The sequence below is a fragment of the Mercenaria mercenaria genome, chromosome 8 (genome assembly GCF_021730395.1).
Source record: "Mercenaria mercenaria strain notata chromosome 8, MADL_Memer_1, whole genome shotgun sequence".
Classification (NCBI taxonomy): domain Eukaryota; kingdom Metazoa; phylum Mollusca; class Bivalvia; order Venerida; family Veneridae; genus Mercenaria; species Mercenaria mercenaria.
In genome coordinates, this window is record NC_069368.1 from 26,527,760 (window position 1) to 26,661,855 (window position 134,096).

Here is a 134,096-nt window from a genome sequence, read left to right on the forward strand (position 1 = left end):
GATTGAGTATTTTTGTGAAAAAAATTATTCGCCGGTTCTCAAGAACCTAAATTTTATTTATGACTTGATATTTTTACAGAATCGTTATACTGGTTATTGTCATGTAAGCTTCTACTTTATATGTAAAATAATGATGTTTAATTGGTTAAATATGGCCATGAAAAACACAAGTGGCTGATGTAATATTATTAATACATTGTATTTCATTTGAGTCACATCCATTTAGATGAATCATTTTACATAAACGTATAAAATACTGTACATAAAATATAATGTAAATGACCACTCTAGCAAGTACAAGATACTTTACACAAATACGTCACCATTTTGACATATCAAACATAATAATTATGATTTACAATAATTCGGCGAAGTCCCAGTTAAATAGACTAAATATAATGTGAATTAACAATTATTGTTCTCGAAGTATTAAATTCTCTCATTCATTATTAGATATTATTATGCAAAAGTATTAACTAACCTTGCAATTAACCGGATTAACCTCATTCCAACAGAGCCACGCGTATTTTGTTTGTAAATTCATTGACGGGTTACTCTAGGTCAGAGTAGCCAGTCAACTGAAACCGCGAAATTGGTCACGTGATGTGTCAATCAATCAGAAAGGCGGGCTACTCAATATTATGCAAATACGGTAAATTGACAATGTATGTTACTAACATTTTGAAATACGAAACACAGCTGTTATTGTTGTTGATTTCTTTTTTTTGTTGTTGTATTTACTTTTTGCTATAGATATTATGCTGTCCTCTAGTAGTAGCCTAGTGTTATGATGTAACACTAGTACTTCATTCACTATTCATTTACTTATTCAGTCCAGATCATATCTCATTTAAAATATTGTACATAGTCTTAAGAAACAAAAAGTTTTTTTAGTTGATTAATGACGATGAGGAATAACAAATTGAAATTTATTTTGATCTGATCTGTTTCAAGGAAAGTTCTCTTTTTGCCTACCTGTAACAAAAATTATAAATAGTAGCTGAAAAGTAAGTGCACTGACCCATTAATATCTTAAGAAAATTATGTATTACTAAAGGACTTCTAAATTGAATTAACATAGATATTCATTTCTGTTGATTTAAAATGTGTGATCACCATCCCCACATCCACGTTGATCTGTATCCACCTATGTGTATATATATATGTATATTTGTTCACATGTTATTACAAAATGTATGTTTTGTAATCTGTGTTTATCAAATAAAAGATCTGTTCTGTTCTGTTCTGTTCTGTTCTGTTCTGTTTCTAAATTGCTGTCGTTATTTTTTTTATCAAACTATTTCTATTCTGTGTTGTTTTTTCCCCTAGTCAAATGTCTAAATTTTATGCCCATAATATTTTACATGTATTTACGATAAGCACGAAATATATATTTACGATCGCGCTGTAGGAAACTTTACAGGTAATTTTATGAAAAAAAAAAAAAAAAAAAAAAAAAAAAAAACCGACCATTTTTACAGGATTTCCCTTACATTTCTGTCGATATCTTAATATGTTATGTATGTTACATTACTAAGGGGATGGAGCCTTGTTGCGGACTACTCCTGGAATCCATCAGCTGAATCTGATATGGCATGGGTCTTATTTGCTGGGCTCCTCGATGAATAATTGAGAGATGTTTCTCTCGTTCTTTTCCCCTCCGTCATTATCTCCAGCGATACCATGTTGTTAAACGGTGTAGATCCACCTACTGGGGGCGAAATCTACACTCAGCAGCTTTCTAGCTGTCCCCTTACCTTGGCTTTGGGCGTTGTAGCGGGGGATGCTCCACTTGCTAGATTTCCTAACCATTATTTTTAATGCAAAATGCTATTAATATCTTAATGTAACTGCTCTACTTACACTACTTATTAATTAATTTATTTAGATAATCAACTTATGTAGTAATGTACAATGCCTGTCAAATGTATAGTGCGTATTTTAAAGTTTTGACGAATGAGTATTCGCCTATATACTTAATAAAGTAATGCTTTGTCAAATTGATTATTAGTTTATTTATCTACTTAATTCATTGTTTTATTTAGAAATGCACAATAGATGTCAAATCGTCAAATTATGCCCTAGAGTAGATATAAGTCCTACAAATTTACTTATCTAGCGGTGAAGTGCAGTGTATGTTAGTTAAACCTATTGTACCCCACCGATCAGTTAATTAATCCATTAACACTAGAGAGCGTCGCGCACGATTTTTCCTTTAATTTTAGCAATTTATCTACTTTAAATGTAAATAGGAGTGCTTTGCGATTGATCTAAAATATCCTTACGAAGGTTTATAAATTCAGATACCTTAAAAAAGGCAGATGTCTGGTGTCCAGCGACGTTGTCCAATGACGGGCAGTTAATCGAGTGGTCAAATCAAATATTTTTCCTTTGGTCCTCATACACTTTTAACAGTCCAAGTGTATCATATCCAGACGGTAACTACATAATCAAACATTTTTTTTTCCTTTGGCCTTCACATACTTTTAACAGTACAAATGTGTCATATCGAGACGGTAACTACATAATCTAACATTTTTTTCCTTTGGCCTTCAAACACTTTTAACAGTCCATGTGTATCATATCCAGACGGTAATTACATAATCAAAATTTATTCCTTTACCAATCACACACTTTTTACAGTATAGATTTAATATCTTCCGACAGTAAGTACAAAATCACAATTTATTCCTCTGGGCCCAGTTGTTTGAAACTTTAACAGGCGATTATGCTAACGGTTATTTTTCGACATTTAAGAAGACTTTGAAAAACAAAAGTAGGAGTTAAGAATTGTGAGCTCTGGAAAATCATTACAATAAAATCAAAATATTATACTTGTTTCTCCCATCAAGACTAGTGTTTTGAATCAAACTTTAACCAGCGGTTAGTTTAACAGACGGTTAAAGTTTCGAACAACCGGGCCCTGGTCTTCACACACTTTAAACAGAGATAGGCCCTTAAATTTTCAATGATAGTAATACATTAAATAAAGTCTAGAAATTGATTCCCAAGTCCTTGAAATAACCAAAAATGATTTCACAAATGGGAAGTTTATGATAGTTTTGTTAATATCAATAACAGAAGATTTAATTTTTAATTTAAAGTTGTGATCCACAAAGAATGACAACTCTTGCCTTGGGCTAGTACTTATAAGTAGAGATCTATTAGTTTACTTCCCTTGCAATTACACAATTGAGTGGAAAATGAAAACTGTTTTAGACACAATATCATACCTTTTTGCACAACAAAAACATTTAGGATTCATTCATTTGTGTTTGATTTACCCCTCAAAATATGGTTCCTTTGATTCTGTCAACTTACATATGGTAAAAAATTAACTTTTAACAAGCCAATAATAAAATGAAGTACCAGTAAGTAATTAATAGTGCAGACAATACAGTTTTGCTTGTATCAAAATTTCAAAATAGAGGCACTTTTGTAATACGGAACACATGGTAGGATTAGTAAAGGTGCAATTATATTGATCTCTTTTTCCTATGCCTACGGCTTAAACATCCCAATTGTATCATATCCCGACATATCACAATTGACTGGTCAAGTATATTGTATCAAGATGGTAACTAGATAACTAATATGTATTTTATATTTCGTACATTAGATGGTAAGTTTATAGTGAAAAAATCGAAAATACAGTAAAATATTTGTGTCATAATAAATGTCACTTGTGATCACAAAGTCATGGCTATTCTATCCCGTGCAAGTATTGAAGCTGAATTAAAGTGTACGCTTTCAGTTTTATATAAAAATCAATATTTACAAAATCATGCTTTGAAAAGTTAGTAATAGCAAAAATAATAAAAAAAGATATAAAGTGATTTTTTGGTGCATTTTACTGACATTTTATCTATTAAACTGATTATGTGATTAAGAAGATATGTTGAAAACGCTCGAAAGTCAAGCTATTGAAATTGATGCAAGGTTGAAGGAATTAAGTTCAGTTGTTTTTTATACAAATTAAAATGTCTTTTTAAACAGTATTGGTTTATTTAATTCCATTTGCTGATTTTACTTTAATGATATTTTAAGACATCTGGAATGATGTCTCTTTGATCTTTCACTGATACAACAAAATCTTATTTTTATAATTGCAATGGTGCATGTCCAGTGGGTTCAGAACGTGTGTTTTATTGTATGTTTAAACAAATGGTAAGTGTAAACTATTTGGTTGTATTTTGTAAAGCCCATGCAAATTATTTACTATTATATATAATAATAATTTCTCTTTTTTTCAGGAAACATTTTTCACTGGAAAGAAGCCCGTTTTCGGAAAGATTGTAGGCGATCGATATAAAATGAAAAAAAAGGGCAGGAAATCTGATCCAGGTGCAGTGTTTTCCCCTTTATACAATATTGCTAGCAATTGGCCAGACGGACATAGATTATTTCAGTCTGGATGTTGAAGGTGCAGAGCGTGGTGTACTTGATACAATACCATGGGACAAGCTCAATATTAAAATGTTCTCAATAGAGAACAACAAATGGGTTGGAGGAAAACCGGATTTGAAACGTTACATGAAAAAAAAAGGATACGATTTTGTGAAAGAAATTGTAGGAGTAAACACTGCTCCTGATTTCATATTTGAGAAAAGGAAACTCTAGTGTTTAACAAAAACTGTTTTAATTTGGATGAATTATAGCTCCGCGCTTCTGTTATAATGTCTGTAAGTTTCTTCAAAGTAGCTGAAAGCTTTCAAAAGTTTAGTGGGAACTCAAACATGGCGATAAATTGTAATTTTGATGAACATACTTTAAGGCCGTATCCTACAATACAAAACTTTTGCTGAGCATTTTGACAATACTTTAACTTTTATATCCTAGTTATTTCATCAAACATCAAACCAAGTGTTTTATCAAGCGTCAAATTCGCGTGAAGAAAGTAGTCCTTTTTTAACAAAAAGAAAACGGCGATAAGCTGAAAAGGGGATTAGAAGTGATATAAAAAGTTTTGTGGGAAAATATATCTGCCCATAGTTTCAGTATTATTCTAATTCTGATGAACATATTTCAAGGCCGTACTTAGTATTCTACATTTAGATAAAACAAAACTTTTGACGAGCATTTTGACAAATACTTTTAATTTTATGTTTATATAATAGTACAACACAGTATTTACCCTAAGGGGTACCAGATGTTCAAAGACTCTATAGTTTCTCACTCAGTTTTATTAACGTTTCGGCCATAAGCCCTTTATCAAAATGACAAATTCCGAGAATTACTCTACATCATGGCGTCTCATAATATAACAACATTTGAAATACAAAACCGGTACAACACAGTATTTACCCTAAGGGGTACCAAATGTTTAAAGACTCTATAGTTCTCACTCAGTTTTATTAACGTTTCGGCCATAAGGCCTTTATCAAAATGACAAATTCCGAGAATTACTCTACATCATGGCGTCTCATAATATAACAACATTTGAAATACAAAACCGGTTTTGTATTTCAAATGTTGTTATATAGAGACGCCATGATGTAGAGTAATTCTCGGAATTTGTCATTTTGATAAAGGCCTTATGGCCGAAACGTTAATAAAACTGAGTGAGAACTATAGAGTCTTTATATAATAGTATGCAATATTATTACTAATGTCCTGGTGTTTTCATCAAACATCCAGCCAAGTGTTTTTTTTTAATATGTCGGCTGTAAACAATTCAGTAAATTGTATACACATTAGAACAGAACAGAACAAAACGGAACAGAACAGAACAAACTCTTTTTTTTTAAAAATATGAATTGAATATTTACTGTTCGTAGTTACATACGTACAAAATTACACTGTAATGATCTTGTGATTTCGGTTTGTAATTGCCCTTGTTTTGAATACTCTATCAGCGTATCAATTGCTAACAAGGGAAAGTTATATTAATTAATTTCAATAGATAATACATCACATTAACGTAGGTCTACAATATTACATTTTCCAATTTTAAAACGACATATGTTATGAACAAGATATTTTTTAAATAACTTTGTACTTTATCTCTTAAGTAGATGCGCTTTTAAGTGTTTACAGTAATCACTGGGGGCTGACGCGTGCAACGAAAAGTGTTTCTCAGACAACACGTGTATGTTCCTCAGTGAAAGCGTGTTTACATTCCTTCAAGAAAAGACTATGCTTTGACCACGTGCTGGATACATTTTTTTCTGTATCTCTTGGACTTTTGTACTTGACACGGAGATCAAATTGTAGTTACAGGATGGTAAATATTATTTTCTAAAATACAAACGCCTCTTGTTAAACTTTATGTTCTAGTGCAGTTAATGCATGAACGTACGCGATTTGTGCTTTCTTGCATAATTCCATATACATACTAATTGTACAAAGAAAAAAAGATTAATAATAGTGATATCTTGAATAAATGTCGTGATTTGGAAAGAGCAAACATTTGTTCTTCTGTATTTCTGGTAAAAATAGCATACATGAGGATTTTTATACGCAGTATATAGTGTATGCATGTCGCACAGACAGTGTGTTTGTTTTCTAACGAAGGCAAATTTTATGTGTGTATTTTTTAACGAAATCATGTTTAATTTCAGGAAATGAACCACGCTGTATGTCTATAATGTCGCCTTTGTAGTAACAGATCGCATTTGTAACAGATTTCGTATGTATGCGATCGCATTCGTAACAGATAAAATGTGTTACGAATGTGTTTGTCCAACATGGGGGTTGACATGAGAAGCACATATGTATCATGTTGAGTTTTATACTGCAAATGTTCAATCAGTTGGTTGTCATCGCAACATCATTAAATGACTGCCATAAGCACCATCACAAGTTAGCGTCGTCGTCGTCAATGACGTCATTAAATTATTTGAGCCGCATCATGAGAAAATGGGTCTTCGAGAATCTTCGAGGCTTTGCAACCAGTGTGGGTCCAGATCAGCCTGCGCATCCGCGCAATCTGATCATGGCCCACACTGTTTGCTGTTATTTCAAAGAAGGCTTATTCTACCTGAATATGAATTTTTTTGTCCTTATTTAGATGCATAAATGCACAGGTCTAAATATAGACTTTCCTGAAATTCACGAAAATGTCCGAATGCCAATTTTCCCGTGACGTGGCTCAATTTTTATTATCATTTCTACATCCACTGCCACTACCACTATAATATGATAACAACTTCAGCTACTTCTACTGTTACCTCGACTAGCTGAAATATAGACAAACATGCTCAGGTCAATGGTTCGAACCCGGTGGCAACATACATCGTTATCCAGAGCTATTTCAAGTTGGGTGACAAACAGGAAGTTGCTATGTCCTGGGACAAATTATATACAACTTGTCATGGACGGAGTCGTTAGCCATGAGTCTAGGAGGGCCCGACCTTGTGCTGCGAACTAATGTCTATGAGATTTTAAGAAAATACACCTTTTTTGATTACCCTCACCCCACTGAGTCCGCCTGTAAGGTAATAGGCCTTCTTTTATTATGATTCCGCCGTGAAATAGCGGGGTTTGTGCGTTCGTGCAGTTATATATAGGTTCTTGTCCTTGGTATAACTTGCCCATGCATGGTCAGAATTTCAAATTATTTGGTTCAAATGATCAGCATGGATGGAATGTATGTTGCGATCATGATCCATGTTGCTATATCCAAGATCAAGGTCACAGCTTTGAACTTACTTTTTTGTGATATATATGTTTGTGTCCGGATCATAACTCGCTTTAGTCAGATTTCCAAAATTTTAATACTTTGGTACAAATAACCACCATTTATTGACAATCTGTAGTGATCATATTACACATATTACTGCAAACGTCTCAAATTTTGGCACCCTGTAGAATGGTTTTGATAAATATTATGTTTGTTTGTTGAATTCAGATCGCCTGTTTACAACAGTATTTAGGTAATACAGTTTAGGGCAGTTTATCTTACCATTGATCCTACAACGGACCAGTCCAATATGATGATGATTATGATGATGATGATGCTAATGATGATAAAAATGTCAATAATATTAAAATCATTACAACAGTATCTTTATGTTAGTAACAGACGACTTCCAAGCTTGAAACAGCACCGAGTGGCAAAAATCGCAACAGATACGAGTAGTTTTCACCCGGTCTCGAACGTTTGTCTCTCGACACTCTAGTCAATGGTTAGTTCATCCCAATAATTTTAACTGAAATTATACCCTGGCTCATATACGAGTTCACACTCATACGTTCGTTTACGGGTCTGGTAAAACGAACGATACACGAAAGGTCTTAACTAGGTGGATGAGAAACACAATATCACCGGAAATTCCGGCCCTGGCTGGGAATTCAACCCTCTCCGCCGGTTTCGTAATCTGCAAAACTATCCACTGCACCACCCTCACCGGTGGAGTTACTAGAACCATACAAAATAAGAGTGTTTCCATACGAATGCAGACACCAGGCTTGGCAAGAAAACTCTCTTAGTAAATATAATCCAATAAAGTTCACGTCAGGGTTTTAAATGGGACATATTTCATTTGATGTTTCCATTGTCGTCAGCATAAGTTTTTTATGCTTAAAGCAATGCGAATTGACAAAGATAAACAAAACGAAAACGAAAAAGCTATCTTGCAGCGGACCCGCGGACGCCGACGACCTCAGGATCAGAACAATAGCCATGAGCAGTCTTCGAAAGTTTGTCTTTTAAGGGGCCATAACTCTAGGACAAATGGTGCTATATAGCTGGTTTTTGCAAGGAACCGTGCTGTTATAGATAAATAACTTCTATACAAGTCTTGTCAAAATGAAATAATAGATATGGTCTCTATTGTGTTCACAAGACTAAAACAAGCAAATTTTGCCATTTCAGCCATAACTCCGAGACAAATGGCGCTAAAAATGGCTATTTTAAAAGGAAGTGAGATCCTATATAAGTTTAATAAAAATCAAATAATAAATGTAATCTCCATCGTGTTGATGAGGTTAAAATCAGCATTTTTTGGCCAATTCAGGGGTCATAACTCCAAGACGAATAAGGTGATATGGCTAGTTTTCAAAAGGAAATGAGATATCATAGATATAATATATAAGTTCTGTTCAAGTTTTGTCAAAATCAAATAATAAATGTTGTCTTAATTATACTCACCGGTCAGTTGGAGGCCAGAATGTTAACACGCTTTTATTTTTGAGGAACTGAGGAACATGGTACACGTGCTGTCTTTGAGGAACACTTTTCGTTACACACGTCAGCTACCAGTGTACATATGAATTAATTACCAACGGAAGCTGACGTATGTAACGAAAAGTGTTTCACAAAGATCCTGTTCGAATTCTTGGGTAGGATATTGGGATTTAATAAAAAAATTGTTGAGCATACCTGATACACGCGTGAACAATATTTTACAGTTCCTGAGATACTGTAGGAATAAATTACCTTTTTGACTTCGAGAAATTTAGCTAGGTTTCCTGGGAAAGTAATTTCGTTAATGCCAGTAATGGGTAACTAGGACTATGCATCTGTATAGGGCTTTAGAGAATAGTATTTTTTTTTTGGATTCAGCATTAAACATTTATTTGCATCCTGGTGTTTCGGATGAAATCAGATTTTGGGAAGATTAAGTCCCTAAAACATCTTTTCAGTTCAAATCTACAGTCGTTTTTAATGAATTCTTATGCGAGTCAAGTAACCTGTGCCGCTTACATAAGAAATAATTAAACTACAATTTGTCATAAAAACGTGTCGAGAAGGCGGCAGAAAGTTCTACCTAGCGATTGTTACAGGCAGTTTGATTTGGATTACTACAAAAGTTATACGGCAGAACAGTCCGCTGGTGCAAGAATCGTGCTCCTGTCGTTGATAGTGGTAGTATTAAGCCTGATATACGTTCCGTTGCTTTTACAATTACATAATTGAGCCGCGCCATGAGAACACCAAAATAGTGCCTTTGCGACCAGCACGGATCCAGACCAGTCTGCGCATCCGCGCAGTCTGTTCAGGATCCATGCTGTTCGCTTACAAAGCCTAATGCAATTAGAGAAACTGTTAGCGAACAGCATGGATCCTGAACAGACTGCGGGGATGCGCAGGCTTGTCGGGATCCATGCTGGTCGCAAACGCACTATGTCGGTTTTCTCATGGCGCGGCTCAATTATATTGGAGCTGTGCATCTTTATCGTTTCTTTAACAGTATCTTGGATACCTCGAGGATCCAATATGATTGCAGACTCTTTGAGCTAATTACGTGATATTGATGACTGGGATGTTTCGCTTCGAGTGATTTTTCCAAGCTCATGAACTGTTTATGGACCCTATATTGTTGATATTTTTGCTCACCATTATAATAAAGACTCACAGATCAAATCCTGTTACAAAGGTATCTTGCACAGAGGCCGTTGGTGCATTTTCTGTAGACTGGTCATCTGAGAACAGCTGGCTTGTTCCTCCTATTGCTCCACGTGTTATTAAATACATCTTATTTACTAAAGCATCAGGCAGTTTTATTATTCCAAATTAGCCTTCTGCCCCTTTTTGGCGATTATCATTTGACAACAATATGAAACACATCCTTAGCGAATGCACAATAATCCTTAACAAATGCGTATGCAGAAGTAGATGTATGAAACTTATCATTTAGGTTTTAATGTATTAAGTTTGTGACTGACTTTGCAATTCTATAAAGGTACAATACCCTGTCATCTTAATAAAGGCATGGCTATGACCATTCTGCTTTCGGTAAATCGTGTCCTAACTTATTACACAGTACGTTCGTCTGAAACAAACATCCACAACAGGGTCTTACATTTTCAGTTTTAAACTTTGATCTTATTTTAAGTTAACTATTTACGTGCTTAATGTTTGGTATGCATAATTATGGTAATTTAAAAACATTTTACAAATATCACCTAACAATAACGCCAAACACTGGCCTTTGAACCAAGATGCCTTGCATTTTAGAGTAACCTTGCTCTATTATCTCAGTGTAGGTTTCATACAGACTGGCCTTTAGCAAAATCAGAACAATGGTCTTTCTTTAGAGATTGCACAACATTGACCATTTGTCCTTCCAAAATGCCATTTGATCAGAATATGACGTTATATATTAAGTAGTGGTTAATGTGTTTATAGTAGTGAACTATTTAGTCAATGTTCAGTGCTGGGTGTTCAGAAGATGTTCTCCTATGGAGGATGTGAAGAAAACAACAACAATACCGTCTAAGTAAATACACCAATGTAATCGTCAACATATAACACTTGGGTTATAATTTTCTTGTTCCTTTTAAACTGTGTGTTTCACGCCCCTTGGCGGGATAAAATGATGTTAGCTGTGTTTCATTGTACATCTTAGTCCTTCCTCATCATTTAACTTGAAAGTATCATATAGAGCCCACATTCCTGATTAGACATTTATCGGAATAATGGTCTTGATATCATCTGAGCTGAGTTTGAAACTCAGTCATTTCGGATGAACAACTACGTGACGTCAGTTTGAATTTAAGCACAACTTTGTATATATGCAATACAATACAAAAGTTATTTCAGCATAAAACATAACACATATGCTTATAGCCTATACAAAATTAATTCAATGATACACATATTCAACAGAAATATAATTGGAAGAGAATTATAGCAGGTTACGCTAACAATTCTCGAAAACGCACAAAATTAACTGAGATAAGTTTTACAAAAATAATATCGGAAGAGCGTTATAATTTTCATAACTAACAACTGTAGAATTGACAAATTATCAATAGCGTATATTGTACATCATATTACATATATTCTTCAGACTGAATGTAGATAGGGGACTAAGAAATACGGTTCTTTGTTGCAAAATATATATATACAATACATTTCATTCCACATACCGAAACGTAGAGGTCATTGTCGCATATGGGTCATGATCAGTCAATAATTAGGTCACTAAATACAACAATAAAAATCATCCTCACACTAAAAATGCAATGTTTTTTCTCCAAAATACATGAAACTTCATCAAACCGTCTGTTTGCCTAGTAGGCTTTACAGTAAAGACACAAGTATCGTTGATCATCTCCTGTTCTATCAGTGCTACATACTAGTACACTGCTTTGTTTGGCGCGGAGTTTCCTTTTGCTGCATCTTGCAGCAACTTTCGTACTTGTATCATTTTGAAGTCGAAAACGAATAATAACAGAAAGTATGAAAGAGTGTATAGCAAATGGTGTACTTGGGCTTCAAACTGTAAATTTGCATTGTATCTAGTATCTAGAAAGTGGTTACAATTGTTCTTCGATATATTGTTAAATGGGCCCATGTACTCGTAGGATACAACAAGTCTAAAGCCTTTTCGTCTTGTTCAGCCAGGGTAACAGCTCACAGGATTTAAGGACGCTCTGTTATTAAAAAAAAGGACCCATTATTCCTCATATTTTAAGTGTCACAGTTGGTTTACGTTTACGGTCAAAACAATTCAATTTAATGGAAATTCCAAATATTGCGATGTATTTATTAGCTTTTGTTGGATCTTTAAGATATTCAGAATTATCTCACATCAAGAGTTGTACAGAGATGATGTTGTTATATCAATTCCTGAAAGTAAAACGGACATAAACAAAGACGGTTGCAGTTCTTGCACTGTTAAGACCTTTTAGATACCTGTCCAGTTAGAAATAAACTTGAAATTAACAAATATTACTCCAGATTCTAATTAATGTTTCTTTAGATCGATTGTATATTGTAAAAGTGATTCTAGTTGTAAATATAGGGTGCTTCTCGATTGTTTCTCTAATGAAAATAGAAGAATGAAATTGTGTGTTATTTTGCAACGAATTCACTGTTTTACGTCACAACTATTACGTCAAAGCGTCAAAACGCTGAAAGAAAGGAAACCACGTAAAACAGACAATAGAAGACAATAGACGTCTTCAAGAATGTGGATTACATTTCTTGATATTGTGTTATCTTGTCGAAACTCCAAACAATCAACTATTTTTGCTATGTCAAGGGCCATAACTCTGTAATAAGCATTAGGATTCTCAAGAAGAATGCCAAGTGTGCATGGTTACATCATGATAAAGAATCAAGCAAGGTTTTATGAGTCTACATCAAATACTTTCTGAGCTAGGCACATAATTAGGTGAAAATGTGCATTTTTTGACTATTTCAGTGGCCGTAACTTTAAAAATAGAGGATGAAGCCAGCCAAACAACAAGAGGTGTGCAAGTTTCATGATAAAGACTCTTGCAAGTTATCATCCATTTACATCATATACTTTTTGAGCTAGGCGCGTCATAAGGTGAAAATGTGCATTTATGACTATTTTCAGGGGCCATAACTCTGAAAATAAGGGGCGGAGGTAGACAAAAAAATAGGAGGTGTGCAAGTTCAAATCATAATAAAGACTCATGCAAGTATTCATAAATCTATATCAAATACTTTTTGAGCTAGGCGTGTCACAAGGTGAAAAGGTGCATTTTTGACTATTTCAGGGGCCATAACTCTAAAATTAGGGGGCAAGCCAGACGAAAAATAGGAGGTGCGCAAGTTCATGTCACGATAAAGACGTATGCAAGGTTTCATCAATTTATATCAAATACTTCTTGAGCTAGGCGCGTCACGAACTTCGGACGGACGCACGTACGGATGGACGCACAGGCAAGACCAAATCTATATGCCTCCACCACTAATGGGGATGGGGGCGGGGAACAAAATGTATCCTTGTGCATAACATGCCGTTTTAAAAGTGGAAATTACATAAATGTAATAATATAGACCTATGTCAATGTGATGTAATACCTGTTGATATGAATATCATTTTCCTTTTCGATAGCAATTGATACGCTGATAAAGTATTCAAAACAACGGCAATATCATACCAAGATCACAAAATCATTACAGTGTTAATTTTGCACGTATGTAACGACGACCCGTACATATTCAATTTATATTTAAAAAAGAGTTTTTTCTGTTCTATTTTGTTCTAATGTGTATGCAATTTACTGAACTGTTTACAGCCGGCATACTAAATCAAAGCACAGAAATTGCTGACAGCAAGGGGCTCTTTGCAGTTCATGGATGACAGTTGGACAAATGTATACACTCAGTCATAACAGCTTTTTAAGTACCATGACTAAGACGTGATCGTTATTACAAACTTACAGAAGACTGAATCAAATCAACATTAAAGCTATCCGAGAAAATCAACCATTATAATAACTACACAATAATAACAACGCGGGGATGACTACTCTATAATTAAAATCTCGACAACTGGCTTCCCGTGGCATGTCAAAATCGTGGAGACACTTTTGAAGAGGAATCTCGAACTTACACCGAAAAACAAATGGCCAGTATTGGCGTATTTGTTATCTATATTGTATTGATATTGGCTATTGGTATAATCATTTCAAAACAATAATTCTATTTTGGTATTTATTCTATCACTAGGGGAAAGATTGTAAATATTTTTCTAAGTCGGAATTGAAACTGATTCCATTTGTAGTCTGTTCCACTGATCTGTGTTAGCAATACAGCGTCAGTTATGGGGGCAAGGAACAGTAAATTTGATATTTCCACGAAACTGCGTTGATACCAGTGCGAAAAAAAAAATAATCAAAATTCCAATGCAAGTTGTGAAATTTCCGGAAATTGTTGAGCGGATGTATTGCATATCTTTAACACTTCATCGTGTGACATTTTTAGTTTGCCGATTCCGTAAACAAGTATATCTCCTGTTTCAGGAAGAAGAAGAAGATTTCATTCAAGACTTGGGCTGAAAGCTCCTCATCTAAACATACAATTAACAATTTAGCAAATATACAAGGTCAAACTATACAGCAAATAAATATCTACACATTCGAAAAATAAACATTCAAAACGAGATTAACAATTCATAAATTAAACAGCTTTAAAGCGTTAATAACTATTTCATTTTCTATCATTTAAGAAATTTCTGTAATTTTTCAAGGCAGTGTATATAACATGCGAGTTTATTTAGCACTTTTGCGTTTAACTTAGTTGATGATATCAAACATGCGCGTAGCGTGGCATACTCAGTTACTCGACTGAGTAACATTTAAAAAAAGCTAAAAACTCCGTAGAAGCAATATAAAACAGATCAGGAGTGGGTATGGGGGTAGGGACAATGTCATAGCATGTGAGTATGTTGTTGTCTTGGTCCTTGACTAATAATGTTTGTGACGGCAGATTGCTGTTGCTCTTTTATCAAAATCTCGATCAAAATTTATAGATTTTATTGTTTTTTCTTGCTCCACTTGCACTTGTTATTGTAAATACATATTTAAATCTAAATACATTGAAAATTCTAAATATATATATGGTTTCAGATGCATATATACTGTAGCTGGTATTGACCATAAGAACGATCTTCCTAATGGCAATTGTCCATCACTAGTAAAATTTGAAAGGATAAGCAGCCGTGTCTGTAACAACTATCAATTCCCAAGCATTATTTCCTAAACAAAAATAAATTATCTATCCCATAATCAAAGAGAATCAACGAGAGCAAAAAGAACAGATTCATAAATTAACATTTAGACTTTGTTATCCTCATTGCCATAGTATAACACTCAATTTCAGTCATATAAACTATCAATTCATTAATTTCTACTTGGAAAACATACGTTATGACTATATATTTCCGGGTCATAATACTGCAAAGCACCTACTCAACCCTACATCACTCCGTCGAGGGAGGGGGTAATATAAAGAAACCAAATTTCAATTCCAGCCGCCTTCTTCTTATGCCCTTACATTCATCTCCCAAAATTTATTGCAAAAAAAATACATCAATCAAAATTATTTAACGCACGAAATAAGTATACATCCTACACCTTAATACGTTTTGAAATACGGTAATACCTCGATTTCTTTAAAATAAAAAAGTGGAAAACCACAGGTCGCCCAACACGACATAAACGAAAATGTTGCAGGTTCGGTTTGATTGACGGTAGTGGAAGTGCAAGCCCTCTAGCCCCAAGTTGAGCAGAACTAAACATTTACACATGTTATAAGTATCAGAAAGTAATTTAGAAACCTAGGATATACATTTATATATTTAATTACTAATATCGTCTGGACAATTAATTCCTTTATTATTGTTTCGTGATATAGATTTTATATTTCAGCCTAAACACCTGTCACAAGACTTTTGTCTCTGTATCATTATTTACTTGATGGTTTCCAATAATGTAGTGATACATTTCACGGAAATTGTAAATTTTGAAAGGAAGACGATTGTGATATCAAAAACATGCAACAGATGGCAAACAATAACTTGGTCTAGAAATCAATATAATGCTTACAACATTTTCCTATAACTGCAATATTTAAAAGAGAATTTAGCGTAAATTTAGTTGAAGAATGAAATAAGAATCTGTTGAAATAGCTTCATCATTTTGTCTGTTTTGAAATTGTGCATAAGTCAAAGCTTGTCCTCAGCAGTCTGATCAGTTCATAGGCATATTAAAATTTCCACGGGGAGGCTCCCCGGACCCCGCCGGAGGAGGGGATTCCTCCTCCCACACCCTCACCTTGAGTAACATCTAAATGGATCACGCTACGCCCCTGTCAAATGTATAAATTTTTGCATACTATGGTGATGAAAATAATATTAGCAATATAACGCTTTCTGGTTGTTTCAGGACACTAAATTTCGAAGCAAAAATAAAAAAAACACAATGCACACCTTGCGAGACCTGTACCACATTATCTGCAAATGACTGACCAATATAAAGTATGTAAAGATTAAAGCATGTAAACAGACGAAAATAATTGTGGGAAGAAAATGGTCTCCTAACCGTTTACTTTTTCCGCTGAATCTGGAAGGATGGTTGACCATTTCTATTTTTTCTGACTTCCGTTAGCTCAAGTCGCCTACTTATTCATATATTTTACACAATAATTACTCGTACGCAGGAATCCTTAGTTCTATAAACACCATGAATAACCGTTTGATTATAAAGGCCTTTAAAGTACATCTACCTATTTTATTTAAAAAACGGACCAAATGCGGAACTATCCCCTGCCACTTAACAAATTGTGGCCGGATTTTTTTCCTCTTGAATAGTTCTGTTGAGTTCAGGTATTTTTAGGTGGGTTGGAATGCATGCAAAATTGCAATAGTGTCAAGTGCCAGAACATACAGTAAAAATAACTGTGGTCTTAGGCCAGGGAAATAACACAGTCTAACGTATTTTTGTATCAATACCATGATCCACCGGGCGAATGCTAATCTAAAAATAGCCAGGCTATCCCTAAGAGAAATGTTAGCACAATATAAACCTGGAATTGGATGCTTATGAAAAATTATATAAATCCTCAAAGCAAAGAACGTGACTTGCATATCGTCAGTTAACAAAAATAACATGTTAAACCTGGTCTATCAGTACACAACTGATAAGCGCAGATAATTCCAGTGGAAGCATCTTTTAATTAATCGATAAGCATAGTGTCCCATACAGTTCAGGCATGATAGTCATGATTGCATTTGTTGAAGGACGCTTCCGCGTAGGAAAACATTTTTTTTTAGTTCTTTAATTACAGTATCTTAACAGCGAATTTCTCTTGGTTGATTTCTATTGCATGGGTTATATCACTTCTAATCCCTTTTTCAGCTTATCGCTGTTTTCTTTTTGTTAACTAAGGACTACTTTCTTATATATTCTTATCTTTTTATTATAAGAATACTTAAAGTTATTTCACACAAACAGTTATTTAACTTAAAATAATAAACAAACACCTGTAGATGAGCGATCATACATAAATATTATCAGCGGACAATAAATACCATCACTCTGTCAAAATTTCGGGAACCAATGTCGACAACTGTCCTAGTGGCACAGATCAGAATTTGGTCGTATGTTTGCCTAATTTTAATTAGCAATACAATGGAAGAAAGGTTCTGCCTTGTGCTAGTAATTGCATTGCATGAATGGATACTTACAGCTCCAGAACGACTAAACCGGGAGAAAAAGGGCTTTTATATAAGTCGGCACCAACAAACTGATGGATTTGAAAAAGGTGCGTACAAAAAGTTCACAACTTGAAAATTACAAAACAGTCAAAAGGTATGGAATTACAAAGTTCGAAATATTTATAGCTCAGTAAAGTGAAGAAATGCATTATTACAGTTCTAGATAAAAACAAGGGAAGTAATTGAAATGTTGTAATCCGGTGACGGTACGTATCGTGCAATAGCATTCACAGACAAGTAAAAAATCTCGAATAACTTTATTAGTACAGTATGTTTTGATGGTTATACTTAAAATGTTAAAATAATAAAGTTGGTATGAAATAAAATCGTAAAAAGAACCCCTGGAAACAGCAAAGAATGCAACCGAGAAGAATAATAGACTAGTAGACGATATTTATGGGCGGGAGTCTATTTTTAGATGATGAATATTCATTTAGTTAATCTCGATTCTACAATATGGCATGTAAGATTTAGGAGTTATATAGTTTAAACTAAATTATTGTTTTTGTAGGTCTGTTTATAACGTAGTTGTATTTCACTAAAGATTGACTTAAAGATGCGTAAAAACACATTGGCAAAGAGGCTATTTGTAATGAATATGCATGAGTACAAAATGGCGGCGCCTACTGGAATTCGGATGCCTTTGATGATACCCTTGTATCCATTACCTGCTCAGTCAAGTGTTACATGTTCACCATAAGTGTTCCTTCTCATCAGAAGGAACAATAATACTTAAAACTATCGCCATGTTTGAGTTCCCACAAAACTTTTGAAAGCTTTAAGTTACTTCGAAGAAACTTACAGACATTATAACAGAAGCGCGGAGCTATAATCCATCCAAATTAAAACAGTTTTTGTTAAACACTAGAGTTTCCTTTTCTCAAATATGAAATCAGGAGCAGTGTTTACTCCTACAATTTCTTTCACAAAATCGTATCCTTTTGTTTCCATGTAACGTTTCAAATCCGGTTTTCCTCCATCCCATTTGTTGTGCTCTATTGAGAACATTTTAATATTGAGCTTGTCCCATGGTAGTGAATCAAGTACACCACGCTCTGCACCTTCAACATCCAGGCTGAAATAATCTATATCCATCTGGCCCATTGCTAGCAATATTGTATAAAGGGGGAAACATTGCACATGGATTAGTTTTTCTGCACTGTTTTTCTTTTTATATCGATCGTCTACAACCTTTCCTAGAACAGCCTTCTTCCCGGTGGTAAATGTTTCCTGAATAAAAAGAAATTATTGTAAATAGGCTGCACTGGCTGGCTTCAACACTTACAACTAAATAGTTTACACTTACCATTTGGATATTTGATAAACCAATAATGTTTAGTAGACATTGTAATTTGTATAAAAATACCACTGAACTAAATTCCTTCTGTCTTGCATCAAATTTCAATAGCATGACTTTCGAGTGTTTTCAACATATCTTCTTAATCATAAAAAAATTAATAGATAAAATGTTCTTAAAATGCACAAAAATCCCTTCATATTTTTTGTTTTATTGCAATTACTAACTATTCAAAGCATTTGGTAAAATTTCGATTTTTACATAAAAGACAGTTATTATGAGACAAAAATTTAATTTCGTTTTTTTTTTCACTATAATCTTAAATTACCATCTAATGGCAATTTTATGTACGAAATACAAACTCCATGTTAGTCATCTAATAACCGTATTGACACAATATACTTGACCTGATAAAAGTGTGTGAAGGCTAAACTTGTGAATAAATTGTGAATATATTGTTACCACCTGGATTTAATATACTTTGGCTGTTAAAAGTGTGTGAAGAATAAATGAATAAATTGTGAATAAAAAGTTACCGCCTGGATTTAATATACTTGGCCTATTAAAAGTGTGTGGATGTCAAATGAATAAATTGTGAATAAAAAGTTACCGCCTGGATTTAATACAGGGCTTTCGGTAGGTTCTGAAACTCAAGAGTCATTGACTCTTCAGCCTAAATTTTCAAGGGTCAAAATCAGATTTTCAAGAGTCAAGATCAGCTTTTCAGGGGTCAAGCTACATGTATACTGTTATTAATGCAACTCCCACAGACTTTATCTAAAACTAGTACATTAGTCATAACAGATTTTCTTAAGTAATTCATATTTTAGTTGTCTTATTTTGCACATTGCCTAAAAGTGGGTGGGGTTTAGTGCTTTGCATGCTTTTATTATCAGCAAATTCTTCTAAATAAGAGCTGCTTTGGCAACAGTGATCATATTTTTCGTAAATGCAGACGTTTTATTGGCTTTTTATTAAGACTGTACTAGAAAAATCTTGTAAGAAATGATAAAAATGTCCGAAAATGGCGGTCTCGAAAACGAGTGACAAATACGGAAAACGAAAGTAACATTTGAAATTCTTGAAAAAATAACTGTTTTAAATTTCATTTTCTTATCATACCACGTATAATTTCTGCTTATTTAATTTGTTTTGGCCCAAACAAAGCCTCGGCAATGATAATAAATTTGCTATAGACCGTGACGGCCGACCGGCTCATGTAATCGTATCGAGCACACAAAATAATTAACAAGTGGCACAAACACGATAATCTAAGGCTGCATTGTTTATCAATTAACTTTTACACATTGATCAATAAACACCTTTGATAATGACAAGGCATATTGTACTAAATACAAACCGCGAGATAATCACGTGTCATTTGGCGCGTGGCGTGACTGACATCTGTCGGTAGCTAATTAACATACGACGCTCCGCCTACTGCCATATTTCCGCTTGTACCGGCGAACAATATTGAAATTCACTGGGATTTTGATTGACAGGGGGCAGAACTATCAAACTCGAGACGCATCAAAGTAAATTTCCGCGAGTCAAGCCGACGCACGTGGCGTAATTTATGCGGGTCAAATACGAGTTTTTCTCGATTTTCGCGGGTCAAAACCCGGGACCTCGGGTCAACCGAACGCCCTGTAATATACTCGGCCTATTAAAAGTGTGTGGATGCCAAATGAATAAAATGAATAAATTGTGAATAAATATGCTGTCATACCCTTTGGATGTAATAAACTTGGACTGTCAAAAGAATGATCAGGTCAAAAGAATTAATTGTGATCATGTAGTTACCGTCAGGATGTGATACAGCTAGGAATATTTAAGGCGTGTGAAAGCCAAAAGAATATAACGTGATTTTGCACTTGGATTGTTAAAAGTGTGTTAAGGCCAAAGGAAAAAAAATGTTTGATTATGTAGTTACCGTCTTGATTTTATTATTTAGACTGTTGAAAGTGTGTGAAGGCCAAAGAAAAAAAATGTTTGAGTATTAGTTACCGTCTGGATATACATTTGGACTGCTAAAAGTGTGTGAAGGCCAAAGGAAAAAATGCTTGATTATGCAGTTACCGTCTGGATATACATTTGGACTGCTAAAAGTGTGTGAAGGCCAAAGGAAAAAATGTTTGATTATGTAGTTACCGTCTTGATTTTATTATTCAAGCTGTTGAAAGTGTGTGAAGGCCAAAGGAAAAAATGTTTGAGTATTAGTTACCGTCTGGATATGATACTTTTAGACTGTTAAAAGTGTGTGAAGGCCAAAGGAAAAAAATATTTGATTATGTAGTTACCGTCTGGATATGATACATTTGGACTGTTAAAAGTGTATGAAGACCAAAGGAAAAGTATTTGATTTGACCACCTGATAAACTGGCCGTCATATGAAAACTTTGCTGGACACCGGGCAACTGCCACTATTAAGATATCTGGAATTTATTTACCTGAGTGAGGGTATACCGCCTATATCAGACCAAAAGTATGTTTTCCGATTGCTTACGGACCTGTCGCACATCTTCGTTTTTTTTTCTTTCGGAAAAATACTCAGAAACGAGGCTACAGTTTATAAATAGATGCAAAATATATTATATATCCCAACGATTACGTAATGTTACAAGCATAGCATAGGAATTCCACATTTATGTAACTTGTCATGATGTAAATATTGCATTCCAATTACAAATTAGCTCAGTGGTAAAACAAACTGATTATGTTCATCAGATCTTTTGCCGTGTGGGTTCGAAACTCATGGCAGTTAATTTTCTTTTTACTTTTGCATAAAAAGATTCCTTCTTTTTCACTATGTTACAATGACAGAGAAATATCCGTGACCGATATGGCAGATGAGAAAAGTTATGTGATATTAGTTAACCATCAAAAAGAGAACAGAATTAAAAACGGATAGGAAAATCAAAAGAAAATTATGAAAAAAATCGTAATGAGGATTCGAACTCATACAATACGATCTGATATTTTCTGTTGGAATCTGCATTCTTCCCGGCTGAGCTATTGTGCAATATACTTATTTGACAGTTAAAATAAAACAAATACTAAAGTTTACTTGTCAATTATTGCACAAGCAATATGAATTGTTATTATATCTATTATCATGAAATGGACGCGTCCTCGAGTTTGCGCGGGAATCACGTTATCATTGGGGATTCGTTTGAATTAATTTTAAAATCACGTGATCCCGAAGGATTTCTGACCGATTACGGAAAAGCGATAAACACGAAAGTAGGACAAAAACACCACCCATGTCAGTCTAAAAAATATAAAAATAATCATTCGTTTCTCTGCAAATGTTCTGACTAAGGGAGTATTGCACGGCTAGCGTTATGTTTTAGTAGTATATTTCAAAATGTGTAGCCTATTATAATATTTGTGTTGGGTTTGTTTTTATTTGTCTTTATTTAGCACCTTTAAAGCAGATAAATTGGTAAACGTCGGGCGCGACGCTCTCTAGTGTTAAGCCCTAGGCGATACTGTATTAACAGGTCTGAAATAACTGAGGTACAATAGGTTTTACTAACATACACTGCACTTCACCCCTGGCCGTATTATATGATAAGTAAATTATACCGAGTCATAGAGAGTCGATATCTAGAGCATAATTTAAATTACAATACAAATATAAGACTGACGAGTAGACATTTATTGTGCATTTCTAAATAAAACAATCAGTTAAGTAAATACATTAACTAATAATCAATTAGACAAAGCATTACTTTATTAAGTACAAGGTGTATAGCCTAATACTTTTAGACAAAACTTTTAAGGTTTAGGAGTATACCTAAAATATACATAGAGTATACATCAAACCACAGAAATATTTGATAAACGAACAGCATCTTTAACAATATTTTTCCAGACCATTACATGTTCTGCCGTACTGTCCCGTACGATGGATAGTAAGTCTTAAAATATTCTGAAAAAGTTGTCCTCCTTTGAAAATGAATGCCATTTGTAAAGAAATAAAAATAAACAATTACTGAAAACTGCGTTCCGCCTAGTTATTTGAAATTTCAACACTTGTACATTATTGCAAATGCATCAAAACGAAATATGTAACAGCTGTTTGAAAATGTTGAATCAAAGGCATTTAACTGTCCGGAAGTGGGACCCCTTTAGGCAGTCCTTTTGCGGAATTCAATATTTATATCAGTATACCGACACTTGTTTCGTAAAGTAATATACATGTTTTACATGCTGTTCAATTTTCATGTCAAACAACTCTTTCTTTCTATGATTTGGTGTTGTTTGAATTCATATTTCGCAAAACGTAAGGCTAAAATATAAGCGTTAAAAATGCGCACAATACATTTATAGCGGACGATTTGACAGGTATTGTGATTACTACGTACATAAGCTGATTATTTAAATAAATAAATTAATAAGTAGAACAGTTACATAAATGTATTAATAGAAGTATAAGCGTTCACAATTAATAAGTAGAACAGTTACATAAATGTATTAATAGCAGTATAAGCGTTCACCATTAATTTTGTTGATCGTACCGAAGAATATTCCTCCGGCCAATAATCGACAACGGTCAGAGTGTTTTTGTGATCGTTTTTCGCCAATTTCTATTTAATTTTAGCCAGTTTTAACAGAATTTTAACCAATCAGAAATTCAAATCTAAAGAAAACTTTTACATGTAGTATGATATAACAATACCTTTCTAAATACAATAAGAAAAATTCAAAATAAAACAAATACCAAAGTTACGTCAGCAATCATTTATATGTGCTAGGGCCCTATGGTTTACAGGTTTACAGGTAAATGATAGACAGCACCAGTAGTAAAGGCAAACACCATTATTTTATACTATCACTTCAAATTTTCAACACCGCATGAGCAATGATATAGCTTTGTAGGACAACATTCGTAACAGATCACATTTGTAACAGATTTCGTACGTATGCGATCGCATTCGTAACAGGTAAAATGTGTTACGAATGTGTTTGTCCAACATGGGGGTTGACATGAGAAGCACATATGTATCATGTTGAGTTTTATACTGCAAATGTTCAATCAGTCGGTTGCCATCGCAACATCATTAAATGACTGCCATAAGCACCATCACAAGTTCGTCGTCATCGACGTCATAAATTATTTGAGCCGCATCATGAGAAAATGGGCCTTCGGGAATCTTCGAGGCTTTGCAACCATTGTGGGCCCAAATCAGGCCCAGATCAGCCTGCACATCCACACAGTCTGATCACGGGAACACACCGTTCTCTGTTATTTCAAAGAAGGCTTATTCTACCTGAATATGGAATTTTCTGACCCTAATTCAGATGCATAAATGCACAGGTCAGCCTGAATATAGACTTTCCGGAAATACACGAAAATGTCCGAATGCCAATTTTCCCGTGACGTGGCTCAATTCTTATTTTCATTTCTGCATCCACTGCCACTACCACTATAATATGATTTGTCCCACGACATAGAAACTTCCTGTTTGTCACCCAACTTGAAACAGCTCTGGATAAGGAAAGATAGCTACACATGTTGACGCCACCGGGTTTGAACCAGTGACCTGAGCCTGTAGGTCTACATTTCAGCTAGTCGAGGTAACAGTAGAAGTAGCTGAAGTTGTAATTATATATAACTTGTCATGGACGGAGTCGTTAGCCTTAAGTCTAGGGGCCGATCTTGTGCTGCGGATTAATGTCTATGAGATTTTAAGAAATTACACTTTATTTTTTATTACCCTCACCCCACTGAGCCCGCCTCAGGGGTAATAGGCCTTCTTTTATTATAATCCCGCCGTGAAATAGCGGAGTTTGTGCGTTCGTGCAGTTATATATAGGTTCTTGTCCTTGGTATAACTTGCCCATGCATAATAAGATTTCAAATTATTTGGTACAAATGATCAGCATGGATAGAAGGTTTGTTGCGATCATGATCCACGTTGCTATATCCAAGATCAAGGTCACAGCTTTGAACTAAGATTTGTTTTGTTATTTTGTTGTAATATATACGTTTGTGTCCAGATCATAACTCGCTTTAGTCAGATTTCCAAATACTTTGGTACAAATAACCACCATTTAGTGACAATCTGTAGTGATCATATTACACTTATTACTACAAAGGTCTCAAAGTCTGGCACCTTGTAGAATGGTTTTGATGAATATTATGTTTGTTTGTTGAATTCAGAGCGCCTGTTTTCAACAGTATTTAGGTAATACAGTTTAGGGCAGTTATAATCTTACCATTGATCCTACAACGGACCAGTCCAAGATGATGATGATGATTATGAAGATGATGATGATGATAATGAAAATAAAAATGTCAATAATATTAAAATCAGTACAACAGTATCTTTGTTAGTAACAGACAACTTCCCAGCTTGAAACAGCACCGATTGGCGAAAATTGCAGACACCAGGCCTAGCAAGAAAACTCTCTTGTTAAATATAATCCAATAGAGTTCACGTCAGGGTTTTAAATGGGACATATTTCATTTGATGTATCAATTGTCGTCAGTTTAAGTTTTTTTTTTATTTTTGATGTTTGAAGCAATGCGAATTGACAAAGATAAACAAAACGAAAACGAAAAACCTATCTTGCAGCGAACCCGCGGACGCCGACGACATCAGGATCAGAACAATAGCCATGAGCAGTCTAAGAATAGTCAAGCTAGTCACTATTTTAAAGTATACATAAATGTATATATACCCGGTGTTCTACGGAAACAAGCTTTTACAAGACTTCTATGTTAGCTGAGAGTGCCTTGATCTTGATTTTAGTGCATTTTATTTGTTGTTGAAGCGATACAACCAGCGATTTACCGATTATAAAAGTTGAACAGGGGTTGCATGTGGTGTGCATCTTCCCCTTTAATCATACATATTCATATGCATTTAGTAAAATTGAAATCTTACAAACCAAAACCGATATGGGAAATTTATAAGTGATATGTACATGTAGTACCATGGTACTATGAACAGACCAGTCATGATAACTGTATTCTTGCCAAGTTTAATTGCCAGATAACAAACCTGTACCAAGATATTAACCTGACCGGAAATATCCCTCTAATCAACAAGAGGGTCGTTATGACCCACTATCGCTCACATGAGTAATACTACATTATACATGTTATTAAATCTGCGATATTTGCCATTTCAGGGGTCCTAACTCTAAGACAAATAGTGTGATGTGGCTACTCTTCGAGGAAAAAAGCAAGATTTTAATGATATAATATTTCAATGCAAGTTTGGTCAAAATCAAATAACAAATGTGATCTCTGTCATGTTTACAATGCTAAAGTCAGCAAATTTTGTCATTTTAAGGGCCATAACTCCAGGACAAATGGTGCTATATAGCTGGTTTTCGCGAGGAACCGAGATGTTATAGATATATAACTTCTATACAAGTTTGGTCAAAATGAAATAATAAATATGGTCCCTCTCTATTGTCTTCACAAGACTAAAATAAGCAAATTTTGCCATTTCAGCCATAACTCCGAGACGAATGGCGCGATATGGCCGTTATTAAAGGAAGTGAGATCGTTCATCAGTTTAATAAAAATTAAATAACAAATGTAGTCTCCATTGTGTTTACAAGGATAAAAACAGTATTGTTTTGCCAATTCAAGGGCCGTATTTCACAGTCAAATGATGCAATGCGGTTGTTTTTGAAAGGAACCGAGATCTTATAGATATATAAGTTGTGTGCAAGTTTAGTCAAAATAAAAAAAAATATGGTCTCTATCGCGTTCACAAGGCTAAAATCAGTAATTATTGCCATCTCTTGGACTATAACTCTAAGACGAATAAGGTGATATGGTTGGTTTTTGAAAGGAACCGAGATATCATAGGTATATATAAGTTTGTGCAAGTTTTGTCAAAATCAAATAATAAATGTTGTCTCTATCGTATTCACAAGAAAAATGTGAACGGACGGACGGTCGGACGACGGACGGCGTACAAAAGATGATCACAACAGCTTACTTTGTCACTTCGTACAAGTGAGCTAAAACATATTACAAATGTGTTTCAGATGTAAAAATGCACTTTTTTGTTCATTTTTCCGATTGAAAATGACATGTGACAAATGTGATCAGATGTCACATCAAAAATCGGCATCGATCACATTTGTCTCAGAAATTGTTACAAATGACTGTGCTTGATTTCTGTTACATATGCGATCTCATTCGTAACACCTGTTACATATGCGATCTGTTACGAATGTGGTCCTACATAGCTTGAACTCTATAACAAATTTATTAAGATATCGATAGAAATGTAAGCGAGATCCGATAAAAACGGTCGATTTCATAAAATTACCAGTAAAATTATGACGTACCGTTTGGGTCAAAAGTCTGAAATCGCTCGAGCGATACCATAATACACGGTTAGCGTGTAAATTTATACGCTTACCGTGTAAATTTACACGCTTACCGTGTATTTCAATCGGTAGATCTATAAAAGTACACGCTCACCGTGTATTTTTACGCGTTTACCGGGTAAAATATACGCTTAGCGTACAAATTTATACGCTTAGCGCGTATCGCTCGCCTGACTTACACTTTTAAATAAATTAGCCAATCAAAATACATGTTACAAAGGAAGATATTTATAAAGTTTATGACTGAATTATTACTTTTAAGGAAACATACATAATATTTTCATGATATTACGAATTGTTTTGCCACTGTAAAGATGATTTCAGTCAAGTAACTTATTCTACAGTATATACGCTTTGATTAAAGACATGTACATTTTTTACCATATCTTACCTGAAAAGCCTGCTTTATCCTTATTTTCGTCAGAAAAGAACAAGCATTTCCAGTCTAATTCCACACATCATACACATATAAAACTTGTACTTTACATTTTAAAATGTCATTTGTTATCATATATCTATTTTTTCTACAACTTCAAATAATATATATATATAAATAATATATGTACATAATTGGGTGGGGGGGGGGGGGGGGGGGCAGAATAGAGCCGCTCCGTGTCACTGAAGTTGCTGTTTTAAGTGATCTACCGGAAATCATTACGTAACTATTATGCAAAATGACATAATAAAACATATGTCACCTAGGTTATCAAGATCCTTTCGAGGTTCCCTAATTAGAGCGGATCATAAAATTTACTGAAGCATATAAGATGGTTTTGATATGACACAATTTAATGCCTTCGGTCATCAACGCCACTATATATGAACGAACACGGATTAATATATCACGTGGCGGAGCTGTCTTGTGAAACGAAATTAAAATTTTCGAAAGATTATTATTATTATTTACCAGATTTTTATAGCGCACTTTTCATCTATAAAATAAACGTTCAAGAGCGCTGAAACAGATATCTAGTATTCTAAAATCTGTAAGAATATATTTGGCAATTTAATGGACATTTATTTTTAAAACGATGAAAGTGTAGTAACAAAAAATGTAAATTCGTTAGATATAAATCAAGGACTTTAACTACTTACTAATAGGAAATACCTAATATCTGGAACAACTGATACCTATTAGACCTTCCTGCTAATATAAATCTATAATTTTTTGTTTCTTATATTTACATGCTGGATCATTTTCATATCGAAAATGTATCGTGCGCGAAGTCATTATCCGTAATTTAATAGATTATAATTATGACAAAGCTGAATTCCGCAAAAAAAATAGAACAAGATTTCAAGTCTAGAACACCCTTCCCTGCTACCCCTCCACCCCCCCCCCCCGCCTCTCTCTCTCTCTCTCCCTTCCTCTCTCTCTCTCTCCCTCTCTCGCCCTCTCTTAAATCTGATCGCTGCCATTTGATATTTTCAAATAAAAACTTTCAATTCTAAGAATCAATAGAAATGATAAATAACAATTTCAAGATGATTACTATTTTTGAATACGGAATGAATTGATCCCCACCTTAGTATAAGTGGATACAAAATGAAAAACTGGACTTAATTGAATATTTCATTTTCAACTTCTACTTTTAATTATATTACAAGTATTTTCCATTTAGGTAATACAAATTTTAGCCATTTCCGCTATGAAATAATATTCTCCATTTCGTTGTATCTATTATCCATTTTAGTAATAAGTTTGTTAGTTACATGTACTTGTGGCCCGACCCATTTGCTTATTTTCTTGGCTGCACATGTATATTTTTGATGTTTGTTAGTATAAATGTAAACAGTAATAAACAATAAAATATTATTAAACTCGAAATTTGATAAAAAAAAATTAAATGCATAATATACATTACCTAGGCTTCGCGCGGCCGGCGACGGTCGCCGGCTACCCAGAAATAAATATTATCCATTTCGTGAATGAAGTTATTCTCTATTTCGTTGTAGTTATAAATTATTATTCATTTCAGTAATAACTTTGTTAGTTACAGTTACAGGTATTACCGGGACTTCGCATAGCCAGTCGTTGGCTACCCAGAAATAAATATTATCCATTTCGTCAATAAAATTATTCTCCATTTCGTTGTAGTTATAAATTATTATCAATTTGATTTATAAGTTTGTTAGTAACAGGTACGCATCATATACATTACCGGGACTTCGCATAGCCAGTCGTTGGCTACCCAGAAATAAATATTATCCATTTCGCCAATGAAATAATTCTCCGTTTCGCTGTAGTTATAAATTATTATCCATTTCAGTATAAGTTTGTTAGTTACAGGTACGCATCATATACATTACTGGGACTTCGCGCAGCCGGTCGTTGGCTACCCGGAAATAAATATTATGTATTATTTCAATGAAATTATTCTCCATTTGGTTGTAGTTATGAATTATTACCCATTTAATGATATACAGTCGTTTAAGAAACTACTGCTGTCTGCATTTTTTCATATGGATCCATACAGAAGACGATCACACTACTGGTCCGCGGTGAATGCAGTCATTTTTGCAGTTCTAAACTAAATTTTGATTGGTCTATTCGCTCGAATTATAAATTTAGAATTGGGTCAACGAAAATACACGTTGAGCGTGTAAATTTACACGGTGAGCGTGTAAATTTACGCGCTTAGCGTGTAATTTATACGCTAAGCGTGTAAAAAACACGCTTAACGTGTAAATTTACACGGTGAGCGTGTAAATTTACACGCCTACCGTGTATTATGGTACCGCTCGAGCGATTTCAGACTTTTGACCCAAACGGTACGTCATATAAAATTTCATACAGCGCGATCGTAAATATTTATTTTTTACTAATCGTAAATACATGTAAAATGTAATGGGCATAAAATTTATACTTAGACTAGAAAAACAAATGGAACAGAAAAATCTTCAATGATGAAAAAAAAAAAAACGACAGCAATGGCAATTTAGCAACTTATTGTAAAAACGTTAGTTGGCAAAAATACTCCTGTTAAAACATGACCTACTTAGCGCGAGCGAGCTTAAACTCTAAATCCCCTACATATTATAGGGAATTAAGAATTTTCATTTTTGTTATCTTTACACAGTGAAATCTCTATATGATCACTTGATAGATTGAAAGATAATAATCAATTCAGATATTACATTAGCTTATTTTCAATTTTAATTTGAGAGACTGCGAATTTGCTTTTTAAGAATTTTCAAAATGGGGAAATCAAACTGTTGTGACACGTAAAGAGGTATATGTCGTTCATAATATATAGAATGTAAATAAAGAAAAGTATATAATACACCTAATTTTAAGATTGTAAATATTGGAAAATATAGTACTTTATAGTTTAAGATTGTAAAAGTTTTAAATACCAGTCTTAAATTCTATGTTATGTGAAATCTTAATATTAACTCACTGCGGGTCTAAAACACTTGCCTGGCACAAATAAAATCTAAAAGCGAGTGGCTGGTATTAATAAGTTTTTATTCTATATCTATTTTATTTATCTGATCATTGACGTTTATTTGCAATATGTGACCGTACAATATATTACCGTTTTGGACGCACGTGCGTACCTAAAGACTGTATTTTTCCCGTATTTTGGCGGTTCAACAGTCCCATGTTAAACATGCGATAAAGCCCGAAACGCGTGAAAATGTTCCGAATGTAAATCGGGTGAAGTAGGCTTTTGGGAAAATACAGAATATTCAGTGAATCATTTTTAATTTAAAATAAAATAGATATAGTATAAAAATGTTATTTAATATGTACTGTACAATACGAGATATATTTGGACTCGTACCAGGCTCGTCCAATATGGTTTTCTCAGCTGGGTACTCGTCCAAATATATCTCCGTTTTTAAAGCATCATGCCTCCAGATTTGGCTAAAAATAATCTTTCCTTCAAATTGAAGTTTGGTCATAATTTGAACATTAGAATATGAATTTTTGTTTCTAAAATATATTAAAAGTTCCAAATCAAGAAAAAAATATGACCGCGCCGGGAATCGAACCCCGGACCGCCGCGGCAATAAAGACATTTTCCCGTCGTCGTGAAGAACGACCTCAAACTAAAGATATTTATAATCACGACAGTTTACATGGAGTAGAAGCGTGACAAACGCTTTTCGATTTTCATTGAGAAAAGTAGTAAAAAACAGCAATTTCTCATGTGTTTCCGTAACATAAAGTTTGTCAGTAATTAAGTTTTAAAGCCTTCTTAAGAAATATAGCATTTATTTCAAGATATCTAAAAAGTATTTTTTTGTTGTTGTTGTCGAACGATCTGGAGGCATGCTGCTTTAAACAGCCTTATAATAACAGATCTTATCTGCTATAATACTTGATTTTTTAAATCCATTTTGACCAGATATACGTTAGTGTTGTTTTGCTTTTCAGTTTTTTTAAGATCATTGTTTTGTTTTTCTTTTGCACTTTTTAGGCCTTTAAAAATCTAAGATTAATTTCAACTTCTCGGTTTTTACACGTCTTATATTTTTACACGTCGTATTTATTAACTTATTCATAACTATGCGTTATGTGTAAATTAATATAATTGTAATATTTTGTGATAGTTTCTTATAGTTCAAATTTGAATGGTCGTGTACTGATTTTATTTGTGCATTGAATGTAATATTGTACATGAATGAGACGTAAATAATGATTAATATAATACATTTGCCTTTGGTTGATATTTATGGTCACACTGTAACACATGGCATACAAGATAACAACGAAGTAACGAAAGTTGATACATGTATGATTGTTGTCATGCTTGCCCATACGACGGTGTAAATATATGGAACGCCGGCACTGTCTTTTGTAATCATTAAAATCTATTTTTATGTTTGTTTTCTATTATATTATGTACCGAATCTTTACATGATGTGCAAACATATTTATATCGTTATATGTTGATGCTTTTGTAATAATATTATGATATATTTGGTTATATTATGTAGATACATCTTTAGATTATGTTGCCAACTTAAAACATTATGTGCATTCTTTACTATATTATGTCCATACTTTATTACATTACATTGTGTCCGTTTTATATAATATCATATCATATATTATTTACATCACGTGCTTTTATCTTTACAGTTTGTGCATCTTTTAGTCACAGGCCATCTTTTACCATATTATGTGGATAAATAGTTTCTATTATATTCTTTCTATAACTGTCTTATATTCTGTAACGAAGTTATTATATCTTTTACAAAATTTGTTATGTAGTGGTAACTGTATTACTAGACTAGCCACTAGACTGATAATAACTATATTTCTATATTTTTCCCTTTTTGGCAAATTCAGTTTCATAGAGACAAAGCCAGTCTATTTTAGAGATTTTCACACAGGACTGATGTTGAAATTATCATATGATATTGGACATAGGATATAGACTGGCTCAGTTCACTACATTCAATCATTAAAATGTAAAAAGATATATCATAGTCTAGGAGCTAGTCTACTGTATTACGATCTAGTGGATATTTTCATTTTTTTTTCTCAAAATAATCGGCGCTAACCAGCGATACAATCCTTATCTTGGGACTGATTACACGAAACAGGAAGTGACTACTTGGTATTAAATGTGAAGTAGTCCAAAATGTAGTTCCATGTTGCTGATGAAATCTGGTATAATGAGTCATATGAGGATGTGACAGTTATATTTTTGGCTTAGTTTTATTGCTTAATGTTTTGAAAAAAAGTCCAGACCATTTTCATTGTGAATTTCCTGGAATAAGTTTTATTCTTTGAGAAAATGTCTACATACGCGTTATTGCTAAACGGCTATTTTCATGGAGGTATTTTTTGAGGATGATGTTTCTCAAAACAGATTATTTTTCTTATATGTAACATAACATGTCAATATTTTCTATTTTTGATAAGAACACATGTCATTCTAAATGACCATATATGGTTATCATATCATTGAAATACTCTAAAATGCTGAAAATGAGGTCTGACTATTTTATTGTTTATAAATATGAAATAAAGAATGAACTGAAATGGTAGAATGTAACCTCTTAACGCCTTTTCCGTGACAACTATGACAAAAAAATCAATAATCGTCAGCTAGCTTACTTGTTTGCATATTAATACCTTTATTAAACTTTAACAAATACATGTAGACATTGTAACAATAAGTTTTTAAAGCATTCAGGACCGTGTAAATATTAGACTGTTTGCAAAGCAAGCCAGTCTATTACAGTCCATAAAATAAACAAACGTGTTTGTAAACATGGACGGATCCAAACGGAAGGGGAAGAAGCATATTATAGAAATATTCCGATGGCAAAATACAATACATATCCGTAGCCCTGACCAACCTATAAACCGGGCAAGTCTATTTTATTAGTACATCAACACGGCTGACCCATTTAAACGAGCTGTAATAACCCGTTTAAGTTTGCACCAATATAGGAGAGATCGTGTTTGTATACAAATCCGTTGATTTGAGTAAAGAATCATTCAGCATGTCTGTTTTTCTAATGAAAATACAGCCGTTTTTCGTAATCTACCATACAGTGCGTCATACAGTACATCGAAATAACGAAGATTCCACGCACTGAATAATAACAAATTAAAAACAAATCTGCGAATATTTGAATTCCACCTGTTTATAAACCCATACAACTGCGCTCCTGCATTGTAATTTTCACGACCGTGCTCTTCTCACACAGTACACATGTTTATTTCCGGTTTACACAATATCAACTTTCTTCTAGAATCACGATGAAATGGGAGGCCGACACAGCGTTATAATACTTTTTCATATTCTCCAATAACATGTAAGGTAGATAAATGTCCTTTTATACGCATAGAAAATTTTATTCAACATGAAGCAGCGTTCATAATATGTATTATGCTATAGGGTGGGTGGGGTACTGCATATACCGCCAGCCCGCGGTATAAATTTAGCCCCGTTAAATCCACGAGTCTTGAAACTTTGACCCCATCGACCGCGTTATAAAGGGGTTTCAGTGTATTAAAGCAGTCTGAACGATAATGTATGTTACAGAATTATCTTTAACAGAATTTCGATTAATTAGGTAAATATGTATAATTGCTCAAACAAGAAACATAATGTATTGTCTGTTTATTTATAATAGTAGAAGAAACTGCTTACATAGTAAAATTAGATAAATTTAATGATACTCACAAGTGAAGGATATTTATTTGTAGAAAGGCAAGCATTGAGAGAATATGCTTTTCTGTGTTTCTGTCGCAGTAAACCGTATGTTGTAGGGTTAGGTTCAATAATAATCCCAGTCCAGTTGCGGTACCGTTCAAGAAACAAACTGTTCGATAAATGTTCTCCATCGAAAGCTCCACAGTCGATATAAAATCCATTTCGCTGAAGTACAAGACTTATATCCATTAACAAATTTCATAATACTTAACATTAATTTTATTAACTACATGTGTAAAAGAAGCAGGTAGACTTTAAAGAAATATATTTTTGTATACATTGCTTACCAGATTTATATCTACTACAATAAGTCTTAAAGAGCCAAAGTTTAAGATATTTATTTTTTTATATAGGCATTACATTTTATTTTAATTGGATTTCTATTCGCAAGTTTACTTTTCTGTTTTTCTATATTATTGAAAGATCAGCGGTATAAACTTACCTTTTGTTTCAAATACTCGTCTATAAACTGTGTTTGCCCGGGTGACGGATTCTGTATTTCAGGATAAGTAAGGTTGTACGGTAGCATAGACGGAGGTTGTACATAATACTTCTGCAGGATAGATACCAACGTTCTATCGTTAAAAGCCACCTTATCCCTATTCAGTTTTGACATTATGTCTAAATAATTTATATTTTCCAATTGTACTGATTCCATCATGTTTTTATAATTTATATTTTCCCACTGCGAAGTTTCATTTGCCACACAAATCCGTTTTGATATCATAACTACCAAGACAGCCATCACTAAGATTATTAAACAAAACCACAGTTTTTCTTTAACACTCTTCTTGCGGGAAAATAAAGTTAACATATTTTAACTCCTTTTTGAAATCGTGGTGATTTTCTTATAAAGACAGATGAAACGTCCAGTAATGTTAACAACCAAGTTATAGGTTTAATTGTATTTTCAGTCCATTATATTCGTAAAATTGTGACGTGCACCAGCGTGTAGAGACTTACACTAAGCCTAATCCTGTCCATGTTATATGGTATTGTTATATATTATATTATGTTTGTACTTGCTTAAGGCATTGTATTTACATGCTTTATGCAATAAATCGAAAATGAATTGAATTGAACTTCTATAATAGGAATCATTTTGATACTATTGTGTGGCTTAATCTGGACAAAGAATACTTTTCCTTTGAAACTGATTTGTATTTCTGCGGTGTACACTTACGGGGTGTAAACTGTGCAGCGTATAGCTGTTTTAATTGTATTCTGTTTGAAATATTACAGTCTGATAAATGTGATTTTTTCATCTGTAAGGTATTACTATAGTTACTGGAGATTTGAACTTTAGGGTAGGACTCAAAACAGACTATATAGATTATGGTACGAGTATCCATTTTCTTAAAGACGCACAACAAAATAACTGTATCCTTTTGTATTTCCATGATAGTAATTGTACATGCTTTGCATAAAGTAAATAAGAAATATCAAGTGTCTAGCTGCAGCTTGACAGTGACATATATTATATTATTACTTATTACATACTCGTTCTACTCCCCGTTAAGTTACACTGGTACCGGAAACGTCAATATTTTTCCATACACTGACGCCTGAATTTCATATCGGGTGCGTGACGTAATTCAGTGTGTGTTGTTGCACTATTTTTTTCTATTTAGTTCAGTATTGTCAATCCTATTCAAACTATTGAACATATTTATGATATTTACATATTTATACGTGTAGATGCGTATGTAATAAAAAGGTTATTATCTTTGCATCGGGAAATATTTCCGATGAAGAACTCGAGCATATTTCCCGATACAAAGCTAATAACCTATAATATTATATACCCTTCTCATATGCGCTCATTTGACTGATCGAAAGGGGTGCACGCGCGGGTCCGCAAAAAGCGATATTGACCCGCAAAAGTGATAATGACTCTTGTGATATCATTTTTCTTATGTGTATGACAAAAGACAAAAGAGTACATTTGAGAAGGGCATATAACATAATTATTATAGCCTTATGTTTCGGTCAATATCAATATTACAGGTCCGTAAAACACATATTGACCTCAACATAAGTCAATAACTGTATAAGAATGTTTCACTGGTTGCGGGTAAAGATGGGAATATCCGGCACGAGGGTAAATGTTTAAGCGGTATCGAGGTATCTTTACCTGCTGCCAGTGATTGATTCTTTTATTTGCATGCCTTATTCTTTAATTTAAAGAAGATATAAAGAAAAAAAGTTGTTTTTTTAAGGCGCTATTTTGTTACAGTAGCGTATGAATTTACGCATTCATTCATAAATTATAGCCCGTGAGACATCTTACACCCAAGGCACCGGAAAAGCACGGGAGAATCCTGTCCGGCATGCAAGAAAAGGCCAAGAAATTTGTTTAATGTCTAAATATATTATTATATTGATGTAGTAGTATGCACAGTACTTGATGTATTAAGGTAAGTTTAGACAACAATTTGTTTCTACAGTGTAAGATAGGTATTATTTTATGTTAACTTTATAAATCTATACTGAGAAGAAAATGACTGAATAAGTTTGCAGATGAAGTTGTGAAAACACATTAATTCAAGGAAAGACTAAATTGTCCACCTGTCATCTTGTAGAATAGCTGTATTGTCAGAATGATTTGCACGATGTTCACGTGGGAGGTAAAAGTAGGTCACTAGAGGCTATATTCATAGTCGTTACTCAAACTCACACTTGACTCAAACTTGGGTAAGTATCACTCAAGTGGTCCTCGAGTAGACCTTGCGGGAGTGTGAGTGGAGTTCGAAAGTCATATTCATAAATTCCACTCAATCTTAACTTTCGGAAGAACAGCTCGAGTAATGGTTTCTTTGTACACAATGGATTAAGAGGATTAATATGAAAAAGGCAAAGCCTCTGAGCGAGCGTAGCTTAAACGGCAAAGAAACTATTCACTGCTTAAAACAATTCCGAGAACCTATTCACTTGGAAAGAAACAAAAAATTTAGTGTCATTGTACCTGTAACAGTGAATATCATACGTTGCAAAATTTATGGAAAGCCTGTGTCACGGTGACGTCATTACCTGTTTGTGGCGTTCTTATGGCTTTATGCTTATTTATGACATTTTATCCCATTTTCTGGCCAATGCTTGATCTTTTAAAAGAAAATCATATTTTTTTCTACCAACTGGAAATCTTTCTTGCATTATTTTTGAGTGATGGATAATATTCAGCAATCAAATGAAGTTCTGTATTCACTGCCAACAAAGCATTTCGTGTGAGCACCTGTCCTCAAGGGACACGCACTTTGTAAAATAAAAGCAAAATTGAAATTATTTCCATAACATAGGCATTGTACCTAATTTAAAGTGTATTTAAAAAATGGAATAAAAAAGTAAATATTGTCATATATGATGTCATTGCATGATACAACAACTTTTATTTTCAATGTTCTGTCATCAGTAATGGAATAATGTTCAAAAGATGATCAACAACAAATAGTCCTACCTGTGTAAAGGAAAGGTAACTGTGTAAGTAAATATTGGTTACTTAAGACAGTACTAGTTATCTCCCTTATCAATTTGCATATAAAGTGTCAGAATTGACCCTAAATTGACCTATGGTCTGTTTCATGTAGCAATCAAAGAAAACACTGATGTTCTTAAATATTTATTTAATTATGTTTATATGAAATATAATGATTTATATAATGTTTTATGAAAATAGTACAGGTATGTTAATGAAAGTGATAAGTATATGGTATTGCACTTTGTTGACAGTAAAAAATATGAATTATACAAAAATGGAAATTTTCATGAGATAAAGAACATAGCTACAAAAATAAGCCAACCAATTTCTAAGAAAAGGCAACTTCATAGTAACAGAGAAAATCAAAAAGTACTGTTTGAATAATGCCAGTTCAAATCAAAATACAACATTTTTGGAAACTTTTATGAAAGTTTTATGGAGGCTGCTGAAGACCAGTAGCCTGTAATGTGATATAAAATCTGAGATACAAAACGTTTGACTAGTACAGAGGTGACATCACTTTAGTGTTTCTAAAGTAACCATGCCACTATCAAAGTTGACAGGGAACTTAAGGAAATTAACTTGCAAAGATTCGTGAAGACAAATCAATAGTATATTGTCCAGACAAACAACTCAGGACAGGCACACCATTTGGACAACTAAGTCTTCATTTCCGTAAACTGGCACAACAAAAAGTAATGACAATTTAAAATACTGAAAACATACTCATGACAAGTACAAAAGGGCCAACATTTCTGAGTCATAGAACTTTCTGATCTTATGATGCTTAATGAAGTAACATGTTACACAAAATATTGCTATGGTAAGAAAAGGGCAATAATTATGAAAAAGCCAAATGCAGTTATGGAACTAGTGCATTTAATGTCAAATTATTACAGTTTGCAATTGTAAGAGTTTGTTACATTTTTCATTAACAAAGTGGAAGGTAGTATTTTTATGACAAAACATGTCTCCAATCTATGTATACCTTTAGCTGTGGCGGCTATTTTGTGCAGCAAAATGGAAAGTGTCAGTGATATGCAAAAATATACTTGGTACTGATCACTCGTGAAGTTTCATCAAAATCTGTTAAGTAGTTTTAACCTGTTAAAGCCGATAAGATTTTTCTATTTTTAGCTCTGGCTGCAATTTAGTGCATCAAAACGAAACATGCAAGCGATATGCACAACACTATGCTTGGTACTGATCAGTCCTGTGAAGTTTCATCAAAATCTGGCCAGCAGCTTGTCCTCTTAAAGCCAGACAGGCTTAATGCGGATAGACGAGAAGGCATAATTAATACCTCTCTCCACCTTTAGATGAGACATAATTCCGAGATAAAACCTTACATACAACACTTTACAAAATCAGGATGCTAAAAAATGGATGTGCAATACCTCTACCTACTCTTCAGTGAAATGAAAAAGGACAAAACACAAGTAATATGGAGGAGTTATGGGCCATGACACATACGATAAACAAATGTTTTAAGACTGAAGAAAATGCATTGATTAGTTCAAAAATTTACATTAGTGTTTTAGTTCAATATAAACTTTGTCATACTAAAATGATATTGCAGTTATAATGACCAATCACTTTTTAGATTTATGAAAGAAAAAAAAAACAATTTATGCCAACCTTAAACTTACAACTTTAAAAGCAAAAATTATCAAACGTTTTACTGTGGTATTGCATGAAATTAAATTTTGTCACCATACAAATCATTAATGATTTTAATAATACTGATCACTATGGTCTTAAGTTTGATTTGTGAACATACTGTGCTATAAACTGAGACAAAACAGTACTGATACACTACAAGACAGTATTTTGAACATTATAACAGTGTAATGTTTACATATTCTCAAAGTTTCTGAATCACATTTACATGCACCGCTGGACAGGACTTGCTGTTCTCTACATGTGTGTCGTACAATAACAGCAAATATGTAACAAAGTTGATTCAGGAGGCTCCTCTATACTAAACTGTGCAAGCTGCAGACACTGATCTTGAACAACAGCTGAACGGTGACACTGAAGATTTCACAGGTATATATCTGAAGAAAGAAATGCATATTGTAGTAACTCTGTATTCGAGGTGTCTGCAGCTCTTTAATATTCAAAATATGTATATTTCTGAATATAAGGTAAGATAAAAGTGTTACTGGATTAATAAAACTTCAACATATCTTATGCATAAGACCCATTTTAGTAGAATATATGAAGAGGCCAATAGTGACCCTAAGTCACTCACTTGACCTTACTATTTGACCTAAAATATATGTATGACACACTTCTTATTTTGGAATATTATGATGGCAGGCTATATTTTATTCTATATCTTAAATACTTTGAAAATAACACACCTTATACTTGACATTTCATAATTTGTATCTTACATTCACCTTTTTAAGCTTGTAACAATAGAATTGTGTTTACCTTTTTAATCAATTTCAGGAGAAAAATGTAAGATATTTGGAAAGTTACAGTCATAAGTCTGTAATTATTTGGTACTGTATAATTTCTTTTTGTAAGTGTAAAGTTTATATATCATACTTGACCCTTGGTCTCATGTGAAATAAACTTTACACAAGCCTCTAGAAGTGATATATACCAAATCAATAACTGAATTACATTGTAACTCTTTGAATATTGTAAACAATTACCTGAAGGTATCAATATCTGTGTTTAATTAAGTCATACAGGTCAACACTGGCATTCTCATCATATGAATCCACAGAACATTTTACACTGAAATAAAGAAACAGCTTCCTAGTACAAATTTTGTACTTCAGTTACTGAAATTTACAGATTTTACATTAAATTAGGACTCTAATCCATTGAAAACATCAAGTGACAGATATCAAGAAAACATTGCATTAAAAAGATATTTAAACAAAATGGTTAATGCTATAGTGTATTAAAAAGCTTTGAAACATGGTTAGTGGCTGACAATAATAGTACTTTTATCTCTGTATCATATGAAAGGCTAAGAGTTAAGAAGTCTGAATAGATATCTTTACCTAAGTCAAAATTTCTTGATTCAAAATGGTTGGCTGTACCATCTTTCATGAAACTTCATAAAATCATTTTAATGACATTTACAATGTGTATCTGTTAAATGTTTAGAGGAATGTAATTTTAATAACTGGCATTATATTACCCTTGACATGTTAAACTTGTTAAAGAGTATCATTTGTACATCATTGTACCATCAGACCATCTTTCACTTCTGTCCACCTGACTAGACATGTTGGACACCCTGAAATATATAAATGATAAAATCTGTGAACAGTTAACAATCATCATGCAAAAACCATAACACCATCTTTATAAAATCACCTTAACACCTTGATCTTAAAAAATATTATTATTTCAAATTATTATTGTCCATTAACGTATAATGTATCCCATCCATAATCATTACATGACTCCTTATATAATTTACCAGTTCATAGTTTGGAATGGCTTCCAGTCTAAATCCAGAAGTTGAAGAAAAACAAATTATGAAAGTTTATTTATGGTGTCATTTAAAAGAATGACCTGCCTGTTAATTGTCAACTGTTTGCTCTTTTTAATATTGATAGGCTATTGCATTTTATCAAATGTTGTCTAATATATATATCAACTGTCAATAGTTTACAAGACTTGAAGTATTAATTAGATGTCACTGACTTGTTTACTGTCAACATCATAGAGATAAAACTACATGTAAATTGTAAAACATTGTATGAGATACCCTTCCATCATGTATAAATTGCCTTTAAAAAGAAATTACATAGAAGTAGTATCCCACTGTTTTGACTGCCCCTGCTCTATCAAACTTTTCAAGCTTCTGCAGCCACTTTAATGTGTCATCTGTTCGCTTGTACTTCTTTCTGAAATGAGGTAATTATAATATAATATTTCAATAACTTATAATAATAAATATATTATATTATTCTTTTCCTACAATTTGCAACAGTTTATTTTGAAAATTCATTTTATCTCAATTACATTCTGTTCTGACTACAGCTAAAATACATAGAACAGACTATAAGCTATTATAAGGTCAAAGGTCACTCTAAAAGGAAAAATCGGTAAACTTAGGCCCAGTTAATCACAGATGCTTTAAATAAGCTGTCATTTCAAACATCAATTTGTCATAGGATTATGTATCTACAAACAAAAAAACAAGAAAAAACAAATTAATAGAAAGAACATTTTTGGGCAATTTAAAAAGCGACAATAAAAGTGAAAGTAGAAAGTCAATATTTTCTTATCGACTTTTCTTTCAAAATTTCCATTTAAAGCGTAACAGTTTCCTTTCATACTGTATTGAATAATCCATAAACATTATACTTACCGTTTAAATGCATGAAAAATCCTCATGGTACCCGTAAACTTATAATTTGTTGATAACCTCTCAGTCTTCGGCCGTTTTCACGTGAAAATACGAAACCGGTGTTAACATAAATGTTCTACTTCCGGCGGTATTCGATTGCGTAAATCGGCTCTAGTACTATGCCTACATAACATAACTTTTTTTAAAAATAAAGGCACCTAATAAACATAGAGATTGTAACTCGAATATAAAATTAAAAAAAACAAAACAATTTTCCCGACTTTGACGGAAGTAGAACAAAATGGCGGCACCCAAAATGGCGGCGCCAAGACGAGAGGAAAATTTTTCAGCTACATCACTTTGCCCCATTCGGCACACCTTTGTTATATTCGCCTACACATTGCCGTAAGGCGATCTACGCGCTCGCTATAACGGTTTATATGAAAATAACATCAAAGATATGCGAAAGTACTGATCATTACTTTTGTAGTTGGAAGTTGTCATTTTATTGCTCTTCTGTATGTTTATCCGTCAGTCCGTTCGTCTACTTGTTTTATAATACGTCCTTCCGTCCGTTCGTCCGTCCATCAGCCAGTCTACTCATCTGCATTAGTAGAATTTAATTCATACTTAGAAATATAGAGTTTATTTTTCGCTGAAATTGAAATTTATTTAAACAACTGAATTCTTAACTCTGCCATTAGTTGTTGGTGTTTCTCGACTGCCAGCCCGCGTATTTTTTTTAATTTTCTATTACTAAAAACACAATTGAGCCGCACCATGAGAAAACCAACAAAGTGCGTTTGCGACCAGCATGGATCCAGACCAACCTGCGTTTCGGCGCAGTCTGGTCATAATCCATACTGTTCGCTAATAGTTTCTCTAATTGCAATAAGCTTTGAAAGCGAACAGCATGGATCTTGACCAGACTGCAAACGCAATATGTTGGTTTTCTAATGTCACGGCTCATATCTTTTTACTAAATAAATGTTTCCGTTGTCATTTAAACAATGAGATTTAATAATGATAGGTTCTTCGTGACATTGAATTTGACGGATTGTTTATATTTTTTAGTATTTATTAACCGATATCTAGGCTTGTGAAATGTAAATATTTGTTACTACGACGCGTGTTTCTGGGAGTGATTGATGAGCCGCGTTAGGCTAGGTTTCGTAGATGTAGATTTGATTTCCTATATCCATTTCTATTAATTAAACAGTCTTTTAATTTGTTGGGTTCTTGCGTTTTCGTCGTCCTCAACAACATGTATTAAAAAAGAACATAATATATTTTTCCAAAATACCTTGCACAAATATGAACTTCCATTTTAACATGACACTGTTATCTTACCTTCAAATTAATTAAATATTGTAAATTAATCATCTAAACTTACATTATGAGACCTTGAGAAACACTCAAGGGTCCCCAGGACCTCCCTCAACAGTCACTCACTCTTGGGAGTTGACTCGACTGTCACTCACCTTTATGAATACAAATGGAATCTTTCCTGAGTAAAGACGTGACTGTTAGGCAATTTATTTGAGTGTACTCAATGAGTGGTGTTGGAGTATTGTCTATGAATATAGCCCTATGTCGTGGTGAAATGGCGATTCATATGTGCAAGACGTCCCGTTAAAACGCGTGTCGAATGACTCGGTCAGTTATTCGCACGGACTACAATTACATGATCCCTGCAAAAGCACTGGAATACCGATATATAACGGTATGTTAGAACCCATTTTGTTGTGAACGCGGTAGCAGCGTGATCGATCACCTGAACATTATCATTATGTAGGCAAGAAAACTTTTTTACATTAACGATTTTACAGTTGCTGATTTCAATGAATTCTCGGACCATACACCGTTGGTTAAGAGAGCAGACAAGTTTAAGATGAACGTACTTATATCAGATTGGATAGTGCTAGAAGGGATGAATATAGAAGGTTAATAATATAATAATTACATGTGTTTTAAAACACTGTAATGACGTATTATACGTCAGTCCTTTGTACTCGCAGTACTGTAATTTTAATATTGGACGGCTTTAATTGGGACTCAACTTACATTATTTTCCACGTGGAGTCCAATATTTGTTTAATACTGGACTGTTTATTTGATACTGGACGTGTGCAGTCCATAAAATAAACAAATGCATTACTGTAACCCACTGAAAGCATTCTAATACTATAACACAGTACTGATAACAAATATATATATATATATATATATATATATATATATATATATATATATATATATATATTGAAGGTGTGAACTGGCCCTGTGTTCACAAAACATTTTCAGTCTCAGCTGAGTTTGATAACGAAACTTTATTTGTCATTTATATATAAATGGCATGATTAAAACTAAATTTCAAGTTCATAACCATTTTCAAGCAATTATTCAGTAAGGATGGTCAGTCTCAGTTGGAATTAAACCTTGAAATTTTAGTAAAATTGATATTAAAATTTCAAACTCAAACTCAGCTGAGACCAAAAAATGTTTTGTGAACACGGGGCCAGGTGCTCGAAATGGACGCCAAATTTTGAACTATGAAAATTTATTTTGAAAATTTTGGATATATGTTCCACTCTATGGATAATCGTGAAGGTTTTATTATCAAATAATGGATTAATAAAAGCATGTCAATGTGATGGGAAATAACAAACGAAATAAGCGGAGATATAGAAGAAGTGGTAGTGGCAGTGATTCGGATATAAACCTGAACAAAAACAAAAACAAACTTTTCAAAGCTGATCATTTGAATTCGGATAACACGTAGTTTTAAGTGAGGTTTTGAACGAGACAAATAGTGTGCTTTATGATAGTGATAACTGTATAGTGGCAGAAAAAGTGGAGGAGGCTGACAGTAGCGCTTTCTTGAATTTGGAGTCTGTTTCAAATCAAGCAAAGATGGCGGGAAAAGAACAATCGTCCCCAGGTAAAGCACCTTTAAATACAGAAATGTCTGAGAAACAGCAGCTAACTTTCTTAGTACAGGCAGTAACTGATATTAAGTTAGGGCAAGAACATATGAGAAAAATGTTTGAATCGAAACTGGACAAGATGAGAGAAGAACTTATGGCGAATATCGACACTAAAATTCGTGCATTACGAGATGAACTCAGCCTTGACATTGCTACGGAAACCCATCGTATTAATGAAGTACTGACAACTGTTCAATCTTTGCAGCACCGTATTTCTGCCCTCGAGCAAACGGGAATTACATCGACGATGAGCGATAACGGTAACAATGATGAAGATGGCCAGTCACTTAACGGCCTCAGTAATAGGGGTAATCCGCTTAATGACCCAAATCGCTGTCTCACTGTCTGTGGTATTCAGGTCACAGAATCAGAGGACGGTCACGGCGACTACACGTTTACCTGCAAGATTCCATGATAGACCACCAGTCTTGAAATTCAGTGTTCAGACCCTTGAACAGAAAGTCACTTTGCTTAGAAAAAAGTCAGAACTAAGATTCATTGAAAAATACAAGCATGCGCATGTGAAAAGCAGTAAATCACGCGTAGAGCGGCTGATTGAAATGAATGCACGCGCAGTTCTGCATAATCTACCGCATGGACGCTCGCTACGTGTGGACGCAAGCGGACGTATCAAACAGCGATCAACACGGGAACAACAGGAAGTGGATCCTAACGCTCAACGTCAATATCAACGTGATCAATACACAAGTGATCACACTTCACGTGATCAACAGAACGAACGTGGCGACGACTAGTGCGAATCCCGACCCGGGTCTATAAGTCTAGCCCACGTTAATGTGTGTGGTTGGACTAATGAAAACAATACCCTTCGGATTAACGTAGTGAATGGATTAAACAGTGGTATTATCTCAGTCTGCGAAACTCATCTTGGCAATGATGACGTAATCAATGTGCCTGGGTATACATGGTTAGGTCACAATAGGCAAGATATTCATGTTAATGCCCCAAAACCTTTCGGAGACGTAGGATTACTTGTAAAATCATGGATCTTTCAAATTTATGATTTATCTATAATTGATAAATCAAAGGAAGGGTTATTAGGAGTAAAATTTGTGAATAGAAATACAGACTACGATTTTATTGTGTACTCGTGTTATTTACCTCCAGAAAACTCAACACGCGGTAGACGCTCAGACTTTTTATGCTCATCTTTTGTCTCAAATATACTTAAATAGCGAGTGTGATGGTTTCTTCATGGCTGGCGATTTTAATGCAAGAATAGGGTCTATATGTCCGATATTATCAGCAGATTTGATGATATTCCCCCGAGGCAAGTTTTAGATACGAGCATAAATCAACACGGGCACGAATTAATTGAATTTTTAAATGACGCCAAGTTTTGTGTGTTAAATGGTAGATTATCAAATAATTGTAACAATTATACTTCAGTGTCTCGCAAAGGGAAGGCAGTTGTTGACTTTATCTGTATCCCACATGATCCATTTTCAACATGCACTTCTTTTAAAGTTGTAACTATGCAATCTATTGTCGATCAAAACGGATTACACGGTCTGCTGGGCGAACAATCAAGATTGCCGGATCACTCTGCACTTATCAAGTTTATTCAAGCAAATGTTAAGTCCCACTTATGTGGGCAGCATTAACAGCATATAATATATACAAATACATACATTTAACAAACAGTGACACATAGGAAAACGGCCATTGTTATTGTCTTCCATAATTTTTATAACTCTAATTCGATAATACATGTATAATAGTATAAATGAAATTTTAAACTACATGTATAACAGATACTGGGAACAGTAGCAATGAAAATTACTGTTCAGTATGATTAAGAAAACATGTTGCTGGAGAACAGTAGCAATGAAATTACTGTTCATATGATTAAAGAAACATGTTGCTGGAGAACAGTAGCAATAAACATTACTGTTCAGTATGATTAAAGAAAACATGTTGCTGGAGAACAGTAGCAATGAACATTACTGTTCAGTATGATTAAAGAAAACATGTTGCTGGAGAACAGTAGCAATGAACATTACTGTAACAAATATGATTAAAGAAAACATGTTGCTGGAGAACAGTAGCAATGAACATTACTGTAACAAATATGATTAAAGAAAACATGTTGCTGGAGAACAGTAGCAATGAACATTACTGTAACAAATATGATTAAAGAAAACATGTTGCTGGAGAACAGTAGCAATAAACATTACTGTTCAGTATGATTAAAGAAAACATGTTGCTGGAGAACAGTAGCAATGAACATTACTGTAACAAATATGATTAAAGAAAACATGTTGCTGGAGAACAGTAGCAATGAACATTACTGTTACAAATATGATTAAAGAAAACATGTTGCTGGAGAACAGTAGCAATGAACATTACTGTTACAAATATAATTAAAGAAAACATGTTGCTGGAGAACAGTAGCAATGAACATTACTGTTACAAATATAATTAAAGGAAACATGTTGCTGGAGAACAGTAGCAATGAACATTACTGTTACAAATATAATTAAAGAAAACATGTTGCTGGAGAACAGTAGCAATGAACATTACTGTTACAAATATGATTAAAGAAAACATGTTGTTCTCCTTACTGTTACAAATATGATTAAAGGAAACATGTTGTTGGAGAACAGTAGCAACAAACATTACTGTTACAAATATAATTAAAGAAAACATGTTGCTGGAGAACAGTAGCAATGAACATTACTGTTACAAATATGATTAAAGAAAACATGTTGCTGGAGAACAGTAGCAATGAACATTACTGTTACAAATATGATTAAAGAAAACATGTTGCTGAGACAGTAGCAATAACATTACTGTTACAATATGATTAAAGAAAACATGTTGCTGGAGAACAGTAGCAATGAACATTACTGTTACAAATATGATTAAAGAAAACATGTTGCTGGAGAACAGTAGCAATGAACATTACTGTTACAAATATGATTAAAGAAAACATGTTGCTGGAGAACAGTAGCAATGAACATTACTGTTACAAATATGATTAAAGAAAACATGTTGCTGGAGAACAGTAGCAATGAACATTACTGTTACAAATATGATTAAAGGAAACATGTTGCTGGAGAACAGTACATAAATTACTGTTAAATATGATTAAAAACATGTTGCTGGAGAACAGTAGCAATGAACATTACTGTTACAAATATGATTAAAGGGAAACATGTTGCTGGAGACAAATATGATTAAAGAAAACATGTTGCTGGAGAACAGTAGCAATGAACATTACTGTTACAAATATGATTAAAGGAAACATGTTGCTGGAGAACAGTAGCAATAAACATTACTGTTCAGTATGATTAAAGAAAACATGTTGCTGGAGAACAGTAGCAATGAACATTACTGTTACAATATGATTAAAGGAAACAGTTGCTGGAGAAAATGATTAAGAAAACATGTTGCTGGAGAACAGTACATGACATTACTGTTACATATGATTAAGAAACTGTTGCTGAGACAAATATGATTAAGAAAACATGTTGCTGGAGAACAGTAGCAATGAGCATTACTGTTACAAATATGATTAAGGAAAACATGTTGCTGGAGAACAGTAGCAATGAACATTACTGTTACAAATATGATTAAGGAAACATGTTGCTGGAGAACAGTAGCAATGAACATTACTGTTACAAATATGATTAAAGGAAACATGTTGCTGGAGAACAGTAGCAATGAACATTACTTTTATAAGTTTGATTAAAGGAAACATCAGATGAGTTTTTATAACAGTTTGTGTTTTTTCACAATTATTTATACTGATTAATGATTAGAAACTGTAGAGTTTTAAATATGGAATATATTGCGAACTTTTAATGGAGAGAGATATCATTTATTTAACACCTTAATGAAAAGGCAAGCCTAATACCGAAAGCGAAAATGAAATTAGACTTGCAAAAGGCGTCAAATTTAAGTTTGCTCTATATACAAAATTTACAGATTTATACGGTTATGTACAAAAACAATATACTACACATTACAAATACATGTATGTATGAATATACATGTCAAAAGTTTTAAACAAACACAGATAACAAACAAACACAGAAAAAAGACAAAAAACGAAACAAAAACAGACAAACAGACAAACAAAACAAGATAAACTATTAATAATAGAAATTGAGGCGTATATATTTTTTCAAATATATCAAATGATCTGTGTTTGCACTTGGACACTTAAAGAGTTTACTTTCATCAGTCTTTTGTAACTATATATGTACACTTTTAAGCTGTAGTAATTGGGACATATGTAACTTGACGTATTTTAAATGACATGAATACTTAGATTGGCACTTAGTGAAATTAGGGACCTAAATAGAGTCAGTAGTATAAAGTAACTACTGTTAAATTAGTTGCATACATTGATTAGCTAATTAGTCTTTTTTATGAAATGCTTTATAATAATGTTGCAAAATAAACTAGCTTTTTTAAGTTTTATGGAGTTATGCGACGTAAGTAGTTCTATAAATTTTATCATGTTAGGTCTGGTATAAATATTTCTATCTATTAACTGTTTTCTTTCTGTTTTAAATAATGGGCATACAAGGAAGAAATGATATTCATCACCTAAATCATTGCAAACTGTACATTTTCTATCATTTTAGGGTATATTACTCCAACGACCTGTTTCAATTGGTAAATTGTGGTTTCGAGTCATAAATGCCATTATTCGTTGACCTAAATGTGTGGGAAGCTTGTTAATATATGCACTCTGTTTAAATTCTGTTTTTAAGTATTTATAAATATTAGATGCAGAAGTATTATTTATATCTGACATCCATTTTTGTATGAGCGTGTCTCTTAACTTTTGACCAGTGGACTTAATTAGCCACCTGCTATTTATAAAGCTTTGGCTATACCAAATACCGGAGAATCCTAGGTGACATAAGTATTGCTTAATGTTTTCTAGCCATTGTGATTTTAAATAATTATCTGAATGAAGTGTATAGATCATGGAATATATTTTTGATGCTAATTTAGTAGTTTTATCACTATCAATGTTTTCGATTACACGTGACCAGTAATCAATGACTCTGTTTTTATGTCAACTTCTAATAGTGTTATTCCTAGTTCCCCATAAATCATGTAAGAGGGCGTTGACTTTTTTAAGTTAGAAATATATTTATAAAATTTAAGTTGTACTTTTTCTAATATTTCCATGTTGCCAAATCCCCAAATTTCACTTCCATAAAGTAATACCGGTTTAACTGTTTTTTCAAAAAGCTCAATTTGCAAGTCGTATGGTAATGATAGGGTTTTAATTTTCCTTAACAATGCAAACATTGCCTTATTACCTTGTTCTGCTATTTTTTGCTTTGTTTTGTAAAAACTTCCCGATTTAAAAAAAGTAGAGCCCAAGGTATTTGTATTCTGAGACAACCTCCAAGTCACTATTACCGATTTTGAATTTAATGTTATGTTTTGTTCTGCCTTTACTAAAAACCAGAATTTTTGTTTTATTTATATTTATATTTAACTTCCATTGATCACAATATTCTTTAAATATATCTAATGCGTGTTGTAGGTCCTGTTCACTATCACTAAGTATAATTGTGTCGTCTGCATAGAGGAGTAAAAACACTTTTAAAAACGTACGTGCACCATCAACAAAATAATGTTTTGAAACTCCTTTAACATTTTTTTCATCTAAAAATAGCTCTAGATCGTTAAGAAAAATAGAAAATAAAAAAGGCGATAAATTTTCACCTTGTCGTACCCCAACGAGGCAATTGAAATATGGAGATGATCCTTCCGAAGTTATCACTTTTGATTTTATATTTTGGTACAAATTGTAAATTAAGTTAAAACATTTTCCATTTATGTTTTCGTTTTTCAGTTTCATCCACAAACCAGTGCGCCATACAGAATCAAAGGCCTGCTTAAAATCTATGAAACAACAGTATAATTTTTTTCTTATCAGATTTTACAATATCAATTAAACTTTTTAATATAAATATGTTATCCACGGTGAAATTTTTTTTTCTGAACCCAGCCTGAGTTTCTGATACCAAGTTTCTACTTTCTGCATATTTATTTAATCTATTATTTATAATACAGGTAAAAAGTTTTCCAAGACAGCTAAGTAATGAAATCGGACGGTAGTTTTCTGGTAACTGTGGGTCTCCTTTACTTTTATAGATAGGTTTTATTGATCCTATTGTCCAACTTTCGGGTATTATACCACTATCAAAAATAATATTAAATAATTTTGTATAGATGGGCATCATTAGAGTAAGAGACTTCACAACATTCTATACAGCCTATTCGGATAATAGGCCAATTATCGTCTGCTGGTCAAGAGACCAGACGACAAAAATTTAAGGTTAGAACTGTGCTAGACGATTTCATGGATAGTGAACTCGCTCGGGTTGCTATTATAAACTGTATATCGCGGATTGAATGTTGCCGTGACTCACAGAGTGATATTGACGGAATTTATATTGACTTGTGTGAATCAATTATTGCAGAAACGGATATGAAAATACCGAAATATCAAGCCCCTTCTACGAATAAAAGACATAAAATTAAGAAACCCTACTGGAACGATACATTATCAGACTTATGGAATTCCTTATGTAAGAAAGAGCAGGAGTTTATAAAATGTAATGGAAATAATCGTGTGAAAACGGCATTAAGACGAGATTATATGACAGCTCGGGACCTATTTGATAAGACGTTACGTCAAACGGAACGTTCTTACAGAAGAACAAAAGCAATAGAAGTAGAAACTATGACAACTAATAACCCGAACGAGTTCTGGGAAAAAATAAACAAGATGGGCCCAAGGAGGGATAATACTATTCACACGAACGCACGCACTCGATTGCTGGTATATATTTCTGATAGAAGTATACAGCTTCCCGTCAATTCCATTTAGCAATAATTTGTACAACATCCCGTCTATATCGATAAAGTCAAAGCATTTACGTAGGTCGATAAATGCCGTGAACACAGTGGAATTGTTACGTATTGTCCCATTCAAAGTGAACACGTGGTCTTCGCAAGACCTGTTTCTTCGAAATCCATTTTGTTCATCTTCTAGTATTTCGTTTTCCTCCAGATACTGACACAGTCTTTTATTGATAAATCCAGTACAAAGTTTACTCACACAGGACAACAAACTAATACCTCTGTAGTTCATGGGTACTCTCTTGTCTGATGATGCATCCTTTAAGATAGGACAAATTATAGACTTTCGCCAAATTGAAGGAACGATACCTGTATCGAATATTAACTGAAATAGTTCTTTCAGAATGGCGATAACTGGTGGACACTTCAACACAAAATACGGAATTTCATCAAATCCACACGCAGAACGAGATTTTGCATTCATAACAAGTTTGCTTATTTCCTCAAACGTAATATTTCCGTTCAGCGATATATAGCGATATATTCGATGTATAGAGCGGATCATTCATATTGTTTTCAATAAGCAACTTGTGAACTTTAGATTGATGATAATGCACACTGTCAAATTCACTGTTGTCTGTACCATTGTATAAATTTTCAAAGTCTCGCTTCCATTTGTCCAAAACTTCCTGCTCATTGCGTACTACATTCCCATTGTCATCCATAATCTCACACGGTATTGTTTGTATCGCAAAGACAGAGGAAGACCTGCAGCGCATTCTAGACAAGTTACGTGATTGGTGTAGACGATGGCGCGTACTAATCAATACTGATAAATCTAAATGTCGCGCTTCGACTACAGAGAAGTCATTCAAAATTGGTGATAATGTTCTAGAACTTCTCGATAGTTACAAATACCTTGGTGTGATGTTTCATTGCAAAGGCGATTTTAACCAGAATGCTGACATTCTTTCTAAAAGCGCGGGAAGGGCTCTTGGAAAAGTCATATCACGATTACGATCACTAAAGGAATTCGGCTGTAAAACCTTTGAGAAACTTTATGATCCATGTGTTGTGCAAATCATGGATTATTGTTCGAGCGTGTGTGGATACAGGAAGTTCCAGTGCATAGACAATGTTCAACATCGGGCGATACGCTACTACTTAGGAGTACACAGGTTTGCTCCTATATTGGCTATAACTGGAGACATGGGCTGGATACCTTCAAATTACAGACGTTGAACTATACGTTATTGGAATAGACTATTATTACTTGACGACACTAGAATTACAAAACAGGCTTTTAATACGGATATAGAAACTGTCGCAATAATTGGTGCAGTGAGCTGAAAGATGTTTTAACAAAAGTAGGTCTTAAAGACCATTTCAATAACCGTACAGTTATCCAATTAAACAAAGCAAACACGCAAATAAGGAACTATTACTTAAATGCCTAGAAGGAAAATGTTATAACGGTACCTAAATAAACTTACAGACTTTTTAAAACTGAATTTAAAAAAGAACAATATGTAGATTTAAATTTAAAACGTAATGAACGATCTCTTCTTGCACAGTTAAGGTGTGGCATTTTACCAATTCGAGTAGAGACTGGGCGATATATAGGAGAACGCATCGAGCAAAGACTCTGTAAAATGTGTGATACGGGACTAATTGAAGACGAAATCCATTTTGTTATCAACTGTACCTTTTACAACAATTTAAGGTTGCAATACTTTAATGACATTGCTTTAGGGGATATTTACATAAGTATGAGCGACTCTGAGAAACTTGTATATCTTGTGAACATTTACCCAAGAAGATTAGCTAAGTTCTTAGTGGATGCATATTTAAAGCGTAAAAATTGTCTGTTTCACTGAAAATTCGTGTTCTATTTTTGTGTATTAAATGTGAAACATTTCTTTTATATGTATGACGAAAGATGTTCTCGTTACACTTTGAGTTGTTTTTAGCTCGACTATTCATAGAATAGTAGAGCTATTGGACTCACTCATGCGTCTGCGTCGGCGTCGGCGTCCGCGTCTGCGTCGGCGTCGGCGTCGGCGTCCCGATTTGGTTAAGGTTTTATATGTAAGCTGGTATCTCAGTAACCACTTGTGGGAATGGATTGAAACTTCACACACTTATTAACTGTGATAAACTGACCTACATTGGACAGGTTTCATAACTCTGTTTTGCTTTTTTACAAAATTATGCTCCTTTTTCGACTTAGAAATTCTTGGTTAAGGTTTTGTATGTAAGCTGGTATCTCAGTAACCACTTGTAGGAACGGATTGAAACTTCACACACTTATTCACTGTGATAAACTGACCTACATTGCACAGGTTTCATAACTCTATTTTGCTTTTTTACAAAATTATGCCCCCTTTTCGACATAGAAATTCTTGATTAAGGTTTTGTATGTAAGCTGGTATCTCAGTAACGACTTGTGGGAATGGATTGAAACTTCACACACTTATTCACTGTGATAAACTGACCTGCATTGCACAGGTTCCATAACTCTATTTTCCTTTTAATGAAATTATGCCCCCTTTTCGACTTAGAAATTCTTGGTTAAGGTTTTGTATGTTAGCTGGTATCTCAGTACACACAAATGGGAATGGATTGAAACTTCACACACTTGTTCACTGTCATGATCTGACATGCACTGTATAGGTCCCATAACTTTGCAAATTTTTCAAAATTATGCCCCTTTTTCGACTTAGCAGTTTTTGGTTAAGTTTTTGTATGTAAGCTGGTATTTCATTATCCACTTATGGGAAAGGATTGAAACTTCACGCACTTGTTCACTTTATGAGCTGATAAGCACTGTGAAGGTTCCATAACCCTTTTTCCCATTTTTACAAAATTATGCCCCTTTTTCGACTATTTTATTCATTCGACAAGGCTGTTGAATAGTCGAGTGTTGCTGTCCTCCGACAGCTCTTGTTATTTATTATTATAACATGATAATATTATATCATGATAAGACTGCGTCAAACTGTAGTTGCTACAAATGTATTGATAACTCTGTCCACACTACATCTTTATATATGTTAAAATATGAGGTGACTTATATGCCCACAGGGCCGGGTGCAAATAATTTATTATATGAAAATTGTATTATTTATTTGTAAATTGCACATGTCACGTTAATAAATAAACATTAAAAATATTGCTTAAGTTTCCAGTTTTTATACGCCCGTCTAGCGGAGCGTATTATGTGAACATCCGTGGCGGTCGGTCGGTCGTCGTTCAAACGCATGTCCGCTTTCCAAGTCAAACAGATTCCATCCGATCTTCACCAAACTTGGTGACAATGTTTGTGGGCATAATATCACGGCCAAGTTTGACAACTAAAAAAAATCGCCCTTTGCACTCTTCAGTTATGTCCCTTGAATCACTCGAAATCTGCAAATTTAGCCTAGTCAGTTAATAGTACTGTCCAAATTTAAAGATGGACAAGCTCATTATAGTTTAGCAGGGTAGGGGTTAATGCCTAAAAGTTACAGAATTTCGAAAGTCAATAGAGAGATTTCCTCCCCTTTATAAATTAGATATACTTTGAAAAAGAATTTAGTGTTGTTACTATTATACCAGATTTACATAAATGCTCTTTTTATGTTACCATTTATACTATACATGAGCCGCGCCATGAGAAAACCAACATAGTGCATTTGCGCATCAGCGCAATCTGGTCAGTATCCATGCTGTTTGCTAACGGTTTCTGTAATTGCAATAGTCTTTGAAAGCGAACAGTAGGGATCCTGACCAGACTGCGCGGACACGCAGGCTGGTCTGGATCTATGCTGGTCGCAAATGCATTATGTTGGTTTTCTCATGGTGCGGCTGATATCATAATATTAAAAGTCAAAGCGCTTCTGTATTATTTGTATCAAGTTAAAATATATTGAAGCCCAACTGTGACCCTCCAATAACACCCGGTCACACAGATAGAAAACTCATGCACTAAACCCCTTTTGCCTTTTTATTCTCATTTTTCTTTTTAAATCCTTTGTTTTCCTTGGAGTACTTCTATAACGTAGTGTTCAAATTATACAGTAGTAACTGACAACTTTGTCTTACAAATCAGACTTTGTACTGATTTTCTTTTCTCTATAACTCGGTAAATAGTTCTATAGCCCTGATCAAGTTGTAGATAAAGATATCAGTGTACTTTAAAGTCATTTCTTCAATACATAGATCTCTAGTTTTAGAATGGAATTTGTTTAAATTCAGAAAAGGCCAGGCCAAGCTGTTATCAATAATACGAACTATTATTATAAAGGTAAATCAAAATTATAAAAGAATGAAAATAACCAAATATGCTTTTTATATATTGTTTAGCTGTGTGATCTAAAGCAGTCTTACAAAGGGAAACAACTCAGCCAAAAAGTCTGTATCATTAGAAATAGCTTTTATCTCCCTTTAAATATCTTGTTTTTTTTTGTTTTTTTTTACAAGCTTTTTTTTTTCTTGCAATAGAATATACGAATATTATATTGTTATTCACTGACTGTGGTCACCATGTAATATGTCTAATTGTCTGTTTGTTGTTTAACATATCATGCTGTTAACTCTTTGCTGAACTAGTCATGATATATGTAAATCTGTAAGATGAGGTCTTTAGAAATAAAATATGAATTACAGAAGATTTTGAAACATTCAACACGTATGTACAGTCATAATGTCCAGTTTGAGGCAAGAGTACATAACTCCATCAAGGATTTTGGCTGAACCATGGGCCCTTTTAACTTAGAAATCTTGGTTAAGTTTTTGGTACCTGTTCACATTTTGTGTAAAGTCTTTTGACACGTGGTTTTAAACCTGTTATCACTTGTTTATAATAACAGTTTCTATCTGTAAGCAAAGTAAAAGTGAAAGTTTGAGCAATTGTTTATCATCATGATTTGCATATATAGGCAAGAGTACATAACTCTGTCAACTATTTTGGCTGCATTATGACCATTTTTGGACCAGTCCATATTTTGCCTCTCCTGTGGGTCATATGACTTTGAAACTGACCACTTGTTAGCCACCATAGTCTGCGTATATAGGCAAGAATACATGACTAGGACAAGGACTTTAGTTCAGTTATGACCATTTTTGACATAGAAATTAGGTAAGTTTGGCATACCCTTCCATATTTTGTCTAAACTGTTTGATATAATATGACTTTGAAACTTTGAACACTTGCTTACCATCATAGTCACGCATTGCCATTATAAGTACTGCAAGACTTATCCGATTCCACAAATGCAGGAACATTTTCTGTCTTGTCCATTGTTTTTTTTTAATTGTCTGAATATCTCTGGTAATATTTTGACCTTATACGATCAATGCTTCGAAAAGTCGAGCTCGCTATCACAGACGCTATTGTTTCCAAATATTTTGCCCGGGATCGTTTTATTGCGGGTCAAATAACTTTTTTTTCTAGAAGATGATATTTTGTTGATTTATTTCAGTCTTTGTACTTTGATGCATTTAACTACACAATTATCTAAAACAGATAGTAACTACTTGAAGTTTGTATTTTTAGTTCCACTGTCTACTTCACGCTGCTACCAACAATACGCCGCCACCATCATGGTACCCCTAGATACCAACATACTACCGTCAACATCACACATCATGATGCCTTCACGTAGCAGCCAACATGACACACCCTATACACACCTGACGCTGCCGCCATTATGACACACCTAGATCACGCCGTCGCCAACATGACACACCTAGTTATCACCGCACTGCCGCCATTATGACACACCTAGATCACGCCGCCGCCAACATGACACACCTAGTTATCACCGCACTGCCGCCATTATGACACACCTAGATCACGCCACCGCCAACATGACACACCTAGTTATCACCGCACTGCCGCCATTATGACACACCTAGATCACGCCGCCGCCAATATGACACTCTTAGATATCATTACACTGCCGTCAGTATGACACATCTAGACATACCTAGATTACTATGCCGCCAATATGATACACCTTGTTATCATCGCGCTGCCGCCATTATGACAAACCTAGATCATACCGCCCATGAATATGACACTATGACACACCTGGATGTCATCACGCTGCCGCCATTATGACATACCTAGATCACGCTACTACCAACATAACACACCTAGCTACAATTACACTGCCGACAACCTGACACACCTAGATACCATCACGCTGGCGCAAAAAAAAATGTATTTTGCGTTTTGATAAATAACCTTTAATTCTGATCTGACAACAGTGTTGTGACGCAAATATAACATCTAAACATACATACCAGGCAACCACTCGATATATTGCTGTCTAAATAAAGAGTAAGCATAACCACATAGTTCGAAGGGATACATTATCTATCTATTTATTTCCATTTCCAACACATAAACAAATATACAACAAAACATTAAAACATAAATAACAGACCATGCAATTTTAGAATTATAACAGACATATTCGTACAGAATGGTTAAAATAACTATACATATTAGAAAATAGAAATATTTCCATTGGTAACGGAAATAAACACGCCCCCACCACCCCCAATAATTTGCCCTCCCTTTATAGCAATCATTTTTCAAAGGGTCATTACTGCGGTAAAATAATCACAGGAAAAAATTGTCCTGTATGGTCATTGGTAAATCAAATAAAGCTTGTTCGTGTTTAAATGATGTTTGAAGCAAATCAAGCTGATAGTGTGGCAGCAGATGGGCTCATTAGATTTTTTCTAAATTCTGTATAGCAAAACTATCAAAGGGCCATAACTGTGGTGGAAATTGTCACAGAAACATTCCTTCCTTGTGGTCATCTGCACGTCAAGGTTATTCATCTGTGATAACAGGCTAATAGTATGGGAGCAGTTTCGCGACGTACACACGGACTGACGGCCAGCAACGCTATTTGCACCACACAAATGCGGAGGCATAGAATCAGTTGACTTTCAAGTATTGACCCAAGTAGTGGGTTATTGAAAAAGTGCGTGATGTGCGTATGGATTTACGATTATGGGTGCGTGTGTATGTGATGTTTGTGGACCTGGTGGAGGAGGGCTACCTCAGAGTATATGTGATCGTGTGAGTCAGTTCTATATCTAAGTGAGCGAGTCACTGAGATGTTTTATTCAGTTAATGACATCCCATCATCAATTACAGTGCATAATACAATAGATTATATATATATATATATATATATATATATATATATATATTTTTTTTTTTTTTTATGGCATTTTTTTATATGTCTGCCCTGATGATTATGACATGAAACCGGTAGGTAGATAGAAATACAGATAGAGGAAACCCATTGGAAGTTTTTCTTTTTTATATATATATATATATAAAATCTGTATTTCTGTCTGTAGACAGAAATAATACAGATAGAAGAAACCCATTGGATGTTTTTCTTTTCTATTTATTATATACTTGTCCAGGAGTAACTTTTAATATTTTCTGTTATATATATATATATGCATCTAAATGAACGATACGCTGACTTTTATTTAAAATAAAAGCAAAATCTACAAGATGCCATGAAAAGACAACCACTAACCACCCAGTGTGTACTATTAAAAAGATTGTCTTTCGCCTAGTCAACATATCCATTTAAGAAATGAATTAATTTTTATCGATGTTCATGCGGAACCGCGAATCCATGAATCGTGCTATCATGTTTAATTTGCCGAACCTATTCTGTCGTTCATATCGCATATATTTCAATTATTATATTTACCTTATTTTTCCTTTCCATTTGTAAACAATATAGCAAGATCAGGATTCTCATACAAGAATAAAATAAGTTATCAAATCGAAAGATTTACACCATCCATGAATAATAGCATGCCAAAATCATCAATTTTGCACTTTTTGAACAGCCTGCAATGATCCCGCTGCAAGAACAATGCCCAATTTTATTGCATTTCTCAATTTAATAGTCCTTACTGAACTTCAGGATATAAACGGAATGGGGCCCATCCAGCTCGTTTTTTCACAAAATAGCGAAAATGTTCCTGAGTATCAATCAACAAGCACAGAATCCTTCGGTGATTTGAATTTTTGTCTCATTGATTCATACAAAGCTACAGCAGTTAGTTTTCCAACTGATATCAGAATTTTACATGTATCGGCTGTATAAATTTTCTAAAGAATTAATAATCATTATCTCTCACCTTAATTTACAGACATCCAAAATCACGAAGTTCTAATTATTACAAATATTGACGGGGGCCAAAATTCGAAGTGTACCCTGCTACCTTAATTGTAACCAGTGTTTACTGAATGGAAACAGATGTGTTATTTTCTAACATTTACTTTGCCATATCACATGACTGTATAAACATTACTGGCACATTATTGTCTGTAAAACATCAAGACTTAGTGCTAACTTGAAATTTACTAAAAATTATTCTATTTTATCAGCCAATACTTTAACATACAGTGCATTCTCTAAGACATATACTAAGGCAAGGTGTCTGTTTAAGGTCAGGCACTGCTATTGTTTTTCTTTCCATAGACTTCCAGTAAAAGAAATGACCTTGTCACATACCCCAAAATTGAGAGATGACCATTAAAATGTGTTTCTTTCAGTAAGACATCATTTCAGACACATCAAAATAGCAATTTTATTTAGGCTTATTCAATCCATTTTCTTTGAATTTTTCTTCATACAAATCGATTGAATGGTGTTTACAGGCAAAATGATGCCAACTGACAAAAGAGATCAGTCGGACACTTGTAAAATATCCCAGATTTTACAGAAAACATTGTATTGCATGCTTTTGACACACATTTTATGATTGTAAACATTACCTTTTTTTATCCAACTAGCTTATGTCTCATTGGCTCTTACGGGTTTCCCTACACTTCCTTCGATCAATCCAAAACCGAGTTTCAATTCCAATCTCTGATCTATTTTTGTTTTTGTTTGGTTTAGTAATGAAATTACGGAAGTTAGGATTTTCTCAGAACGTTTGTCACTGTTATGGATATTTACTTTAACTATGTCACTTTTCGCTCACGTTATTATATTTTTTAGAAAATAGTTAAGGATCTTAGAATGCAAATAAGCTTCGACACATTCAAATCATGGCAAACAAACGCCTCATCCGGTATTCAAACCACGGCAAATATACGCCTCATCCAGCATTCAAGTAATGGCGAACATACGCCTCATCCGGTATTTATATCATGGCGAGCATATGCCTTATCCGTTATTAAAATAATGGCGAACATACGCCCACCCTGTATTCAAATTCAAATCACGGGGAACATATTCCTCATCCGGTATTCAAATCAAAGCGAGCTTACGCCTTCTTCGGTATTCGAGTCCTACAACCTCTTGATTGTAAGTCTTATGATCGACCTATCTGAACTAAACTGGATCGGCTACACACGTAATTAAAAGGGACTTGTCGCAAAAGTAACGCCAGAGTGTTATAATTTTTAAAAGATATGTAAAATTTCAATGGAGTATCTAGAATTATAATCCAATGTAATCTAAATCGATGCTTTATTATTCTAATTCGCGACTCGCTAGTTTAGTGTATTTTCTACATACAGTGCGGTCCTCTCTTAAGCAAAAACCTCTCTATAAACATCATCAAAATTTCCCTAATTTGAAATATACTATCAAATTGACCTCTCCAGAACAACAACCTCTACATAACAGTCAATATTTGTATCTCCCGAAGGGTGTTGCACTACGAAGGTTGCATTGTATATGTTTTATCAACAACCTACTGTATAAACCTTTTTTTACTAGCAAATGACAGTACAAAGAAATTTGTTATAAACTTAGAGGAGTGCCCATTTACAGCACCAGTCCTTGTATTTGAAGAAAACGACCAGGTCTTTACATGTCATGCGTTAGTTTCTGTCTGTTAAAAGACGTCAAATTATTTACATGTCATGCATTTAATATGCATACACCTAGAGGTTTGTTGCCTGTAAAGCACTAGTTTCTGTTTGTGTAGACAACGTCAAGGTCTTTTAACTGTTATGCATGCAGCAGACATAAACCTTCCGTTATAGCATTAAAGAAAACATCAAATTCTTCATCAGTAATGTATGCAGCAGGCATAAGCCTAGTGGTTAGCACTCTTGAAGTAATAGTCTCTATTTCTGTTATAAATATCAGTTGTTACCTGTCAAGTAATTATCAACCTCCCTTTAAGAATGGAACAATTCATTGATTTTATCACCTACAAAAACTCAGATCCAACGCCTATACCTGGTGTTCAATAAAACTTCTACAGTTCAGTTTTCTCACAAATGCGAAATCAAACAACTCTACTGGGTGCTCCATAGATAGAACTGATATAGTTAAGCTTGAGGAATGAGTCAATCATACATCTTGTATAAAAATCAACTCAACTCACTTACCTGGTGCTCCACAGAATTGTTTTAGTGTGGCTTGAGCGCTGAGTCAAACCTACATGTCTTTCAATGCCAAGTGCTATAATTGAACTTTAGAGCCGAGTAGAACTTACATCTCTTACAAAAACCAACTCAAACCAATATACCGAGTGTCTCATACAACTGCTATAACTCAAGGTTGCTGTAGAAAACTGTAACTAAATACCATCTTTACCGTCGTGTCTAGTTGTGTTGTCTCCCTTTGAATTACAAAATGTAATTTAAAACAATTAAGCGTGAGCATATACTGGCCAAAGACATCGAATAAAATGGAGACTTTTTATGCTTCCCGAATGGAGGGGATGGGGTGGGGGCGGAAGAGAGCATATATTTGCCACCTTGTTCGAGCTTACACTTGCATACGTAGGGGGGTATAGGAACAATAGGTACCTTTAACTGTACTTGATGCTGTTCATTCAGTAAACTTTTATGTCGCTATTTTTCATTTACGTGACTAAAAGAACAATACAGACAACAAAAGAGTAGCCACATAAATACCCCTATGTAGGAGGTCCGTCCGTCTGTCTGTCTGTAACACTTCTTGTCTGGAGCATAATTTAAAAGGTATTGAGGGTAGGCGTGAGTCCAAGGGATTGACTTGATACTTTACACATTCATAAAGGTTAATGAAAGGAAGTGCAATGTCAAATAACTCTAGCTGACCCCATTTTGGAATCATCTCCCCTTATGTGAAAAACAATCTTCCGGTGCATAATTTGGAAAATATAAGAAGGAACGAGTTGATACTTTACACAAATATAGAGGTTCTTGGAAAAAAGTGCAATGACTAGGACCTATAAGTCAGATGAACCCGTTTTGAATTATCTCCCTCTCTGTAACAAACGCTTGTCCTGAGCCTAAGTCAAAAACTTTGATAGGGATTGACTTGATACTTTACATATATATAAAGAGGTCACCAGAGGAAATGCATTACAAAAGACGCCTTACTCTAGCTGACCCCATTTTTGAAATATCAACCCTTTTGTGAAAAAAATGCTTGTCCAGAGCCTAACTTGAAAACTATATGAGGGAATATCTCTAGCTTACCCTTTTGAATTATCTCCAGTTATGTATGAAAGTTTTCCGTTGCATTACTTGAAAAGTATATAAATAATTGACTCAATACTTAACACATTTATAGAGGTCAGTAGGAGGAAGTGAAGTAACAAAGAACCATAACTGATGCTGGCCTGATTTTTAACTACCTCCAGTTGTGTTTTCCATGAAAGAGATGCTTTCTTCAAACTTTAAATTCTTACTGAACACATTGAGGGGAGAACAGTACATATGAATAATAACTCTAGATTACACTATTTTAATGATCTTCCTGTTGTATAAAAGATTGTTTGGAGAAATACAGGGAAAATATATAAGGTATTGACTTTATACACATGTATTAATGTCTTTGAGAGGTAGTACAATAACTAAGAATCCTAACTCTGTATGTCCCTGTTTTTGAATTATCCCCCTTTGTGAACATTTTCTTCGGGGAGTATTCATCATTGTTACCGTTTGTCTTGTTTTACTTTGTTTTCTGTGCGAGCAAATGCAAATGCATTTTTAAAATGAGAAAAAAAGTTTTTGCAATATATCAATACAAAGAGACTTTTTAAAATGAAAGTTGTTTGTGTAACTGTTCGATGGTATACCAGTATATGTACTTCACATACATTTCAGTCTCAGTTATGTTGAATATTACAGTAATAAACGGGCCACTGACTAGCTTTTCTAAAATGCTAATCTTGTTGTTAATTAAGGCTAGGACAACAATAACAACAACTTTTCCACACAGCCGATAACCTTTCAGTCTTAGATTCGAAATGGACAAAAAACGTTACAGAATATATCAAGTGAACTTTAAGCTGTATAAACCACGTGTTGCCTATAGTGAGCTAATTATTATGATATGATTTTCACAGGAAGGAACACAAGAATACTGTCAATTTTGCACTGGTAGAATAGAAGATTGACAACAAATGTACAAAAACAGTGTCACACCTTTAATTAAAAGAGCGGAGGCTTGATAGAACAAAACTTGACGAAAACAGTGTCACACCTCGTATTATAAGAGCGGAGGCTTGGCGAAAACAGTGTCACCTCTTACTCTTACCTTGACAGAACAGTGTCATGTCTTACCTTGATAGAACAGAAGCTTGGCAAAAACAGTGTCACACCTTGCATTAAAAGAGCTGAGGCTTGGCGAAAACAGTGTCACCTCTTACCTTGATAGAATAGAAGCTTGGCAGAAACAGTGTCACAACTTGCCTTAAAAGAGCGGAGGCTTGGCGAAAACAGTGTCACCTCTTATCTTACCTTAGTAGAACAGCGTCATGTCTTACCTTGATAGAACAGAAGCTTGGCAAAAACAGTGTCACACCTTGCCTTAAAAGTGCTGAGGCTTGGTGAAAACAGTGTCACCTCTTACCTTGATAAAATAGAAGCTTGACAGAAACAGTGTCGCACCTTGCCTTAAAAGAGCGGAGGCTTGGCGAAAGCAGTGTCGCCTCTTACCTTGATAGAATAGAAGCTTTACTAAAACAGTGTTACGCCTTGCCTTAATATAGCGGAACGGAGGCGCGACAAAAACAGTGGCACTTCTTGCCTATGTTGAACGGAAATTTGACAAAGTCAGGGGCACGCCTTGCCTTGGTAGAACAAAATTTGACATAGACAGCTGCACATCTTGCCTTGGTAGAACAAAAATCTGACACACAGCTGCAAGTCTTGCCTTTGTAGAACAGAAATTTGACAAAATCTGCGGACCATCTTGCGTTGGTATACAGATATATAAATTTTGTTTTAACATATTTATTCATATTACAAATAGGAAAACATATTTCAAAATTATTAAAGTTATTCTCCCTGTATATTTAATATTTACAGCAAATTGTGATACAGTATGTACAATTGAACAAAAGTATAAAAAATATCATCATTTAAGTAAAATTATCATTAAATACAAAGAAACAATGATAATCTATCACATTATCACTACGAAAAATCGCAGACGACCATATATAACAGAAGCGTGCGTTTTACTTAATCATTAATTTGTCACTATAATTTTAATGTGTACTTGATTTAATCACCGACTTTTTAACATGAGGGACCTCCGTGGTCGAGTGGTTAAGGTCACTGACTTCAAATCACTTGCCCCTCATTGATGTGGTTTCGAGCCACACTCAGGGCGTTGAAATCTTCATGTGAGGAAGCCATCCAGCTGGCTTACGGAAGGTCGGTGGTTCTACCCAGGTGCTCGCTCGTGATGAAATAATGCACGGAGGGGCACCTGGGTCTTCCGCCACCATTAAAGCTGGAAAGTCGCCATATGACCTATCATGTGTCGGTGCGACGTAAAATATAAAACAAAAAACTTTTTAAAATGTGCTATAATTTTATCTAAAAACTAATTATACTGACATGATGTTGCTTTGAAAACCCAGAAAAGCCAAAGAGTTATTTGCACTTGGGTCCATATAATTTATCGTGAATAAACTATCATATACATGTGCAAAAAATGTATATCTACTTGTTATGATAAAAAAATACAAATGCACACTGGATAACTGGCTATCCTGACGCCCGCTGGAAATGTAACCCAGCTGGAAATGTAACCCAGCTGTAAATCGGTAGGTAAAGTTTTTCATTTATTTCTATTAAAACGAAGCCAGTTCTTGCAAATCAACTTGACAGTTTTGTCAAGGAATGATCATGGCTTACATTTACAATTTCTGGGCCAAAAACGATCGTTATGTTTTGAGATATTCGCTAACAATTCCTTCAGTTTGAAAAATCGAGCAAAAATCCAAAGTTTTGCGCAAATTGTTTTGTTTATGAACAACATGTGAAAACTTTTATCTTCTGGTTTAACAGATGTGTCCTTTCGGAACACGTTTGTGAAGTTTCCGGGTTCTACGTTATTCCTGAAAAAGTATATTAGCCGTTAAATAGGCATGGTCGAGAAAAAAAGACTGTCGAAAACGGCCGCTAGTGCTGTCGTTGAACTCGGATGTTAACATTTATAGACTATCCATTAACTCCGATGATTTTCAATACTTCTGTATGTAAAAAGTATTACTGGCAGTCATTTGACGGAAACTAATTATTTTTTAAAATAGCACTTTCATTTCAAGAGGCTTTAGGACTATATTCTTGCTGAAATTTAACCTAGTTCACGCGTTCTTGCCATTTTTCCGCCATGCGAAAGCCAACCATATACTTTTTGCAGTTAAACCGAAGCATTATAGTACAAATTGCCATTTTGCCAGCTTTTGATGGTGGAAGAAAACCACTACAGATGCCTCCGGGCTACTACAGAAAGTAATTTCACCTCGGGTTTTGCAAGTGCAAATGATTGCTTCTAGTCGTCAGTCCTTTGAATTTCGTTTGAAGAATTCAGTATCTTTAATGAATCTCAAATGCCCGTTCTTGTTTTGAAGTGTTCTCAGTGCGGTGCTTGATAGGTGTATAATCTTATTTGCTCATACATAATTATTTAATTGCTCCTAATGTAAATCTGCCATTTTTTTTTCATAAATACCTTTACAACAAATACCAGTTTATTCATGGTCTAAAACTGCAAGTTGTTGATGTATAGGCAAACGATTGAAAACGATTGTTTCAAATCTAAATAAGCAAAACTTTGGAAAATGTCACATGACTGTTAATCAGTTATTTCTTAACATGACAGCCAAATGTAGCTTTAATTAACATATAACAAGGTAGATCGGAACTCTTCTTTGCTTGTTTACGATCTTACACAGTCAGCTATCAAATAAAACCGCATGAAAATAAAAGTTCTACTATACGACACAATATATTTGAAATTTTGTCTATGCATGTAGGAATTGCCAGCCTGATACAAAATACTTATTTATAGCTCTGTGTTAGAGTTTTATTTTTGTTATGCTGACATTGGAGGTGGTCATTAATGAATGGGTCTCATTAATACTTTTATCATCGGTAACACATGTTTGAAGTCTAAATATAAATACTTGAAAATCAGTCCATGCATGTAGAATCAGAGCCCGGACAAGACACTGCGGGCGGACGGACGGGCGGACGAAAGGAACAAAGCAACTTCTAGACTCTAAACCAAAAGGACAACGATAATGAAATCAACCAGAATTACTCGACATGGCAATAAGGACCATACATAAGTATATACAAACTGTTTACTGACTGCAAGTGTACACATTTTACACGAAAGATGAAAGAAATTGCAAAAGCACAGACAGACTAAACAGATACAAAACATACATAAAGATGTCTACAAGACAGCTTTTATACTTTTATACAGCTGTATTCTCGATAGACGACAGCTGACTTTAACGACTGCCCATTTCAAATACAGCGGCCGTTTTTGACAGTCTTTTTTTCTCGACCATGCCTATTTAACGGCTAATATATTTTTTTCAAGAATAACGTAGAACCCGGAAATTTCACACAAGTGTTTCGAAAGGACACATCTGTTAAACCAGATGATAAAAGTGTTCACAGGTTGTTCATAAACAAAACAATTTGCGCAAAACTTTGGATTTTTGCTCGATTTTTCAAACTGAAGAAATTGTTAGCGAATATCTCAAAACATAACGATCGTTTTTGGCCCAGAAATTGTAAATGTAATCCATGGTCATTCCTTGACAAAGCTGTCAAGTTGATTTGCAAGAACTGGCTTCGTTTTAATAGAAATAAATGAAAAACTTTACCTACCGATTTACAGCTGGGTTACATTTCCAGCGGGCGTCAGGATAGCCGGTTATCCAGTGTGAAATGGAAACCACAACTCGAACGAGTACACTTTTTCTTCCGGTAGGTTAATAGGATATCACTTTCATATTATACTATGACTGTAATCTGTACATTTTGCGACTGTTAGAGTGTCTATAATATCCCGTTGAAAAAACATATGCTGAAAACGTTTCAGTTCGTTTATTGTTTTTAAGCTGACCAGAGTACGAATAAATAAAGTGTTGCGGATGTCACCTCTGTGCCACCGTACTCACGGCAATTGTTTTTTCGTTCATCATTTTGAGTTTCGGAAACCACTTCCTAAGGTCGAGAGATAGAGTATACTGTGTAAGGCGCTAGGTGTCCTTTGTTGTTGGGTTTAACGTCACCGACGCCTTTCAAGCTTTTGTTGGTAGAGGAATACCCTATGTGCCCCTAGAGGTATTATTTCATCACCGGCGGGTACCTAGGTAAAACCGCCGATCTTCCGTAAGCCAGCTGAATTACTTCCTCACATGAAATGAGCCGCGCCATGAGAAAACCAACATAGTGCGTTTGCAACCAGCATGGATCCAGACCAGCCTGTGCATCAGGATCCATGCTGTTCGCTAACGCACTATGTTGGTTTTCTCATGGTGCGGCTCAAATAATTCAACACCCAAAGCAAAGTTTCGAACCCACAGCAGCGAGCGCTGAGCGACTCGAAGTCAGCGACCTTACCAATCCGGTGGATGCGCAGGCTGGTCTGGATCAATGCTGGTCGCAAACGCACTATGTTGGTTTTCTCATGGTGCGGCTCAAATAATTCAACACCCAAAGCGAAGTTTCGAATCCACAGCAGCGAGCGCTAAGCGACACGAAGTCAGCGACCTTACCTATCCGGTTTCACAGGAAACAAAATTATACCCGGAAGTAAACTGATCATGGTTTGGCGGATATATTATTCTGTGTATACATGTTAAAAATTCTCCATCATTTTACACTTAACCTTAAATTATTTCACAGCAGTTACTTCCTTGTTTAACTTTCACCTAGCGCCTTACACAATATACTCTATCTCTCGACCTTTATTAATGATATATTTTATGTTGAGGGACAGCCGATTGTTAAGGCCTAAAAAAATGTTTCCGGTATCCCGACCTACCCTAAATTGTTGGCCCGACCCTAAATGCTTTTATGGCCTTAGAGAATTTGTTTTTTCAACTTTTTAACAAAAAGTTGCAAAACTGCATTTGTATGCCTAACCTTTCTTTCAAATTGAAGTTTGGTCATATGATGAATATTAGAATATGATTTTTGCTTTCTAAAATATTTCAAGAATCCCAAATCAAGAAAAAAGATGACCGCGTAGGGAATCAAACCCCGGACCGCGGCGGCAATAAAGACATTTTCCCGTCGTCGTAACCAGTAGCGATATAGCTGAAGTAGTGAATAATGACTTCAAAATATAGATATTTATAATCGAGACAGTTTACCTGGAGTGAAAGCATGACAAACGCTTTTCGATTTTCATCGTAAAAAGTAGTAAAAGCAGCAAATTCTCACGTGTTTCCGTAACATAAAGATGGTCAGTAATTAAGTTTTAAAGCCTTCTTAAATATAGGTAGATAGATACTTTTATTTCCTTCATTCTTGAAGAGCATAGAGCATTTATTTCAGGATATCTAAAGAAAATATTTTTGTTGTTGTCGAACGATCTAGAGGCATGCCGATTTAAACATGGTCAGCTATGTTAAAAATCAACTTACTGATGCTCTTTTAAAGGCATTACCCGCTTAACTGTATAAATCCCATTTAATAAAAAGTATTCAACAAAATTTACTGACCAACCTACCCTAACCTTTTTGAGCATGTTACTGGAAACAAACAGTGCTTTTTGGCCTAATTTTCTATGAACTTGGGTCTAACCCTTTTGTTTTTCACTCTATCGTAAAGGTTTTTTTTCTGCATATACATATATATATACGCTAAAATATATGATTTTAATCTAAATATTTTATGTTCCATTTGCCCGATCCAAGTTTTATTCTTGTTATGTGAAAAACATACTAAACTACTTGTCGCCTTATTTGTCATGCGGAAACGGACGTACGCAGTGACTAGTCAAACACTGACGCATGCGCTGTAAAGAGTTATTGTGATTACTCTCGAAGGCTAAAGATGTCAGCCATGAGTCCCGGAGTATAGAAGAAAACAACACAGTTAAATGTAAATACAAATTTATCTCAGCTTATTTTCTATACATTGTTATTTTATTGTAGTATTGAACAGCTCCTAACTGATTATCTTGCGAAGATAAATAACATGGGGACGCGTCGGCACCGCATCCAAAATTTAATAGGTGGCACCATGATTGTAATGTTATATTATTCATCCCCAAACATCGACGATGAAAGTACAGTTAAGTGATAAAATCAATTTAACATACATGTAATATACAGAATACACAAAGTAAAATTTAGGCCACTGCGACATAATGTTTAGGTATGTTCAAATGTAATGGCAAGTCTCCCCTATTCAAATTTGATATTTTTAACATTTTCATTTCATTAATTCTGTGATACCGAAATCGTGTTTTAAGAAACTATAAAGGAATACAGGATAATGATACACATTTTGAAGAGAGTAAAGGAATATAGGATATTCCTATGATGTTTCATTATCCTACGTCCATAAGTTTTTGAGATAAGTGCGACAACATTTTATAATGGTTTATGCATATCTATGAGTAAGTCAAGGGTCATAACTCTGATCTGACTGAGTGATATCTCACAAAACCCACAACTTCACATGTTGAATAATATTCCTGTAATGTTTGATTATACTGGGTCAAATACTTTTCAAATACATGCGACACATACTTAGGCTCTTTTATGCATATTTTTTTTTGTCTAAGTCAAGGACCATAACTCCGGTCTGCTTTGTTAGATCAAAATTTAAAAACCCTTGTGCACAACTTCCCGTACTGAATATCAATCCTGTGAGGTTTGATGTCTCTATGTCAAATATTTTTTGAGACATAGATGACAAAAGCACGGACAGTCACACGGATAAGGGTAACAGTAAGTGCCTCCCTGTAACCCCTCCACCCCACCCCACCCCCTACCTCTCAATTAAATAATATAGGGTGCACAAAATTGATCATTTTGCAGCAACGTCAATAAATATCAATGAAATGTGCGAGAATTTCTGTGTTGATGTTTCATGTCACATATTTTCACGTTTCATTTCTTTTTGAAATATTCGTTTTGGGGCTGTATTGCGTATACGCTTTGCCACGAAACGCGCATATATAAAAAACGTTTTAACAGCAGGTTAGCGGGAGAATCTCTCTGTTAACATACTTTTTCTTCCCTGTAAAAACGCCCCCGAAAAGTGACAAGAACAGCAGTTTTATGCTAGAATTAAAAATAAAGCACAACCGGGGTAATAAGTTTACTTCGATTATACATGACTGCATTACAGCTAGTTGTATCAGTAAACTAGATGCTGCGATGGCACTAACATGATTCTTTAGTTTACTGTTAAGATCTCATTTTCGATTTATGTGTATGTCTCACACCCCATATATATGCTGAGAAAATCAAGTTTTATTTTTGAAGCAAATTTAGCTGTTTCACATTTGTACATTTTATGACTTACTGAGTCTTGTTTCTCATTATCTTGGCATGCCCTTTCTCAGCAAAAACACTTGAATATTGTGAACATTGTTTTTTTGCCTATGGATAAGCGTTTATGTGTTCAAATTTTATCACCTACGTCTTAGTCAGTCCTTGTAACGTTGAAAAGGATCGTTAAAAAAAAAAATCGACAAACTGATATCTTTTAAACGAAATATAAACCATATATAAAGTGTATCGGATGTTGCTCATTATAATTTGTGACTCTATACTTGACTTCAAGATAAATTGTTTGAATCGGTTTCCGTCCTGATCTGATGAGTAGGTGAAGTCCTTTTCAATTATCTTTATTTCATCGAAATATGTTGTGGATGATAAAGATGTAAAGCATCAAAGAAGCTGTTGTGTTTACAAAATCGTTCCAAAATATTCATTTGTCTTTGTATTTTTAGCCTCTAAATATACGTAAAACACAACCTTGTATTTCATCCCAAAATATCTACACATACATTAAATAAAACTATTGTATATCATCAGCATCATTGTCGATCGTCAACGACCTTTGTCAGTAGCATTCTTTGATGGAACTTTCTTACTTTGTTCACACGGTTCCGCTTGAGTGCAAACAGAAGCCAACAGAATTAAAATGTATTTAATAATATATGAAATTCTTATAACGATTTTTTATTTTCAATATTCACTTAGATTGGCCTGCTACACCCTTTTATGACCCCTCAAACGGATTAGCCTGACTCCACCCAGAGGCGGCCAGGGCATAATATAGAAACAACTTTAAACGACTTTTGGTCATGAACCTCTTGATCAATGCTCACACTGAAGTTGTTTCACAAACATGCTTGTATGTACCTAATTCAGGTTTGTCAAATGTTTCCGATTTACTGCCTCTCTCTTGCATGGATCTTATGTATCATGTTTGGAAGTACTGTCTTCCTCACAGACTTCTGGGGTCAGGACAACCCCCTCCTCTCCAACCTCTCCAGCGCCTGCAAACTTTGGCCAGCCTTTTTAGCATAAAACACGTACTGGGCGTAGGTGACGATCATAAACTTGGACAGATGTGGTTTGCGAAATGCATCACATATTGTAACCGTTTAAGGTGAATATGTGAATATAATAATTTAATCTTTCAACCTATTATTTATAAACTTATTTAGTGCTCTCACGATTTTTCACGATGTTTTCATACTGCTTGATGATGTCTGTGTCTACATGGAATCCTAAAAAAAAAAAAAAATAAAAAAAAATAATACGCGAATATCTTTTTCACGTCGTTTGTTGGCTACATAGTTTAGCTATTGCAAAGAACTTTTTGTGCCAAAGATTTATCTTCAGGGATTTCATGTTTGCTAATTCCATAATAAAAAGGACATTACCTGTTATTTTAGGTTGTCTTCCATCATCGGGATGTCACATCAACTTCATTTAGAGAAGGAAAAGTACAGACAGTGGGTGAAGGCCGGACTTGGCTTGGGATATTTAAAAGAAGGACTTGCGCCATTTTGTGACGACGTCGCCAGACAACAGCATAAAGACATCTTAGATAACATTAAACAGACAAAGAATCTACCGACTGTCACATGTGGTCAGTGCGCTCTGAGAACTCTCAAACCAGACCATGTGAAAATAGGAAAGAATCAATGTCCTTTAGGTCAAGCTAACTGTAACTGCTGCTATACGAGTGGTAAAATTGCTTGCCCAAACAACGTATGTGGCGCCATCTATGACAACATTATAACTAACCATGCGTCCACACCACCAGCTCCTTACTGGAAAAACACCCAAACTCAGCAGTGGATAAAAGATCCGTGGAGTATAGCTAAATGTTTCATCAACGCCCCTGGATATGACCAGAAGACATCAGCAGCCGACATTGACTGCACGGGATTACTGCATGTGATTATAAACAACAAGTATTTTCATAATCACGTTATGTGTAATTTGGCTGGATGTAATGTATTTTCAAAGGTAAAACAGTACAGTGGTTACCAAATTTTGCGAGAACATTATCCTAAATAAAATTTTCGTTAGCTTTGTTACAGAAAACTGTAAAATATTATGCATGCATTCTGAGATGGGATCCTTGTAAACATTTAGTTCTGTAACTGTATTAACTGTATCTGTCAACATTCAACTGAAAGTAAGACATGGGTCTTATGCAGAGCTTTACAAGTTCTGTAAGGAAAGTAACTCGTACTGTGTGCGATTGTCGTTAAAGCAATTTACTGTACGTCGTTACTTAATATACTTTAAACATATTCTCAAACAAGGTTATGTTGAACGAATAAAAATGATTATTTATAACTAAATTAATTTTTTTCTTCGTTGTCTGGAATTCTTTTCGTCAGTTCAAACGTTTAGTAATAACTAGTTTCTACAATATTTACGCTTTATACCTCAATTACATTTGGATATATACGTACATTAAGTAATATGATATAATATAATATCTATTCGAAGCAAGGTGTTTCATACTAAATATACTAAACTTAAGTTTTAAGGGTTATATTGAGAGAATCCACTGAGATGTTTCATTTAATTTCGAGTGAACATAGACAACTGTTTTTGTCAACAGCTGTAGCCTGTATATAGCAATTTTTAAACTTGTATAATTATTATGTTAAGAGAGCATTAAGATGGATAATTTTTAAGCTTATCATAGTTTTACGAGAAAAAATTACAAAATGTCTTAGCAAACAGTGCAGTCGAGATAGAGGCAATATCTCCTTGAGGAACATCATTTTCAAGCCAATAGCTCCTGGCATTATTGTTTTTAAACAGGCATTATAGACATCTATGCCCGTGCAGATACATGTTAGTAACTACTTAGATTCTTGCAAAATATCACGCATGTCTGTTACATCTGTACATACTTTCTGAGAGTAAACTCGGGTCGTTCAGGCTTATTAAAACAGATGTGATCTTTTCAGGCTTATTAAAACAGGTGTGATCTTTTCTGCTGTCTTTAGTCATGAGAAAAAGTTCACCGTATTTAATATTAAAATGCATTTTGTTTAATGAATGAAACAGGTGAGACAATACAGAAACGAGATATTTCACTCAAGTACCATGGAACTAGAAGAGGCAAAAGCAAATACTTACATAGATGATATGATTGCTGTACTGCAAGATGGTAAGGCACTGATCAACCGAAAAGATGCTCAAGACGCTGTACTGAAACTTGATGAGGTTGGTACAATAAATTGTGTAACTGTTCAAACTTGTGAAAGATTTATTTTTTTCTGAAGTAGCTTTATTTGTTACTATAAAGTTCTAAAAAGATGAAAATGATTATTACAAGTAAATTGCACTCGTATTTATAACAATCCTAAACTTTTATGATATTGGTCTGGTGGCATACAACTCGTCATTTTTGCTCAATAACTTACGTTCGAATTGAGGTATTGAAAGGAGAGGAGCCTTAGTCGATTTACAGTCAAATATTGAAAACTGCGGATGGGACAAGTGGATGTAAGTCTGAGTCACCGTTACTAAAATGTGAGCAATGATAACTAAATCTAATATCAAAAGTTCTAGAGTTTAAATTTCTGTCATCGATACATGCCGAATAAAAACCAAACCTATTTTATTTTTGCATAGAACTTCATTCAGCTTTACAAGTCGATACATTGTCTTTACATATAAATTCTGTCATCTTTAAATGCAGGAAATATATGTGTAATCTTTTATCATATCAAAAGTCATGATTTATACTGTACTTCGTGTTTTTTTTTTTGTTTTTTTTTTTTTTTTTTTTTTTTTTTGGATAAATAATTATAAAGTTCTATTTGATGTCAAAATAATACTGACAATTAGTTTTACTATACTTATAAATACACTGCCACTTATTAGTCCCCTACTGGTTGAAAACCAGTTTCGGGGACTATAGGAATGCACTTTTCCGTCCGTCATTCCGTCATTCCGAGCCAACATTTGCATACTTACGTGGCTATAGGAACAATAGGTAACTGTACTTTTTCTTTGATGTCATTCATTTTTAAGGCTTTTATGTGGCTATTTTTCTTTTACGTGGCTAAAAGAACAATAGAGAGAACAAAAGAGTAGCCACATAAATACCCATATGCAGGAACGTCCGTCCTTCCGTCTGTCCGTCCGCAATTTCGTGTCCGGTCCATAACTCTGTCATCATTGAAGGGATTTTAATATTACTTGGACCAAAATGTTTCCCATAATGAGACGACTTGTCGCAAAGTTCGGACCCCTAGCTAAATGGTCAAGGTCACAATTGGAAGTCAAAGAGATCAGCAGGGCGTTTTTCCTGTCCGGTCCATAACTATGCCATCCATGAAGAGATTTTAATGTTACTTGTCATAAATGTACCTCATAATAAGACAATGTGTCATCCACAGCTTTCAGAACCCTAGCTGAAAGGTCAGTGTCACACTTGGCAATCAAATGTTAATACAACATGAACAGGGTCTGTTTCGTGTCCGGTCCTTAGCTCCGACATTCATTAAGGGATTTTAATATCACATTGTTCCCCATGATAAGACAACGTGTCATGCACAAATCCCGGATCCCTGGCTCAAAAGGTCAAGGTCACAATTGGAGGTCAATGGTCAACTGTGCCTTTTACCTGTCCGGTCCAAAACTCTGCCATCCATGAAGTGATTTTAATATAATTTGGCACAAATGTTTCCAACGATGAGACGATATGTCGTGCGTAAAACCCAGACTCCTACCTCAATGGTCACAAAGGTCACAATTGGAGGTCAAATGTTAATAGGGTTTTTTTCCTGTCCGGTCAGAACACTGTCATCCATCAAGGGATTTTAATATTACTTGGCATGAATGTTTCCCATGATAAGACGACGTGTCATGCGCAACACTCAGAACCCTAGCTTAGATGTCAAGGTCACACTTTGAGATAAAAGGCCAATGGGACTTTTTTTACTGTCCGGGTCTATAACTTTGTCATGAAAAAACAAGATTTAAATACGAGTTTGAACAAATATTCCCCTGGATGAGACAATGTGATGTGCGCAACACCCGAGCCCTTAGTTGCAAGGTGAAAGTCAAAGGCCGAAAGGGCTTTTTTTCTGTCCAGTCTGTAACTCAACAATCCTTAAAGGGATTTCAATATTACTCGACTCAAACGTTCATCACTATAAGACGGAGTGTCATGCACAAAAACCTGGATCCTAGGTCTTAGGTCAAGGTCACACATAGAGGCAAAATGTTCGATACAAGAAAGGTTTGCCCCCTCCCTCCACCCCCAAGTTAAGCTCGCTCCTACGCCTATGTACTTATTTCATTTTAACTATCCAGTTAGTGTACTGCAACATAGCTCAGTACAGTTGGACATAAGCAAATCGTATTGTAAGTTCGAATCCCCATGAGGATTTTTTTTTTCAGCTTTTTTTTTTTGTTTGTCCTATTTGTTTTAATTTGTGTTCCCACATTTTCGTTTCTTCTTTTATGGTTTGTATATGCATATTTGCCTTTATGTAACATAATATTATGTTCATTTTTGTATTTGCATATTTGTCATTATATAACATGTGTGCGTGTGCGTGTGTGTGTGTGTGTGTGTGTGTGTGTGTTCGGGTTTAACGTCTTTTTCAACATTTTTTCAGTCATATAAACGACGGTGTCTACTTGTAGCAGTGAGCACAATACCCAACTTTATAGTGCTACCTCACTGGAATATCACGCCGTAGACACGTGGCATGATACTCCACCCAGTCACATTATACTGACACCGGGCTGACCAGTCCTAGCACTATCTCCTTAATGCTGAGCGCCAAGCAAGGAAGCTGCTTGTACAATTTTTACGTCTTTGGTATGACGCGGCCGGGGATCGAACCACCGACCTCCCGCACTCGAAGCGGACGATCTACCACTAGCCTACCGAGGCGGTCTTTATATAACATAGCACTGTGTTCATTAATCGCTTAAGTGCATGCATTTAAATAATATCATCTTTGATACGATGCTAAAACTTTCTCATCTACCATATTGGCTTTAGATAGTTGTGCGTCGTGTTGTCAAAGAGCATATAAAGGAATCTAAACATTATATGCAAAAATGAAATAAAAATTAAATGTCAATGCCGAGTTTCGAACCCACACGGCAAAAGATTTATATGCTTTAACTCTGAGCTACTTTGCAATTGGTACTAAAACTAGACATATTTGTACCCCACGACAACAAAGTTGTAAAGGGGGGTGGGGGGGGGGGGGGTGGAATATACTGGTTTCAGGTTGTCTGTCTGTCCGTCTGTCTGTCCGTAGACTCAATCTTGTGCGCACTATCTCTCCTTATCCCCTTGACAGAATTTAATGAAACTTCACACAAGTGATCAGTACCAACAGTAGTTGTGCATGGGGCATGTTAGGTTCTTTTAGAAAAAAAAAATTGCAGAGTTATGGGACTTTGTTTTTTTGTTACTATACTTAATATACATAGACACAATCTTGTGCACACCATCTCTCCTCATCCCCTCGACACAATTTAATGAAACTTCACACAAGTGATCAGTACCAACAGTAGTTGTGCATGGGGCATGTTAGGTTCTTTTAGAAAAAAAAAATTGCAGAGTTATGGGACTTTGTTTTTTTGTTACTATACTTAATATACATAGACGCAACTTGTGCGCACCATCTCTCCTCATCCCCTTGACACAATTTAATGAAACTTCACACAAGTGATCAGTAACAACAGTAGTTGTGCATGGGGCATGTTAGGTTCTTTCAGAAAAAAAAATTGCATAGTTATGGGACTTTGGTTTTTTGTTACTATACTATATACATAGACACTATCTTGTGCGCACCATCTCTCCTCATCCCCTTGACACAATTTAATGAATCTTCACACAAGTGATGAGTACCAACAGTAGTTGTGCATGGGGCATGTTAGGTTCTTTCAGCGACAAAAATTGCAGAGTTATGGGACTTTGTTTTTTGTTACTATACTATATACATAGACACAGTCTTATGCGCACCATCTCTCCTCATCCCCTTGACACAATTTAATGAAACTTCACACAAGTGATGAGTACCAACAGTAGTTGTGCATGGGGCATGTTAGGTTCTTTCAGCGACAAAATTTGCAGAGTTATGGGACTTTGTTTCTTGTTAACATACTATGTACATACAGTCTGCATATGCAATCTTGTGCGTGCCTAATCTACCAAACCCTTGCACACAATTTAATGAAACTTCACACAAGTGATCAGTACCAACCTTAGTTGTGCATGGTGCAAGTTGCATTCTTTTAGATAAATATTCTGCATAGTTATGGGACTTTGTTGTTTGTTACTATACTGTATACATACAGTCTATATACATACAGTCCACATAATTATGCAATCTTGTGTGCGTCAAATTGCAATGTACTGTGTCAGTGCATGCGGGGGGTACATTCATCACCTTTAGGGATAGCTCTAGTTAGATTTTGACAATGCTGAATGTCCTATGTTTCATTTTAATCAATTTATAGTCATGTTTGTAAACATCAAGCTATCGTTGGGGCATAGTATTTTTATTTCCGTAAGTATTGACCTAGCAGTCATTAATCTTCGCCAATATTTTCGGATGTTTTCGTTAATTTACGCTATATTTGTATCCTAAAAAATTCTATATTACTGAATTAGCCTGTACAGTTAATTGAAGACATGGTGGCGTAGTGGTAAGATGTCTGATTTCAACGCACGTTACCAGGGGTTCGATATGACCTTAGTTTTTTAATGTAATGTTATCGATACTGCTTTTATTCTTACATTATTTTATGCATGATCATATTTCATAAATTTTAAATGTTTTCTCTTGAAGTATTTATTTTCTGGAAAGGCTGGTGACAAGTAATTTGTCTTTTTTCTAAGATTTTTTTAAACAATTTTTATTCTAGTCCACTTTTTCTACAACGGTTAAATATTGAGGGACACGTCAAGGAAAGTACTTTTGGTGTTTATATAACGGAATTAACGACACTTTCTAGTTGAAGATATATTTATTTTTATAACAAAACCAGTCAACGGAATTGACGGATAGTGTGGATGAACTACAGTACACATCTATAGATTACTATATAGGGTTATATGTATTTACTGAAAGTCCGTTAAGGATTATAATAAAATGTTGTTGAGAGTAAACTACTTTAAGTAATATTTATGTGTCTTAGATTTCTTACGGTTTTAGCGGATATTTGGGTCCAATGTCTTAGTTTTTATCTTTGTTTGTTTTCCGTGTAGTAATGAACAGTTCGGGCTTGAATTTATAGTTTCCCGCGTAGAAATCTTTGAAAGAAGGTGTGTTACCGCTAGCCAATGATTCTGCAGTTCCTCTTCCGTTCGCCAATCGCTGGATGCCGTCAGATCAGTTACTCAGCAATTCATCCGCCGTACCAGACAAAGATCCGTAAAATGCAAATATAGTTCCGTAAAACGTCTCTGCGGATCCTTTATCTCCGCAAAATGTCTTATTCTGGTTTAGTTAGGATAGAAAAAAGGCTTTAGACACCGCGAAGCAAACATCACAGTTCTTCTTTTTATTTTCCGACCATTTCGGGTGATTGAAACGGTTTTGTATAATAGAAATAAGCATTTATCATATTTGATCAGAAGTTGCCTGTTCAATGTAAATCAGTTAGTAATATCTTGATTTTAGACGAAATGAAGTTACTTGTAATGCAAAACATGGATGTTATTGACGGAGACGTATTGTTACGACACAGCAGTATCATATTTTAGTAATAACAGTTCTGATATAGGCATAAGAATTATGAATGTCATCCGTTTTCACGACCAGGAAGGAAAATAATGGTTAGAGTTTTCCTTTATGTATTGCTACTAACGTCTGTTTTTACGCGTTATGATAGTTACTATAGTTAGCATAAATTCAAGCCCATTGAATGTTTATGCCCACGAATTAAATAAGAATATTTTGTGATTGTCACAGACACATAAAGAAACAGGGTGGGGTATCTCATAAAGCAGTATGATAACTTTAAATAAATTAACTGTAAAAATCGCGATAAGATTTGATCAGAAAAGTAATAAGTTTGCATATGAAATTTGGAAAAAAAGAATATGGTCAGACATAGAACTCGAAAACACAACCCTGAGATTGGCAACTAAACGCTTTGTCCGCACAGCAACACGCACATACGACATTTTATCAATTAATGATTGTATGTGGACGCAATAGGTATATCGCTGTTTAGGTTCGGACACAGAAAATTAATTTACGGAAATATATATTAGGTATATTCATGTAATGAGTGCCAGGTCAATACTTATAAATGGTTCGCGATCATTTTATTTTAACGGTATTTTGTAACGTAACACAACACGACACAACACGAGTATGTACATGTTTGATGTTTATTTGCACAATGAATATTTCGTACATACTTTCATAATTTATTTCGTAACTTCTTAAGTCTTAACAAATGTCATAGCTAAAGCCTAACTGAATCTTAGTATCTATGAGACCCATTTCGTAGGTCTCACCTGGTCTCTCTAGACCCTTCTGACCAACCGAAATATGTAACCATCAATATATAAGCAGTTCTCTAACATCAGTCCGACAACTTGACGTATAAAACGTGTGGATTTGATATAATAAACAACAACATAAATGCATCAACAATATATCAACTTGACAGGTGTGTAGCTGGTGTACTGTCTAACCCAACTGATTATTTTACACTCGTTACCCACCGAAAGAAAAAACTGAATTGTAAATTTAAATTTTTTCAGACTTAATCTCTAAGAATTGTCTCTTGTTTTACAATATAGTAACATAAAGAATAATGTTCAATTGGATCAAGAAACATGAGAATACAATCTGAAGAAATGATATTAAAGAACAGTGTTAAAGAAAAAATCTTCAGTCATTTATGCAATTAATGAAATAAGAACAAAGGAGAATAGAATTTTAAACTAAACAATTTTCACAATTCATAGAAAGTCTTTTTTTAAATTTTATATCGGCCTTTGTAGTGGCACTTCCCCTTTCTTCCTCCAAGACTTTTTCTTTAACCCGTGTTACATCCATATTTCACAAAACCAATATCTGTAAAATAAAGCAAAACACAGGTGAGCATCTTTTAAAATATATGGAAAAGGATAACAATTTCGTTTCATAACATTGCTAATTAATTGCTTGTAATTATTGTCGCGTGTATAGAAATTTATCATGATATTTAAATTCCACATATTTATACAAAGATTTTAATTCAGCATATTAATATTACTTTTGAATATTTTGATATTTGACTACAGATCTTAAATAAATAGTAAAATAGATATGTATTGACCAAAATATATTAATAATGTACTGATAAGTAGAAAGAAAGAAAAGATAATTAGTTGTTTTTCAAGTGTTCTGCAATTTTCCAGCGGGACCATTTTCTTCGCCAAACTCCACAGGCTCACAGCTTGTAGGTTCATTTCGCCATTGTTGCTTGGTGTCACCATCCTTCTACACATTTGTTCTTTGATTTCGGCATCCTTCTACAGCGTAACGCATCACCAACAATCTCTGTAGCTAAGAATCTCCCGTCATAGGCCATAACGTTGTACCGCGCTCTCCAAGTTTATGATGTTCATTTGCTAACTTCTGAAATGTTCTAGAGTTCTCCAAGTTATAATATTACTGTTTCATTAAGTAATGTCCAATATTTCAGATGACCACCGAAAATACACTTCATGTTATTATATTGTTCCCATTTGTCATAAATGACAGATAAAATCAAAACTGCATGTTTACAAATTGTCATAATATACAAATGCAAATGTCATCATTTTGCTTTGACAGGTACTTTCCAATATGTAACCGTTACGTGTAATGAGTCTCCCTTTGGCTATTATATAATGACAGTCCACAATATGTCAGTCACGAAATACACTTTTTCCCAGGTGAATTTGACAGTTTGTCGGTATTTTATTCCAGACAGTTCGTATTTTATTTCAGACAGTTCATACTTTCTTTTCACAAGTGGTATCTGTACTTCGAATAAACCGTTATGTTACCGAGAACCTTACTTCTTTGTACTTTTTTTTGCAAGCTATGTCCTACGTTTTACATTATTCGAAAAATAAAAATATCATCCAAAATATGTTCCTAACAAAAAGCAAAACATGTTCTCAACATAAAAATATACTTTTTAAAAATGTATAAGAAAGCTATAAAAATTCTACAAAATAAAGCATTTAGTCATTTCCAAATACAAACAGACATACATACAAAACCAACACCAATATATAAACAGAATAACTGATAATGATTTCTTCCATGATTATATTTACACAATGTAACCTTTCTAGATGATTCAACAGAAATATTATGTCGTCCGCGAGAAAAATAAATTTTCCGACAAAATTCTCTGCATAAAAATCATGAAGGATAACATGGAAAAGTAACAGCACGTTCGACTGATTCTGCAACTCTTTGACAAAAATACTACATCAGGTCTCATAAAACAAAAAGCTGTTGAACTTAAAATATCCGGTACACACACGTACCTCATAATGCAATATATGCATCGATTTCATGCTATGATAGTAAGACTCCGATTTAAGATTTCGGAAGACAGTATCTGTGTCTGTATAATAGTATACATCTTACAAACAACTGGGATCACAACTTCCAGTCTCACGAACACAATATCACGTAACTAAGTATCTCACAATGTATATAAATTCAATCTTACTGGAATCCACATGTTCCAGCGAAAATATCAAGTCATTTTTGCATAATAAACATATTCTTGTGCCATATCAGGCTTCGAAATATTTCCAGCACAACAGACCAACCTTATAATTTACTGAGACCTGAAGTAACCATATGGTTAGAAAGATAACCATGTACACATTTATTCAGCAATGACACTTTAACCCAACAATGCATTCTCATGCATAAAACATTTTAAACACGAATTTCACATATCTAACTAGTTTTCAACCGTTCCTTGTATTTTCAAATATATTCGTGATGAAATATTACCCATAACCTCAACAGAAACTATTTACAACTCATTTTGCGCATATCTATGAATACAACACAAGTTTCATAGGACAATCCATCTTCCTTCATTTAAACAATTTGTCAATGCAGGAATGCTCAAAACTGTGTAAATGTGGCCATAAGGGAAACAAATATCATATGGAACAAGTAAAATAAACATAATATGACAAGTAAAATTTTCGAAAAACAAATATTTTCACATTTCTTAATTCAGTCTCTTGAGTATTTTCCTCAATGCATTGTTTCTTATTGTTTTACGTTGTTTTTTTTTTTAACTATATTTTACTCTTTTTTTAGAATTTTGTTTATAATGAGTTAGGTTTTGTCCTTTATAATTTTGTATTTTCTTTTCATGTCTAACAATTAATCAAAAATAAATTTACCTTGAAATTTTGTTCAAAAATAGAAACAAAAATTTAATAAAAGAAAAGACTAGCTTGCAAAATTGCACTAGAAGATAGGTAAAATGGCAACTCACAGTTTCTCTTCTTTTGGCTTGGCAGCGTGTCGTCGTTGGCAGTAGTACTTCGCTTGGTAATGTCGCAACAACCCATCTTGAAATTCGACATCCTGTCTGCGGCTCCAAAAATTGAATGAGGTTGTGTAGCGTATCACAAACACAACACGACACGAGTCTGAACGTTTTTGATGTTTATTTACACAGTAGAATATTTCGTACATAACCTTCATAATTCATTTTGTAACTTCTTAAGTCTTAACAAATGTCATAGCTAAAGCCTAACTGAATCTTAGTATCTATGAGACCCATTTCGTAGGTCTCACCTGGTCTCTCTAGACCCTTCTGACCAACCGAAATATCTAACCATCAATATATAAGCAGTTCTCTAACATCAGTCTGACAACTTGACGTATAAAACATGTGGATTTGATATAATAAACAACTACATAAATGCATCAACAATATATCAACTTGACAGGTGTGTAGCTGGTGTACTGTCTAACCCAACTGATTATTTTACAATTTTGTAAAATCCAAAAACTGGTAAAGCAGGTGTATTATCCGTTAATTTGGAGTTAATTTGTATATTGTGGTATTTTCAATTCTAAATACAATGTATTAATATATGTAACAGATTTATAGTCAAGTGGTTCGTGTGTCGGGCCTCTATTCTTTTTTATGTTTGTATGGTGTAGGTTCGAGCCCTGCTTTTTTAAATGGTTTTACTTATTTCATTTTTGAAGATCTTTTTTATATATCGTCTTTTGTATTTATTTTATCTTCATTCTTGCAAGAGTTTTCTTTTATTCATTTTGAAATGTTAATAGATTTAATGTCTATTCTAATATGAGATCCTCTGAAAAATGTCAATAGGTACTCAGTGTAAGTGCACGAGAAAATCAAGATACAAATAGTTTTACCTGTGTTCTTCTCCAGGTAAAAACATGATTGAAAATTAAAAAAACAGTAGCACTAAGCTTACAAATCGTATGTGCTAACCACTAGATCATGCCACTACTTACATCGGTTTTGCGATATAAGATATTTGTCATGAATGTGTCCACCTGATTCCCTATTTCATTGTTATGGGTTGATCCGGTATTATGAAAAATAAAGGCCACAGTTATCGCGTTTTGTTAGAGACCTGCTCTAGTCCTACCTTTTAACCTTTAATTGCCACTGAAAAAGAATGAAAATCTTGACTATGAACAGAGACGCCTGTCAAAATAGAGTCTATCTTATGTAAACGTTTATATAAAATACCTGTGGTTTTGCATGCTAAAGTGTGGAGCGTGGCCGGTAACTGTTACCTATTGTAATCATGGGTTGCATACACACAATAGAATTTGAAAGCCGCGGAGCAGGTCTTTAATACTGATAATAGTAATTTCCTGAACATTGTGCGTTTTAGATTTGACCTGGTTGGGCGGAGTTAATCTCTGGCTTATGCAAATATTGGAAATCACAAAAAAAAACGAGCAAAATAAGTAGAGCTACAGTGGACACAATGTAAGGTAGACGGCCAGTGAATAAGAATCAGGTTGTCGAATATACTACATATCCTGCATAATAATGCAGTAGACCGTCGCGAGACCACGCCCCTCCATGTCGATTAAAATGGACTATACCGATGATTAAAGACCCACCACGACCTATAGACCTACTTTTTTCACTCACAAAAGCTTCATGAAAATCATTCTTTAAATACAGGTAATATATAGTTATGCTACAAGTTTTCAGGTGGACGATTTAAGCCATTCCTGAATAAATGTGTTTTGACAACTTCATCTGCAAACTCATTCAATCAATCTCTTTTAAGCATAGTTTCAAAAACATAGATGAATAACTATGTTACACTGTAGAAACAAAATGTTATTGAAGTTTCACTATATACACTGATTTCTGTACATATTGATACAGTTATTCAATAAAATTTTAAGACATTACACACATTGTCTTAGCCTAATATATGCCATTGTAATTTGTAACTAGATACTTGTTAATTCTCATTTTCTTCATGCAAAGCATGTATAATTACATGTACCATCATGGAAACACAAAAGAATATAGTTACTTTGTGGTGTCTCTTTAAAGACATATTGTCTGAATACATGCATCCTAAAATGGAAAATAAGAGTCTAAATTTAACTATTTATAGTTGAAGAAGGCCAATTTTATAATTACAACAAGAAGTGAAGCTGGTGTGGTCCATGATGCCGTGCAGTCCATCAGTGATACGATAAAAGAGTTCGGAAACAAAGTACAGCAAAAACTAGAAAACGTACCTACTACATACGATGTTGGATGTTTAGAAACGAGAGTCACAATGTTGGAAACGGACATGGCAGCGGTAAAAGAGGTACATTTTATTGATTGTATGTCTCAACTGTATCCGCATAATTTGTTTTGAACGTCTGACAATCCTAAGGCCATTGGACATATTAACTGCTTCACGAGAACGAGGTCCCTATGTCTAAGGGCAAGGTCACACTTAGAGGTCAAAGGTCAAATTCAAGAATGACTTTGTCTGGAGTAAATCTTCTTCATGTGTGGAGGGATTTTGATGTTACTTTGCACAGTTGTTTACCATTATGAGATGGTGTCATGCGCAAGAACTAGGTCCCTAGGTCTAATATTAAGGACACACTTACAGATCAAAGAATACAAGACTGAAAACTTTGTCCGGAGCATATCTTCTTCATACATGGAGGGATTTTGATGAAACTTGGCACAATTGTTCACCGTCATTAGACAGAGTGCCGTGCGCAAGAACCAGGTCCCTAGGTTTAAGGTCAAGGTCACACTTAGAGGTCAAAATTCAAATTCGAAAATGAATTTGTTCGCAGCATATCTTCTTCGTGCATGGAGGGATTTTGATAAAACTTGGCACAATTGTTCACCATCACCGAGTGTCATGCGCAAAACCCAGGTCCCTAGGTTTAAGATCAAGGTCACACTTAGAGGTCCAAGGATACAAGAATGAAAACCTTGTCCGGAGCAGTTCCTCTTTATCCATGGAGGGATTTTGAAATAATTTGGCTCAAATGTTCACCACCACAAGATGGAGTGTCACGCGCAAAATCCAGGTCCCTAGGTCTATGGTGAAGGTCACAGAGGCCAAAGGTCAGAAACAAGAATGACTTTATACGGAGCATTTCTTCTTCATGCATAGAGGGATTTTGATGTAACTTGGCACAATTGTACACCATCATGAGACGGAGTGTCATGCGCAGGTTCCTTCTTTAGAATTACTTCCCTTTGTTGTTACTATACATAGCTTATATTGAAACTTTTTCATTACTAGGGAAAAGCCGAGACCACTTTTCTGTAGTACAACATGCAATTTTGAGGTGTATTTTGACCTATTTCTACCTGGTTAGGATTTTTCAGTGGACTTAAAATTTTTTTGTGGGGGGATTTTTTTTAAGATTAACTTCCCTCAGTTGTTACTATAAATAACTTATATTGTAACTTTTTTATAATTGACCGTAGGGAAAAACCAAGACCACTTTTCTGTGGTACAACACAGATGTTACTTTCAAATTTTAGGTGTATTTTAAGGTATCTCTGTCCAGAAAGGAGTTTTTTATGGACTTATAAAAACAAAAGAATTACAATAATTACTAAGCAACCACAAAATTCGATTTGCAAATACAGGTGCTATTTGCTAATTTGCTGTGACGGGCGTATATTGTGACATTCTGGCACTCTTGTTATGCATGCAGACGCAATATGCTAAATAAACATAACAAAAAGTAAAAGTATGTAAACATATGTAATACTCCGACGGTTTTCTGTTTTATGTATATATGTTCAAATTTAACATTTAATAAGAAGCCACGTGACGTATATTTCCAGAAGGTGACAAAGCTCGAGACAGCACACTCTTTCCAATGGGACCAGTATAATTACATCAAGTCCAAATTAGGTAATCCAATTTTACATCTTAATTTTAATTCTACTTAGCAAATATTATTGCAACGTTTGACCTATCATAGGTTACTTTATATTTTGTAAAATTAATTGGATACCTTACTGAAAATTGTTAATGTTCCATTTTGGAAATTCATCCGGTCAGAATACGAACAGCCATCAGTGGAACTGCACAGGTATCCGCCCATGTCTGAAATTATGTCCGGTGGGGAACATGAGATGAGTTCTTTGCCGGACAGTCGTCATATTATCTTAATCTTGTGGGCAAATTAACAACAACAAAACAAAAAAGACAAAAAACACGATATTATAATCTAACGTATTTGATTCATATTTTTTTCTAGTACAGTCAAACCTGAGTTAAAGACCACCTCTGAACAGAGACCACCTGGCTCTAAAGACCACATGTTCCCATTTTAACATTTACAGTGTGTTTTAACCTGTGAATAAAGACCACCTCCCAACAAAGACCACATTTTGGCTCTCCCAAGGGTGGTCTTTATACACAAATTAAATGGATTGCCGGTCAATAGTCCTAATTATTTACGTGGTACTAGAAATGAATTTCAAAGATTTTTAATAAATATATATTTACATTCCATTTTTACTGAGCTCAGCAAACCTGTGATGGACTATAGATCAGTCAATAACACGAACTATTGACCGGCTGTTTATATAAGGAGTCACGTAAAAGCTGCGTTATATATATACTATGTGTTGTTCACTTTGTAAATTTGGTATAAACACAGTCAACATTCCTACTATTACGGATAAGGAAGTGTCTAGGGGTACGGATCCGTACCTTTAGAATCTGATTCTAGAGGTATTTATCCGTACCTGTAGACATGCCTGTTAGGGGATTTCTAGGGGTAGGGACCACTTTTTTTCTAGAGATTTAGGGTTATTTATATTTTAAATTTTGTTGAAAATGAAGTAACAAATAAGACATAACCATAGTTCACTTAAAACTTGGATCTAAATAGTTTACAGATAACAGCGTTCACCCGATTGTTTACTTTCTCTTTCAAAACCTAAATAACCGAGGAACTCCAAATGAATACGCTGTTCCGTGCCGGTTAGTTTGTCAGTGTAAAAAAAAACTGTTGATAACAGATTAATGAGTGAATCGAACCCTTAAAAACGTCCCCTTATCTCGTAACGGCTATCAAATATGTGGGAAACAAGGAGATATCATTTTTTTTAGTTTCTTCTAGTTTTCTGGGGAAATAACTATTGAAAAACCAAAATCATCAGGGGAGGTAATCTAAAGGAAATTTTGAGAACTTCTGTCACTATATAACTTGTCAATATGCACCTAATTTCTCTCGTTTGATATTTTTAAAGCTTACATTATCAAGTTGCATGTACGCTTTTGGTGAAATTGAGGCATATCACACCATGTTATCCTTAACACACATTTTATATTTGGTGCTATAGTTTATATATTTTCGTTTAGCATTTCAGGAAACGCTGATGAGCCTTTACCAGCAGTCTCTTTTACAAGTATCGGCAATACCATTGAAGCCAGAGCGTAAACACTGTAACTTCAGTGACGTATATGTTAGACCACGAATGAGGGATGAAACAAAAGATGAAAACAGACCTCCAGAGGAAACTGAAATTAAGACTATGTCTGATATTTTCACAAAAGATGGAAATCGTCTGAAATCCATTTATGTTCTTGGAGATGCTGGATCCGGCAAAACTAGTTTCTGCAAAAGTTTAGTCAACTGTTGGTGTATGGCACACAGTGGAGAACCATCCATTGACGATAACTTCGACGGAATCAAGGAAATGAAGAAATTTGAGTTCTTGTTCTATTTCGCTCTACGTCGCTGTAAAAATGTTGTCAGTATCAAAGAAATGCTCGAAAACCAATATGAAAACGAAATTCTGAGCGATATTTTAAATAAGGAATCAAGAAATATTATTATCGTGCTTGATGGTTTAGATGAATGGTCTTCTAAAACTGTGACATCCAATCAGTTCCAGACGGAAGGCCTTCCAGAACGTGATACATCTAAGGACTATACCGTCATAACAACGTCACGACCATGGAAAATTGAAACACTGGAAATAACTGACCAGGAGATAGAACAAAGATTAAAACTTAAAGGGTTTGACAGATCGTCTGTTAAAAAAATGATTGGTAAAACAGTTCCAGTACTGAATAAATCGTTTAAAAAAAAGAAAAGCCCTTATGTCTGCGAAGATAAGCTAAACAATAAAGCGATAGCCAGTATGAAAAAAGTACCAATTATGCTGCTACAGTTGATTTGTCTTTGGTTTGATGATAAACTTCAAGGATCATCAAGATGTGCTGTTTACTCCGCGATGCTTGAACTGTTCTTTTCCTGGAACGACAAGAAGAAAAAAGAAAAAGTAGAAGAACGTTTATTTAAAAACATGAGGGACATGTCAAAGGATTCGCCAAAAATTGAACTCCCTCAATATCTTCTGAGTAACAGGTTATGTAAATTGTACAAATTTCTCATTCACGAATTGTCGCGCTTGGCGTATGAGACACTTTTCACAAACGAAAAGGAGGCGTCCTTGACATTTGAAAATTCTGTTTTTGAAGAGCTGGAAATATCGGATGAAGTAAAAACAAGTTGTTTAAAACTAGGAATCTTATCCAAAGATGGATGTCCAAGTTTGTCTGCGAGCACAAGCGACAGTTCGTTACTTTCCTTTGTTCACAAGTCAGTGCAAGAATATTTGGCCGCGGTGTATATTGCTATTCAGTTCAAAGTTCATATCGGATTATCGTGCAAGTTTGAAATCCCAATTTTTTCTGGTCATTGTGAATCACTTATTAAGAAGGTTTTCAGTAATTGCACGACTTTGGATGAAACATTAGAACAAGCAAATATATTCATTGTGCTATGTGGTCTAGAGCCACGAATCGCAACGTCCATTTCAAAGTATGTATATGATATTGTTACAAGTGACAAGCGTGTTCTAGAGTACAGACGAAAAATAGATGATAAATATAGACATACACGTCTTATATCAAAAATCCAGGAATGTATTTTAAACTGTACAGAAGAGGTCCAAGCATGTAACACAAATATTTTGTCTAACTTTTATATAGGAGACATCATCGTTAAGAGTACGTCAGTGTGCGATCATTTCTGTACTTGTATTGATAAGCAGTACATTTCTCCTGACAGCGTCCGTTCGTTTAGAGTTGAAAGAGTCAGTGAAGAAGTGTTTCTAAAGGCAGTATATAGCTATTTACCGAAATGTCAGCGACTTGAAAAAATTCACATTGATGCTTGCTTAGGCAGCTTTGTGACTGATGATGAAGATATCAGGTGTATCTGTGGAGGAATTGAACATAATACTTCAACAGTGATATCACTGTATGTAAGTTTTAATCAAAATAATTATTTGAAACCTATATATAAAACAATAATCCGTTGTCTACCTGATATGAGTCAACTTGTCGCATTACATATACATAATTTTATTCTGTCACATAAAGACTTTACCTCACTATGCACTTTCCTATCATGTTACAGTCGTCTTGAACAGATATCGATTTGCGATACACGTTGTAAGCCTAGTAAAAAAACAAAGACAAATATCACAAAGCCCAGTAAGACCAGTTTGTCCGAGGATTGCAGGAAGCAGCATGACGTTGATTTATCCAAGCATCAACAATTACAGTACCTAGAGTATGATACGTCTGTCATTGTGACTCGCGTTAACACTTCTAACCTTGATACATTTTCATACAAATCATGGAGCAGTAAAAATATTGTGAAAGTAATTGACGATATTAGTACAGTTCACAAATTAACAAAACTTTATTTGGAGTATAAAATATTTGGTTCAGACACAGAGTCTTCGTATCATACTGTAACTGACAAATTTATCACTTTGTTACCATTATTGCACCAGCTCCGTACACTTTATTTATCGGGTTTTACATTTACTGACAGTATAATGAGATGTCCCTCTGAGATGAAGAATATGGAGATCATTGGTCTCGTTGGAGTCATAATGAGCTTGACAACATGGCGGCAGTTTGTTGATAGTCTTCCTCTAATACCGCTACCTGTAAAGGTGTTAGCACCATTCATGTGTATCACACGAGATGGAGAGGAATGTAAACCTGGTATACGCTGGCGGACTAAAAGAGGAGAGAAAGCAGCTGCATTGCAGTATGTCAGAGAACAGGAGGAGTTGTTCAATGTGAAATATGAATCTGACAGGTCATTTGGTTTATCAACAAGGAAGTAATATCCATTAGTATTAATCATTACTGTTATTATACTGATGATTTTCTTATCTTGTACTGATGGTTGAAATAAGGAAAGTGTGTCAAAGTTGTAGGCATACAGTGAACAAGTTTCTAGTGTAATGCTTTTGTTTAGAAGAGTATAATTGCCATGAGAAATGATTTTTTTTATGTTTCGCCTGCCATATCACGGAACTGCTTGTTTTAGTTATTTAATGAAAATACAATAATAGTGAAAAATACAATTATTATAGTGAAGCATGCATATCTGTGTATTCAAAGTGAAAATTGCAAATCTCTTTTATACTGGTACGGAACACTAAGCGTTGTTAAATGTGGTAAAAGAAGAGTTTCAAGACATAAGTGATATTAAAGGCATAAGTCATCGGGGTTTTTAAGATAATTACTTTTTTATAATATAGAGATGGCTGCAATAAGGAAAGTATATCAAAATTGTAAGGAGTTCATGAACAGACATATTATAGTCAAACCTGTATATAATGGCCATACTTTGAAGTGATAAAAAGTAGTCTTTATTTGTAAGTTGAGTTTATTTACAGGTGAAAATAAAACGTACATGATGAATTCGGAAGTTAAATATGTTATCCTTTCAAACCTGATGATCAATGTTGACAGACAAAAATACACATTATAAGTTTTATTCTGAAATTAAATGAGTTGTCTTTAAAATCAAGTGGCGTCTGCTCACATTTTAAAAAATACACTGTACATGTTGAATTCGGAAATAAAACAAGTGATATTTAAAAGCAAGTTGTTTTTATTCACAGGCGAAAATACACTGTAAACATTAAAGAAGGAAATTAAGTGGTCATTAAAACACGGTCTCTCTTCACAGGTGATAATACAACATAGATATTGTTTGTTTGTTTGTTTTGGGTTTAACGCAGTTTTTCAACAGTATTTCAGTCATGTAACGGCGGGCAGTTAACCTAACCAGTATTCCTGGATTCTGTACCAGTACAAACCTGTTCTCCGCAAGTAACTGCCAACTTCCCCACATGAATCAGAGGTGGAGGACTAATGATTTCAGACACAATGTCGTTTATCAAATAGTCACGGAGAACATACGCCCCGCCCGAGGATCAAACTTTCGATCCCGAGATCCGTAGACCAACGCCCTTACCTACTGAGCTAAGCGGGCGGGCATAGATATTGATTTAGAAACTTAATCAAATGGTCTTTAAAATCAGGCGTTGTCTTTTCATAAGTTGCCTTTCATACAAGTTTGACTGTAATCGGTAATAAGTGGATGAGATATTTTTGAACATTTGCTGTACCGCATAATATGGTTGAATAAACATTACTGAACATATTTCTTTTAAAAAACGTAAAGTGATGGCTTAACATTGATATGATAATAATTTTATTTTATATGGCAATGTTTTAACACACAGTAGGATAGTTGATGGCACGGTGCCTATTAAAGTAATACACTGGAAAAAACAGGCCTTGATTCCAATGAAATAAAGAACTACAGGCCTGTTTCAAACCTACCTTTTGTCTCAAACGAACTGGAAAAAGTAGTAGATAAACGCATCGAGTACCACCAGACTTCAAAGAACCTACATGAACAGCATCAGTCTGCATACAGAAAGCATCACTCGACAGAAACTGCACTCTCAAAGTTCAAAATGACATTCTTCAATCCCTGGATCAAAACGAAATCACAATCTTGGTAATGCTTGACTTATCAGCTGCGTTTGATACTATCGACCATGAAACGTTGCTTAAACGCTTGGAAAAGGACTTCCGGATCATTGGCAAACCAGTGCAGTGGATGACTTCTTATCTGAATGACCGCTACCAAACAGTCTCAGTAAATGGAGAACTATCTACTCCAGTCCATATGAAATACAGTGTACCGCAAGGATCTGTCCTAGGGCCGAAAAACTACATTATGTACACAAAACCCATTGGTTCAATCTGCAGAAGCCATGGACTGAATCATCACTTTTATGCCGATGACTCCCAACTATACTTATCGTTTAAGCCAACACATATTTCCCACCAACACGAAGCCCTATCTCGGATTGAAATGTGTCTCAACGGCATAGTCTCTCGGATGCATCAGAACATGCTGAAGCCCAATACTGACAAAACTGAGGTCATTTTGTTTCACACAAATCGCACAAAAATGCCCCAAGATATCTGCGTGAAAGTAGGACCTTCTCAGATTAAACCATCAATTTGTGTGAAGAATCTCGGTGCTAGAATGGATTCACACATGATCATGGCACAGCATGTTAACACTCTCTGTACAGCTAGTTATAATGCACAACTTCGGCAAATTGGCCACATCAGGCAGTACATCACAGCAGTTACTACCAAGTCTCTTGTGAACTCTCTGGTTACATCGAATGCAGACTACTGTAACTCTCTGTTGTATGGAATTTCCAAAGACTCACTTGCAAAAACTTCAATGTGTACAAAACAAACACAGCGGTCCGCGTCATAACAAGGACTCCAAGATACGAACATATCACGCCGGTCTTGAAGGAGTTGCATTGGCTTCCAGTTCAGCACCGCACTGAGTTCAAAATCTTGACACTTACATACAAAGCCATGCACAATGGATCTCCTAAGTAGGGGAGAACGGGGTGGAATGTGCCATTTTTCGTAATTTGCCTTTTTCTCGGGCGTTGTTTCAGTTTATCAGTACATCAAGACCGTGTTTACATGAAATAACCTTTCCGTTAAAACATGAGATGTAACAACAGCATATATAGTCTTTAGTTTAAGAATTCTGCTAGTGTAAACGCGGCCTGTCAAACGTCACAACCTGCCCCACGTCTGGGATAGGTTGTGAGAGTATTCGGGGTACAATTTGCGGGGCTCACCCTTACCTTACAGTATGGTAAAACTACATGGCATTTAACCTTTTAATATTTCTGTAATCACACATCCCAAAATGCTGAATTTCATACTATATTTTATGTCAATAAATATACATAATAACGTACTGTCAGAACACAAATGTGTAATAACATAAAAAAATTACTTTTAGCGGTGCAAATTGGTTTTTCAAACACAGTTTCGTTGTATTTTTGTTTACAGTTCTTGTGCTTTCCAAGAAGTGTATTTGAAAAATGGCGCTTTTAAAATATTTGCAAATGCCGTCATAGCTCTTCAATAAAGATGGAAAGTCACGTGTGGCACAACCAACCCGTGGCACATTCAATCCCGTCCTCCCCTACATTGTCGATATGCTGGACATGTACAAGCCACGTAGAGACTTAAGGTTGGCAAATGGTCCGGTGTCTTTGGTTGTACCGAGGAGTCGAACAGTAAAGTATGGCGGCAGAAGTTTCAAGCATGCAGCTCCAAAGCTTTGGAATGCCCTCCCAGCAAGCATCAGAGATTCAAGCTCACTGTCCGCATTTAAAAAATCTTTGAAAATGCATCTCTTTCACATATATTAAAAAATCTTTGAAAACGCATCTCTTTCACATACTAGTATGTTATAAATAAAAATTAATAACAAAATCTGAAATACTGTTGAAAATCACATTCACATAAGTTATAACTGAAATACTGTTGAAAATGGCATTAAACCAAAAAACATGAAAGGTTTATTTCGTGTTTAGAAATGGATTTGTCTCGTAATGTAATTTAACGTTGAACATAATTGATGGATGATTTTGTTTTAATTACTATTCATTTTAATTTTTTACCAATATATTTTCATGTATGTATGTGAATGTATGTGTTCTTTGTCTTTTTGTAAAGCACTTTTGAACGTACATATTTTCTTTATTTTGTATGAAAAGAGTGCTTTATAAGTTAGGTATAATAATAATAATAATAATAATAATAATAATTTATGATTTTTATATACTGTTTTTCTTTTTTTACAACATAATGAATATTCATTTATTTTAAGCAATTATGTCGCTTGTCGCTTTCAGCTCACATTTTTACAAAGGCAAGACATTTTCTTAAAAAATTATCAAGAATCTTTCAAAAGAACATAGATTTCAACCGGCATTCAAATCATGTGAAATGTATGCCTCGTCCGCTATTCAAACCACGGCGACAATACGCTCCAACGACATTCAAATGATAGTAAACAAATAGGTCATCAGATATTCAAATCACAGCGAGCATTTGCCTCACTGGTGTTCACCAGTATTCGAATCTTCTGACCTAATCGAAATTCGTATGCTCTACCTATAGAAATGAACTGCTTTCGCAACACGTATTTGAAAGACAGTTGTGCCCCTTTTAAACATTAGTCTATGGGGAGGCCCGGCCCCTGTCAACAGTTAGTGTTTGGGGAGATGTGTCCCTTAAGAGCATAAGTCTCTGGAAAGGTGTGTCACTTTGAAACAGTCTCTGGGGAGGTGAGTCCCTTTTAAACATTAACCTCTAGGGAGGTGCATCCCTTTAAAGCAAAAGTCTCAGGGGAGGTGTGTCTCTTTCAAACATTAGTCTCTGGGGAGGTGTGTCCCTTTCAAACATGAGTCTCACGTGAGATGTGTCCCTTTCAAACATAAGTCTCTGATGAGGTGTGGTCCTTTAAAACATTAAACTCTGGGGAGGCACGTCACTTTATATCTAAAATCTTTGAGGAGGTGAGTCACTTTCAAACATTAGTCTCTGGGGGAGATGTATCCCTTTCAAACATTAAACTCTGGGAGGTGTAACCCTTTAAAGGAAAAGTCTATGTGAAGTTGTGTCCCTTTCAAACATAAGTCCCTGGGGAGGTGTGTCCCTTTCAAACATTAGTCTTGGGAGGTGTGTCCCTTTCAAACATTAGTCTTGGGAGATGTGTCCCTTACAAACATAAGTCTCTGATGAGGTGTGTCTCTTTAAACATAAATCTCCGGGGAGGTGTGTCCCTTTCAAACATTAGTTTAAGGGGAGTTGTGTTCCTTTCAAACATTAGTCTCTGGGAAGATGTGTCCCTTTCAAACATTAGTCTCTGGGGAGATGTGTTCCTTTCAAACATTAGTCTCTGGGGAGATGTGTCACTTTCAAACATTAGTTTATGGGGAGTTGTGTCCCTTTCAAACATAAGTCTCAGGGGAGGTATGTCCCTTTCAAACATTAGTCTTGGGAGATGTGTCCCTTTCAAACATAAGTCTCTGATGAGGTGTGTCTCTTTAAACATAAATCTCCGGGGAGGTGTGTCCCTTTCAAACATTAGTTTATTGGGAGTTGTGTTCCTTTCAAACATTAGCCTCTGTGGAGATGTGTCCCTTTCAAACATTAGTCTCTGGGGAGATGTGTCCCTTTCAAACATTAGTCTCTGGGGAGATGTGTTCCTTTCAAACATTAGTCTCTGGGGAGATGTGTTCCTTTCAAACATTAGTCTTTGGGGAGATGTGTCCCTTTCAAACATTAGTGTCTAGGGAAAAGTGTCCCTTTCAAACATTAGACTTTGGGGAGATGTGTCCCTTTCAAACATTAGTTTATTGGGAGTTGTGACCCTTTCAAACATTAGTCTTGGGAGATGTGTCCCTTTCAAAAATAAGTCTCTGATGAGGTGTGTCTCTTTTAACATAAATCTCCGGGGAGGTGTGTTCCTTTCAAACATTAGTTTATGGGGTGTTGTGTCCCTTTCAAACATTAGCCTCTGGGGAGATGTGTCCCTTTCAAACATTAGTCCCTTGGGAGATGTGTCCCTTTCAAACATTAGTCTCTGGAGAGATGTGTTCCTTTCAAACATTAGTCTCTGGGGAGGTGAGTCCCTTTCAAACATTAGTTTATGGGGAGTTGTGTCCCCTTCAAACATTAGTCTCTGGGGAGATGTATCCCTTTCAAACATTAAACTCTGGGAGGTGTAACCCTTTAAAGGAAAAGTCTATGTGGAGTTGGGTCCCTTTCAAACATAAGTCCCTGGGGAGTTGGGTCCCTTTCAAACATTAGTCTCTGGGGAGATGTGTCCCTTTCAAACATTAGTCTCTGGGGAGATGTGTCCCTTTCAAACATTAGTATCTGGGGAGAAGTGTCCCTTTCAAACATAAGTCTCTGGTGAGATGTGTCCCTTTAAGCTTAAATCTCCGGGTAGGTGTGTCCCTTTCAAACATTAGCCTCTGGGGTGATGTGTCCCTTTCAAACATTATTCTCTAGGGAGATGTGTCCCTTTCAAACATTAGTATCTGGGGAGATGTGTCCCTTTCAAACATTAGTATCTGGGGAGAGGTGTCCCTTTCAAACGTAAGTCTCTGGTGAGATGTGTCCCTTTAAGCATAAATCTCCGGGGAGGTGTGTCCCTTTCCAACATTAGTCTCTGGGGAGATGTGTCCCTTTCAAACATTAGTCTCTGAGGAGATGTGTCCCTTTCAAACATAAGTCCCTGGGGGAGATGTGTCCCTTTCAAACATTAGTATCTGGGGAGAGGTGTCCCTTTCAAACGTAAGTCTCTGGTGAGATGTGTCCCTTTAAGCATAAATCTTCGGGGAGGTGTGTCCCTTTCAAAAATTAGTCTCTGGGGAGATGTGTCCCTTTCAAACATTAGTCTCTGAGGAGATGTGTCCCTTTCAAACATTAGTCTCTGGTGAGATGTGTCATTTTAAAGCATAAATCTCTAGGGAGGTGTGTCGCTCGAAAGCATTATTCTCTGGGGAGATGTGTCCCCTTCAAACATGAGTCTCTGGGGAGGTGTGTCCCTTTCAAACATTAGTCTTGGGAGATATGTCCCTTTCAAACATAAGTCTCTGATGAGGTGTGTCTGTTTAAACATAAATCTCTAGGGAGGTGTGTCGCTCGAAAGCATTAGTCTCTGGGGAGATGTGTCCCCTTCAAACATGAGTCTCTGGGGAGGTGTGTCCCTTTCAAACATTAGTATCTGGGGAGAGGTGTCCCTTTCAAACATTAGTCTCTGAGGAGATGTGTCCCTTTCAAACATTAGTCTCTGGTGAGATGTGTCATTTTAAAGCATAAATCTCTAGGGAGGTGTGTCGCTCGAAAGCATTAGTCTCTGGGGAGATGTGTCCCCTTCAAACATGTCTCTGATGAGGTGTGTCTCTTTAAACATAAATCTCTAGGGAAGTGTGTCGCTCGAAAGTATTAGTCTCTGGGGAGATGTGTCCCTTTCAAACATGAGTCTCTGGGGAGATGTGTCCCTTTCAAACATGAGTCTCTGGGGAGATGTGTCCCTTTCAAACATGAGTCTCTGGGGAGATGTGTCCCTTCAAACATGAATCTCCGGGGAGGTGTGTCCCTTTCAAACATTAGTATCTGGGGAGATGTGTCCCCTTCAAACATGAGTCTCTGGGGAGATGTGTCCCTTCCAAACATGAGTCTCTGGGGAGATGTGTCCCCTTCAAACATGTCTCTGATGAGGTGTGTCTCTTTAAACATAAATCTCTAGGGAGGTGTGTCGCTCGAATGTATTAGTCTCTGGGGAGATGTGTCCCTTTCAAACATGAGTCTCTGGGGAGATGTGTCCCCTTCAAACATGTCTCTGATGAGGTGTGTCTCTTTAAACATAAATCTCTAGGGAGGTGTGTCGCTCGAAAGTATTAGTCTCTGGGGAGATGTGTCCCTTTCAAACATGAGTCTCTGGGGAGATGTGTCCCTTTCAAACATGAATCTCTGGGGAGATGTGTCCCCTTCAAACATGAATCTCCGGGGAGGTGTGTCCCTTTCAAACATTAGTATCTGGGGAGATGTGTCCCCTTTAAACATGAATCTCCGGGGAGATGTGTCCCCTTCAAACATGAGTCTCTGGGGAGATGTGTCCCTTTCAAACATGAGTCTCTGGGGAGGTGTGTCCCTTTCAAACATTAGTATCTGGGGAGATGTGTCCCTTTCAAACATGAGTCTCTGAGGAGATGTGTCCCTTCCAAACATAAGTCTCTGGTGAGATGTGTCATTTTAAAGCAAAAATCTCTAGGGAGGTTTGTCGCTCGAAAGCATTAGTCTCTGGGGAGATGTATCCCCTTCAAACATGAGTCTCTGGGGAGATGTATCCCTTTCAAACATTAGTCTTGGGAGATATGTCCCTTTCAAACATAAGTCTCTGATGAGGTGTTTCTCTTTAAACATAAATCTCCGGGGAGGTGTGTCCCTTTCAAACATTAGTTTATGGGGAGTTGTGTCCCTTTAAAGCATTAGCCTCTGGGGAGATGTGTCCCTTTAAAGCATTAGCCTCTGGGGAGATGTGTCCCTTTAAAGCATTAGTCTCTGGGGAGATGTGTCCCTTTCAAACATTAGTCTCTTGGAAGATGTGTCCCTTTCAAACATTAGTTTATCGGGAGTTGTGTCCCTTTAAAGCATTAGCCTCTGGGGAGATGTGTCCCTTTAAAGCATTAGTCTCTGGGGAGATGTGTCCCTTTCAAGCATTAGCCTCTGGGGAGATGTGTCCCTTTCAAACGTAAGTCTCTGGTGAGCTGTGTCCCTTTCATACATTAGTATCTGGGGAGATGTGTCACTTTCAAACATTAGTATCTGGGGAGAGGTTCCCTTTAAGCATAGATCTCCGTGTAGGTGTGTCCCTTTCAAACTTTAGTTTATGGGGAGATGAGTCCCTTTCAAACATTTAACTCTGGGAGGTGTGTCCCTTTAAAGCATAAGTCTCAGGGGAGTTGTGTCCCTTTCAAACATTAGTCTCTGAGGAGAAGTGTCCCTTCCAAACATAAGTATCTGGTGAGGTGTGTCTCTTTCAAACATTAGTTTCTGGGGAGGTGTGTCCCTTTCAAACATAAATCTCTAGGGATGTTTGTGATGTAATGTATGTGATACTGTGGACATTATACGCGGGATAATTCCTTAATATTGTAAGATTCTTTCACCGGTTGTAGGTACAGATGGGAACATCCATATTTAAGGCGGCAAGGGATAATCCATACTAAAGGCGGTTAGGGGCTTTGCCGAGTTACCGCGTAAACAATTACTCGAGAGGCGGATATTCCCGTCTGCACTTACAGCCAGTGATATAATGTTTTCTTGCATACCAAATTCAAAAAATAAAAGTGGAAATAAAATCAAACGAACGCACTTCTTTAAAAAACTATTCTTCTACAGTAGCGCATTTAAACAAAGCGCAGGTAATCAACCTCTTTTGTTAGGAATTATGAAATGGCATTTCAAAGACCAAGCAACAATGTTAAACGATTATGTTTTTATCCTTTACAGCGTAGCTTCTTTTATGTAAACCTACGTTTTTTAATCGAAAAATTCTCAATAAGAAATAAATAGGAACTACCAAGGCATTGGTTTTCTATTCTTTTTTTAAAATAAAATACATCTTGTAAACAGTTACTGTAAATTACTACATAGATCTGCTACTATACGTAGTCAATTTCAGCACGAAATTCATCTTATTCTATATCTATTTTATCTATCCAATCGCGAACGTTCATTTGCGACACGTGACCGCACAATATTTTACGGTATTTGGACGCACGTGCGTACAAAAAATCCTGTATTTTCTGTATTTGGACAATTAAACATACGATAAAGCCCTAAACGCGTGAAAATGTTCCAAATGTAACACAGATTTTGATTATGCGTCTTAAAATCATGATTTTATTGTCGTTTATGTTTGTTTACAACACACAAAAGCGAGCGATACAAGTGATGGCAGTGCTATCTGATTTAGAACAAGTTTCAGAAGAAGAAGAACAGGTATTCCTAAATAGAAATTATATAGATCTAGATCTATACAGATATTATTGGGAGAAAATACTATTGATTGAACAAATCTATTATTTGATTGAGAAAATTTTGAATGGCAGAGGCTAGGGGTCTGGTAATTCTATAACCAGACCTCTTGACAACCCGTACAATAAAACTGCAAATTTAGCCTTGTACGCTCTCTGAATCCAACAGTTTTCACCCGATCTTCACCATATTTGCTGACATTTTTGTGGGCATAATATCTCGGCGTATTATGTGAACACCGTGGCAGCGGGCGGGCGGTCGGCATCCAAAGCATGTCCGCTCTCTAATTCAGTTTTCATCAGATTTTCACCAAATTTGCTGACCATGTTTGTGGGCATGATATCTCGGCCAAGTATGATATCCATCCAAATCGCCAAATGGCTGTTGTAAGGAGGTTGCACCATATGGTCCATTTAATACTGATACACAGAAAAACAACATTCAATGAATTACGTATATTACGTATGAAGTGAAATAAATATAAAATGAAAAGTTTATTTAAGGCCTAACATTGTTCTGCATTATATTTATCTGCATTCATACCAAGCTGTGGAAATTCAGAAAAGCAAGAATACACTTTTTAAGTGAGACATTTTTAATTTAAACTAAGCTAGAATAGATATAGAATAAAGAGGATTATTTAACTTTGTTCTGTACAATACAAGATATATTTGGACGAGTATCCAGCTGAGACAACCATGTTGGACTCGCCCAGCGGCTCGTCCAATATGGTTTTCTCATCTGGAAACGAGTGCAAATATACCTCCATATTGTACAGAACAATGTTAAATAACCTAATATTACGCCCGGGATGTGTAAGATAGAGTTTTCTAGCACCGGTGAAAATACCGGAAAACCCCGTCTAGTATTCACATGTACACGCATTTTTTTGACTCTAACTAAATATGGTTTACAGCGCCGTGCATATAAACATTTAGAAGCAAAAGTTAACCTCTCATTTATACGAATTATTGTTAAACTTATTGTAAAACCAAATAATGTGTAATTACAGGTCTCATTTAAAATATGTATATAAATGATGTGATAATATATAATCAAGATACGAAAATATTTTCTTTTCACATCTGTAAAGAAATTACCAGTCATTCGTGGCCAACAATTATGATACTGTTTACGTAACACAACATTCTAAAGTACATTATCGCATAGTGCGGCAGTTTTCCTTTGATCTTTGCAGTATGTTAAACATGGTAACACACATTAATACTACAAAATCTGTGCTGATATTTTACAAAACTGTTACGATATATATCAACACAGAAATCTCTATGGAGTTTCATTAGAAAAAAAGTGTTGCGATATATATCAGCACAGTAAAACTGTTCCGATATATATCGCAACACTTTTTCTCTATTGAGGTCCTATCAAGGGAGTATAATTTTTTTCCTTTCAAAGAAAAGATGATTTTAGCTCCAATTTACAGTTCACAGAGAAAGAATTATCACAAACACCTACATTTATAAAGTAAAAGAATAAATAAACTAGAATATTTTAAAAACTAGATAGTTATCGCCAAATTCAGAAATACATGAAATATATGAAATTCTGAGATTTCTCAATTTGATTTTTTTTTACAAATAAAACAACAACTTTTACAATATGTTTGGCCAATAAAATGCAAAGATTTAAAACCAATGCAGAAATCTGTTGGATACTTTTAACTGGGGAACACATTTTCTAAAACAGAAGTTTTAGTGTTTCAGTCAGCGAGGCACGGAAAGGGAATCAAAAGAGTAAAAATAATAATAAACAAGTTTAAATGAAAATAATATATAAATTTTAATCATAAAACTATGCGATAAAACAGTTATAATATGTAATGCTCGTGTGTTACGAGGATATATCAGAGCTAGGGGTACATCTCGGTATTTTTCTCTGCACATATCTGTCTCGGCCTACCGGCCTCGACGATATGTGCAGAGAAAAATACCAAGATGTACCCCTAGCTCTGATATATCCTGGTAACACACTCTCACACATACTATAACTATTACTTATACTCCCTTTTCAAAGAGCTATTTGTTTTTACTGTTGATCATTATATTAGTAATGAATTAGAAAATATTATTTCAAACATTTGAATAAAATTACAGAGAACAAAAACCATTCTAGTTTTGTTTTCATGTTCATTTGTTTTCTTTAATTTTAACGCCGTTATTCAACAGCTTTATACACTACTGGATGCACATACCATTAAACATGGTTTAAAACCCTGTAAAATATATATTAAAATAGGAAAAACCGTTAATTAACCCCATTAATTCTTGCATCACTTTATTTAACAGGTTTCACAATATTAATGGGTTACATGTTAAAATACCATTAAAACAGCCATTTTTTTACCATGAATCATGCCATGAAAAATTTAGTTTGGCAGTTAAAATAGTTAATGGCTTTGAAAAAATAGTGAAATTCTATATATTTTGAATTTAACAGGATTATTCATGGCCTTTAAATTTGATTTAATGTCCATTAAATGTTCAGGTTGTGTACGATTTCATTTAAGAGTAAACTTAATGGCCCTTAACAGCAATGTAATGCCCATTAAATTCTACATTCTGTAAAATGTGATTCGTATATATTCTCTTTTTGGTTTTTGGCTTGCTCTCCTATTGAATGCTTATTATTCCAGTCTCATATTGTTCTAAAATGGACTTTAATCAGAATAAATACATACTACGCACACATCGTCTATAATATATCATGATGTTATATTTAGTTGCATTAAAGTTATTTCCCCTTGATTCAGTAACGCCATTTTTTCAAATGTTTGCCAAATTGCATTCCTACAAAATATTGGATTTATTTCAATGAAAGTCGGACGAAAGCGTATTAATTTATTTGATAACATCAATCTACAATATTTTGGTAAGGGTAAATACGTATTGATGCATGCCACTTTTTCTGTTCTTTGTTTTTCTTGTCCAAATAATCAACATTTGTTTAAGAAAATGGATAGGGTAAGGAATTTACATTATAAAATGTGTTCAGACTAGTTTAGATTTTCAAATTTTCCAATCCTTGAGTAGAAAATAAGGCTTATAGAGAAGTGAACAGTACACATAATTGTGAAGATTTACAATCTGACATTGTCATCAACAGTTGCTTTTTGAATACACATGATGCCTAATGTCTGTACCAATAAAATCTTGGTCAGAATGTTTGTCAATATTATAATGTTGAATAGTTAAAACTACCCACATGGTCACTTGATCTATTAAACTGGTACCTGTAAACCCTTCTCAGTACAACTCAATACAATACAATATCCATTTATTTTCTCATTTCATATGAACATATGACAGAATAAGGATACAATATAACAAATGTTTGAACGAGGCTATTACATGTGTTTACATTACAAAATAATAAGAGAAAAAAAGAAGAAAATATTCTTCTAGCATTTAAAAAAAATACATATGTATAGATACTATGACATGTGTAGTAATACGTAGTTTAAATCAATACGGTAAAGATGTCTAATTGTGGTGGCAAATTTTCATGGCCCTTAATTTGATATACAATTAAAATATTATGAACCCATAAAAATTGAATCTGACATATTGATATTGGTGGTCTCTGACCTAAGCAAATTATATATGAATACCGGGAGCATATTTTTAAGAAAATAATAGACTTTAACGAAGGGACGTTGTTTATAACTGTGCAGAATTGTGCAATATAACATAGGCTGTGGCGAGGAAGTACGTACTTTAGGAAAGATACGTGTTTTGACAGTTTAATCAGTGTTTTTTGTTTATGCAACCTTTTGCAGGAGGAAAAAAGTACATACGCACCGGTGAATTTATAGAAAGTACCAATTTCCGCGAGTGAATAAACATTGTGTTAGTGAGACTTTAGCAATATTTGCGGACAAGTAATGGTGGATAAACATTGATATTTACATAATTAAGTTCAGCAAGGATATATCTCGTTAAGTTGATTTTTATAATGGCTAGTACAGCAAATACAGTGACAGAGAATAAGCAAACTGTGAGTGCAGAAGCTGAGGAATATGTACAGTCCATAATGTCCTCTCAAAATTTAACAAAGGTTGAACATCAGACTGATGCGCAAGATGTGCAACGAAGTGTAAGGGGCACCCCTAACAGGAAACGAGCCAGGTCGGGACAGTTTGAATCCAATTGTGAAACGGAGACAGTAATTATTAAGAAGGTAAAAAAAAAAATGATGAACGGGATGTGAATAATATGTGTGAGAACTTGCTTGCGTGCATGAAGTGTGAATCTGGAACTTTGAAAACGGAGTTAAATACATCCCTTGACAAAAAGTTTGAAGGGTTAGGTGAGACAATTAAAACAGCAGTCCTTGCTGCAGTGAAAGAAGACATTGAAAACATCAGGACAGAGTTTAATAAGCAAGTTGATGGTCTCTCAAACAAAATAGAGAAAAACCTAGAAGAAAAACTGACTAAACTGTCACTATGAACAAAGTTAATAGTCTAATCCGCGATGGCTTGAAGATGAAAAATATTAGAATCACCAAAGTTGAGCGTAAACAAAGTCAGAGTGATACTAAGCCAGGGGTAGTATAGCAACTGTGTCAAACTCGCACCAGAAAAAGGAAATTATGAACAAAAAGAATTATTTGAAAAAATGTAAAAATTTTGAACATGTTTACATAGAAGATGATCGCAGTCGAGAATCACGCATTATTGAAAAGAATATGAGAACCATTTTGAAAGAAGTCGGGGCAACAGATAAATTTGTTTTTTCTAACAGTCGATTAATCAGGAAGAATAACCAAGGAAACAATCGACATGGAACAAATACCAGTAGAAATCGAACAAACCACAATTAGGAGGTATAACGTTTGGCGTATGGAACGTCGGTGGTTGGTCCCCAGTCGACCAAGAAAACTTAAATTTTACAAAAAGTGTCATTGAATCATTAAATTTTGACCTCTTTGCAATATGTGAAACATTTCTTAGGGAATATATTGATCTGAGTTTCTCTGACTACAAGTGGTTTGGCCACCATAGAGTTTTGACTAACAACAGGGCAAGGCGTGGCTCAGGTGGTGTGGGCCTTTTCGTCAAAAATAGTATATTGAATACGTATGAAATTGAAGTTATTGACAAGAATATTGAAGATATTTTATGGGTGAAACTTTCATGTCGAGAGTCTGATGAAAAATTTTGTTTTTGTGTTAGTTATCTCCCCCCTGACAATTCTAGCCGACATATTGATGCTGAACAAATTTATGCGAACCTTATGAACCAAGTTTATATGTATCAAAATGAAGGTCGTATTGTCATCTGTGGAGATTTAAACTCACGGATTGGTGAAGAGGCGGGCTATATTGAGGGTGTAGATCTAATACCTCCTCGTATTGCTATAGATTCAACCGTGAACAAACATGGTGATCATCTGCTGGACTTTCTGATAGATACAAATTTTTGTGTAGTTAATGGTCGCAAAGGGAAGGATGACTTCACCCATATCTCCAACCGAGGCCGCTCCGTTGTCGATTACGTAATAGTACCGCGTGACCAACGTTTTGTAATGATTTTACATTACTAACCGTCACTGAGGCTATCAATACGCTCGGTCTCCACGGGTTTGCCAAGTTACCAGACCATTCCATTTTAGTCTGTGAAATGTTTCAGCAGAATATTCAACTAGCTAGTGGAAATGTGCCAAATTCTTGTAAAAAGTATGTGCTCAATGAGATTCCATATTCTTTCTTAAATTGTGAAGAATCTTTACAGGAAATCGCAAAATGTATTGAAAATATCGAAAATTCCCTCAGCGAAGAGGCTGATTTAAATAAAGCATACAGTGATTTTGTGTCATTACTTAAAAATGAAATGTCTAAAAAGTTAAGGGTGAAAAAAGTTTTCACAGGTAAAAATAGAAAATATAGAAAGAAGGCATACTGGAATGATGAGTTACAAAGTGTATGGTGTAAAGTGTGCGATTCTGAAAATAAATGGTTAAAATGTAGAATCCCTTGTGAAAAGAAAAGGTTGAAATCTGTGTTTGTTTCTGTTAGAAAGCAGTTTGATGTTTTAAATAGAAAATTCAAAAGGGCATATCAACGCGAGGAGCAAGAACGCCTCGGAAACTCATTGATAGATAAAAACAATCCGCGGGACTTCTGGCGGAAGATAGGAAAGATTGGGATGGCCAACGAGCGTAAAACCAGTGTTCCTCAGGAAGTGATAAACAGCGAAGGTCGTATTATTACGGACAAACCAGACGTTTTGAACAAATGGATGTCAGACTATAAAAATCTGTTTAATTGTAATAATACAAATGTATATGATGATGCGCATTTGCAGTATGTTGAAAATTGTTTAAATGATAACAGTATGTTTCCGAAACGTGACTGTTATGCTTTAAATGCACCAGTCAGTAGGGACAATGTTTATAAAGCGATATTTCATCTGAAACTTGGAAAAGCAACCGGCTTTGACGAGATTCCAGCAGAGGTTATCCGTAATAGAACATGCATTGACTTGCTGTTTAAAATTGTTAATTATGCTTTTGAAAATGGCATTGTGCCTAATGACTGGTCCAAAGGTATAATAAACCCAATTCCTAAGGGAAACACAAATCCGCTTGATCCTTTAGAATACAGACCAATAACCTTGTTGTCTATTCCTTACAAAGTGTATGCACATATTTTGAACAAAAGACTTATATCTTGGGTTGAAGAAAATAAAATATTATGTGAAGAACAGAATGGTTTCCGTAGTCAGAGAAGTTGCTTAGATCATGTATATTTGTTACATTCATTGCTGAATAACCGTAAATCAGTGAAAAAAAAAGAGTCTTTTGCCTGTTTTGTTGATGCACGAAAGGCGTTCGATACGGTGAACAGAAGTTGCTTATGGTATAAACGTATGCAAATTGGTATACACGGTAAATTTTTAAATGCAATACAGTCTCTTTATGCATCTGTATCATGTGCAGTACCTGTCAATAACGACTTAACAGATTGGTTTAATGTTAATGTTGGTGTAAAGCAGGATTGTGTTCTTTCGCCGACAATGTTTTCTATATATATTAATGATTTGGCAATAGAAATCAAGAACCTGAACTGTGGAATTAATGTTGACGACGTTATGATCTCAATCCTGCTCTATGCCGATGACATAGTATTGTTGGCTGAAAATGAAATTGATATGCAGTGTGTGCTTAATACTGTGTCTGCCTGGTGCCGTAAATGGAGGCTCACTGTAAAAACTAAAGTTGTGCATTTTAGACAACAGTCCAAAACTGTATCCAACTTTCAGTTCATGATGGGTGAACTTAATATAGGTACAGCATCTGAATATAAGCACTTGGCTTTTGGTTTAACGAACATTTAGACTTGGAAAAGTCTGTGAAGGAGGTTGCAAAATCTGCAAGCAGGGCTCTTGGAGCCATATATTTGAAATTTGTTAATGCTGGTGGTATGTCACACAATGTATATAAGAAGTTTGTTGAAACCATTGTCGAGCCTGTCCTCTTCTACTGTGCGGTAATTTGGGGTTATCGTAAGTTCCCATGTGTCGAGTCTGTGCTTAACAAGGATAAGCGAATGTACCTAGGTGTAACGAAAAACGCCCCAAACCTTGCCGTTAGTGGAGATCTAGGCTGGGCATCTGTAGATACTGAACAGAAGATTGAAGTTATACGCCTGTGGTGTCGGCTGAGAAATCTTCCAGAAGACAGACTAGTTAGACAAATGCATTTTCTGTATGTTAATAAACCAAAATCATGGGAGAAACAGGCTCAAAAATGTTTAATGTATTAGGTATAAGTGATATCACCATGGTTGATAAGCCTTGTAAGACTAGTTGTATTAAAAAAGCTAAAGATAAATTTTTTAACAATGATATGACTTCTTGGAGTACGAATTTGCAAAGTCAGGGTACAGTTGAAAATGGTAAAAAAATTAGAACTTACAAAGTTTATAAGGCAGAATATTGTACTGAGAAATATGTATTGCTAAATTTGCACAGGGACCAACGCCGTGTTCTAGCTAAATTTAGTGCATGTAATTTACCACTTGCCATTGAAACTGGTCGCTTCACCAAACCTAAAACTCCTGTAAATGAAAGACTTTGTAAATATTGTGATAATAATTGTGTAGAAGATGAAACTCACTTCCTTGTCAATTGTGAATTTTATAGTGACCTTAGATACAACCAACTTGTTTATGAAGGCACAATCACTGCTTTCTGATTTCAATGACCTAAACGCTGAAAGTAAGCTAGTAAAGCTCATGAATATTAGAGAGCTACAGTTTACTTTAGCAAATACTCTTTTATCAATGTGTAGAAGAAGAAAACATGCTAAAGTCTAGCAACACTGTTTTAAATTAAGATACATATAGTTAGCTCGATGTTTTAGAAGAAAATGTTGAGCTATTGCACTGGCCCCAGCGTCGGAGTCGGTGCTGCCGCTGGTTAAAGTTTGTGATAAAGTCAAATATCTATGTTAATATCATAGCTATTGACTTTAAACTTAAAATAGTTATTTATTAGCACAGTCTACACCATGAGAGACAACTTCAATATCTCAGACTTGAATTTTGACAGATTAATGTCCCTTTTTAGCTTAGAATTCTTTTGGTTAAAAATTTTGATAAAACCAAATACTTCTGTTATTATCAAAGCTTTTGAGTTGAAACTTGAAATAAGGCTTTATTATCACAGTCTACGCCAGGAGAAACAATCTACATAACTCTGTTTGAATTTTGAGAGATTTATGCCCCTTTTTAACTTAGAATTGTTTGGTTAAAGCTTTTGATTAAGTCAAATATTTCAGCTGCTGTCGAAGCTTTAGACTTGAAACTTAAAATAGTTATTTACAATTAAAGTTTATATCTTGAGAAACAATACCCATACCTCTGATTTGAATTTTGACAGAGTTATGTCCATTTTTCACTTAGAATTTTTTGGTTATTTTCACTTAGAATTTTTTGGTTATAGTTTTTACTTAATGTCCAATCTCTCTGCTGCTATCAAAGCTATTGATCTGTAACTTGAAGTGTTTTTTTTTTCTTTTACTGTCAAAGGCAGCATAATCGCATAATAAGGAACAATCTACATAACTCTGTTCAGAATGTTGACAGATTTATGCCCCTTTAGCTGGCTCTAATTCAGAGTTAAACACTTAGAAGTGTCGAGCATGCTGTCTTACGGACAGTTCTTGATTTTAAGTTGTAACTGAATTTTAATCCATTGATGTGCTACTAACACAGTACTTTGTAGCATTACTTACGTTTTATGTTAACATAGGATACATACAACTTTTAGTTTTAATTGCATTTTAGTCCTTGGATTTGCAACTCGCTCGGCAGTTTGTTTATCTTACCATCATATTAATTTAATACCTTCCCACTGATTTACAGGCAGTGACATGGAATGTTTTTCATTAGGTAGATCAGATTGCCGATGTTAAGTGAATTCATCAGGACAATATGAAATAATTATGTGAATGTCTTGTAACATACAACTACACTAACCGAGGTAGATGAAAACTAACTTGTGGATCTTTTCATGTGGTGCTAGCCTATGTCTGTTTGGCTATTGAAAATGTTGGCCCTGCTTAATCGAGGTTGCTGTGCCCCAATTATTAGTTTTCTCGCAAACAATCTTAAATGGTTCTTTTTAGTTTTAATAAGTCATTTTTATTTCGTTTTATGGTACTAAATTGTAAAAAAAACGATATTGATATGAAAGCTATGTGATCTGAGGAGACTGATTGTCAGATAATGCACACCTTTCTGGTTAAAGGAAATGCAAATAAGACGTTAAATAATATTCAGTAGTTTATATATGCTTAACATTTAATTAGTACACTTATATCATTAAGCAGGTTTCTTCTAGTATGTTTTTGATTTTGTAGAGATAAATTAGCCCAGTTCTTTATTCCATGAGTAAAAGATACAGATACTTCAAGTTTTATGATAATTCTTTCGTCTGTGCTTATCAGACAGTCATCCCCTTTTAACTTACATATAGAAAACTTTTTACTTTTTTATATGGGAAGATCGCTGTTAGGTCAATGGATAGTTTTGATGCTGTTGAGTTTGATTTGCCCGTCGATGCTTTGGTTACGTCACTGCTTTTGTGGTGGTGGCGTAAATGATAGTCAACAATATGGATACTTCCAAACTAAACATCTTGATGTACAAATTCATGTTTTATACTGTTTTAGTGTCTCATAAGTCAGTAATGGCTGGATGTAAAACTTTTATTGTGACTGTTTTATACATTATGTAAAATGCTATGATTGTTTTACATGTGACACTTTAATAAAATATAAAGTTGTGAAGTTTTTATTTAATGAGACCATTAATAATTTTTTTTAATAATTAGCGGCCATTAACAGGGTATTAAAAAAGTTAATGGCCCCATTAGTTCTTACTAATTAATGTAGAATTAAGGGGTACTTTTTAATGGCACATTAATTTCATGCCAATTAAAAATTTTCATGGAGTTTTAAAGGTCAGTGTTCAGTGATGAAATGTGTGCTAAATTGTCAGATTGGATTACAAATGGAATTATTTGGAGCTTAAACATTGTTACAAATGTCGGAGAAGGAAAAAAACTTCAAAAATACAAACTAAAAGTAAAAGAAATCGAAAGAAAAAACGACAAGCTAGTTCACCATTGAACAATAGCGAGGCGCCATTTTTTACGCCTTTGTTCACGGATTTGCACGGGCAAGCACAAGGAAGTAACGGACACTCAAAAAAGTATAAACAAGATTGTGAAGGTAGTGTACCTATTTATACAAGTTACATTACACAAGATAACTTTAGTGTATTAGATTTGGCTTATCAACAACAGCCACAACAGCAGCAGCAGCCTTTTGCCATGTCACAGCCGATGTATGTACAAAGTCCACCACCAAATCAACCCCCACCCAATCAGTATAACAACAATGGTTTTAACATCCAGTCTTTGCCACCACCGTGGGCAACAGAGTTATTAGATGAAATTAAACAGATAAAACAAAAAGTGCAGTCAATTGATAAAATTGAGAAAACTGTTAACTCAATAAATGCAAAAGTATCAGATCTAGAAGGTAAAATGAAAAAGCTGGATATGAGAGTAATAGAAACTGAAAAGGCCTGTGATTTCGCCGCATCTGAAAATGAATACAACAAAAAAGAGATCAGGTATGCAAAAGATGAGCTTAAACAGGTGAAAAAATCTTTTCAAACTTTAGAAAAAAATTCAAAAACGCTAACTCAGCAACATGATGAGCTAGATGAAAAGTTAACGGACCTAGAAACGCGATCTATGAGAGACAATTTATTGTTTTACGGAATACCTGAGGGTGGTAACTCAGAAAACTGTACACATCTAGTGAAGGATTTGTGTAAAAATACTTTGAAAGTTGACAAAGCCGATGAAATGGTTTTCGATAGGGCCCATAGACTAGGAGAGAGGAGACATGATAAGATCCGCCCTATAGTGGTGAAGTTTCACTACCCAACTGAACGAGAGACTGTTCGACTGTCAGCATTCGACAAGGCAGACGCGCTTAAGACCGCGAAGCAAGGAGTAGGGGCTCAACTCCCTAGAAGCGTCCGGGAGGCCAGGAAGCCTCTATACCCAGCTGAAAAAGGCAAAAAATGAAAACAAAACGGTTAAGTTTGTAGGAAAAAAACTCTACATAAATGGTGAAGAATTTCAACAAAATATGGAACATTAGGACAGTCGTGAAGAACTATCATTAAATGTACTCTTTTGGAACGTTAATGGTTTGAAACGTAAGATTTCTGATCAGGACTTCTTAGAATTCGTAACTGAATATGATCTATTATTTTTCAATGAAACTTGGCTTTCAGCGAAAGAAAATATTAACTTTGATATAAATAATTTCTGTTGTGAGCATATTCCAGGGAATAAATCTAGAAATACCAAAAAAGGACGTTATAGTGGAGGCATTTCTTTTTACTTTAGGAATAAACTTAAAAATCATATAAAAATGGAATAATTTGGGTTAAACTCTCGGCAGAGTTATTCCCCTTTAACGAGGACGTTTATTTATGCCATGTATATATACCACCATTTGATTCAAAAATAGTGACCTCATTGGATATTGATTTATTCGATCAGTTAGAATTAGACATAATTAAATATGATTGTTTAGGAAAAGTGTACATTTCAGGAGATTTTAACAGCAGAACGTCAGATCTGTTAGATTATTTTGTTTTTGACAAATACATTGATCATGATTTTCCCCTAGTAAATACTTTTGACATTTCAAAACGGGTAAATAAAGACCACGTGATAGATCAAAATGGGCGGCGTTTAATTGATACATGCCAGGCAACTGGATTGTTGATAGCCAATGGCCGTTTACTAAATGACCGTGACGAAGGCAGTTTTACATACTGTTCATGTAGAGGGCAAAGCACAGTGGACTACTTATTATTAAATTCAGCTGATTTTGATACGTTAACAAATTTTTCTGTTTTAGACTTTAATGAACATTCAGATCACGCGCCTTTATCATTTAGCCTCCAGAAAAAATTCACTCGATTGAAAGAAAACGCATCGCAAGAATACGAAAATGATACATCAAAAATAGTCTGGGACAACGAAAAGTCCGAATTATTCCGTGCACATCTTATGAATAATTATGAGGGTATTGAAAGGCTGACCAACGATGCGTCAAATGATCCTATTGATCAGGTGGTTGACAATTTTACTCGGCTATTGTATGATAACACATTTGATATATTTGGAAAAACGTGCAAGATAAATGGTGTTAAATCGGGTCATAAGATTAGCAATAAATGGTTTGATAAAAACTGCTATAACGCTAAACGTGAATTTAAAACGGCTCGCAATGCATTTAATAGAGATAAAAACGAAGATTCGCGCCAAAATTTTATACGATCCCGAACGAGATATAATAAGGTTAAAAAGAAGGCAAAACAAGATTTTAAAATAAAAGAGGGACGCCGCATCAATGATTTAGCAAAAAAAACAACCCCGTAAATTCTGGAAAAATATAAAAAGAACTTTTAAAAAGACTAACGCGAAGGCCGATACGCTAACGATCGATGAATTACATGACCATTTTAAGAGTGTATTCGGAGAATCGCAAGCGAATAACCAAACGGACCCAGACTTTTCCCAACATAGAACTGATGAAGAGTTAGACTTAAACTTTACCGACGCAGAACTCCGCGGAGCAGTCTTCTCTCAAAAGAATAATAAAACGCCTGGTATCGATAACTTGAACTCTGAAATCATCAAATCAACGTATGATATTATCTCGCCATTTTTACTTACTTTGTATAATAGAATATTTAATTCAGGAGAATATCCGCGTTCGTGGGGTGAAGGGATAATAACTCCAATTTTTAAGAAAGGCGATGTAAATGATGCAAAGAATTATCGAGGAATTACTTTGATCAATGTCCTAGCGAAAATTTATTCTCAACTATTACTGAACCGATTAACGAAATGGACTGAAAAGTACGAAAAGATAACGAAAAATCAATTCGGATTTCAAAAGGGAAAATCAATCATTGACTGTATATTTATTTTGCACTCTGTAATAGCTAAGGTCTTAAATTCTGGAGCAAGACTGTACTGCGTGTTCATAGATTATGAAAAATGCTTTGATAAAATTGATAAAACATTGCTGTGGCAAAAACTTCTTTTAGAAAATGTAAGCTGTAAAATGGTTAAAGCTATTAAGTCTATGTACACGACAGTGAAGTCTTGCGTAAGATACAAATCAAATACGTCCGAATTCTTCAGGTCAGATATCGGCTTGAAGCAGGGGGATCCCAGTTCCCCTTTACTCTTCATGCTCTTCGTTAATGATATTATAGACAATATAAACACAGATTTAGACAACATTTTTTCCATAAACGAGTTAAAACTGTTCATTCTCTTATATGCCGACGATCAGGTAATTTTTGCCAAATCGCCCGAAACATTACAGTCTATGCTAACTGATGTTGAAAATTACTGTAATTTGTGGGGTTTGAAAATTAACACATCAAAGACAAAAGCAATGATTTTTGAAAAAGGAAGGCACACTTCCCACAATTTCATGATCTACGGTAATGTGATAGAAACAGTGACCTCTTTTAAATATCTAGGTATGACATTCTTCAAAAATGGTAACTGGTATCGCACTCAGAAATGTATCGCTCAACACGCATCTTTTGCGCTATATAACCTATTCTGCATTTTCAATAATGTAGAATTACCAATAAATCAAAAATATAAATTGTTTGACATACTCGTTTCTTCAATTCTCAATTTTGGATCAGAAATATGGGGTATACATGAAGCCACTGATGTTGAGGCTATTCACACCAGATTTTTACGACGCATATTAGGTGTAAAAAAATCAACCAATTTAGCAGCACTTTATGGAGAAGTTGGAAGAATCCCCTTATCAGTCTTTCGAAAAATAAACATGATAAAGTACTGGATAAGAATTTTAAAACAAAATGACTCAGCACTTGTAAAAACAATTTATATGATGCTAAAAAATGATGCAGATCTTGATTATACGTATAATAGACAGAACTGGGCCTCCCAAATTAAAAATATTTTACAAGAGCATGGTTTATTATATGTATGGAATCAACAGTCTGAATCTGAAATTCCTTTTGAGGTAATTAAGAAAAGAATTATTGACAACTTTTTACAAAAATGGTATTCTGATATTAACAACTCTAATCGGTTACAGTCATACCGTATCTTTAAATTTGAATTTGAGCTAGAAGAATATTTGAAAGTACTTACTGATAACAAATATAGATTTGCTTTATCAAGATTTAGAACTTCATCACATAATCTTTTGATAGAAACTGGAAGATACAATGATACTCCGCGAGAACAGAGACTCTGTAAATCGTGTAATATGAATACTATAGAAAACGAGTACCACTTATTATTAGTATGCCCGATGCATCGTGACTTAAGAAACAAATATTTTAAGAAATATTATTGCCATTGGCCAAGTATCATTAAAGTTGAAAAATTGATGTCATCAAAATCAAAAAATGTTATCTTAAACTTAGCGAAGTATATATATTTTGCAACAAAGAACCGTATTTCTTAGTCCCCTATCTACATTCAGTCTGAAGAATATATGTAATATGATGTACAATATACGCTTTTGTTAATTCGTCAATTCAACAATTGTTAGTTATAAAAATTATAACGCTCTTCCGATATTACTTTTGTAAAACTTATTTCACTTATTTGATTTTTGCATTTTCGAGAATCGTTAGCGTAACCTGCTACAATTCTCTCCCAATTATATTTCTTATATTTCTATTAAATATGTTAATCATTGAACATTAATTTTGTATAGGCTATAAGCATATGTGTTATGTTTTATGCTGAATAAACTTTTGTATTGTATTGTATAAGCGCATATCTAAAAAGGCGCTAAAAGTGTCACTAAAATTATCATATTTGTATACGCTTATTTATCAGATTCTACAGTATATTTACTCACCGGTTGTCATTAGTTCATAGAACGAAATTTAGTTCCGTACACCGAAGCAGCTTTTCATGGCCATCAAAGTCATATTTAATGTATGGCATTAAAACTATGGTCATGAAAATCTCATTAAATAGTAAGAAGTAATGGGTGAATTTTAAATTAAATGGTGACCTGTTAAAACTGTTAAAAACGTTTGAAAAAATTAAGGCCAATTTCATTACCCTTTTAATGGCATGTGCATCCAGTAGTGATAGTTATGTAATAAAGGGGTGTTTGTAAATCCAGCGTTCCTTGAATGATAATCCATACATACAAAGTAAGGTAATCTCAAAAGTAATTATCAGCTTCTCCTTGTAAATGAACCAGTACATGTCAAGGCAACATTGAGAAGGAACGCTTCCTTAAAGGTCAAAATCCATGGTATTTTACTGTGGTAGACCAAAACACTTTCTACTGAGATGCCCACGGTAGATGCATTTTGCGATATATTAAGTATAAGTAACAAGCAATAAAGATCAATAACTACATTTTAATGACCCCGATCCCTAGCAACGAGGAGAAATATATCTTCCGTATGACCGACCAAAACGAGAGGTCATTTATTTTGTTGGGTATTGAGGACAATTGGTAATGGAAAATTCTATTCTTTTCTAAAGAAATACCCAGATAAGGTCCGTTCGTAAGAACGTCAGTACATCCAGTTCGTCTGTTAATGATAAATAATAGAAGAACTCTTTAAAACTACAGTTGTCAAACTTCGTAGGATGCAGTTCTGTGGTAGTTCAAGGACACTTATTGATTTTTGGGTCATATGGTCATGGAGAAAGGGCCCAACTGTTTCTGATCAAAACTGAAGAACAATTTGTCGTAGAGGCATTAAACTTTCTAGGATGATTTCCAGTCGTTAGTTTATGACATCTGTTTTGCGATCAGTAGGTCAAAATCTTAAAGTCGCAGTTACTTTCAGATTGATAACTGGTGACCGCTTTAGCCAACAGTTGTCAATCTTCATTGGATACATGTAATTGCCTGTGGTCAGCTGGTCAAAAGTCATGGTTTAGGTTATAGTGAGTAGCTTGAGACAGAAAATGATAACTGAAGAATTCTGTGGCAAATGTACTTCTCACTTGGCTGGCAGATGGCCCCTTTTTGAGGGTGTTTGTTCCAAAGTCATGGGTAAGGTCATGGTGTACATTACGTTGCATAAGGCTGAAGAACAACAGCCGCGGACTGATTCCAACATTATCCATCATCAGGCTAAGAGCATCATCACGTGAATTAACGCGGACTGATATACACTTTACCCATCAAAACGACAGCACATGAAATAAAGCGGACTTATTAAAACTTTATTGTGCATCAGATCAACAGCGCGTGAATTTATGTGGAATGACTCGCACATGACCTTTAACTAGACCTTAGAACAACAAGACATAGATGAACACGATTTGGCGGACAACAACACACGAATTAACGCGGACTGATATACACTTTATCCCGCACCAGGCAAAAGAACAACAGTTCGTGAACTAAAGTGGACTGTAATGTGATAAACACTTTACGCCTAACGAGACCGAAGATTAATATCACGAGAATGATAACCGGAACACAGAACAACAGCACGTGATGTTTTACACGTCAATTAACGGGGACTGAAAACACCATGACGAATTACAACAGCACGTAATTTACAGCAGAAGGGACCACTCTCATTACTCTCCAATTAGCTAAGCTATGCATCTGTACGTTTTACCAATAACAAAGTTTACCACACACCAACATGAAGCACACGGGTACATACATTAGCAAAGTCAAATACTTAAATTCTTAAATATGCTATGAAAACCCAAATAACAGAAACTCTATATTTCAAAAATCTTGTTTGTTTAATTCTATTTGCTTTTTCAGCTTTATTAGATTATACGTGCTTATGACGTGAAGACTTCATCCTCATTCCCAATGCCATTTTTCAAATTATTATTATTCCATATCCTTTTCCATATCCTTTCCGTACTTGTAACTTAAGAAAGCCTATTAGCATCCGGTGACCCTTTCACGCTTCCATAAAATCAACATTTATTACGCTAAAATCACTGGCTTTCAAATACGAAAATATCTGACGTCTGAAACATATGCTGACACTTTCACTTTCAGCGATCGTCAAAGAGGGCCTTTTGAAAGATGTTACGAATTTCCAAACTTCTTCATATTATAGCCTTCCTCCGTTTCGGACCTCTGTGGTGTTGTTGCTTTTTCACTTGCCAATATTTCTCATACTTTACTCCTTGCGAGACTGAGTAATGTCGTGCCGGGAATCCCAAGACTGTAATCATAATCATTCTTCTGAAAAAGAGTGACTTTTTTTTCAAGATTTTATTACACGTTTTTTTCGAAAACAGACATTTGAGACAAAACTAGCTTAATTTGTATAAAAATGCGGTTTAAGAAATCTGTACATTTGTATTATCCTTTTGACACCTGCAACGTAACAAAACGTGTAACAGTCAGATGGCCATTTCACGCTTCCATAAAATAATTGTTAGAAAATGGCTCAAATGTCTACGTTGTACTCAAATACGGTAGATACCTTATAACTGAGGCATATACTGGCACTTTTAGACAACATCAATATTTGCTTCTTGTAAAATATCAGCAAATTTCAAAAAATATCCATAATCCCTTGCTCCGTTACGGATCTCTGTGGAATTTGTGCTATTTCCGTCTGCAAATATCTAATAGATAACAATCTGACATCTTGTTCTCAGTCCTATCAAAAAACAATGCCCATGCCCATACTTATACAGGGGTGATCCCCTGTGCGTGATCCATGAGCATAGACATATACAAATAAAAGTTTAGCCTGTGTACTTTAATTTCGTTTACTTCCATATAGGAAGCTGAAGGTCGTCTCAGACTCATCTGAAGTCATATTTTCTGTGTTGTCAAAAATACATTAGCCTTGCGAGATGTCCTTATGTTATTGCCTTTGTAGAATTTATGCTGTTAAAGAGATTCTAGTCCCGAGAAAGAAACATTTACTTATTGCTTTTACAAATAATTCTCCGGAAAGGGAACAAGGGAATTGATACCTAATCCTTAACTGATACAGAGACAGGATAATTAGCAACATTTAAAGGCATATACAACAAACTGTATGTTTAGCGTTATAATCAAAAAGTAGACTATTATTTTTCATACGAAAAGCAGTTAATAGATGCATGGAGTATTTTATAAGATTTATCTCTAGATGTATTTTAACCATGTAAAACAGTATCAGGAATGTCCATCTTGTTCTTAGTCCCAACAAAAAAGAATGTCCATGTCCTTACTTGTACATGGGTGATCCCCTGTGCGTGATCCATGAGCATAGACATATACAAATAAAAGTTTAGCAAGTGTACTTTAATTTCTTTTACTTCCATAGATTGCTGAAGGTCGTCTTAGACTCGTCTGACGTCATTTCCCCGTTGTCAAAAATACATTAACCTTGCGAATTTATATAGATATGTACCAGATGTCCTTATGGTATTGCGATTGTATCGAATAATACATTGTAAAATGTATGCTGTAAAGAGATTCTAATCCTGAGAAAGAATCATTTACTAATTATTTCTACAAAATAATTATCCGGAAAGGGAATAAGGAATTTTATACTCAATCCTTAATTGATAAGGAGACAGGATAATTAGCAGCATTTAAAGGCTCATACAACAAACTGTATGTTGGCGTTATTATCAAATTAGATTTCATATTGAAATGCAGTTAATAGATGTATGGAATATTTTATAAGATTAATTTCTAGATGCATTCTTAAACATGTAAAACAGTATCAGGAACGTCCTTAAACATAAAGGTACAACTTTGCAGTATTTATCTTATTGCTTGGCATTAGTATTTCTCACGTGCAAGTAACATTTACCAAATTACACCACATCTTTAGATGCCCTGTTGTTTATTGTTTCAATTCGCAAAACACACAACAACGATCATATCCAGCTCGATTAACAACGTCCTTAGAAAGAATGTTTCAGGTACAAAACTGTTCCATACGAGATTTTAAGAAGACTGTGGTTAGATTATGTTGCATATGTTAGTCGCGAGAACTTAGTCTATTTTGTATTTCTCTGTATGGTTTTGTCTATATTTTCAACGTGATTGAAATCATAGCAAAATGAAATCGATTTGCTCTAAGTTGAAACTAAATAAATAACATTTCACTTAAATGATGTGAAGGACTAACTGTTATGACGGCGTTACATGTACTCTCAGTACACCCGGTTGCGAGTACGAGATTTCCTCGTCAAGTGGAAAACTGGTGATTACTACTTCACTGCTGCCAACATACCTTTTTAAAATGTTTAACCACCTGTTTAGTGTTTCATTTTCAACATTAATATCGTGTATCCAGCTTAACAGGCGTATTTTCTTGGTTGCTGAAAGAACCAGCTATGATTTCTCGCGTACAAGCAAATATAACACCGTTCCTGTAGCAGAATAGTCCGTCCGAGTTTCGACGAAGATGTGCGGCAAGTATTCCTGAAGGAGACCCCGTGGTGATAAGAACGTCACATATTGAAAGGATATAAATATCCACCATATTCTTATTTTTTGAAGCTTGTTTGTGTTTGATTTTTACCCTCTTTTACTTGCTTATATAATTCATTAAACTCGAATAGTATCACATTTTTGTTCGTTCTTTCTTCAGCATCAAATCTATTGTCAAACAAGTCTTTAGAATCCGTGCTACTCCTGTATATTTTATAACCCGAATTCTGGTAATTTCATAAGATGAAATCTAATACGTTTTCTTTGCCTTTGAAGCAAATAGGTTTATTGTCCCCAACATTTCCAAGTAACTGTGTGTAAATTTCGTCTTTCACATACTGCGACACCATAAATAAACCCATATGAACAAGCCTATTTACGTCAGACTCGTGCATTTTAAATAACCAGGGCATTTTCTCATACGTACGACGGTGCCTGTGAAAATCTTTTATCCAGTTATAATTGCCAGACAATGTCATGAAATCCTTTTGGAAGTTTTGATCAAAGTCCATTTTATGTAGTTCACCTTCTAGAAGGTGCAAATTGGTTACATCTCGATTTTGATTGACTGACGGAGCAAGTATCATTCCGCTTTGTTTTTCGGCGAACGCCGTCTAAATTCGTTTTCGTTACCTATGCCACGTGACTTCAGTTTGCAAATCAAACTACTTGATAACGCATTATAGATAATTTATCAAAATGGAAGATTTATGCAACACTCTGCCTGATTGGACGAGAGTGTCAATTTCTTTCACTCTGTTGATTGTGCTACGCTGAGTGAAATGTAGACAAAGCGTTTATCCTAAACGACGCTGTTCACAGTTTTAAAGCTAACTTTGGCTCAGTATATTTAGCAAGAATATTAATATATCTCAAAATGATAAGTAAGTTTAATACATATGATAAAAACCGGTTCAAATACCAACATATATCAAATTAAAGAAAGAGCTGAATACGGTCTGCGTATCACATGAATAAGGGTGTGATAAGAGTCTTTTATGTAGAGAAGTGCTTTTTAAAAGATTTTCCTTGTTACAATTGTCGTCTGTATATGAAAAGGTTTCTTGCTTTTGTGACTTATTCAGATTGCATATTAAAATGAGTACTTGTTTGCTTTGATATATTTGTTATAAATTATTTAACTGATTTATTATATATGAATATTTTTCTTTAGTATGGTATGCAAATATTGAACTCAGTTGAAATCTGTTTTATTATATATATGCTATATAATGACTGAATCTCATTACACTGAAATGAAGGTACGCTGCATACAGTTTATCTATGTGATATGACTACGGTCAAACTTTGCTTATGAAACAGAAATATTGAAATAATTACAATTGTATGTTTTGCTTGACCTTCACTTTTTTATAGGTGCGACGTCATTGTCCAAAGATTCATGAATAGCGAATATGCATTTGTTAAAGCGGGATCAGTTGGCCTATTTTAGAAATAAATAAAAATAATAAATAAAAAAATCCTTTAATTGATTTTTTCTCATGTATTCTAATCAAACTTGATTTGTAGCATCTTTATTAGGCCCGCAGTCAACTCTGTTCACGTGGGACATTTGACCCCTTTTAAGGGCTGCTAGAGCTAAAACTAGAAATGCCTTTATACAGCGTCTCATGAACAGCTTGGTGGATCTTTGTTATACTTGGTCTGGAGCATCATTATAAGGTCCTCTTCCAAATTTATTTATATAGGAACTTGTGCCCTATTAGGGACCAATATAGCTAAAAGTAGATATGCCTTTCTTCGCATTAACCACTAAAATGTAATGGATTTTTATCAAACCCGATGTGTAACAATATCGTAAGGTCTCCTGCTATTTTGTTACAAATGGGGATAGGGACCAATTTAGCTAAAAAAATAAACACGTTTAATGACCTCTTCTCATGAACCGCTTCATGAATCTTCATCAAACTACTGCTGTAATTATTCGTCTAAGGATAAACGAAACAAAATTGCAACCCTACGAAACCTTTGCGAAAAATTAAAAGAGAACCATTTAAATTGTTAAAGTGCGGTGTTTAGTTTTGCAATTTGAAAGATGTTAGATGAAAGATTATTCATAATTCATAAACTTCTATCCTTATTACAGTTCGCCGACCATCATTTTTAAAGATATTTCTTGTTTACTACTTCGGACAAATTCAGCTTCCATTTGTAAATACGTTCTTCATAGAAATCAAATACTCTTGTAGACAGAATGGCAAATTTTCTTTCGGACAGTACAGAAAGTAAAAAGGCCAACGCCAGTCCGTATTCTTGCGCATTTTCGTGTGTGCATGTAAATAATCGACTTTGTGTAGTACTGTGCGGATGATGTAAAATTGTTGAAGAATTTGTTTAAACGCTTTTACAATTGCAGTTGCCGTGTTTGTCCGTGTCTGAATAGCGCGTGCAATACCGCTTTGAGGTATGTCTTTCATGTGCATTTCTCCAGATAATGCATTTTTATTCGCAGACACAATCAGGAAAACGAGGCTTAGGCGTAACCATTTGGAAAACATTTTAAGCCATCGCTCCAACTGAAATATTAAAGAAAATTAAAATAAAATTATTATCTAATAGTGTTATGAAAGTTTAAGACATGAGAAAGTCGCGCCGTGATTTTCATTCACGGGCAAGTACTGTGCTAGGCGTTGTGGCTCAATGTATATTGCATTTACCTCTCTTAGAATATTACATTAACCACAATAAATTGTCGTTTGTACATGACGTCAACGTCAGAATGCGCTGACGTTACGGTTACTTGGGGCCATTATGACTATGGCTCGTGAAGCGAACTGCGTCATTATGGATTCGTCAATAGAAACCGTAATGACCGTTTTAAACGGCCTTTTTGTTACTATTTTTAGAAACGTATATAATAAATTATATTAATATATTCCGTCCCCAAAGGCGTCATACAGTTGGTAAGATTGACATACAGTAATATCTAAAGAGCATTATATTCTCAATGGTTTTTGATATATTTATTTCCATAAAGGTACAAAACTATCCTCAAAATGAAAAGAAAACGATGCGTGTAGCATTTAAACTACACTTCTTTTATGATATATTTATATAAAACATGTACTATATTCCTTACAAATCAGAAAATCCAAACTCTCTGAATTCTACGCTCGACAATACATACACAATCAGTAAGACTTACATCTGCTTTAGCTTTGTTCATATTAAATAAATAGTCGACTGATTATCGGAGCATGGAGATAAAAAGTGCAAAGTATAAGAACTATTACTCAACGTTTTCAAACCCTTGCATTATCTCCCTTAAGTAAATATACTTGAAACATATAAAAGGAATAGAATTAAGTTCCATGCGCGTGTTAAGTTTAAATAGCTGCAGTGTATATAACCCAAAACATTTGCATAGATTTTGAGCACAGATATCCTAAATAATACTATTTCTTATCCTATGTTTCTCTGTGAACATTTTTCATTTTATATAGAACATATAGGGCTTACTATTCGGGCATGTTGAACCTCAACTACAACTGTACGCTTAAGTGTATAAATGCAGCATGGATGTGAAATGTGACTTTTCAAAAAATAGCTAAACCAAACAAATGTATACCGCTGTATGACTTCACATTCAGAATCATTTCTAGGACTACGTTCATTCACTAATTTGAGCATTATTGTGTAAATATTAATACTGCACACCTTAGTTTTGTTTGTGTACGTGTAGTCTTCATGTGCTCATGGCCGTTTCCTTCTGGACCGGAATATCAGTAGGGAAGGTTATCCAGTCTTTTAACTGAAAACGTATTGGAAAACATGAAGTACGTAACGGTGTGTCTGCGATAAGAATCATCGAGACATTTCGAATGTTCAATACCAATATGGAATATGTTTACAGTATTAAGTCAGAATTGCAACATTCACAAGGAACAAAGTATAGCCTATACACCAGACGTTGTTTATAAGAATATCTTTGTCGTGAAACCATATTACAATGTTGTGATTATTTCTTTTTTGTAACCCTTCAGCTTCAAATATATTGTAACGATTTGTGTATGTTCTTTTACATTTCTGTGTTCTACTATATTAGATGTTTCAGCCATTACCTCACTCCCCACCCCACCCCCTCCCCCCACTCCTTTAGTTAAAATTCCAATATTTTAAAACAGGATTGGGTTTAACGTCGCTTCGACACAGTTATAGGTCATGTAGCGTCTTTTCAGCTTTTCAGAATACCTCAGGTACCCATTCATGCATTATTTCATCATGAAAGGCACCTTAGTAGAACCACCGACCCTCCGTAAGCCAGCTGAATGGCTTCCTCACATGAAGAATCCAACGCCCCGAGTGGGGCTTGAATCCACATCGGTCAAGGGCAAGCGATTTGAAATCAGCGACTTTAACCACTCGGCCACGGAGGCTTCTGATTTATATCCAGTCCAAATGCATTAAAGACAGCTGACAATACTCACCCCACCCCACATAAGGGGAAAATACCGTTGTAATGTTTAGACGAGACCATTTAACAGCTGTAACATTTTAACTGTTGCAAACGTTTTACAGATGTAAAATAAGTGCTTTTTACAGATGTAAAATAAGTGCTTTTTTAGTAATGGTACAGGCAGTAGTTTAAAGCTATAACAGGGAACGATTGTTTGATACTTGTGGATTTACTGCAGGTTAGATATATGGTAACCCGCCATAACATGGCTAAATTATATCTCAGTTTCTAAGAATTATAGAAGGAAAAAACAAATACATCGTCTGCACAGAAACAACTAAGGCTGAAAAACAATATATTTACATGAAAATTATTCATATAATTGTCAAAAAATTACTTTGTAATCGTAGGCAACTTAATTTTGTTAATTTTAACTTATAATATATATAGAAATATTTCTATTAATTCATGAAATTATTGACCGCAAAACCACATCTATATATTATGTCGGGAAGATGATGTATTATCTTTGAAATTGATAGAAGATTCTTTCTCTTGAGCCATAATGTAACAAGTTTATTTTGTATTTTTCATATTTATAAAATAAAAATCTGCAATGATTATATGTCAATGAATTTGGCAGGAAGATTAGCAACGTTCTAATATCCAGCCTTATCTGAGTTGGGTATTCAAATGATTTATTGCTAATTTCAAGCCAGAGTTTTTACAACTATATCTAAGCTCCGAGTTGGGTATTCACGGCATATAAGAAAAATGATTACACCATCGGGATTAAATACCCAGGCAGCTCTGACTTGGGTATTTAAATTATCTAAGAAATATATCTAGCAAGAGGTGAATACACAGCTAGCTCTGATTTTGGTATTCACGGTACAATAAATAAATAATACACAGCCGTGATCGAATACCCAGCCAGCTCTGAGTCGGGTTTTTGAATGATCATAGACAGATATCCAGCGAGAGGTAAATACACAGATAGCTCTGAGTTGAGTTTTCAAGGCACATACGAAAAATGAATTCATAGCTAGCCAGCTCTGAGTTGGGTAATACTATTCAAATGATCTAAGACAAATATCCAGCCAGAGCTAAATACAGAGCTAGCTCAGAGTTAGGTATTCACAGAACACCAGAAAAAAATGAATACACGGCTTGGATTGAAGGACTATCTAGTTCTAGGCTGGGTATTCAAATGATCTAAGACATCATCCCACCAGAAGTGAAAACACAGCTAGTTCTAAGTTGAGTCTTCATGGCACATAGGAAAAGTAATACACAGTCTGGATCGAATACCAAGCCAGCTCTGAGTTGATCTATGACGAAATATTCAACCAGAGGTGAATACACAACTAACTGAGTTGGAATTTTCCAAAACAAATGTAAGGGTAGATTTCCCGGAAGCACAAGGCACCTCTGATGGTGATGAATACAGGAGGAAGAACTAGTTTGGCGCTGCGAGTGTTTCTGCAAATGCCGCAAACCAGTAAAATTCTAACCTGCTGGTGACGTCTATGATAGAAAGAGCTAGTTAAGCACCGCCTCCTAAAGTCTGCGAGGTTTCTGCAAATGTGGCAGAATAGTGCAAATAAATTGGAACCTGTTGTTGTTGTCTATGGGGGAGGGGGAGAACTAGCTTGCCTCCTAAAGTCTGTGAGTGTTCCTGCAAATTAGGCAGACAAGTGCAAATGGATTGATGTCTATGGGGATATAGCTAGTTTAGCACAGCCTTTTGAATGTCTTCAAGTTTTCCTGCAAATGTAGCGGACCAGAGCAAATACACCGGATCCTGTTGTGGATGTTAAAAAGAAGAACTCGTTTGGTACCCTCTCCTTAAACTTTGCGAGTGTTCCTGAAAATGCCGCGGACAAGTGCAAATGAATTTGAACCTGTTAGCGATGTCTATGAGCGAAATTAGATTGGTACCGCCTTTGAAAGTCTGAAAGTATACCTGAAAGTGTTGCAGACTAGTTCAAATGGATTTGATAAACACATTTTCACAACGAAGCAAAATACGAAAACAAACCGGATACAATTGTGAGAAAATTGTGCTTAAACATCCCGCTTAGTTGAAAGTAAAGAGTCCATATTGCACTCATCACAACAGATAATAGGTCAGTTTTAAGTTTCAAATGTGTATTTTTATTCTATTTTCATGAGAATCATGAGAGATAAAGGGCAAAATCTATGAGTATAATAAATTTTGCTTTATTAGCTCAGTGACGAAATAAAATTTTGCCGGACTTCATTTTTTTTCATCAGTAGGACACCACCTTGTGTTGTGAACAAGTACTCAAGACATACCTATGCAACGATTTCTTAAAAGGATATTTTATTATACAAAAATGTATATGCAAAACAGTAATTAAATGTACTTGTAATCACAACAAGAAGTTAACTTTCATCCAGGCCAAACGTTTGCTATGTGGGAATGGGAATCTTATTTGCTACTTACCTTCTGATAAAGCTTCAGATTAGTCATCCTTTCCTCTTTTAATAACGTTAGGGACTTTTAAGAGCTATTTTAACTCAGAATAACAACTAGGCTATGTGTGTCGGCCACATACATTATATATTATTTGGAGCTTCCAATTGTTCCTGTTCTATTTTAATTTGATGTAGAGGTTTGAAATTTTAATTTTTGTATATGTACACAGACGTACCGTTATCAGGATGTTTTAATAACTGTCCATAGCAACGGGTTACTACAAGTAAATCTATATGTTTAAAACGTCAGTGTTTGGTTGTACAAGTACGTTTGAATGTGTAGGATTATATATATATACTTTAAGAATCTTCTCACGCAACAAATTAGTTTATTTCCAAAAACTTTTGAATTACTCAACATTTGTTTTAAAATTTACATATACATGTATTTCAACTTCTCTAGTATGTTTTCATCAGATTCAGACTTCAAACCGAATTCTGTGTGGCCATTGACATCAGAGATAATCAGGTTGAGTACAGAAATTTCACCAGATACTTACGTCATAGCTATAACACAAGAAAATGAAAACTCAGTTTTATGGGACAAATACATAGGAAATGAAACATTGAGTCCATATAAGTAATATACGAAAGACCCGTGGTGACATTTCAACTTCATTATTTCACGATTTCTGCTTCCTGATTTCACGATTTCCACTTCATGAATTCACGATTTCACGATTTCCACTTCATGAATTCACGATTTCACGAATTCTCGATTTCCCGAAAAAACTTCACGATTTCTTGATTTCACGATTTCCACTTCATGAATTCACGATTTCACGATTTCTGCTTCCTGAATTCACGATTTCCACTTCTTGAATTCACGATTTCACGATTTCCACTTTATGAATTCACGATTTCCACTTCACTATTTCACGATTTCAACTTCACGAATTCACGATTTCCACTTCACGAATTCACGATTTCACGATTTCCACTTCACGAATTCACGATTTCACGATTTCAACTTCATGAATTCACGATTTCCACTTCACGAATTCACGATTTCACGATTTCCACTTCATGAATTCACGATTTCACGATTTCAACTTCATGAATTCACGATTTCCACTTCACGAATTCACGATTTCAACTCATGAATTCACGATTTCACGATTTCCACTTCACGAATTCACGATTTCACGATTTAAACTTCATGAATTCACGATTTCCACTTCACGAATTCACGATTTCAACTTCATGAATTCACGATTTCAGGATTTCCACTTCACGAATTCACGATTTCACGATTTCAACTTCACGAATTTACGATTTCCACTTCACGAATTCACGATTTCACGATTTCCACTTCATGAATTCACGATTTCACGATTTCAACTTCATGAATTCACTATTTTCACTTCACGAATTCACGATTTCCACTTCACGAATTCACGATTTCACGATTTCAACTTCATGAATTCACGATTTCCACTTCACGAATTCACGATTTCACGATTTCAACTTCACGAATTCACGATTTCCACTTCACGAATTCACGATTTCACGATTTCAACTTCATGAATTCACGATTTCCACTTCACGAATTCACAATTTCACGATTTCAACTTCATGAATTCACGATTTCCACTTCACGAATTCACGTTTTCAACTTCATGAATTCATGATTTCACGATTTCCACTTCACGAATTCACGATTTCACGATTTCAACTTCACGAATTCACGATTTCCACTTCACGAATTCACGATTTCACGATTTCAACTTCATGAATTCACGATTTCACCATCGTGAAATCGTGAATTCGTGAAGTGGAAATCGAGAATTCGTGAAGTGGAAATCGTGAATTCATGAAGTGGAAATCGTGAAATCGTGAATTCATGAAGTGGAAATCGTGAAATCAGGAAGCAGAAATCGTGAAATAATGAAGTTGAAATGTCACCACGGGTCTGTATCTAGTTCAATACATACTTAAGCGGCCTTTTACGTTAAAAAATAACCAATACACCATTTATTGGTCAGTATTGTATAGCCATAAGATTTGAAAAACCATCGATTTTCGGCTAGGATTAATTTATATAGGTAATTTTCAGAAGTACTGTATTCAAGATGCCTCGCATGTAGTCGCGTACTACAGAAATGTTGCACGGAGGGTTAGAACTCACGCAACGTGTGTGGATTTCTTAACCGGCCTGTGGTTCTGCCCAGGTGTTTATTTTTTCATGATGCCAGAAAATATGCCCACAGTTGCACCTGAGATGTCATCATCCACTTAAAGGCTGGAAAGTTTCAATGTACATGTAACCAAACTAGTTTCACTTGAAATAACCATACAAAATAAACAAAGCGACATTTTATTGAGAGTAATGCGTAAACTTATTCGGATGAAAAATACATAGAGAACCTTAATAAAAACAGCTGGGCATGAATCGTTGTTATTTGGTTAGATGGCTTATTTATTGATTTTGGAAACACTAATGCTATTATTTTGATGTGACTAAGCGATGCACCTCTAAAAGTAGTTTAAACTTATCAGAAGCAGAAAAAATAAGATAACGTTTAATCTATAATGCTTTGATGTACTGTACTATACAGAAAGTTGTATTTGAAAATCTTTACTGCGGTATTTGGTATGAAATGTCAATTTTTCATGACACATAATTCATTTTACAGCACAGAGCGCTCTGTCAAATTAGTGTTCTTACGAACCTGCATTTTAAATATAGAAACTTAAGTGCTTTTGGGAGTCTTCCATGACCGAGTGGTTACGGTCGCTGACTACAAATTACTTGCCCCTCATCGATGTGAGTTCGAGCCTAACACGGGGCGTTGAATTCTTCATGTGAGGAAGCCATCCAACTGGCTAACGGAAGGCCAGTGGTTCTACCCAGGTGCCCGCTCGTGATGAAATAATGCACGGAGGGGCACCTGGGTCTTCCTTAACCATCAAAGCTGGAAAGTCGCCATATGACCTATAATTGTGTCGGTGCGACGTTAATCCCAACAAAATAAATAAATACGTACTTTTAGCATTTGTGAGAAATATACAAATACAAATACAAATACATGGCATTTATATAGCGCAAAAATTTTAAAATATTCTATTGCGCTTTACAATTACATAACACACATTTAACATATATACATACAAAATATGAACAGGATTCTAGAACTTAGATTTAAAGATTTGGACATATATAAATACTATTTTACACCACATCTGAATATTTTGTATTTTAACAAGACTACACTCATTGTTCATAAAACTGCCTAAATAAATGTGTTTTCAGTTTTGATCTAAAGCAGGCTTCAGACTGAATGTTTTTCAGATAGCTAGGCAGATCGTTCCACCATTTGGGACCAACGACTGCCATAGATCTGTCTGCTAGTTTTGTTCGCCGTCTAGGGATGTTAAAGTTAGTGTCACTTTGTGAGCGAAGTCTGTATCGTTGTCGAGTAGGTACAAACATTTCCCTCAGATATACTGGAGCTGTACCATTGATGACACGGAAGACTATTACTAAAACTTTGAACATGACTCTAGCCTTAACTGGAAGCCAGTGTAATTCTTTCAGAAGTTCGGTACTTGGTTTTTCATAGGAAGCATTCTTGACTACTCTAGCGGCATGATTTTGGACTCGCTGTAGTTTTTTGATTTGGTAGGCTGGAATTTCTGTAAATAAACTGTTGCAGAAGTCAATGTGAGAATGAACCAATCCATGCACTAATGATTCAGTTGACTTCTGTGTGAGATGTTTCCGTATAGCCCTAAGGTTTCGTAACTGTACATGAGCTATCTGACACTTTTTCTGAATGTGATGGTCAAAGTTGAGTGTATTGGTCATAGTTACACCTAGGTCTCTGACGTGATCGACGCATTTTACGTCACACCCACCAACGTTTACACTTGTGATGTCCAATTTCGCTAACTGTTGTCTTGTTCCATACATAATAATTTCAGTTTTAGACTGATTCATTTTCAGTTTGAAGGTTGTCATCCATTTTATGATTTCATTTAGACAACTGTCGAGTTGTTGAAGAACAGTTGTCTCATTTTGAGAATTTCCCGCTTGAATTTTTTATACGCAATCTTGTGGTCGTCCGCGTATCCATAGAGATCAGCTGGATATTTCTGCACCACTCGGTTAAGAGCCGATATATACAGGGTAAAGATCACAGGTCCGGCACAAGAACCCTGCGGGACACCAAACCTTAGTGGCTCCGTGTCAGATGCTGACTGTTCGACTAAAACTTTCATTGTTCTGTTCGTGAGATAAGATTCTATCCATTTCAAGGGAGTGCTATGTATACCAAAGTCATCTTGAAGGATTTGAATCAGTATCGGGATATCGATGGTATCGAACGCTGCACTCAAGTCGATCATGACCACGATTGTTATTTGATTTTCATCTATGGTTTCCAAAAGATCATTATACATTTTGACCATTGCTGTTTCAACCCCATGATATGTTCTATAGGCACTTTGGTAAGCTGGGAGGAGATTGTTAGCTTCAATATGCTTGTTGATTTGATTTAGTGCAGCTTTTTCAAGAATTTTGGAGAGGAATGTTAAATTTGACACTGGGCGATAGTTTTGCAGTTCAAGTGGGAGACCTTTCTTCTTCAACAAAGGTTTTATCACAGCACTTTTCCATTCATCAGGGAACACACCAGATAGCAGTGATCGATTTACAATTTCTGTCACAACGTGAACAAGTTGTGAAAAATGCTCCTTT

The 134,096-nt window shown here is 34.9% G+C and overlaps 2 protein-coding genes and 1 long non-coding RNA gene across 7 annotated transcripts; 1 reads left to right on the forward strand and 2 right to left on the reverse strand.

Moving 5' to 3' along the window:
• Window positions 1-17,599: 17,599 nt before the first annotated feature.
• On the reverse strand, window positions 17,600-36,470 carry LOC123565810 (protein Star-like). The gene is made up of 3 exons (XM_045359593.2): window positions 35,209-36,470; window positions 34,737-34,931; window positions 17,600-19,151 (listed from the first exon to the last, which is right to left on the reverse strand). Exons 1-3 carry the CDS (start codon window positions 35,578-35,580, stop codon window positions 18,786-18,788), a joined length of 933 nt encoding a protein of 310 aa, XP_045215528.2. The 5' UTR covers window positions 35,581-36,470; the 3' UTR covers window positions 17,600-18,785.
• A 2,726-nt stretch (window positions 36,471-39,196) lies between these two features.
• On the reverse strand, window positions 39,197-44,618 carry LOC123565809 (uncharacterized). The gene is made up of 5 exons (XR_006689246.2): window positions 42,587-44,618; window positions 42,020-42,119; window positions 41,405-41,503; window positions 40,908-40,992; window positions 39,197-40,298 (listed from the first exon to the last, which is right to left on the reverse strand). It is a non-coding gene; the product is annotated as an uncharacterized LOC123565809 (long non-coding RNA).
• Window positions 44,619-70,659: 26,041 nt separating this feature from the next.
• Window positions 70,660-93,308, forward strand: LOC123544632 (uncharacterized). Of its 5 annotated transcripts, none has more exons than XM_053549614.1 (7): window positions 70,660-70,765; window positions 73,584-74,163; window positions 75,226-75,384; window positions 86,804-87,004; window positions 88,504-88,573; window positions 90,035-91,943; window positions 92,526-93,308. In XM_053549614.1, coding segments are annotated over exons 1-7 (3,222 nt in total). In that variant the 5' UTR covers window positions 70,660-70,763; the 3' UTR covers window positions 92,827-93,308. The 5 variants fall into 5 exon arrangements, with proteins under 5 accessions (XP_053405589.1, XP_053405590.1, XP_053405588.1 ...); XM_053549615.1 differs by having other exon boundaries at window positions 90,035-91,947; window positions 92,526-92,693; XM_053549613.1 differs by having other exon boundaries at window positions 90,035-93,308.
• The last annotated feature ends 40,788 nt before the right edge of the window (window positions 93,309-134,096 follow it).

Bases quoted from the DNA above. Each gene is read 5' to 3' on its own strand.
- LOC123565810 (XM_045359593.2), bottom strand. From the start codon at position 35,580: ATGTTAACTTTATTTTCCCGCAAGAAGAGTGTTAAAGAAAAACTGTGG. The intron at 34,932-35,208 runs GTAAGTTTATAC...CTTGTACTTCAG, and splicing joins ACGAGTATTTGAAACAAAAG to CGAAATGGATTTTATATCGA. The intron at 19,152-34,736 runs GTGAGTATCATT...CTTTTTATTCAG, and splicing joins CAAATAAATATCCTTCACTT to GAAACATTTACCACCGGGAA.
- LOC123544632 (XM_053549613.1), top strand. The intron at 75,385-86,803 runs GTTGGTACAATA...AACTATTTATAG, and splicing joins CTGTACTGAAACTTGATGAG to TTGAAGAAGGCCAATTTTAT. The intron at 87,005-88,503 runs GTACATTTTATT...GTATATTTCCAG, and splicing joins ACATGGCAGCGGTAAAAGAG to AAGGTGACAAAGCTCGAGAC.